Source organism: Phaseolus vulgaris, chromosome 7, assembly GCF_051622355.1.
Source record: "Phaseolus vulgaris cultivar YP4 chromosome 7, ASM5162235v1, whole genome shotgun sequence".
Lineage (NCBI taxonomy): Eukaryota > Viridiplantae > Streptophyta > Magnoliopsida > Fabales > Fabaceae > Phaseolus > Phaseolus vulgaris.
This window is the reverse complement of record NC_143504.1, coordinates 58,738,443-58,881,854: the sequence shown is the minus strand read 5'-3', so window position 1 is coordinate 58,881,854 and position 143,412 is coordinate 58,738,443. Positions and strand designations below refer to the sequence as shown.

Genomic DNA, 143,412 nt, shown 5'->3' with positions numbered 1-143,412 from the left:
AATAATATTTAATGAATCAAAATATAATTTTATTTATATTAAAAATCATCTATATTTTAGATATTCTTTTTTTAAGAAGAAAACAATTTAAAAGTTAAAAATTAAAACATTTTTATAGATATATTTTTATAGTTTGTTTCATATTAATTTTAAAATGGTTATTATTTACATAAATAAATAGAATAAAATAAATTTTGAATTTCTAATATATAGTCCATTTTTTTTTTTAGTAATCACTAAATTTTTTATTTAAATTGGATATTTAATAAATTACAATTTTTTTATTAAGTTCCTTAAACAAATATTTTTTTATATTTTGTTCTTACTGTAAGACCCTACATTAGTTCAATAGAGATGTTTTTAAAAATAAAGTTAAAATTCTAATTTATATTGAGTATGTAAATTAAAATTTTAGCTATTTCGTTATTTATTTATAAATTTCACAATCTTTTAAAAATATTTTCTTATAAATTCTCTCTAACTGTTTTTAAATTTTTTGGTGTTGATTTTTTTTTTTCTTTTCAAAATGTGATTAAAATGGTGTTATGATGCTGTGCCTCTCACATCAATGGTCATTTTCAAGTACCCCAATCACATGAACCTTAATAATAAAACCAATCCATTGAACATGGACTCAAAGATCCTTATAGCATTAAAACAGAAATTTTTTGTCACATTTTTTTTTTCCACCCTCAAGAAGAAGCTAGAATAATCATCTCCACCTTTCATTATAATGTAACTTTTACATTAAATGATAAATAAATAATGTTGGGATATCCACATTTATTTGGATTTAGTAAATATATAAATATTAATAATATTTATTTGAAATAAATCTTGAAGTAATAAATGAATTTTCAGCATTATAATTATAATATCTATGTTATAATACAATCCAGACTGAAAATGTAAAGATAAAAGCCAACAAGAACTCGTAGATATAATACAATTCGGACTGAAAATGTAAAGATAAAAGTCGACAAAAACGCATTTCAATAGTTTTTTAGTTAGAAGTATATAAGAAATCTCAAATTTAAACTTATTAAGAAGTACTTTAAGTAAATATATATTCAATCATAAACATATGAGTAGGAGTAGAACTTTTTAGATCAAAACATTGACATGAGTTAATTAATTTGTTCATGAATCATGAAAGATAAAATTCCAATAGGTGGGAAGGAGTGAAGCAGAAGGGAAAGTTACAGAAAGAAAGGATGAGAAAAGGAAGCAACCAATGTTGAGTGGAAGAGAGTGTGTGACTATATATGTGAATTTGCTTCAAAGCTTACCAAACATGATTGCAACACTCAACTTACATTTTACTCAAACCTCATCACACCCAAAAACTCTTGAGCCTCTCAAATTCTATATCACTTCAACACAAGTCAAGAGAATAGAATAGAAGAGAAGAGAAGAGAGTTATATGAGAATGGCATGCATAGATAGAACATCTCCAGCACTGAACCAAATACTGCTCAAACTTTACTGGTAAGAACAGCTTTTGTAAATTTCCTAGGCCTTATCTTATATTCTTCAAATCTTTCATAGTATATGCAGAACATGGTTTAGTTGTCTGTGTGTGTATGTGTCTGTTTTTTTGTTATTTTCTTTTCTTTGGTTAGTTTTTCTTGAGGAGAAAGTTACAAAAAGATAAAAGTATGAGGTAAATTCATCACAAAAATGGTTATATAATGAATTAATTCATTAATGTTTATGCATTTACATTAAGATTTGTTATCATATAACATGGAAGATTAGTGTAAAAGATTGAACTAAATGTGAGTTAAAATCTCATGTTAAATAAAATTTGACAAAAACAGTAAAATATATATATAAAAAACTCACCAACTTTTTTTCTTAAAATTTTAAGTTGAATGTGTAAACTTATCAAAGACTAAGGAATTTATATACATTAACTTTCTTTGTCTTTACTTCAACTTCTTTTATATTTATAATTTCTTGATATCACATTTTTAGAGCAATTTTTTTGTCTTTCTGAAATGTGTTTTTGTCTTTCCAAATAATTCCATTAAACATATTTGTTGTTACAAGTAGGTAGATAGGTGTGAGATATATAATTTGTTGTTTAGGGTTTATTAATATAGATGTTTCTGCAAAAAGAATGAAAAACAGGTCTCATCATACTCCGTAGAAAAGAAGAAAAAAAATCTTTGTTTAAACATCACGTGTTACAAAAAATTTGATGTGATTTTGGCAGACATAAAATGCATATTCCTGGTAAGAAAAGCTTGGTGGTGTCTGCTGAAAATCTCATTGATTTGAAGAGGTTTAAAAAATCATCACCTTTGCTTTTGAAGTTTTGTATACATTTGGTTGGAGTTTACTTTCAAAACCAATTATTACTTTTCATCAAATATTCAATTTGTTCCTAAAAGTATCAAAATTTTCCCATTTAATGTCTTATGGCGCAAAGAGAAATAGTTCTTGATTCCATATAACTCTTTCATGAAAAAGTCCTTGTGTAAATGCATAAACATAAATTGAAGTAAATGTGCACAAATAATGATAATCTAGTTGCTTAAGTATGTGATAACCCTCATTAAGAAAAATAGTATTTTAAGTGCTTCTCAATGACATGGCAGTGCTGAGAAGCCCTTGGAGATTGATCATCACTTGTATGAATTTGGGTCAGTGGAGTACCATATTCAGGTAAAACTCTTACCTCAACAAGGTGCATTGTGCACAAATCTTTAGATTTTTTAAGGATTTTAGATTTAAGTTTAAACAAACTTTATAGGTAACATTGATTATTTGTGTTATGCTTACAGTCTCAAGCCTCTAATCCCCAACTAGCCTACTTGTCAGTATCAATGCCACCTCTTTGCCATGGAGTCCTGCCAAATGAACTTTCTTCTAAGACCATTGAAATGGTTAAGGGTCTATGTCCTAATGTTGTGGAGATTATAGAGCCTGCCAAAGAAGGATACCAGCTTACTCTGAAGCTTGACCTTAATCAGATTCCAAGAAACAAAGGTTTGTTTCCCTTACCAACTTGCAACATGGTTACCACATTCAACTTATAACAACCAGAGTGATTACAAACATTTTATTAGTGTAATCAGTGTGAGCAATGAAAATAATGGTATTGCATGGTAGAAAAGAAAAGTAGATGAATTAATGGCTACCTAGTTTTCCTTCAATTCAAGAATAAAGTTGTGAATTGAAAGTTAATGTTCCTCACAATTTTTCAGGAAAGACTAAAGAGGAGAAAGGAAACTTCAGAATATCATATCAGCATTTGCTATGCAAACTAAATGCACACCTTGTGACATTATGAATACTCAAGCAAAATATATTTATTAAATTCAAAAAAAGAATTGTAGCAGTCCAAGCAAATCTAATGAAAAAATAAGTACAAATATGTTCAGAAAATTAAATATCTATATAAAAAAGAAACACATATGAACATTGTAGGCAGTTTTTCAGTAAATAGACTCGGATAATCTAACTTAAGATTTCAAGCTGTGTGATGATACCAAATTCTTGTTCCAGACTATGATAAGATCATTAGGGAAATATCATCAGTACATTCAGTAATTCTGAGTTCACAGCTGAAAGAAATGTTATGGAACGTGAATTCTGATGATGCACTTCAGGGGATGTACAAACCCATCAAACTAGTCTACCATCCAAGAGAACCTTTCTTTCTTATAAGACAGGTAATTCTTCAGTAACTTAATTTTTTAACCTGTCAAGTCAAATGCAACAAAAAAACAAGAAAACAAAGTATAAAAAGACCTTCCAAATAAAATGAACAAGATTACTATAATATATGGAATGATATTCAAAGGATTATGAGAACCATGGTTACAATAAACTAGGTGAGGTATGTCAAGAAGTTGAGAATAAATCTAACATATTATCATTACTTGCTTATTCTCACCAATTTACCATTCAAATATCAACACTATAATAGAACACATGAAACCTCTCTGCATAAGGGTTGAGATACCGCTGAAGTGTCTCATTTTATTTTATTTATTCTTTGTTGATAAAAAAAACACATGAAACCTCTCTTCCTCCATATTTTTCTCAGATTATAAAATAACTACCTTCCAAATTTAGTTATATTCCAGAAGAAACAGAAATTCACAACCAAGTAGCAAAAGACAACTCATTACCAACTTCATGGTCTGTAAAAGATATTTGTATGCTAAAGCTTTTCCAAATTGATCAACTAATACTTGCTACATGCAGCCACAAAGAATCATAGCAGTATTCCCAATTCGTTTCAAGGAAAAGTCAGATGTGACTATTGCCACAGCTTTCTTTCAGGTTTGTAGCTGATAAAGTGAAACCAAGTAATTTATTTTCAACAACTCAATGTGCTCCGAACGTATTTATTTACTATGCAATGACAGGAGCTTGTGGACGTGGGAAGTTCAGATAAATGGGCCAAGGCACCACCCTGCAACTGGTCAGCCATTCCTCCACCAGAGTTAAGAGGAGAAGCTTTTGAGGATTTGAGTACCAATGGAGGGTTTTTCACTTTTGGTATAATTTTATCATTCAGTAACTATGACATTAACTACTTTCTTACAAACCGCAAACTGATAACACAGTTTTGAAAATTTTAAACTCTAATTTCAAGCAAGATATCAACAAAAGAATTGTTGAGTAAGTCGGATCCGAGGCATGTGAGACTGAAAACCTTTTTTATGTTTAATAGATATCTCTTCTCGTCACGTTGAAGGCAATAGGCTAGACAAAACTGTCTGGAGTCTATTAAATTTCAGTGCCTATGTTAGATATCATGTAAAGGTAACATCAACATGACAACATTATTATTTCTTTTTGAAGTCTACTTAGTAAATCCCTTGATATTCCAAGTTTTGAAGGTCTTGTGTACTGCAGAGCACCAAAGGTTTTATTCAAAGAAGGATGAGGAAGCGTTTGGAAAGTTTAGTTGAGGTACAGAAACACTTAATTTGAAGCATTAAGTTCATTGTCTGAACAAAGATATTCTATTGACAGCATTAAGACTCAAGACATATAATAAGACCCAAATGGGACCCATTATATGCTTAAAGTACCTACCTAAAGGCACTTCCTGCATAAAAAAATACACATTCACCATAAATAACTAAATCTAGTTACAGAAATGTTGATAGTTTTGTCTTTCATGCAGGTACTGCACCAAACAAACTCAGAAGAAAATGAACAAACCAAACAACATAAAGGTCTACCTTCTGCTAACACATTTCAATATTGACAATATAACTCACAAATTAAGCAGACAAACTAAACCATAAACTTGTTTTAGAATTAAAAGTATTGCTTAATGGCTATACTGGTGATTTTTTGTTAATGCCAGACAACATAACACACACATGTTCATAGATATGAATGAAAACAATATAAAGTAAAAAATTTAAGAAAGTTGACTGATAGCATCCCAGCATGCCAATTGTTCATTCACAATTGATTTTCAATGTGCAGTACATAGGTACACAAAGAAACTAGTGAGATCAACAAAATATGTCATCCTCAAACAAAGATGGCAAACCTTTGGAAGAAAAATAAAGAGGATTGGGTTCCGACTTAAAATTCACGGATTTACACGATTTCGTCAACGATGGTTGAGGTTCCCAAAATTTTCAACAGGATATACAAAAATAGATTAGAACTTGGTGTATTTTATGTTATATATGGAGTTCATAACGATGGTCCAAGAAAATAAATACTTCACTGCCTATTTTATCACGCCTAACTATAAAATTTATATGGATTTCAACTACTTGATTGTAAACAAAAAGAAGCATATTCATTGGTGTAGACATCTACCAAATTTGTAATGTTGCAAGTGTAATGTCTATGCATAGCAATCAAAATGAAGTTTTATACTGAAATGTTTTGCACAACGAGTATAATCCCTTCAAGAGGAGTTCCATTCCTTCTAATGTTTGTTTCATTTAAGTATTCAAATAGAGAAGTGTAAGATTGAAAAGTGAATGATAACAACAGGTCTCGTATCTCAATTTAATTACTTCACAGTGTTGTTAAATAACTGTTATAGAGCTGCCATAAGGCTATAACCTAGTGTTTTTCAAACCCTCCACCGTAAGCAACTTGTAAAGGGAGACCCACTATGGCACTGTAATGGCATGTTTATATGGCATAATTTTGCCCCTATGCCATTTGCTATTGATAACCTTGCATTGAATCCATTAATTCTCACCACGATCATTTTTTCTACATCCATTGCCTGATGTAATATAATTATTAATTATTACTACAAGAACACAAGAACTAAACACTTGGTCTTGGGTAACTTTCAAGATACTCTCGCTTTACTTATTCTGACTGGTGTCTTTATCTTCTGGTTTATTCTTTCTTGCTAATAGAAAAAAAAAAAAAAACAACTCACTGACAAAAGTTTTAATCTAAAGTCGTTGACAATCAGGAGTCATGTGGTTAAAAAAAATGTTTCTAAACAATTGAACACGATTATCTCTGCACGTTTAAAAGAAACCTACCTTCACATAATAAACTAATAAGTGCAATCACACGCATCAAACTACGAACGCTCAAACTATTAATATGGTTCCCTATTGCATACTTTTAGCTTTGCAAGTGGGATTCAGGTCACAACAAGCAGGATTTAAATGCATTCTCTTCAACAGAAGAGAAAACCAATACAAATCAATAAAACTTTAACTTCAATCCAAATGTCATTACTTTCATATACTGTAACAGTAATTTGTAAACATTTATAGTTCAAAATACCATGACAGGAAACGTTGCTATGAATCAATTGAGCACAAAAAACAAATCAAAGGTAGGCAATCACAACCTATCTACCTGGTAGGTGAAAAACCAATGATTCACAATGCAAACTTTCCTTTCTGTTATTCTACCAAAGCCATTAACATTTCACTCCATCTCCAGATCCGGAAGAGCCCGCGTCCGAAAGCTCGCGGATTCAATCTCAGACAGCAAAGGGCCCCTTGCCTCCCCACTCAAACTCCTGTTACCTGCAACCACCCCAAATGCCCCAACAGCCAAAACCACCACCCCAATAGCATGCACAGTGAACAAAAAATTCATCAAAGCCACACCCCTCAAACTATCCTCATCAAGATCACAATGCACATCAACAGTATCCTTTAGGGGCTCTGAAAAGTTCATCTTTCCGCACCCCTTCAGCCCAAAAAAATCAGTGTACAAAGAAAACCCCACCTGCAACAACCAAGTGCCCTTAAACACCAATCCACAAGACAACAAAAACTCGGCAAAAAAGGCCGAAGGCTTAGCCGCCAAGCAAATACAAGCACCAGCACACACCAGTGTCAACCCTCCCAGAAAACCATACACAGAACCAGCAAGACCTGACACCCCTTTTCCCATCACAAAATACTCCAGCAAGAAAACAATCCCACCAGACAAAAAAACAAAACTTTCATCCACCAACGACGTTCCCCCCACGTGTTCACGTACTATGATCAAAATGGTCAAGAGCCAGAAGGCCAAAATGGCGAGGGATTGTTGGAAGAGGGAGAATTTGTAAGTGGGGTGGCCGGAAAACGAGAAGAAGAGGAAAAACTCGGAGAAAGAGAAGATGGGAAGGGCGATGAGGAGAGCGTAGAGATCAAAGGTCTTCCATTTTGGGTCAGAGAAGTACCAGAGCTTGGAGCGGAAGTGAGAAGGGTTGTGAAGGTAAAGGGAAGTAGAAGAGAGTAACCGGCGAAAGCCAACCGGGAAGAAGAGCACGAAACCGCACAGATGAGTCGCCAACGATGCCATCTGTACTGTAGTTATGTTTTTGTTAAGGTTGTTGTTTCCTGTGTTCTTTCTCTTTGGTTTTCACTGAATCAAAACACACAAAATTATTGCAAATTCACCTTCAAGAATCACAATTTGGTCCTTCTGACACTGTTTGCAATCCAAAACATTTAATTAAACAAATTTTATTTATGGATTTAATAGCTTATTTGCATCTCTGTTGTTTCTATTAATTTGTGTTTTATTTAATGATTTAAATCCATTGTTCTTATGTAAATATACATTAAAAGAATTCAATATATCTTAGCGGTGTATAGATATATGTAACCCATACATTAATATAACACGGAGAGGAGATCCGTATAATTTTTAAAATATAATATAAAAATACGGATATATATTATATAATTAAGAATTATATAAATTAATAATAAAAAATTATATATATAAATATGTAAGAGAAAGATGTTACTTATACATAATTCAAAAGAATTTGATAGGATAATCATAATAAAAATTTATATAATAAATTTAAATTTTTAAAAAATTAATATAATTTTTTAAATTGTGTTAATATTGTACTAAAATTGTAAAAAATTTAACGATATGTGTTTTATGAATGTAATTTGAGTGTCTATATCCATTACATATTACATATATTCAGACACACCATTAAAAAACGTGTTTGAATCTAATTTGCAACACACTTTAAAAAGTAAGTTATGAAAATTATTTTATAAGACGTATTTATACATGTAGATATTTAAAACAGAGCATCATATCAGTATATTCAACTTTAATACAATCATATTCTATAATTATGTTTTAAAGAAACAGATAGTAGATAGTTAACTTATAATAACTAATGGTTAATTTAAAACACATTAATTTATCATTAAGTTATATATTATATAATATTTAACAATTTACACTCTTATGTATCTTAAAAGCATAAAGTAACTTTCTTCAATGTGATTTATTTAATAGCAAAGTAACATAAGGATTTATAATTATACATATATTGTTTATATATGGTGTCCCCAATTTTAGAAATTCTGAACTCTTTGCTCTCATGTGTTTCCATAGTTATTAATTTTTGTATTTACTACCTAATTTTCTTTTCTTTTTTTCAATTCATTTGATATTTTTTATGTTTTATTCAGACGAACTACATATGATTTTATTTAGAATATATATTTGTATGCATATAGTCGTTGTTATTAGTATTAATTATTCATTTTTATTCGTTAAAATATTTTTCTAGACCTGTCATTGAATTTATTAAACTTTTCTCTTCATGAGGGTCAATATATGAGATTAAATAATAGCCAAGTCTATCATTAAAATAGAAACATGTATTTAAGACATTGAAAAGTAATGTAATTCAACAAAACAATCTTTTTGAATAAATTTAAAACAAACTTCTAATCTTTATTTACAATTTTATTTTCTATTTATTTTAAAATTTATATTAAAATATTTTGGGTCTTACAATAAGCTTCTCTACATATATCTAATTTTTTATTATAAATTTATGTTCTTTCTTTTGTTTTTAGAAACTATTTTAAACTATACCCAGTTATGTACCCAAAGCAACAACAGGTACCAAAAACTCTAACCCCTTAAATTAAAGTATGATTTTTTTTTAGATTTCTATTTTATATAATGGACAGATGCCTTAAAAATATTTAGAAATTGAAGAAAAATAGTGAAAATGTCTATATTTTAGCAGATAACTTCCTAAAATACAATATCGTAACCACTATAGAATAAATATATACCATCAATTAAGAATTCATTTGCTATAAATTAAAAAAAAAATGTAATGATATGAATGATTTTTAATATTATAAATATGATAATTAACCTTAATAATCTAATCTCAACGAATTTGGTAGGAGAACATTAATATTATATATAAAAATAAAGAGTGATTTTAAAGACAAACTATCTACCTTAATTATTGACTATGAATGAAAAAAAAAGTAGTTTTAAAGATGAATATGTGTTTATTTCGATATGTTTTTAATAATTTCACATAATTAAAGACTCGAGATGTTAAGTTAAATGCATGTTCGTCTTTTAATTTTCAAAAATATCTTATAAAAACAAAAACAGTAATAAAATTGTTAATTTTAAAATAGAGAATATCTCTAACACATTAAATAATCCGTATTCAAAATCTATATAGCAGAGACACTGACACGGACACGAAGATACGTATAATCTCTAAAATGTAGGACCCAGGAACAAGGGGACACCGATCTATATATTATATAATTATGAACTATATAAATTAACAACAAATATTTATCTGTACAACTATGTTACAGATTATTTTTTGGAGTAGAATGTTGTTCATGACTAGTTCAAAATGATTTGTTTCTTATTTTTATAATCATAATAAAAATTTATATAATAAGTTTGGGTTTTTAAAAAATTAATATATTTTTCTTTTTTAAAATTATGTTAGAATCGTATTAGAATTTTAAGAAATCCAACAAATACTTTTTGAATTTGACATTTCATGAATACGTATTATACAAATGTCATACGAGTGTTAGTATCCAATACAAGTATCCCCAATATTTAAGAAAAGTATCTGAGTTTCATAGCTCAAAATTATAACATAAATTAAACATATTTTTTTTTTCTGTAATCTCATTTATAAAATTTGACATAAATAAATCGCTTTACTGCATAAATAGATATAATTTGGACGGTTAGTGTAAAATAGTTGAATCCTTGTGTGATGAAGAGAAGGCCTCAAAATTCTTGAGGTTGAAAACGATGACATGTTTCATCGCTGCCATTTCGCCACCTAATTAGGGTTGGTAACCAATCCACCATCAATGACTCATCTATTTTTCTTTCATTTATTTTTTATTTCATCAATAAAAATAAATTCAAATAATTTTCAATATATTTTGAATTTTTACTTTATTTGATTTTTTAAATGTTTCCCAGACTAATTTGTTAGCAAATTAATAACAAAATCAATATCTGTAATTATTTATTCTGTCAAATCACTACAAGAAAATCATAAAATAGAAATTAATTTTAAAGATAAAAAATAATTAATTGATATAGTGATTAAATTAAAGACTATTTTAATTTTTTTTTTAATTTTTAAATTAATTTTTATTATTGTTAGATAAATTTTAAATTGGTATCTAATTAGCTATTAAGATTTTAACTATCAATTATTTATTTAAATAAGTATATAATTATAATACATAATACATCTACTAAAAATAGTTATTTAGTATTATTATATATTTTACCACATATATCTACTTGTCAAACTCGCATAATTCTGCCGGCATTATAATTAGACTATGCTGAAAAATATGAACAAAATGCAATTTTACTAGGTTTAGTCAATTTTTTGAAGTTCTAGAATCTCTACACTTTTTCTTCTGCTCACACGTTTTCCAAACCATATATCAAGAATATTTTGTAACAAAAATAATATTGGAATATTTTTATCAATTATTAATATAAAATTATTAAATAAAAAATAATTTTAGATAAAAAAAATTATTAATTTGTATAGTGGATAAATTAGATACTATTTTAGAGACAAAAAAATTATTGATATTTAAGTTAGTTTATATTATAATAAATAATTTATAAATTGATATCTAATTAACTATCTAAATTTTAGCAACCAATTATTTATATTTTAAAGTTAGTAAGTAAAATCTTGATATCTAATTAAATACCAATTTAAAAATTATTTATTATTAATAGAAACTAATCCAGATATCAATATTTTTTTATCTTTATAATAGTATTTAATTTTGTCAATATAACAACTAATTATTTTTTGTCTTTAAAATTAATTTTTATTAAATGATTTTTTTTAATGAATATGCTTTTGATAGGAAAATTTATATGCCAATAACTTTATAGAAAACCTGTTCTACACATTTGCTAATAATTTTCCATACAATTTAAACAACGTTTTACATTTTCTTGTTCTTATCTAACAAAAAATGTAAACTTTTGTAATAATTTTGAATCTTTAATCATATAACAATTTGTATAAAAATTAGATTCTATAAGCACCATTTTGTTAATGAAGAACATGTTGAGATCCGAAGCATTTGTTTTTGTTCACTTAAAAAATTGTGATTGATGAAGAGATGACCCTAGAAAATACGTGTTATCCAGTAGAATTTGAGATGTAGATCTTCTCCAAGTAGCTTGGTACCATGAAGTTGAGTCATATTTGAGTTGTGGAATTTCATAATTAAGCACAAAAAAACTAAAAAGCAAAACCACCAATATGTGTGGCTCCAAATGCTTGGATGTTGTGAATCACACTACACTCCAATTTCAAACCACTGGTTCTCCAATTTACACACACATATCCCTTCCTTTACAAGCACAATATAAGCCATGAGAACCATCTATCTCAAGCTCCAACAAGAGGCTAAAAAGAAACCACAAAAACCACAGTGAGAGAGGGAAGAAAGCATAAACAAATGGCTACTTCACTTTCTGCAACTGGGTGTGTTGGTTCTTCCTTCTATGGAAGTTGGGGCACTTCGATTGTTGGTGAGGACTACACCATGTTGGCCAAGTCAGTGACATCACAGGTTCGCATGGGGAGGGGAAAGCCAGTGAGATTGCAGCCAATGATGAAGAATGTGAATGAAGGGAAAGGTATCTTTGCACCTCTTGTGGTCATCACTCGAAACATAGTTGGCAAGAAGCGTTTCAACCAGCTTAGAGGCAAAGCAATTGCTCTACACTCCCAGGTCAAATTCAATGTTCCTGTCAAGAGTTGGTGTTTTCTGTGATCACCCTTTTGCTTAATTTCATGATTTTGTTTGTGGGGTAGGTGAAATTTGAACCTAGTACCATGTTTCATATTGTGAAATTCAATGTTCCTGTCAAGAGTTGGTGTTTTCTGTGATCACCCTTTTGCTTAACTTGATGATTTTGTTTGTGGGGTGGGGCAAATTTGAACCTTGGACCATGTTTCATGTTGTGTCTTGAATTCTTGTTCATCGGGTTTGGTGTGCTGTTTGTGTGCTTTGTCTTTGTTTCCAAGCATTAGAACAAGTAGAATCTGTAAAAGGGTGATCGATTTGAAGCAAAAAAACTTAGATGCAGTATACTATTATAGTGTTGTTTTCAGTCGTAGTTCAGAGTTTTGTTCTGATAATCAAATATCATCTCTTTTTATTGAAGTAAAACTTTGAATCTGATTGGAAAACAAGAAGAGATGAATTTGGATCCATCACACACACTCACACCTTAACTGTCCTTTTTGTTCATCTGGTTTGAAATTTGTTGAAAAAAGAAATGAGTTCATGGAAAATGGCTATACTTTTTATCTTGTATTCTAGTCCACACATCAAACACTGATATGTTGATATGTTAAGGGGCTCTAACTTCTAAGACAAAAGGTGGAGCAATTAGAAAACCATAATTTTGTTAATCATAATTGCCATTTGTCCTACAAATTACCCCACAAAGAAAGGCATTCAAGATTTGATTCGTGGGAAAAGAAAAAGATATTGAGAATTTTGGTGCAGCATGTTGTTGGCTATTATTTTTGTACTAGTAATATATTTTTTTAATGGGCAATCAAAAAATTGAATAAAAGGGTGTTATAATCCTTTTACGAGAAAGATACCAAATAATTTCTCTAAGAATCCTATAACGAATGTCACTCTGCTTAGACAAGTGTTTGGGACAGATGTTCAACCTCTCAAACCATATAAAAAAATCAACGATTTGCTACTATGTTAATACAAGTAGTTGGTCATTGAGTCCAATATGAGAAAGAGAAAGACATCTTTGGAACCTTGTTTTTTAACCATAAAAAATTTCGCTACTTACCACTTTTGCTTGATTAAACATTATTCCATTTCTATGTTTCCAAATGCACCAAATGATAGAAAATCCACACTTATTTCCACAACTTATTACCTTCTCTAAGTACAATGAAACATTGATGAAAGCATGAAACATGTTCTTTCTTTCTTTTGCTGAACTTTTACATTTTGAAATGTTAGGTAATCACGGAATTTTGCAAATCAATAGGAGCAGATGGAAAACAGAGACAAGGGTTGATCAGGTTGGCGAAGAAGAATGGAGAATGGCTTGGGTTTCTTGCATGATAGATTAGAGAAATGTTCATCATATTTTGTAATTACCATGTGAGAAAGTAACAAGTTTGAACTTGATGGTTTTCAATTGACAGAAGAATGTAAACTAGGAACAAATCTCTCTCTAGTTGTTACTTTTCATTCTCAAGTACTGTTCTCTTACTTTGTCCTCTAGATACATCAAATATTATAAAATCAGAGGTCATCTACATATCAACGGTGATACAATGAACAAACCAATGTTCTTATACAGCATATTTTTCACAATTTTTCTGCTGCTTTTTTTGTGAACCAATTAGTAAAAAGTTTGTTCAGTTTCAACTTTGATTATCCTAAATGCTCATATCATTTTCCCAAACTATGTGCTTAGATGCTGCTGGATATGTTGTTGATCAGATTCTACTACACCTTTTCTTTCCAACTATTATTATATACCTTGATTCAGATGTATTGCATTTTAAACCAGATTGAGATGTTAATGATTAATGGGCTTATATCATGATGAATAGTTTTTCTATTTATCATGGTTTGATATTAGCCTACATTATTTAAAAATTATTAAATAAAAAGTAATTTTAAATATTAAAAATGATAAATTGTTATTAAGAAATAGATTTTAAGTCTAATTCAATCTTATAAAATCGATTTATAAGATGAGATTTGCATTAATTTATGTATTATAAAAAATTCTAATATATAGATTCTTGTAGAGCTTTAAGAGTAATGTAACAACCAAAATAAACTTTATTATCAAAATGGTTCTAATATATAGATTCTTGTAATGCTTTAAGAGTAATGTAACAACCAAAATAAACTTTATTATCAAAATGGTTATTTAAACAAAGTGCTTAGGAAACAATGCTTCTTCTAAAGACAACTTACAGTGTAAGAAAATTATCAAATTATAATTAATTTTAGAGACCAAAATAATTAATTATTAATATTTGATTAAATTAAAAACAATTTAAAAAATTAAAAAATTATTAATATTTAAAATAGTTATTATTATTAATAAAAAATTATAAAATAAATTTTAAATTGATACCGAGATTTTAACTACTAATATTTTAATCTAAAATATTAATAGTTAAGATATTGGTAACTAATATCAATTAAAAAATTATTTCATAAATTTTTATTAATAATAAAAATCATTTTAGATACAAATAATTTTTTAATCTTTAAAATAGTATTTAATTTAGTCAATATAATAAATAACTATTTTTTATCTCTAAATTTGATTACTCTTTAATAAATTTAATTTTTTTTAGTGTCATATGTAACTCCTTAAATGTTTTTTTTTAAGTTGTTCTTTCGCTATAATTGAGGTTTCAATTTTACCTTTTTAACCAGTACTAATTTTTATTGTAAAAGTATTAGATAAATTAAATTAAAGAGGTAAAACTTCACTTTTAATCGAAAATATCACAAAAACACGTAAAGAATTACATTTAAGTTTTGTCTATTACGTAATTAGTGCATGGTTTCTTACATAACACTAGTGCCTTGAGAATTTCTTACTTGACCTAATACTTTGAGCATTTTTAGCAAAAGTATAAATAAATATTCTTCAAAAGTATTAAGAGTTATCTTTCTAATTAAAAAAAACATTAATATTCTCAGTAAATATCAAGATATATTAATTTATTAAATTAAAAGCATAAATAATCTGAGTTATAAAAAAAAATACAAATGCTCTCATAAAGTTTTGAGTTATCCATCTAGTATTAAAATTAAAAAGTATAAATATTTTAGGTATGCATTTAAAGTTATGCATGAAGTTAAATGAAAAAACATAGATACTCTTAATAGTTGTGCATTAAGTTATAGAGAAAATGTAAAAACTCTTAGAAAACATTAAAAATTATGCATGAGTTATAGAAAAAATAAAGATGCTACTGAAAAACATTAAGAATTACGTGTGAAGTTATAAAAAAAAAACTGAAATGTTCTTAAAAAGCATTAAGAATTACGTGTAGAGTTACAGATATACATAAATCAGAAATTAAATGTTCAAGGTTGTGATAATAAGTTCTCACATTAAAATTGAAAACTCGATTTTTAATGATGAAACTCGTTAAAAGAGTTACATTAATGCAAAACTTTTATTATTTTATTCGATAAATTCTCAGTGTTATCTTATCTTTTAGTTTCTAAAATTAACCAAAATTTAGTTAATATTAATATATCTTTTAATTATTTACAAGAAATGTTACTAAACTTGCTTAATTTTAAAAAACTAGAAAACCCAATCCAAGATTAAAATTACACGTTCACAACACTACAAGGATAAAAAAATGAATTTAAGCTTCTCAATTGTTGTTACTATTATTACTCCTATTGTATAAAGAAAATCCTCATAATTAAAATTTGTTATAATCAATTTGAGACCAACTATGTCGAATGACTGTGATCTAATGAGTTATTATCGAGATATTAAAATAGTTAAACATTATTCAACTATATTATAATATAAATCAAATGAAAATTTGCCGTGACATTTCAAAAAACTTTTTAAATTACTAACTCACGGAAAATCTATTTACAAATTCCAAAGCATACTGCAAGAGAAAAATTAGAGTAATCCATAAATTTAATTTCTTTCAATCTAAATTCCAATCACAAAACTAATAGGAAAATATTTAACATTGCTACTTTAGTCGTTTAATATTTAAACATTAAATAGAGTAATTTAGTGACCAAAATATATGAAAAATCAAGCTACAACTTTGGAATACAATTTTTTTTTTCTTCATAGTTAAAGAAAAGAAGAAGACTCCCAATTTCTCCCTGTTGTGTTTATAAAGTTATCTCCCTTAACTTCTCCCTGTCTCATCATCATTCCATAATGTTTCAAATATTTCAACTTCCACAGCAAACAGTACTCAACTTGTTCAAGCTTTGAGTTCATCTTAATTTTAGCCAGGGTTATACATTCAACAGAAAAATAAAGGTTTACTTCATTATAATTGTACAAGCAACACATCAAACCCATCCTAAACTGGACTCCACATATTCAGAATGTGACAAAAAAAAATTACAAATGAATTCTGCAGAAAAATTTTGATAGACCATTTCAAAAATGAGAGTATAATAGTATCAGCACCCAAAAGTGGGGTGAGTGAACAAAAGTAAAACTAACCCCTTCACCAAAGAAATAGCATGGTCTAGTACACATGACACAGGATGAAGGTATCAGTACTACAGCCTTCCGGCATAAGTGCAAGAAGATGCTCCTCCAGCACTGTTTATACGGTGTATCGACCCTTTGTTGCTCCTTTGGTTCTAGAATCATCCTGTAACAACTAGAGATGTAAGAATCATAGATATTTATGAATTGCAATAGGCAGTCAAAATTTATGAGCACAGGTTTTACATGAAAGTTGTATGTTATCTTGTCGTTAACATCAATGATTTCCTTCCATTTCCTTCCAATGCTCATCTGCAAAAATAAAGTCAACGACAAAATGGATCACTTCAAATGTCATGCTGAGCATTGAATGAGTCAAAAAAATATACATGACTTTTTTGGTAAGGAATGCTGCACTTGCTTAGAATAGCACAATTACAGTTCTGGATCTTAGACTGAAAGATTTACACAATCCAGATTTTTTCATTCAAACCTAACTAAACCTAAAAAAACCAACTCATAATGTGAGGTTAGCACCTACATATCTTATACTTTGACCATATATCTAGAGACGTGGGATCTCCAACCATCACCACATGGAAAACACTGAAAAAAGCTATTATCAACATCTAAAATCTACTTCATCATTACCTTGTAAAATCTTCCTAAAGTATTCCAAAAATTTCCAAAAACATAATCAAAGGAATGTGAATAGATACATGTGATATCCCACAACATATTCCATATCAACATTAAAAACAAACCAAAACATTCAACCAAAAATGGATATCTTCATACAACACAAAAAGAAACATCCTTCGCTTCTGTCACTTGAATCTTGAAAATCACCCAAACAACCAAAAAAAGAGAGCAAAACACAATTTGAGTTAAGAATAAAGGAGGCTCAGATTCGCCTTTTCTCAGACAGGAGAGGGAATGGCATGTGCACAGGCTGCGTCAACAGCATCTGTGCAAGAACCAGAAGGTAAATTTCACACAGATACCAAGTCACCTAGCCAGGACACAGCTCTTCACTCATATCTGGTCTAACTGCTAAAAACATCATCATTGCCTCATTATAGCCAGAAGAGAAGAAGAAGAAGAGGAACCTGAATCCAAAAAGAAACAGAAAGAAAGATGGTTGCATGTGTGTATGCGGAAAGCTGTTTGGTAAATTCAATTATAATGATCATTGGCTTACACAACAACTTAGAGAGGGCAACAGCTATCCAGACAACCTTCTCTCAAAGCGCGGAAGCCTCATACTTAAACTAATGACTAATGAGCGCAACCCTAGTAGCAGGGTTTCAGAAAAAAGGCTCAGATTCATCATTACACAGGAAAGAGACAGAAGAGAGGAGCCTCACCCTGGCTGCATCATCAGCATTTGTATAAAAAGGCCACGCTTGTCTTGTCAAACAGACACTGAATTACCTTGCCAGGACTCGAGCTCTTACTAATGTCCATTTTCTGATCTAAATGACGAAAACAACATCACTGCCTCCCTTCTGACCATTATCAACAGAGAGTGAGTCAAACATAATCTTGCACTGGGTTCTATAACTGATGAAGCAACTTCACATGAAATAACTGGGACAAAAAACTGGTATGCAATCAAGGCTCACAAAATGCCCAAAAAGCAGACGTATGAAATGGATAACTGTATTAAGAGAATTGATGAAGTCGTGAAAAGCTCCAGACATACAAGGATGGAATTCTGAATGGAGGGCTGGAGGCATTGGGGAGGGTGGTGAAAAATCGAAGTCAGTTCCAAGAGGGACTACATGAAGATCGGAAGCAAGATTCTGCCAATCAGATTCATGCATGGATAGGCCTGCTATGGGTGGAAAGACGTTGGTGTCTGGAATGCCTATAAAAAGGTTCAATGACAGGAGACCCTAAGCGGGGCTGACACGAGGGAAGATGATGGAGGGAAGTCCAAGGCAAATATGCAAGTATGCAACCTGAACCTGGGAAAGGGAGCAAATGCAGGAAGCTTGAAATACTCATCTTCGAAGGATAAGATGTTTTTGTGCATAAGGAAATTTGAGAGTTATTTTCGATTTAGAGGAACAGGAAAAGACAGGCATTGGTGGAGACTTTCAAAGGAGATGCATTGCCATGGTCTCAATGGTGAGAAACTTGCCATTCAAATCAAAGTTGGGAAGAATTCAAGACTACCCCAATTGAGAATGTTCAACTAGTGTTGATGGGGTGATCATTTAGAATCTCTTTTAACCCTGAAACAAGCAGAGAGTGCGTGAATTAATCACCCCATTCAAAAGGCTAACAGGAGTGATGAAGGGGGTTGATGAGCAGTATTTTTTGGAATATATTCCAACCAAAGGGTTGTGAGAGAAGATTATAGCATGCATCTTTGAGAAGAAAAACATAGCAGTGGCCAAAAAGCTCGTAGTTATAGAGGGAAAGGACATAAAACTAAAAGGGGATGAAAATGGAAATTCAACTTCCCAAACCTCATAGTTATAAGTCAACAAAGGGGGCAGCACTGCATTTAACATGATGTAAGAAAGAAACCAGATTGACTGGCGCTAAAGTGCAAGAAAAAGTCAAAAGACGGAGTATCTTTTATGTAACAAGAAATACGGTCCTGGCCATGTTTGTATTTTGTTAAAACAAGCAATTAAATGTTTTGATATCGGAATGGTGAAGGGGAAGAAAACCAGTAGAGAAAAGGTATGGCAACAAACAGAGAATCAGATAAAAATCCAGTTATGGATTGATACAATTGTAGGGTTGACAGCATGAAAGTCTCTAAAGTTCTGTGCAGCATGGTAGTATTGATCAATTGCAGGGAAATTTACAATTTCATCTCTACTGAATTGGGGTCAGGGCAAAAGTTGCAGTTAAAATTCCGGTAATTGCTGGATACAATTGTAGGGTTGACAGCTTGAAAGTCTCTAAAGTTCTATACAGCATGGTAGTATTGATCTATTCCAGGGAAATTTACAATGTCATATCTACTGAATTGGTGCCAAGGCTCAAGTTACAGTTGACAGAAACTCCTCCATAATCGGTTGTGGTAGGAAGTGATACAAAATAAGTTACAGCACATTGTAATTCAGCAGAGCCTGTTATCTTGTACAAGGGCAGAAAACATAGTCCTCGGGTAAAAAATGGTTGATTGGGATGGGAGCGATGAAAGCTAATTTTGATGATTTGGCATTGAAGTTGAAGGTGGATGGAGAGACCACGGTGCTTAAGGCAGAACATGATTTAATAAAAACCTACGCATCCATGAAACTCATTAAGGGAGCATGACAGAATCAAGGACAGAAATTCCTTTTATAGCTAAATCAAATTATTGATCGAGCTCTGAGAGAGATTGAAGTGGCAGCATCTTGAACCTTTATCCCAAAAAAGATGACCTGTTCTAAGACAGTGAAAGCTTTGTAGATAGGACCAAATTGATTGATAACTTGAACATAAGAAGAGAAAGTATAAAATCCAATCATAACTTCTATTGATGTTTCAAGGCCTTTGTTATCCTGATTCTACAAGAGGAAATCACAAGTAGAAAAGATAACAGAACATAAACATAAGTTGCAATTGCAACTTGCAAGTATCGTACAAAAGATAAAAGATAATAACAAACCTGGGCAGCCTCGTTCGCAGCTGTCTTTGTCCACAATGAAAGTTTGTCCTGCCACTGGCGCACACTAGCAACCACACCGCATATGTCCTCAGCATCCTCAAATTGCTCCCCAATCAACGCCATCAGCTATTCAGAAGAACAATCACAAATAAACACCAGATTTCCCCATATTACTTAAACCCAAAAACAAAACCAATTGGCGAAAAAATAAAATAAAAATTTACAGTTTCAAGCCACATGTTATCAAGGTTAGCCTTCCTGCCGATGTTGCTAGTGACAGTCCACTTTCCTCCATTGGCACACTCAGGATCTTCCCACTTAGGTTCAACCCCAGTCTTGAACAAGTGAAAATCAGCGTTGTTTTGCAACTTGCTAGGCTTAAATATCTGATCATACAAACTACACCAACATTTTCCACATCAAAGTCATTTCTCCCAATAGCTTACCACAAACCATAAATCACCAACATTCAACTCATTCTTCAAATGATAATAATACCAATGATTAAATATGTTTTTAGTACTTGTAAATTTTCTTCGTTTTTCATTTCTCCAAAATTTTAAATCACCATATAGATAAATGACATATATTGCAGGCATTTTAAGAAAATTAAAGCTGTTACATAATACTAAAGATCAAATGCAGTGATTTTCAAGTTTAGAGGAATGAAAAAACAAAGAAAATATTTTAAAGTGACTAAAATCAAAACTTACTCATTTGATGGGAACTAGAAACATAACTAAGCTTAATAACAATCACAGATATAAAAGCCACAAATCTTCATGTTAGCAACAAAAATCAGAACCTTTACGGGTTTCTCTCCTAAGATCCGTAAAAATCATTTTTTTATTAATCAAATGCCTTAATCAATCCCACAATAAGAATCCATGAAACATAAGACTGCAGATTGCATGCTCAGATTCCATTCTTCTAAAATAAAATAAAAACATAAGATTCCATGAAAAAAAATTAAAAAAAAAATGAAAATTAGGGAAAAGCAAAACGGAGAAGGAAGAGAAAAAATATACCACCAGAACTCTTCAACAGTGTCGAAAGTGTACACCTTGCGAAGAGAGGTTCCCCAAGCAGCGCCCTGTTTAGGTTTGGATTGATTGTCGCACCAAAACGTCCATTTACGCTCCAGCTTGTGTTTCAGCCCTGCCTCCACCACCGGCGCCGGCGCCGCCGCAACAACTTCTTCGTCTGTTGCCATTTTTCTCTCTCTTTCTCTCTCGGCGACGCTAAAAGGAGTGATGTTGTGCTTTAGGGCTTTCTATGTGTTTGCACCGACCTAATAAATTATATTAGGTTTTTTTTTTAAATTATGATTATAAAATTGATAAGAGAAAAAAAATATATATTAAAATGAAATTATTGTATTTATTATTAAATGGGAGGCTCTGAGTTATAAACACAAATATAAATTAAAAGATATAACTCAAACAACCTAAATATAAATGTAATTTAAATGATAAAACTCAAATATCTCAAAAGTCACTTTGTATTTGAGATTATTAAACATAGAAGATAGAAAGTAAATATTTTATTATAATACTTATAAAGAAGTTTGATTAAGTTTTAAATACATTATACGTATAGATATAGATATTTTAATTAACTCTTTGTTACAAATTATTAGGTATTTAAAAAATAATAATTGAATATTATGTTGTTTGATTTTTCACATCAATTTTGATACGATAGTTATTTTGAAAAAAAAGTATTAAGATTAAAAAACAGAATTAACAGTTACATCATTCTATTAACAAAAACATTAAATAACATGATACTTATACCATTTTAAACATTTTATAAAAACAAAAATATTTAATAAAAAATTAATTAAAAGTACTCAAATTAACAATAATTTAAAACTTAATTAAATCTGAAGTTAAGAATGCGTTTCATTAGAATGTTGCTATATGGGGTTTACATTCTGTTTTTTTTTAATTAAAAATATGTTTAGACAAATAAAATTCATATTTAAAAATGATAATTCGCTGAATGAAACTAATAAAAAATTGTCTTCGTAAGAGCCACAGCTATGTAATTGGTGAGGAAAAAAAGATAATAGTTTTGTGATTTAGTTGATAACTATTAGGTTTAAAGCAAATTTCAATCATTAAAATGAGTTATATGTAATTTGATCATATTTAAATATAATATTATATCTTATTTGAATTTTTCCAAATTTATTGTATGGTTATTTTACTTTTATTGTATTTTAATATTTTTAAGTGTGATATTTATTAAATTTAATACATCATAATTTTGGATTATTTATTAAAGTAAAATTATTAGAAATATAATTTAATATTATAAAATCAATAAAAAAAGTTTTGCATCTGTATTTAGTGTAGGATCTAATACTTTAATAATAATAAATAATTATTCTATAAGTGAAGTGTTGCATATTTATTTATTATTAATAATAAAAAAAACAAGTATTTTTTGAAATAAAATATTATATTATAATAAAACAATAGGTTTTTTAAGTATGAAGTGGACATGAAATATGTAAATTGACTTTTATTCATTGTGGATCTCTTAGGATCATTGTTTGCAACATATTACTGTTTGAGTAAAAGTTGAAAATTATGAAGAAAGAATGGAAAAATATTAGGCAACATAGTACATTGGATTTGGGAGTTTAAATGTCCTTTTAGGGCTTGGAATCCCTTCAATGCTGCTGTATTGGTTCCCAACAATGCCCCAAATGCGATAACCATCATTTACTATTTGCTTCCTCACATCAGATTTATACTTTTTCACTGATACCAATTCACTTGCAGGATCTCTGCACACAAACAACAATGAAACAAAAACACAAACATTTAGCCTAAATATGAGGAATCTTAGAAAGAAAACTAATGGTAGGATTAATGTTATTTCCATATTTTGTAATAGATAGAATATTGTTACTTCAGCTTGATGTAAAAGACTTTGTTTAGTTGTTGGATGTATGTCTTTGATTGAGGGTGTGACTTCTTTGGTAGAGTGATGTAACTGTATTTGTTGGGTTTTTATATCTTGTCTGAAATTTTATCTTGATTTGTAGTGCAATGTTTGTCGGATTCTTAGTTGGTAGGGTGTTAGGAAACTTGTTTTTGAGGTTTTGTATAAGAGTTGGGACACCCCTCAAGTGTCTCATTTTATTTTATTTATTTTTTGTTGATAAAAAAAAAGATAGAATATTTATTTTAAGTACAGTGGAAAAAATAGATTTAAGATTTTTTATATTTTTTTGAATGGAATGGATGTGATTGTAAACTTTCTAACTTATGTTTTATTCGTATAGAGTATTTTCATTAGTATAATAAGTTAGGTATTGATTTTTCATTTAATTTTTTCTTATACCTTTTTATTAATAGATATAAATTAGGTATTGATTTTGTTAATATATGTGTTTTATCAAGTTTTTCATATTACTTTGTATTTCTTTTTTTAATAATAATTTCTTCATAAGAGATAATTATTATTATTTAAATTGTCAATCTAATTGATATGTCGACATTTTTTATAAAAATAATAAAAAAATAGTGGTATGGTAAAAGGACTCACCTGAAGATAATTTTAGTCCAACCATAATAACCAACTTTGACAAGGTTATCTATTGTGGTTGATCTGAGATACTCCTTCCTTGAAGTAACCAAAAGAATTTGCACACCTCTGGTTTTAAGCTCATTATAAAGCTTCAATGAGTGATCAAGAGCAGGTGCATTACCCATTTTCATCCATTCCTCTAGAGATGTCACATTCACTTTCCTTCCCCTGTTGTCAAACACATCCACAATCATTCACAATGATCATGAACAAGCAATTTGAACAATTTGTTTGGATTCACAATAAATGATATCAGTTGAAAGAGCATTTCACTTGATTTTAAACAAGTGTTCACATGTTAACTCAAATAAAAATGGTTAATTTCTTTCTAAAAGTACTTTCATATATGCAGCAATAAAAGTACTTTGTCAAATATGACAGATGATTTCATGTGACAGAAGATTGTTGTTAACTTAGTTGAATTGTGTGATAATTGAGATCAGAGTTTCTGTAAAAGAAAAAGTAGATGGGAGTGAAATTTGGAGTTACCCATAAAGATTATCCTTGAAGTAAGGAACAGTTGAAAGCAAAGTATCATCAATGTCAAAAATCCAAGCATCAAGTCCATCTTTCTTGAGATTACAGCTTGTGCTGAGATAAACCAAGCACTCTTCAGTTGCTCTCTGTGAGTCCACATTGTACTGTGTGGAAGTGACATATTTCCCAATGTACTCAATGCACTCTTCAGGCACAACTTGGAACTCCCTAATGTTGTGCAGCTCCACATTCATCCTCCAACTCTCACAGTAGTTCTTCAAGCTGATCTTCAATCCATCATGTGTCTGCAGCTTCAGTATGCTCCAATCAGAAGCCCCTGCTAGAGGAACCAAAAGGCATGTCAAAACCAAACACCAACAAAGTGCTTTCCCCATTTTCTCTTCCTTAGCAGAAACTCTGACTAACCATGCCCTTATGTATGCAGATTTCAATGGTATTGTGACCAAGTCACATGGGTCTGATTCAATGTGGTTGGCACAAAAGCTGAGCTGCATCAATTCACATGCCATAGCTGGCAGAATACCAAAACTAAAGAAAATGTCAAATCTGAATAAGGAAATGTTTGTGTATTTCTTTTGAAAGTCAGAAACTTTTTTGTAAAAGACAAAAATATAGTGGAATATCTGTTGAATACAGACACTGGAAGAATAAGCCTATGACATGTATAGTTTTTTATTATTAGTACATATAAATTAGACATCTTTAATTATTTTAGAAAATAAGTGTATATAATTATTTTAGCAGTATAAAATATTAATTTTATTTTTTTTTACGTCAAAACTTTCCAACTCGTACGTTAGATTAAATATCTATGAATGATCCGATAACCGTCTAATAGTAGGTAACTTGATGATAGATATGATAAGACCAACAAATTTTTGATGGAATCAATTTTGAATGACTCTGATACTATATTAAGGTGAGGTTTAACTCAATCTTATAAGGTGAGGTTTGCACTCATATTAGATATTTTGGACATAAAACTAATATATATATATATTACTGAAAATGTAAAAGTATTTTATATTGTGATTTAATTATGAGTTATTGTTATAAGATTTTATAAATAATTATTATAAAAATATATATAACAGAAGAATGAAATACCAATAGATAGATTTTCCTCTCAATGTATATAATGTAAATATTAAGGTAAAACTTCATCTTTCATGCATATTTAGTCTCTTAAAACTTTGGCTGAATTATAAATTTAGTCTTTGGAATTTCTGATATATTTTTTTCAAATTTAATTTCTTAAATTTAGAAAAAATAGTTCCTAAACATAAATTTTAAGAAATAAATAACTTTAAAAAACTGTTCAAATTTCTTAAAGATGGTGTTTAGAGACTAAAATTATATATTTCTAAAATATTAAGAAACTTTTTTTTTAATTCAAGAAGCTATAACAAAATTTATCTTAGAATTACAGGAACTAAAAATGTAGTTAAATTTAAAATTTATTAATATGCATAATCAATTATGAAGTTATACAAGTCCACAAATATTTTTAATAATTATTATAAATTGACAATCGTAATTAGAAGTTCGGGAATTTAAAATAGAATTTTATCCATTTCAAAATTATAATTCTGATAATTCAGAATAATTTAATATGTTCGTTTACGACATCTTATCATGTATTAAAATAATTTAAGATATTGTTAAAATGCCACTTTTTCTGTAATTCATACACAAATCTGCTCTCGAGATAGTATAATTGTTAAACAACTCATATTTTATAACATTTTATTTACATTTATTTTTGTTTCAAATTAAAATATTTATTCGTTTTTTAATCAAAGCAATAAAATGATTATTATTTGCAACCCAACCATATCCTATAAAGCATATTTATTTTTAAAAAATCATTCATACCATGTAAATTTGCTCCAATAAACAAAATTAAGATATTATATCCTAAAATACGAAACTCAGAAAATACATTTGTGTTATAAAATTTCTTTTGCAACAGTAAATTTATTATAAATTGTTGGGTTGGTTGGTTGCTACTACTGCTTTTAGATATTATTTAATAATATAGAAATTATTATAATAAGATAGTTATAATAATAAATTAATTAGGGGATGATGCATATGAATGTTGTCTTTCATCATGCTCACACGTTTATGTTATACAATCTTACATAAAAAATCACATAATAAATATAAATTTATCATATTAAAGTTTTTAAACTTTACAAAATAATTAATGACACTCATAAATGTTATAATATCATGTTTAATGTGAAAAATAATTGAATAGTGTTATTCTTTATAATAATACACGTGCTGAGAATGAAATTATTTTATTTTTGTTTTCATCGTGATAATTCCTTTTCCTCCTACTACATTATAAAAATATTTTTTTTAATTATTATTGTACTTTCTAAAACTTATTCTCCGAATAAACAAATATTTTAGGTTATGCGGTGTGTAACGGTATTTGAAAAAATAATATTTTAAAATGATAAATGATTGAGTGCATTCATCTTGTTCTAAAGTGTAAAATATATTATTTGATATTAATTTTTAATTATTTTGTTTATAAATTGCCCTAATAAAACTTATGATTACGATGTTAGTAAAGTATGTGAAAGTATGATCTGATAATTTGATGATGATTTTTTATTAATTATCTGTTTTTTTATTAGTAAAATATGTGAAAGTATTTCATGTAATCTGTTTTTTTTTATTAATTATTTTAGTATAATCAAAATGTAAAGTGAGAAACAACTTATAAGATGATATTGAATAATTAATTGATTAGGTTCAGACATTTACTTATATGAGGTTAAAACTATTGTGTTTAAATAAGATCATAAAATAATCGATTATGATAAAGAATAATTAATTATGTGAGAAAATTTTTAGAATTATGTATATACTTTTTATATTTAATAATTGATTATTTTGTGTAAATATGATTTTGATATAAATCATATAATTAATTAAAATAAAATACAATTAATTATTTCAATTTATTTTTAAAAATACAATATTTTGTCATAATTGATTAAGTCAGGTTATAATCTATTAAAATAGTCTTTAAATGTATTTTGGATTGATGAAAAAAAATGGATTATAATTAATAATAATCTATTATTATGTTTAGTTATTTAAAATTATTTTTAGAAGGAAATTTTCCTTTTCAAATATATAATTTTTATGTTTTTCAAATTAGATTAAGAGAGTTTTACTGTGATCAATTAATCTTTTCTAATAATAATTTTATAAGATTGAATTGTTTTGGAAGAAATATTGCTAAAGATCCATTAAAAAAGGTTGATTATGTTAATTTTATTTTTTTTACAAATGTTTGAAATATAGTTTATTTGTTATTAACTTGTAATTTGAATTTGAAATTTGTGTGTATAAGATATTTCAAACATTTTTAATGGGTAATGTTTTCTCTTAATCTAGTTACATATGTATTTTTTTTAATTTAATATTTTAAGATTGTAGTGAAACATTGAAGTCAAATTGTGTAATGTAATTGAATGTAGTTTTAGGAATCGAACAATCATACAAATTAATGTGTTGCTGATTTTTTTACTTTACTTATAAATTAAATTTATCTGTTTTTGGTATTTATAAAATTGTTTTTTTTATCAGCAATAAAATAAATAAATAAATAAATAGGGACCACTTTAGGGGTGGTCCAACCCTTATACATAAATACCTGACAATAACTCCTATTAGAACGCCTATCTACCAGATTGTCAAATAGGCTACCAGACCAAAACTACCCAACATTACATAATCAACCTCATACAGTCCAAAGCGTTTAAAACCCAACTAGAATACGGGAAATAAGAAAAACGAGATTTCGCATGAATCCAAGACCATACCTTAACTTGCATTGAAGCGAACACCTTAGACACATCTGCCACTCCACTATTAAAGATGATCGAGTTCCTAATATTCCAAATTTCGCTCACAATGCCAACCCAAATTGAACCCCAAACGTCGTTAACCGAAACAGAAGTCTGACTCATCCTGAATTGTGCAAAATTTGACTTAGGGTCCTTGTGAAAAACAAACGACACTCCAAGCCACTCAAAGCACAAACACCAGATACGCCAAGCAAACCTGCAAACAAAGAACAAGTGACACGACGACTCTTCCTCCTCCCCGCACAAACAACACAAGGAATACCTGTGTGGATGTCGGGGCCTGAGTAATGTCATACATAATTCGCTGTCGTGTTGTTCATCTTTTAGTTCTTCAAACTTCTTTCTCTCTCTCGCGCGTTCCGCTGGTCGGCGAGGTACTTGTGATTGCACTCTAATGCTCTAGTATTCCAGGATATAAAAAAACGTACAATTTCCCCCTTTCAGAAGTCCCTTATATAAGGCTTTTTCTTCTTGCATCCCCACGTTTTTCTTCCTGCACCCCACAATTTTAAATATTTCAACATTAACCTTGACCTATAATTTCAAAAGAGGCTACCAGATATCGGGATCCGGTAATATATTATGAATTCATGAATTCGAAATTGATTAAATTGTGTTTTTCCATATGAGGAGTTGTTCTGAAAGGTAAAAGATCATAAATTGTTGTTTTCCAGAGTGCTGAATCCGAAAGCCTAAATTGCATTACGGATTGGTGGATCCGGAATTGTTTTTTTGTGTTATGGATTCCTGAATCCGAAATGGTTTTTTTGAATTATGGATTGTTGGATCCGGAATAATGTTTTTGACTTATGGATTCATAGATCCAAAATGCAATGATTTTGTTTCATTTTTTTATTTATTTGTAGAAGCATTGACGTTAGTGATGAATTTGAACAAGAATTGTATGATGGGGTTGATTTGTGGGATGATGATGATATTGAGAAGTCATTATCCATGTTCTTCATGTTTTTCATCTTCATTAACATGTCTTCTTCTAACAGAGACTGTGAGATGTAGACAATCACCTTGTGAACCTCCTCCCCTAGCCTTCACCATTATTGTTCAATTACATCATTCAAGTTAAACCAAATTACAAACTAATGAATAAGATGTTGAACAAAAACAAACAAAAAACAACAAATATAAAATTCTATTCAAACCAAAAGAGAGAAAAAAGCATTGTATCATTTCAATTAAACAAATATAAATAAACTATAGACCAAAAAAATATTAAAAAAAGAAAAAAAGAAGCTCATTGCAAATCATATTTGAAGATAGATTTTTTTTTATGAAGTTTTATATGTTGAAGAAAGGATGACCACAAAAACACAAATCCAGATCCACAAATTCGGAAGCTTACCGGATCTACAAATTCGGAACCTTCTCGGATCCACAAATTCGGAATCTTCCCAAAACCACAAATCTGAGATTTTACCAGAAGCAAAAATTCAAGATTTTACCGTATTTTGTGATCCAAAATTCTATCGGATTCTATAATCTGGAATGGAAGAAAACACTTACGGAAACAAAAATCCATAAAAAAAATAGATGTGCATATCCGAAAGCAAAGAAATTTACTTCCCTTTGTCAAGAACACTCTAAATCACCAACAAAAAATGTGAGATTAAAGGAGAAGGATTTGGAGGTGTCACACTGTTGCTAGAACATGAAAGCGTGTTGCTGCTGGAATATGAAAGATATGGCTGCGCAAGAGAGCATCCTTGCCTGCACCTCTTTAGGGTTTTTTTAGATTAAGGATATTTTTGGAATTTTAAAAACTAATAAGGGCGATTTAATCTTTTCACAAGAGTGTGGGGGTGTAGGAAGAAAAATATGGGGATGCAGGAAGAAATTACCCTTATATAGGTTGACTTGGGCCTCTTCCTACGTGGGCTGGATAGTTGGCTGCCAAGATATGTGCCAGGGCAGTTTTTTCCTGCACCCCTACATTTTTCTTCCTGCACTCCCACAAGGTTGCGCAAAGACAAAACTGTCCCTATATAAAACTGTATATATATTTTTTTTGTATTCCAGATTATGAATTTTGGATTGGCACTTCCGGTAAAATTTTGGATTGGCACATCCGATAATCTCTTGGATTTGTGCTTCCGGTAGTACATGAATGATAGTGTTAATCCAAAATAAAAAATGCAAAACATCCATAATTGAAAAAACCATTATGGATCTGCCAATCCATAATTCAAAATATGCATTCCGGATTCAGAAATCCATAATTGAAAAAAATCATTATGGATCCACCAATCCGTAATAGAAATTAGGCTTATGGATTCAGCAATCTAGAAATCAACAATTTATGCAAACTTTGCTTCTAGAACACCCCTCATCCAGAATGCAACACGATTCACTTCCGGATTGATGAATCCGTAGCACACTCTCAGATCCCGAATTCAAATAACAGGTGAAGGTCAATTTTGAAATTTACAAAATTGTGGGGGTGCAAGAAGAAAAATATAGGGGTGCAGGAAAAAATTGTCCATGGCTAATGGTCTCTAGATCGTGCATAGCGATTTCCGATATTACAGGAATGTGTTTCAACGTGTCTTTGACTTGCTCAATGCTGAATAATAACTTCTTTTGTTACATATTTATTATTTGATATTATTTGTTATTTATTGTTCAATTTGATATTATTTGTTATTTATTGTTCAATGCTTCGGTCGTCTGGTGTTCGACCGGTACACAAATTACTGCAGTTAAAAATATTTTATTATCAACCGTTTTGAGCAGTTTTTGTTTAAATTTGTATAATTTTTTTTCTGATGATTTCGCCCCTCTTTGTTATTTATTTGTAGTCACCGGTAAATTATCCCTTTACCATATCAATTATAACATATATTCAATCTATTATTAAAAATAATAAATTTTTCTTTAAAAATAACGAAAATAAATTTAAATAAAAAATAGTGTTTTTCAGAATATTTTATTGAAAATATTTTGAATTCGAATTTTTAAACACAATTTTAAATTTATAGAATAAAAATAATTCTAAATTTTTAAAAAAATATAAAATGCAGGTTAAAATTGATATAGTGGAGGAATTTTTTTCTGACGGAACGCAAAAACCCTAACTAAACCCCGCTCCTTATAAATATTGCCCCTAAAGAAAACCCTAATTCCATTTCTTATTACCTCAGCTCAACACAATGGCAGAGTCAGGTTTGATTTTGTTCCCTCTTCCATTCTCACACTCTCTGAATATGCAGCGCGCAATAGTTTAACAAAAAAAGTAGAGAAAATGAAACTATTTTTGCTTTTGGGGTATTCTATTCTGTGTTTTACTTGTTTCCAAAGCGTGAAATGAAGTTTTTGCTATAATGTTGTTCTCTCAACATTGTAGAGTTAGTGGTTTTGTAATAACAATTACAGTGACATTTAATAATTCTGTTTAGTTATTTTCAAAAACAGAATTAGGTATAGGTTTTGTTGCATGTTTGTGTTGGAATAATGAGAAGTTCTCAAGTCTTCTGCATGGAGATTTGATTCCGGTGCTGTTGATGATCCTATTGTTATCCTCCTTCAATGCCAAATATCACTTGTTTTTTTCTTGCTGAGATGGGAGGATTCAAATGTTGATGTTGCTGGTTGAGCAGCGCATATTCTATTATTCATGAGGATATGATAGCTTGATGTATATTTAACCAGCTAGATCAATGCATGCTATCGAATATATCGAGTTGGATCTCTCATGGTATCTTACTTTTCGCTATTCGGTACATTGTTTCTTTCTTTTCAATTTTTTTTTCTGCTTTATCATCAGGAATGATCTGTTCTGTTCATATTTATTATTGAAAGGTAACAGAACACAGTTTGGTTTTAGAAAAAAATACTGGTAATGTAGTGTGGAGATTTTATTTTTGAGGTTTCGCTGCACCTCTTAAGACCAGTTATCATTATACTATACCATACCCTTACCGAGTCCTTACTTTTGTTTATCATCCCTGTCAAGGTTTGGGCTTTTTCTACTTTTCTTCTATTTTGCGATTTTTATTATGAAATTTCTGTTCATTTGGGAAAATGGAATGTCTGAAGAGATACAATTTGTAACGGAAGGTTTTGATAATACTGATTAGTTTTGTGGTCTTCATCTCTTTTATCTTTTTAAGTTTTTAGTTCTTTTAGGTAGTTTCTGTCTCCAGACATTAGTAAGGTATTCTCCTCAAAATATTATGGTTGATACAGTTACGAGTCTGGAAAATTAATGTGTCCATCATCGTTACAGATGTGATGGTTTTCTCGTGCTCACATCTGCTCCATTGGGGCTCTACACATTAGGGGCCTGAAAATTCTAAGTACTTCTGTTACTCTATATTATTATACAAAAACAAAACAAATTGTTTTCCTAGGATTTTGTTAGTTTGCATTTTCTTTACGAACTAAAATGTTTTGATTTTTCTGAAATCCTATATGCTTAGTTCATATGTTCCTATTTTCCTATGTAAGTCATACTTTACTCATTTGGATTACTGTCTCCAGACATTAGTAAGGTATACTGCTCAACAAACTATGGTTGATACAGTTACAGGTCTGGGATATTAACCGAGTCCATCGTTACGGATGTGATGATCTTTTTGTCGTACTCACATCTGCTCCATTGGGGCTCTACAAGTATAGTGTCCATATACCTCCTCACTTTTAATGCTATCCAATAATAATCTGGTTGGCTGTTATGATTCTTTTAATCTACAATTTCTATATGACTGAATGTTTTAGCTTGCTTTGATGGGGTTTTCAAAATTTATGAAAGTTCAAAATGTAAGGGGAATATAACTAATTCAATTGTTGTCTTTGTTAATTTTTTGTTTGTTTGATGTGAAGCTATAATTTTAGTTTAAAAACAAAATCAAATTTAAATAGAGCCTGTCAGAACTGGTTCTACAATTGGCAGCCATGTCGCAAGCTCCAATGGTGGAAACCCATAAGAACAACTTATTTCTAAGAACCCTGGTTAGAACCGCCATTGGTCTAATTTGGGAGAGGGATGAGGTTTTTGGACAGTCAATTTTCTGAGGAGGCATGGCTCTGGTTTGTTCTTTGCAAGCCTGGGCTCATGACATTTTCATCAATTCTCTTAATGCAGTTATCCATTTCATGCTTTTTCTTTTTGTGCATTTTTGAGCCTTGAATTGCATACCAGTTTTTGTTCCCGTTATTTTCAAGTGAAGTTGCATCCTCAGTTATAGAACCCAGTGGAAGATTATGTTTGACTCACTTTCTGTTTGTTCTGGACAATGGTCAGAAGGGAGGCAGTGATGTTGTTTTCATCATTTAGATCAGAAAATGGACATTAGTAAGAGCTTGAGTCCTGGCAAGGTAATTCAGTGTCTGTTTGAGAAGACAAGCATGACCTTTTTATACAAATGCTGATGATGCAGCCAGGGTGAGCTCCTCCCATCTGTCTCTTTCCTCTGTAAAGATGAATCTGAGCCTTTTTTCTGAAACCCTGCAATTAGGGTTGTACTCATTAGTCATTAGTTTAAGTATGAGGCTCCGCTCTTTGAGAGAAGGTTGTCTTGATAGCTGTTGCCCTCTCTAAGTTGCTGTGTAAGCCAATGATCATTATAATTGAATTTACCAAACAGCTCTCCATATACACACAACACACAAACATCTCTTTCTTTCTGCATCTTTTTGGATTCAGGTTCTTCTTCTTCTTCTTCTTCTGGCTATAACGAGGCAATGATTATGTTTTCAGCAATTAGACCAGATATGAGCGAAGAGCTGTGTCCTGGCTAGGTGACTCGGTATCTGTGTGGAATTTACCTTCTGGTTCTTGCACAGATGCTGTTGACGCAGCCTGTGCACTAGCCATTCCCTCTCCTGTCTGAGAAAAGGCGAATCTGAGCCTCCTTTATTCTTAACTCAAATTGTGTTTTGCTCTCTTTTTTGTTGTTGTTTGGGTGATTTTTAAGGGTCAAGTGGCAGAAGCAAAGCATATAAGGTTTCTCATAATAATTTTAACATTTTGACACAATTATAAATTTTTGTTTTCCTTAAACTCCGTTCCTTGTTCACCCATGTGGCCGATACTTGTATGCATGTTTCTTGGCGGTGATTTTCTGATTGCACTTAAACTAGTGACTTCCTCTGGCTTCCAATGTTCTGCATTTGTATTGTATGAGTTGGAAGTGACATGTGGCTGGAAAGTGTCCTTTTTGAGCATTGATACTTCCACCCTTTTCTTGCAGGAGTTTTTTTAATCCTGCAGATATCCAGCTATTTGGTTCTGTAACAAAATAAAACGTAAAGAGAAAGATAATTGGTGAAGAATCAGTATGTGTCATGGCAGCTACCGGATGCAATATATTGGTCTATAACAACTGAGATGAGGTTCTAATAATGAAACAACTGATTCTTCACTAGAAACAGGTGTAATCAAAATCCTTTTTTCCATTTTCCCCCAGTAGTTGGTCTAATGTGATGCAACCCCATTTTTTCTGGGATGTTAAATATATGAAAATTAACTTGCGGTTTGGTCAAATTGGATGATTCATGAGGAAGTTCAGTGAACTTAGTTCTGTATGAACTACCTAGCTCTCTAAGTTTTTCTCCATCAATGTGTATCTAATTCAAATTGGTTCTCTTTCGCAGATAATGCAGGTGCCATTGTCAATTCGTAGGGAGAAATGAGAGGAAAGAAGGCATTTCTCAAAACGTTTTATTTTGCATAATTTGTATTTGACTTTTAATAATTATTTTATCAATGAAGTTTTTTCAGTTGCCTGCATAACTTGCTTGCTACTTTTTTGGTTTTAAACGCTTCTGCAGTCTTGAAAATCATATGTTTTGTTTTAAAAACTGAGATTGTCGTTTAATTTTTTTTCAGAAGGTACCAATTATGGAAATAAATTTGTTATATAGGTTGAAATAATAAAAACATGAAAGCAAATTTATGAAAAAACACTTAAATGAATATATATTAAGAACGATAATGTCCCAAGAACCTTAACAGGATGATGATATACATAAGTAACCACCAGGTTAAGGTAAAGTTGGGGATAGTACTGATGTAGCTGGTCATGGGAGGTATAGAGAAACCTTTGAAAACAAATTCTCTACACTACAACACCAGCAAGAGCTTCTTAGATTAAATGCTCCATAATAATTATAGCACTATGCAACAAGGTGAAGTTAATAGAAAAATAGAAAAGGAGGATGTTGGTGGCATACTGAAGCATCTTGAGAAATATCAAAACATGCATGCAATAATAATGGTAAATCATCTAAACAAAAATATGAATATAAATCTTGGTGTCAAGGAAAATCTACAAGTATAGTTAAAAGTGCTTTGAATCTTAAAACATACCATTAATGAGCTTCTAGAATCAAAATCAGCTAAACTTGTGCAGAAAAAAAATCTCAATGAAGGAAACTATGCTCCTGATGATCAAATGCAGTTTTCTTGCTCTAGATGAAAGTGTAAGCAATTAATTCATTTTATTTACTTTTTTGAGATGCATGAGTGGTGTTGACGTGGCCTCATAGTGAGAAGCCAACGCAGCAGCATGCACTGCTTGAGACAGAAGCTGTATTCCACCCAATTTGAATATTTTTTAAAAATTATATAAGATTATTTAGAAATTAAAATATAAATTCAAAGAGAATTTTATAATTATATTATAAATATTACTACAAATAATATTTTTTTAAAATTAAGTAAGTTGAATAATAAAATATAAGTTTACAAAAATTAATTTTAAAAAGTTAATTTTGTCAGTGTAAATAAAGAGCATAACTCTTTTTCTCATGAAAACGAAAAATTAAAATAATTTTATATTTCTTTTGTGCCTAGTTTCCTGGCTGCCACTGTTAAGTGCTTTTTTAATAAATTTGTTTTCATATTTTATCATTTCCATTTATATAATAATTTATCTCTATAATTAGTACCTTCTGAAAAAAATGTTATCTAATATATATAGATGGTGATATATTAACACCATCAATAATAAAAACATACACATAACATACTAATAGATTAACATTTTAATAATTTTTATTTTATTTTTTAATTTAAAATATCATTATATTATTATTATTATTATAAGGAATTGTGAAGTGTATGTTTTTTCTTATTTGTGGTGTCAAGAACAAGTTTTCCAATTAGTACTTATTGGCAAATGCATGTACTCAAAACATGCAAAGTTGTTAAAAAGAACAACACATGAGAATATAAGTCATCCCATCTTATCCTTTATTAACTGATTCACCACCTTTTTCTTTAGATTCAACAGAGCAAGGTTTGAAAAGGTTTGAAGCATGTTTTCTCTACCAAAACTTGCTATCTCATTCTAGGGAGAGGCACTAAGAACTACTACTAATTTGACCAACCTATCTCCTTCAAGCCACTAAATGGAGAGATAACAGATGAAGGAAATCTCTTATGGTATCTCCAAATGTAAAGCTTTTGTTCATATTACAAAGTATGAACAAGCAAAGCTTGATGGGAAGAGGAATAAATGCATATACCTTGGTTCACCATGAGATCAACTTGGTTTCAGACTATGAGCATCATGCAAACAAGAAAGTTGTTCGAACCATAAATTTGGTGTTCTTTGAGGATCAAACAATCCAAGATGATTATATGGTAAAGTATGATAACCAACATATCATCCATATAGTCAAGAACCCCATGTTCCATTCACGCTCAAAAACATATTGACATCATTATCATTGTATACAACAAGTTTCTTATCAGAAAAAAATTCAATTAAAGATAGAGAAAATCATATAAATGTTGATTTGTTTGATATGATGACTAAGACTATACTAAATAAGAAATCAAGGTGCTTTTCCATTCCTCCTTCAATTGATGAAACGTTTCTTGTCAGAGTCACACATTGTCATGAAGAGTCAAAAGTCACATCTCTTCATGAATGAAGGGCATTTTATCTCAACAGATAATAATCTGACAGAAGTGAAATTCTTCAAGAGACTATTTGTATTCCAACTTTCATAATAGAGATCTTTTACTTGGTGTTATTCTTCTTCTCTCCTCTTATTATTTTGCTTTCGCGTAGTGCTTATTTTGCATTCACAGAGGAGGGAATTTGTGTTTATTCCAAACACGTATCTTTTAATCAATCATCTGCACAATATTATTCTATGCTGTCTCTTTTTCTGATTGAATTCTGTAATGTGTATGATCACATTATTTTGATGTTGACGTGTATTTTTAGTCAAAGTTTCTCATCTCAAATTTCTACAGTCTGAAGCAATGTAATAATTTATGAATGACATGGTGCACATAATAAAAATGGTGATGTAATCACTGGACCGAATGGTCGAGAGGTGGTCAGTATATTAAAAACTAAAATATAATAATTAAATAATAAAATAGGAAAATACTGTGTTAAAGCTTAATAAATAGGTTAAAACATTTAAAGTATATTTAATAATTATAAAGTATAAAGAATAAAAGTTCAATAAGTGAGTGTTATGAATAAGTGATATTTAAGAGGACTTTATCGGGTCTCTTGCAAGTATATCCACTCACCTTAAAGTTAATTTTGAACCTAGAAGTCAAGAGTGAAAGTGAGAGTCCATATCCCACAACTGAGAACGAGTCCAAAACTAAGTCAGTGGATCTTGTAATCGAAAGTCCAAAATAGCAGTGAGGGTCCGAGATAATGTGAGAAGAGGAGAAGAGTACTAATTGTAAGTACTGGTGAAAATAAGATTTTTTTTTACCCGTCTATGAATTTACTCATTTGGTTATTCTTTCTGCTATCGATTCTTTATTACCTTTTTTATTTTTTGTTAACATGGTTATCAGAATCAGTCTTGCTATCTCCTTTTCCCATTTGGTCAACTGAACAAGTAGAAGTTAGGTAACAATGGCAGTGTTAATCACATGCTAGAGAGATCATAATCATAGTATTCTAATGGATGCAATGTGGACCAGCTTGGTCAAACACTTTTCAGAAAATTGGAACTACCATATTTGGCTAACAGAAACTGAAAAGCACAACATCTCCAATGCGCTTTAACTGCTATCTTCAAATAATTATTCATCACATTATGGACTAATTACAATATCTTCTTGTCAACAAATATAACAAATCCAAACACAATACTAGGATTTGCCAAATTTTCTCCATCAAAAAGCTTTTACATTCCACCCTTTCAGCAAAAAGAATAGGGGAAAAAATATGGTTACAAGAATTGAGTAAAAAGGAGAACGAGAACTAGTTCTCCTAACAGGGTTACCTACTTAACTATGACAAACAAAATCATAAACAATGGAGTGAAAACCCGATTCATGTGTTCACCTAAATGTTCTCATCAACTGCTGATATGCACACCTAGTTAGAGGATCATTCTTCTAAATAACCTTAACTTTTCTTTTTTTCTGTTATCACAATTCCTGTGCATCATTTAGGCTGAAGAGTAGGACTCTGCCTGTGAATAATGGCCACCGCTACTGAGAAAGACTGTAGTGCAGACAAGGGTGATTGAAAATGAATAAAATATAAACCATCATGAATATTAACCATCCTCAAGGAGGGGCTGAAATTGCTTGAATCCTGAAATCAGAGGGTAATATGGTCATCTCATTGCATAGAAAAATAGTTGCCATTTGTTAACCAAACACAGAAAGTACATATAAGATTATAGATGAATGCAATCAACTCTTATACATGACTTTGATCTTATAAGGAAAAAAACAGCTGTAGAATTTGGCATATGGTTTTTGACCACAAAGGAATTATTACATTGTAGTTTTGGTGACCATAAATGGAGTAATGAACATGGTGATTTCCCTACCTATACATTCTCTACCAATTTTTGTTGAGAAACACAAACCAAAAAAATGAAATACATACATGGCAAAACCAAATTCTTATAGTTTCCAACTAACACTTTCAATTAGCTGAGATAGTGATACCTAACAGAACTTTTATAAAATAAAAAACAAAACTAACACTTTCACTTCAAAGAGTATGGGGAAAGCTAACCACAATAATATAGATCATTAACATACCTGAGTAACTAATTCAATAGATTTGCACTCTCCTTGCATATCTACATGAGACAGAAGATCCTCATTGCTAGATCTTCTCTGAAGTACTGTTAGTGGACATCCCTCATCCCAACCACCACAGTCACAGCACCCCCCAGATTTCCATCTGTCTATGAGACTAGATGGACCACTGTGTCTAGTTCTAGGTCCACCATGAAGGCCTGCTGGAATGATAATGCTTGTGCTAGTTAAGGAAGCCCCACAATTTCGATGACAACTTTCAGAAGGAAATGTAGTTTGATTCACACCAGATTTGTTGAGAAATTTCAAACCCCAGCCTCCCACTTTGTCCAAACTATTAGAGGGAAGATGGTCTTTGACCACAATGGCAGCCAACTCAAAATTTGGTGGAACATTGGATTCTAATAAATTGGTCTCATCTAGACCACATGATTGTTGATCCAATGCACAACTTTCTCTTACGGTTTTTGATCTGCTGAACCTTGAGAGTGTTCTGTGCATAGGTGATGGACTAGTTCTTAGCAGCCTTGATGCTTTCTTAGTGGTGCCCTTGTTCTTTATGTTAGAATGGCTTGAATTGAACATGTCTTTTTCATAAATTTTACCATCACCAAATAGTATAAACCTTGTTTCCATCACTCTAAAATTTTCAGGGCAGAGGGTGAGACAGGTTGATACATTCATCTTACCAACAAGATGCAAATCACTGTCAGGAATCTGGTGGCCCTTTTGGCTTTCCTTGTTCAAGTGAAACAGATACACATAGTCCAAATCCTCATCATGTGTTGTGTCTACCTTGATCAAGTTGGCTACATAGACCTTCTTCTGATCATCTACAGAAAAAACAAAATGAGGAACACCTTGCTTCCAAGTGCACTGGAGCATTCCTTGAGACACATTAGAAGCAGCCGAAGACATCCAATCAAAACAATCAGAGTTAGTCTTGGAAGTACTTCTTTTATGAACTGAAATGGAGCCATACTTATGACTTTGCACCACTGGTGTTTCCATTCTTAGTCTATGAGAAGTGATACTAAAACCACTTGGAGAATCCACAGAATCATAGCATATCATACTTTTAGCATCAGTGAAGTTCATGTTGTTCAAATTGTGGTTTCTTTCTGAAGAACTAAGCTGCTGAAGTAAAGGACTATTCAATATATTGATCATACTCTTAGTCCCCATTACTGTGCCTAAAGTCCAATTCTCTGCAGCATCAGTACCATCAACTAAATTCTCCGTCATGGAAGCTACATGATGTGCTAAGACTAACTCATCAGAAACACCACTTTCTGTTCCACCAATAAATTCAACTCTACTCAAACTTTCTGGTGAAGTCCACAAGTTTTTGGTTTCTAAGGATGCGCTCACTGGTTTTTTGTTGTGTTGAGAAGCTTTCAATGCACTATTGTGCACAGATTCCAGACAGCGACGAAGATACATCTCATCTGCACTTGCCAGAAGCTTTGGAATCTTGTAGTGTCCATGAACAAGTAGAAAGAATAAATGCTTTGGGAAAACACTATTCTGTGATTGGATAGTGTTTGCAGACATGGCTTGGTGAGAAATTCCTCTTTTAGCCAACTTTTTTGACTCAGATGCTTCATATGATGAATCCCTTTTACCTTGGCCCCTTTTTTGAACCCAACTCAGTGTATTTTTCATCTTCTTCCTCTATCACACCGCAGTATCCTAGTGGCAGAATAACCCTTTTTTGCCCTAATCTTCCTTCAACTATAAACTAAGCATTATAAGAATAGCATCCTGAAAAAGGAGGAAAAGAACTAAATGAAAAGGTAGCAGAACAAAAAGAAAAGTGTGCAAAACAAAAAATTCAAAAAAGAACTGTTTTTGCTTCCATGGTTGACTATAGGACTCTAATTAAATATATCCACAAATCATGGCAGCATGGCACACCAAACTTTCTTACATTTAAAAACAAAATATAAAAGAAAAGAAACAAGGAATATACGCAGTTCATATGCATGCACATGGTCAAGACAAAGGCAAAGAATTTGCAGAGTAAGTTGCACATTCATGTTGCATAAAATATTTAAGAAAACTTGTAATGGTGCCAAACCCAGACAAATGTACTTCAACAGTTAACTCAATCGATTGTTGTTATACTAAAACAACACCAATAATCTGTCATTTTGCTCCGTTAAAGCCAGAAAAGGAAGGTCAATCAACATTATAAAACAGATATAAAATCATTTCAACCTCAACCGAGAGATAGCATCACTTGGAATAATCACTACATTCGAGTTATTGAATATTTTAGAGTTCATTACTCTTTTGTTTTTAAAAGGGCATCTCAATGAATTATAGGAGAAAAATATTTAAACTGTAACAAAAATGAAACAAAAGGAAAGTGTACAATCAGCAAACAGAGACATTCAACAATATAAAGATGAAAAAAAAAACTAGAACTACATATCAAAGACCAACTTTATATACCATACAAGAAGAACCAACCTGAATCAAAAGCACAGAAACCAGCAACAAACTGAAGAGAGGCAACTGATTTTCATACACCAACACTCAAAATGGAATGAGGAGTGCTGATGAACCAACCCAGTTGAGAAATAGTGGATGGAGGGGAGAGAGATTGTGAAGAAGACCAAGTAAACAAATGGTGGGAAAGTGGGAAACAAAAGATCAACACAGAAACAACAGATGTGATGATTATAATATAATTTATGGATTTTATGCAATAGTTTTGTAATCTTTCAAAAATATGTATATATAAACAAATGTAACTGTATTGAAAATTGACATTGGACATAATTGTAGGTGGAGTTAAGGGACAAAGAGGAAAAAAAAAAACTAACTAAACTAAGTAACCAACCGAGTTAAGGTAGTGGCATAACATAATGGAGGTACGAACATGGGTTTGGTAAGCCACGTTTGTTGGTTGAAAAATTGTACACTTCTGAGTCTTGATTTGAGGAGGGAATGGAGGGAGAGAGTGCACACACACTCCTCAAAATCAGGGTTTTTTGGTGGGACCAATTTCTCTGTAACCATTCCCACATAGGATAAAGAAATTCAGGGAAAACCAGAGGTACTGTACGTGGTTACATTATCTTTACTTACATCTATCACTTTATGTAAATAAAATACAAGATAACACATAAAAGAATGTTATTGAAAAAATGTTTGATTAGTAAAAATATAACAGGTTTCTTATTGAGTAAGGGTGTTTCTTGCTTTTCTTCTTACTTAATGATGAATTGTTTCAGCTTTACAGGTACATACCAAGAAAACTTCAGTTCACTGAGTTTCTAGTTAACTAACAAATCATTCTAAGAATACTGTAAAATATGTTAACTTTAATAGTGATAACAAATAACTTTTAATTGATTTATCTATTAATTACTTCATAACTTATTTATTTATGACTAATTGTTTGAATGATTATGTGTGAATTTATAGTTGTTTCATGTTCCGATCTCAAATTCGATGATATAATATCACACTGGTCAATTATTATATTTGAAGTGTTGTCTGTTTTAAAATTCAGAATTCTGTTACGGTTTTATTCTTAAAAAATGTCTCTCGAAAGATTAAGGAACAAAATTATCAGGTTTAACTTCGACTCTTAAATCATATAGAACTATTGAGCGAAAGAATTTAAAAAATTAGTTATATAAAATATATCTTTAGAAATCAACCAAAAATTAATTAAGTTTAAAAGTTAGTCTTAGTGGGCTTGAGAATGAACAGAGTCACTAAATTTAAAGTTCTATCTTAAGACTCAACATGCATTACACATTTTCAAGGTCAAAATTTTAAATTTAATTAGAAAATAAGACCATGTTGTGAAGATGAAAGTGAAGTTTGTGAGAGTTTAGTTGAATGAATGCATGAGCTGGTGAGCATGATTGGTACATGAGTCCACTAGAGGCCAAAGCAGGTGCCACTTGCAGACTTTCAGCCTTTAAACTGATAATTGTTTTTCCCCCAATTTAATGCATGTACATCATGATATTGAACTTGTTGTTTTCATGGCATGTGAAGGGTTAGGTTAAGTTGGCCATTTTTCAGATTCTGAGGAACATATATACCTTTGGGGAACCTATTGACCCAACTTTTGACCCCAGCAACAGTCTGCATAATTCTGCAGTTCCACTTCACACATTCTTATTCTTCTTCCCTTCTTGCTACTTCATTAATTGCAGAGCTCATAAATTTCAATCACAAATAGATTATGAAATTGTAGTATAATTATCTTAATGGTTTTTATTAGGGTGACTTTTGTTGAGTTATACCTACCAACTACTTATTGAACAAAATATTATGAGTTGTAAGATTAATAAATTTAAATTGTATTTAATCTCCTTCTATTTTATTTGTATTTTTTATATATATAAAAGATTTCAGGTTAGACATTACTATATAACCTGACATTTCAGTTAGATTAATACTCCATATAACAACAATCATATGTCATCACATGGTAAAAAAATATTATTAAAAAAAAATTCAAAAAAATATGTTAGATTAAACAAAAGCTCATATATTAAAAAAACGATATATAGATAGTCTATATCTATTTATAAAGAATTATAAGAATAGATTAGATGAAAACATATTATAAAATGAAATGAATAAATTCTAAATTAACTAATTCATTTTTAAATTGTAATTTTTTTTTGTAAAATTTGTAATTTTGATTGAATAAAATATTTGTATATATTTTGTGAAATTTTAAATTAGTCTGACTTTACTTATTTTCTTAAAATGATATTTTCAATAAAATACATAGTTGTGACACTAATATGGACAAAGCATTTAATGTTAGTACTTGAAGTGTGTTTTTTCCCCTAAGATAAAAGAGAGGAATAGAATAGCGATTAAGAGAAGGGTAAAAAGTTGAAAGTGTTGCATGTGAATCAAACTTCTCTATCTATAACTTCAAATAACTTTGGCTCTATTTCATTATTATTACACCAAAGGGGACAAATCAAGAACATGAAGTTGACTTATGAGAGACACTCACACCTCTAAGAATTGGATCCCTCCAACTAAATTATTTAATATAGTTGTTTAGGATATTTTTCAAGTTTCTCTTCTTTTTTTTCACATGTATATCCTCTAGTTTTTCATGGTTTTTTTTAATGATACATATAGTCTAATATTAATTTTATTAAAAAATTAATTAATAAATTAAATCATTTATAAAAAGAATATAACTTTTTTAACATAATCCTTTTTAAAAATAATTTACAAGTTCTCTTATTTTCAAATTTAACTTTTCAACAAATTCTATTACTTTTTAACTTAGTTTTTCAACTAATTATTTTTTTCTATCAAATTAATTTTTATTTAATAATTTTCATGATTTTTCTTGTAATGCTTCAAAAGTCAATTTTATTTGCATTCAACTGTTCAACCTATGAGAATTAGTAAATTTATCAATCTCTTTTTAAGTTTTGCAATTTATCAATTTCTTGCAATGATTTGTTTTGTTTTGTTTCCCCTGTTACTCACAAAAACTCTGCATTTGATTTTTTTTTTCAACCTCCAACCATAGATGTTTTAGCTTAGCAACTTCTTATGTCCTCAAAGAAATTAATTAATATAACTTAATTATAGTAATTCCACTTAATTATAGTATATGAGTTGACATTGCTTATATTAGTAAAAAGTTTTATGTGAAAAATATTGTTAAAAAAAAGTATGTTTCAAATAATAAAAATAAATAGAAAAAAACGAATTATAGAACTAAGTTAGACACTCACTTAACAACTTTAATATTAAATTTATTTTTTATGTGAACACTTAAATTAATCTGATATTATAAAATTTAATAAAATTAATTTAGTAAATAACTATTATTCTATGCAACAATTGAGTAAAAGTTTTGGATTTGACAAAATTGACCCATTCAAAACAATTTCAACTCACCACACAACTGATGTGAACCCCACTTATCCTAACAGTATCATTTTCTTTTTTAATTTCTCACTTCACTTTCTCATCTATTCCATTTTATCACTTAAATCCACAAGACAGAGACGGAACCAGACAGATATTTTTTTTATTTTAAATTAATTTTAAAAAAATCAAATTTTATATTATATTATTTAAATATATAAATAATATATGAAAATTGTGAATTTAATTTTTTTATGAAATCTGTTTATAAATATGATTTTTTAAATATATATAATTTTTATTTTTATTCTATGAAAATCCAGTTTATGAACATGATTTTTAATTTGTTTTAAAAACTAAAACTTATTATTTGTAATTGAAAATTATATTGTAAAGTTGTATCGTAAAACGGAAATTTTCTATTCAAGGTCGACTTAAACCTGACTTATAAATTTTTGTAATTTTTTTTTCTAAATATATCCATTTTATATACAATTTCAAAAAAAAAATCACCACCTAAAAAATTACTGTGAACATATATTACAAACATTGAACATTAATCATAGTTTGTACATTATCCATCGATATAAAATTATTTAAGAAAAGTAATATATATATATATATATATATATATATATATATATAACATTCATTTATGATTTTTTTTTTGAATAAGTTGAATTCAAGTTTAACGTTTGAATTAAATGGAATCTTATTGAAAAAAAATCGTAAGATAAAATCCTTCATTCTATATAAGAACAAGATAAATATACTTTTGAACGTATTCTAAAAGTTTGGATGAGAATTTTGAGAAATATTCTTAAAGTTTGTGAAATAGAAGTACAATTGTTTCCTTTCCATTTTCTTGAGAGTTGGCAAATGGCAAAAATTAATAAATTATAAATCACTCATCTTTGAGTTTTTTCACTAATAAAACTAACATATTAATAAATAATAAATAACATTTATTAATAAAAAATCAATCAATTTAAAGTATGACAGAAATTTATTTCATTAATTTAAGCTGTTTTTATGAAAAAATATTTATTATATAAGCTGAATGTTTGAGAGATTAGTAGAAAGCTAATACAAATTTTGACTTAAATATAATTACATTTTTTTTTGTGATAAAAAAAATTTCGACCCCTTATTTTTTTTATTTGTTTCCAATTCAATAAATTGGATTAAATCGATTATTAAAAAATACAATTTCCAAATTTAAAATTAACATCATCTTTCAATTTAACCCCTCATTATAAAAAAAATAACTAGAGTGTGTAAAAAATAGTTAAGATGAGGTTCCTAAGTTAAAAATATGATAAAAGAAGCTACATTACATGATTACATGAGTGTTGGGAAGGGGAAACTGGGATTTTCCTGGTTAATTAATACAACTGTTACAACTTAAATGAAAAACACAATATCTGCAAAACTGTGTACAGTTTCTAATCTCTGTATGTTCCTACCTCACTTTATTTATTGTATACTTATTTGGACTCCAATTATTCAGTTTCCTCAAACCATCAAATGATGGAAAAGAGTCCTGCAAAATTAATCTACAGAAGCTAAATATAGATAAGCTTTCACTATTCAAACTATATTAGTTGATTCAAATCAAGGATTGGATGGAATAGTTGCATTTGAAAGAGTTCACTCCACTGATATGTGCAAAGATATCTGAGGAATCAACCATATCATCATCTTCTTTCACAGTTATCTGCAAGTACACAATGCAAGGAATATGGCATCAAGGACTTATGCTTTGAAAAGCCAAAAGTGATAGGAACTTTATTGTATTTTTCAAACTGTTTGTAAGAAGTCCTCTATGAACACTTGCAGGAAAGAAAATTGAAAACAAGTTTCTGCATAAACTAAACTTAAGCTATGAATTAGTTCATTGGTAAAAGTTGTTTTTTATTAACTTTTCTAAATACATACTTTTTAACTTATGCATAGTTTATGAAAAAATTGATTTTTGTTCCTTATGGACAAGTTTTCTCCAAACATGCCCTTAGGCTAGTTGTACAACAGAATCCAAGTAAATAAGAATGAGAATCTTGCCTCTTCCTCATCTTCTTCATGGTTGCTACTTCCTTGTCTATGGCTATCTCCAAAGTCATCATTCTTTGCAAACCTTCCTCTGACCCGGGGCCTGCTATCTGCCAAAGTTTTGCGGCAAGCATACTGTATTTTTTGAAAAGAAAAACTTGCATCATTAGTTGAATTTTGAAAATATGCACAAGACTTGGCTTGGTTTTTGACTTGATGCAATAATTGAAATTCATGTGACATGATATAAGATTTCAAATTTGTTCGTAAATGTTGGTATTAAGATATAGTACCTTGATTTTCTTGCTGAAGTTTCTTTCATTTCTCTTCTTCATGTATCTATGAATCTTTTCCTTCCTCTGCTCAACAGAAAGTTTTCCAACCTTCAAGGTAGAATCCTCCAAGTGTGAAATTTCTGGTGCCAAAGTTCCGGAGCCCCCAGCTGCAGATACCAGTTTCTGACTCTCAGTACCAAGTGCCTGATAGGAATTATAATCAAAGATCAATTTTTCTTCTTGTTTAACACAAAAAAGATGTTGGCCCACTCACTATTAAAAGATGCACATTAACTTTAAAGAGACTGTAGAAAGAGATATAACACAGTCACCCTTGAAAGGTCTTTCTATCCAATGATGCTGTTGCCTATTATCCTTTTTCTGTTTTTCTTTTGGCTGAAAGTGGTTGGTTATTCCTTCTTTCTAGGCCAAATTTATAATGTTTTTTTAATGCATGTGACTTTATAAGGGGACTCATATCTTATGCTACCTACTGTTTGATGGTCATGGAGCACCTATGAGTTTATAGTTCAGAGATTTGTGGACCATTAGCTTTCTTTCCCCAAAAGTCCATCTCTGACAAGGCCTTTTCTAGTTTGGAAAAAAAACTTCACTGCTGCAAGGTATAGTAGCCTTTGCAGCATTAACAAATTTCTTTGACCATTGTGCTTCCTTTTCCTTTTTTATGAACACATTGAACATTGGAACTGAAAATTTTCATTTAGTTTATTGACCTTTGACAGGAAGAATTGATAATATATGCACCGAGTATAAAGAGCTTTTCTATCATCATCGAATCAGAAGTTATTCCAATTTCTTGATTTTTATAATAACTATCTGAAAAGCATATCAATAATGATTTCTGATTGATTGATAATGTAAAAACTTTTATACTATGATAGAAACAGTTATAATTGATAAAATAGTTAGAACTGATAAGATAATTACAATACTGAAAATCTAAAATATTATATGAGATCATTTTTATCATCTAATACCTATTAAATTCTAATTAGCTCGCAAGTTTCAAATACCTGAAGGTCTTGGGGGTTAAACACCCTCTGAATTGAATCTGTACAATATATTCCACCGTTTTCTCCCTGGTAGTCCAGTTCTTGTGTCTGCAGTTCAGACCCCAGTAGAATGTTGGCACCAAACAATCCAGAACTCTCTGCAGACAAGGCAGTGGTAAGGGAACCAGGAGGAGGCATGTAGGCTCCTATGCCAGGACCGAGATAAGAACAAGAGGGAGATGAAGGGTTGAGAGGCAAAAAAGAAGGGATGGAAGAGATGCAATCATCATCAAAAACTGATGCTAATGGAGCCCCAATAAGGGGTGCAACCACAGGATCAGTAGGGTAATGAGCAAGGCCCTTCAAAACTGAACCTGCTGCTGATAGCTGCACCTGTGGCTGAGCTGAAGAGAAATCAAACTGATCCTGCTGAGTTGTGATTGCAAGAAGTGGTGGAACAGCAAAAGATGGAGATGATGAGAAGTCTATGGAGGCTGATATGTCATTGTCAATTTCATCTTGAGAGTCAAAGAAGATGGACAGGTTATTGCTGTTTGTTGTGTTGTTGTTGATGTTGTTGTTGGTAGTGGTGCTGGCTGTGGTAGTACTAGATGAGGTGGTGACTATGTTGCTATTGCTATTGATATTGATCTTGTTGTCTACTACATCTAAAGGTGGAGATATGGTTGTGGCATATGAGGACTTCTCTTCATGGCAACAATTGGAGCTGGAGGTAACCTCAGAATTTTGCAGTGTGTCTGGGAAAAAATCAGGGTCACAAAGTTCGAAAATTCGAGCACTGATTGGGCTTGAAATCTCATCCTGCAGAGGGTGATGACATATAAGCATTGTGAACAACATGTTTACCAAAAAAACTAACAAACACAGTCTGAAAATAGTCCTAACAAAGCCTCTTCTTTATAAAACAAACTAGAAACGTGATTCTCTATAGTGTTTTATTTTTTCATTATGATGGGTTTGAAATCTGAATCCAATTCCTCTTTTTGTTGATAGACATGAGTCTGATCTGATCACTTAGAACAGAAGAAATTCAAAAGGCTAATATTCTCTGATCAATTGAAAATTTGGCTTGTAGATGTAGTGGCCATTCAAAAGTGAAAGACATGCCAAATGATATAATAGTATCCTTCTTTATCAAGAAGAAAACGAAATAAATCAAATGTGCAAAGGCCCCAACAGGGAATTCTACCTATGACTCTGGTTAGTTGCATAGTCTAGTCAGTTTTGTCCATATTTGGTAATAGACTGAAGAGAAATTTTCCAAAAGGGTTTGCATTGTTGGGCTATTTATTGGTGAAAGTGATGTGCATCTATGCCTTCATGTGACAGGTAGGAGCCAAGGCAAGCAATGTTAGTATGAAATACAAGTTATGTGAAACACAAAGAAGGAACCTCCTGCTATGTTATTTTTGTTCATTTAGTGGAATTTTGTTCTTCAATGGGAATTGAAAGCCACTTGAAGGGAACCCCATAATGCTATATATGCTATCCATGTGAATTTTTGTCACTAAGACCCTTCTCCCTATCTAACTCTAAAGAATATCAAAATTAGCAAAGCTTACACAACAAGCCCCCAAAGAGATATATATTCCACACGAACCGAAAGCTATATGTCTAAATGACTATCACGGAAATGTAACATCTTTTTTCAACTTCTCCCCTTGGAAAGTGACATTTAACATTTTGGTGGTAGGGTCATTCCATGATAATAATATCAAAAACAGCATGCACTCACTCTCACGGACTCTTAAATTCCTTCCTATTCTTCAGTCAATCAAATTACATTATGCTCTCCAACCATATAAATACAGCAAACAAAACTTTCCATCCCACAAATTGTGAGCATGGCTTTTTGGTTTTCCTATCATAGCTAATACCACTATGCAGCTTCCACTCACCCCAAGGAATATCACCAAATCAGGGAAACATTCTTCACATTTCTCAGAGGCTAATTAGGATCAAATTAATTAACATCCCAACAGACACACTAACAAACCATGATCTTCCATTCTTCATTCATCATTCATGAATGGAAACATTTAATTAATTCCTAGAGAACTTAGCTTCACATGGCTACAACATATGAGAAAGAGCACCCCAGATGAAAAACCATCAGATTTTTCGACACCTTATGACGTATTTGATTTCACATCTCATCTCAGATGTGGTTTTTACCAAGAAACTAATAGTTATAGGTTTCAAGCATCAATCTTTCACCTTATTTTATTTTATTTTATTTTTCTGGGGCCAGTGTCTCTTCCCTCCCAAGGTGTAAACAATCTTGGAGTGTAAAATCATCCCTTTTGACAGAAAAACAAAGCCATTTCAAAGAAACTTGTGTTGTTTCACACAATCACAAAAAACCCAGAAGAAATATTGCATTACACAAAGACATATACATATCTAGCTTAGTTCCAAAAGACATGCATTAAAACTAAATATATGATTATGTAACAAGCTTGAGGTGATTACAATGGGGAGTTGCTCATCTGGTGTTGGGGGTTGGATAACATCCTGCAACATGGTGATGATGAATCCTCTTTTGCACAGAAAAAGGAGGCAATGAAGGTGAACCTCAAATATGAAAAAGAAATCTATGTACACAGAGAGTTAGAAAGAAGTGAAATTTGGTGTGGTGAGAAACAGGTGTTGAAACAAGTCTTGTTGGTGACTAAAACCAATGCATATATGCATATATTTTTCTTGTATATAAGATAAAAAAATGCAAATTAGTTAAAGAGAAGACAACAAGGGGAAGAGAAAAAAGAAGTAGTAGAGAGAAAAGTTGTGTTGTGTTAGCTAAGATGATGGGGTGTATGAGGGTGTCAAAAACAGAGAAAGTTTGTTATGTGCATATATAGAGAGATGAGGTTGTACGTATAGCCGTCAAGCCTAGCGTCAACGCGAGAGTAACGTTTGGCCATTAAATCACTACTTTGGTGGGGTGTAGTGGAACTCAATTTTTGGAACATATATTATATATGGATTGTATGACCCGAATCACATGCTTATAAATTTTGGGTTTTCTACAATTACATCTTATCCTATGTCTCACTATGTTAATGTTAGAATGTGTCAAAACAATTTACCTACTTTAAAATGACACATCTTTTAAGTTTTTTTCATATTTGAACAAACTGTTGAAAAAAATATATCTGGGTACTGATATATTAACACACATTTCACATCAATATAGTGAAAAAACACACATTTCACATCATAATAAATTAATATTTTATTCATTTTTATTTTATTTTTTAATTTAAAAATATTATTATAAACAGTGTGATGTTTTTTCTTCATGGTGTCTAACAAAACTTTTCTCTAAATCTAACTTGTCTCCTTATTTGTTTCGAAGAATGTGATGTTAGAGTTACAAGCCGATGTGCCACAATGAATGGCCAAACTCACCAAAATATATATGCATATAATTTACAACTCAATTGGAAATAAATATCAAAACTTAACCTTCTTTAAAATATTGTGTATAAAATCATGTGATGACTTCTTTAGCTCACTTAAGAGGAGATCATATGTACAACCATCACAACTCAACAATCTAGCACCACTAGATTCAACAATTTAAAACAATGAATGCATATGAGAAAAGTTTTGTTGACACCGTAAATAGTGAAAAACATATATTTGACATTGTTTATAATAATATAATAATATTTTAAATAAAAAATAAAATAAAAATGAATAAAATATTAATTTATTAAGATGTGAAGTGTATGTTTTTATTGTTGGGAGTGTTAATATATCAACACCTAATGCCATATACTTCACTCTATTGAAAAACCTAAGAAAAACAAACATCAAGGAGATATATAGCAATGGATCATGAGTCAAGTAGAGAAGAGGTCATGGCATTATTTTATATTCAAAATGTTAAACTAATAGATTTGTTGATCTTTTTCATTTATATTGTTAGGATTCAATGTGTAATTAGTTTGAGTCTCGCATTGAGTAGGAATGACCAAGATGAGTAACATGTAAAAAAGAAGACCCACTTATTGATTTTCTTTAAGATTGTGGGTTGAATGTAATATTTTAGTCTCTTATATGGTTTATTCATGAATCATTAGTGTCAACTCTCATTTATGTTTCCTCTCACAAGGACCTAACATATATGTTGGAGCATCCACACTCTTGGATCCACCACCAACCCCATCATACTCTTTGAGTCAATCACCATGAACCATCGATTTTGATACTATAGTTGTAAAATCTAAAGGTGACAAACACTATGAAGATACTAACTAATAGGTTCAAAACTAATTATAAAATTGTGACATCCATAAAGATTGCAATCAATCGAAGAAGACTTGAATATCCCTTCTTGCAACAACATGGACCACTTGAATTTGAAAGCAACAATGAGGGAGTCCATAATATTAGTACCTCCAATATTAAGTTGAGGGACCACTTTACTCCTTCAACTTATATGTCAACTATGCATTATTTGTACAAATTGACGATTCTTCATAGAGGCTGATGTTTAAAGTTAACACATTCAACATCAACTAATGTCATTAACCAATGTTGAATGTCTAATTTAAAAAAAAAAACTTATGTTTTTAGGGGCAATACATGTGAAAAACAAAAAAATCGTATATATACATACACACACGTTGTTTTGCACAACATTCATACCAACTTCTTGTCTATTATACTAAAAAAATGAACATTTCATTATATGAAAAAAAAATATAAATAACAACCAATAAACAATCATTGTAAAGGAAGATTCACTGGATAGTCTTACACTAACAAGTGTAGTAACCACCCAACATACTCCTTTAAAAAAAGGCATGATAATAAATTTGATCAAAAGAAGAAAAAAAATAAGTATTAAATAATATACCATGCAATTCTCCTTCTAACCCTATATTTAGAAGAAAAAAAGAGATTATGTTATTAATGGAAGCCAAACCACCATGCAAGTATTGATTAAAAAATTATATTTTTGTTAAAAAATTATATTTTTGTAAGGCTAAGGTTAACATAGTTGAAGGAGGTGATATTATTGTTGTGATCATTTCTCAAGTGAATATGGTGACTAATGTAAGCAAGAGTAGTGTATTCTAGGCTACTTAACATGTATATGCAAATAAATAGGTGTTTACCTTGTATAGTTTTAAAGGGGTGATGAAAAACATGTGTAATTTGATGATTCTAGGAATACTCTAGTTTTAGAAAGGGAAAGTTTTTTCTTAAATTCATATCTAGGAAGACATTGACTTTAAGATGTCTTGATTGGAACACACCTATTTAATTAATAAAAGAATTAAATTAAATTAAAAAGGTAAATAATTACTTAAAGTTTTTAAAAATATGAATAACCAAATTGAATTAAAATTGTAATTTAGCCTACTGTGATCTTTCTTATCTATTTAATTAATTTCCAACATTGAATATGACATGCTACTATACGTTTATTTTTATTTATTATATTTTTATTTCTTCGTACTATAATTAAGAGAGAACAATGTCTTTTTAATTTATGTTCAAAAATTCAGTTCACTTATTTATCGATGTTTTAACACTAAAAAGAATTATTAAATAAAGTTAATTTTAAAGATCAAAATTATTAGTTACTATTTAATTAAATTATAGATAATTTTATAAACTTAAAAAAATTATTAGTATCTAAATTAGTTTATATTATTAATAAAAAATTATAAAGTGGTTTTTAAATTGACATCTAACCATTAGTTACCAAGACTTTAATTATTTACTTACTACTTTATATTTTAAATTAATCGTTTTTAATATTTTAAAGACTAATTTAGAATTTAAAATATTAGTACTTAAAATTTAAGTAATTAATTTATATATAAATTTAAAAACTATTTTATAAATTTTTATTAATAATAGAAATCACTTTAAATATGAATAATTTTTAAATTTTTAAATTAATATCTAATTTATTTAATATTAAATTATTTACTTTTAGTGTAAAAAATTAAGAAATTTTGTAATTCAGTCGAAGAACTCCAGGTGTACACTCTTTGTTTTGGTTAAAACATTACTTAATTAGAAAAAGAGAGTGAAAATTAATATTTATGAACTGCATTATTAAAGAAAAAAAATTGGGATGGCTTTCACTTTCGTAATGCCAAAAATCCTTAAAAACAATCGTGTGACTAAAACTAAAATTCATTTGTGTTGAAGAAAAAGGAAATTTCAAAATATATAGTTTTCTTTATGTAGAGATAAAGCATTACACGATATTCGTTGGATTTAGTGGATACACATAAACTTCAAAGTATAGAATTTTTCTTCTTAGGAACATTTATAGCTTTCCGGATATACATTGCATAGATCTTAGCTTCTACTGCACATCACAATGATTTTTAGTTCCAGACAAAAAGTATCAAAAAAAATATTATTTATCTATCTAAATGTTTTTGCTAAAAATAAATTGTTTTATTTTTTTTTTCTTGAATGTTTCTTATCAAATAGTTTTATTTTCTTTTTAATTTCGTCTTGCATGTTCAAAAGAGGATATATGTAAAGATACTCTGACGTTCAAATTAGAAAAAGTCAATTTTAAAGTTATATTTACGAGTTTAAAGCATCATTACCTTTTATCGTGAGAGTTATACCGTTTTAAGGAGTCTTACCCTGTTTTAATGAGTCTTACCTGTCAGAATGATTAAGTCAAATCCAATTAACATTTAATTTATAATGTGAGGTGAATATTATATATATATATATATAACCAAAAATTTGTTAAAACTTTTTTTTTTTTTGCGCATGGCTTTGCTTTAAAAGCTATTAGAAAATGGGGAAATGTATAATATTTTTTTCCTTCTAAAATTAGAAGTTGTGTTTTAACTAATGACATCTAATTTTTTCTGCATTGTACTGAATACGTATTTAAGAAAATGAGTTTTAATATTTTTTATAAAAGATTGTGATTTTTTTCTTCTATTTTTTTTTAATTTTGTTTTTTTTTAATTATATACATGCACTTCTATTTTTTTTATGTAATTAGTTATTTTGTCATAATATTTCTTTTGCACCAAAGATGAAGCTTTTCTAGTTCTAACCATGTCTAAATGTTATAGCTTAGTTAGAAAAGTATGTGCATATAAAAAAAAAATCTGAGAAATTTGCATGTAAACTTAGTATAAGTGGTGTGTCCAACTACACGGGAAAAAGAAGAGAGAAAGAATAAAGTGTTGAAACCTACCTTTTAAATTAAGGACCCGATATATCAAAATGAGTACCTTACAAAGAGTATTATTTTCATTAGCTAATTACTATTTGGATATTTTCTTTATTATGTTCATACGATTAATATTTTTTAAAATATTTAATAAATATAAATAAATGTTGAATATTTAACATCAACTAAAAATTATAACTTTTAGTAAAAATCTCATCTTATAAACTAATATAATAAAATTGAGTTAAACTTAAAATTCATTTTTCTAATAATCAAACAATGATAAAAATACAATATAAATATTATATCCATCATACTTCTAAATAAATTATTATTAAGTATGTAATTATAAAACATGTTTTTTTTAGTAGTAACGTTGTTTATATGCTAAAAGATAGCAATATATACGAAGAGTGTTAAATATTTTACAATAAACATCTTCAAAATAAATGTACCCAAAAAAAATAAGAGATTTCCAAAATAGAATGAAAAAATGTTATCTAAAATAAACCTGTTTAAGAGTTGATAAGCTTTTAAATTTTGGTAGATTACAATTATAAAGTACTTTAAATTATGGAAGTTAATAATTAAGATGGAGTTTTTTTATATTTAAATCTAATAAAAACTATGTTGAGAAAACAAACAAAAGTGGAAGTCAAGGATTGATACACTTAAAACTTAAAAGTCATAATTATATATGTCCAAAAAACGTCAAAATTATTCGTATGGTATAATTCATTAATAAACTAATTAACTAGAAAAATAATATAAACAATGTATTAATCTAACGATTTAGTTAATCCATTAAATATCACCAGCCTATAATCTAACGATTTAGTTTTTGTTACTAATTGAAATTAAGTCGTAACCTAACTCTTAGTATGTAATTTTTTAATAGTGTACTTCTATTTTATGACATGGTCACCATAGAAAGATATTATCCATAGCATATTTTAATGTTAACTTCATTTGGCAGGAAAATAAATGGTTTAAATATTACTTTTGAGTATCTAAGAAGTTGATTTTAATTTTAATCAAACTTCACAAAATTAGCTTATATAATAAATGTGAAATATTCAACCCACGCCCCTCACGAAACTATTTGATGGTCCGATAGTGAGTCGATAAGATCAACAAATTATCGTTATGATAGATTTTAAATGATTCTGATATCATTTTTAAGAATTGAACTTTAAGTTTAACTTAATCTTATTAAACCTTATAAACTGAGATTTGCACTAACTTATTTACTATAAAATGTTCTTACATCGATTCGATGTGAGATATCCAATAATTAATTTATTCAACATTTCTTCAAACTCCATTATTAGTAAAATAACAACAAACATAATTGTTTAAGAAAAAAATAGTACAACATAAAAAAAACCACATAATCTAAATTAAAAAAATAACATTTATGATAAATTTATTTATTTTTTACAAGAATTGTGTTAAAAAATCAAATCACAGATTAACGTTGATGATAAATTATTGATTCTTACAATAATTATCTTACGAATTATGTCTATCATCATTTACAATTAATGACACTGCTAAATCTTCCACATTAATATTGCATAATAAGTAAATATGAGTCATACAAAGGTGGTCTAACTCTTATACAAAACAAAAAAAGACGAACACATTTATCTCCAAAACAAAACAAAACAAACAAAACCTAAATATTTTGTCAGAGCTACCTATTAAAAAACAACACCAACCAAGTCATCTACCATAGAGCAATAGCTATACTAATAACATCCATATTGCATATAACTAATGTTTTATATAAATTTCATCCTTAATTCAGAAAAGATTCTCTACCCTATTATGCTAAAACATATCCTTTATCTTCTTGAGATCAAAATTCTTTAAAAGCAGCTAATTAGAATTAAAATGTGTTGTTGCACTTATTCTGCTTGCTCGATATCTTGGATGAAAATCACAGCTTGATTTAAAAGCTGTATCTGATGCACACATAAAATATCACATAAAGAGATGCTATACCAAAACCTGAGTTATTTTTTGGTAGAAAGTGTATCAATTAATATACATTTTGATTAGACTATATCAAATGTGGAATAACTTGCCATAACTCCAATTTGGCTTGTGAGAGGCTCATCAACTTAACTTTTTTCTATCATTCAAAACATTTTAATCAGAACATGGAACTCAAGACCGAATTTATCTAATCCAAATATCCCTATATCTTGATTTTTTTTAGATAAACCAAAAGATACTTTTATAGAGAAAGCACAACAAATTTCTTTGTATCCCTATTGTTGATTAATCACGTAGTAGATGAACATTGGTTAATCTGTTTAACAAAAGTTAATTAAATTCTTTAAATTTGAAAAAATAATTAAATGGGTGAAGTAATTAAAAAAATATTTTAAAAAATTGAGAAACCAAATTCTTGAAATTATTCAGAGAGTCTCGTGTGGACTTCACCAATGAAAATCTCACGCACTGCAAAGGAATGATTAAGATTCCATTTTCAAATGTTGTCCTTCTGAAATTGTTTCATGGGTGTTGCAAACCTAGAAGGAATAAACGACATGTTGTTTGACTCAAATGTGGTAAAAGTTGAACAACAGTGTAAAGTAATAAGAATCATCAGAGATTTTTCTTGAATATATCTAAACTGATTAATTAACGTGTAGATATGTACCAAAATAACTTTTATATATGCTAAAATATATTCACATACAAAAAAATAGCTAAATAAATATTAAGGTAGAGCCAAATGATAGAAAATAATTTTTAAAATAGAAATAATGTGCCAAAAAATTGGAATGAACATGCTAAAAGAACAAAAAGAATAATGAGACTATTTTTTTTATCAAACTATTAATATGATATAAGAAAAAATATTTTTAACATGTTATATTTAACGTTTCTGATGATTTTAACCTCTATTAATATTTACAGTGATTTTTAAAAAAAATCTTCTTAATATTATCATTAGTAATTTATTAGATTACATATATTATATGAGACGATATAAATATATAAATAAATAAAATTTAAACAATATATCAAAATTCTCGTCTTTTTTTAAGGTGATTACTTTATCCAAAGAGTTTGTGAATTAAGGGAATTTTATTCCACTATTTAAACAAAACCATTTTGCAAGGGAATTTAAACAAACGAAAAATATGTCTATTCATGTCATGTCATAACCTTAAACAAATATTACTGCACTAAAAAATTAATAGATATATAAAACTGAAATTTGACTGAATGATAATTTAGATAATCTTTTCCTATTTTGATATTCTATTTTTTTCATATTTAAAAAAATTGCAATTCTTGTTTAATTCTTAATTATATACACATATAACTTTTTATTTTGATATTTTAATGAATTAAATATTTTTTATATTAATTTAAATGAATATATATCAGATGTAGTATTGAGTTGAATAAAAATAAAAAATAAAACAAATTTAGAAATTTCTAAAATACGAAAACTAAGTTAAAAAAAAATGATGAGTTAGAAGTAGAAGAAATTAGTGATTAAAAATATACAAGTATTTGTAGTGAGTGATGGTGAAGAAATGAAGCATGGCTTTGCACATATGCTAGTGTTTGAGGATTGGTTGGTTGAGCACAAGGAGAAGTACAACATGTCTAATACCTTTTGGTTGTTTCAAAACATGGAATCTTGCAAAAATCATTCTCCAATGGAGGGAGGAATCAAAGGCAAAAAAAACTAAAACAGTAAGAGAAAAAGATGAACACAATTTGGAATTTCCACTGAGGAAGGGAAGGGCTTCACCTTTTTGCCAAAAGGGGTAATTTGGAAGGTCTCTAGAAGGGAATTTACGTGGAGAAATATGAGAGTAGATGAACACCAATGCAACTTCTTTGGTTAGACAAATGCAGCATGCAATGTTGCAGGCACTGCCACGTGTCTAAAGAAGAGTGCTTGGTGTGGTGAAGATTGATTTAAGATGTTGATGCAAAGTTACCTATGAATATGCCTATCAGATAGGTTTAATTTGGTTTTCACATGCATGCTGCTTCATTGGTTCTTCTTTCATTTACCAACCCTAAAACAACCCTCAAAACAAAACTGGTTGGACATGATCACAAACCTTTTTTCTTTCTAACCAAAATCTTTAAGTGATTTTCTTTTTCTATATCACTTCCATTGATGTTTTGTATAGTATGTTGAATTATCAGTTAGTTGATGTTTCAGAATTTTTTCCTCTTAGTTCATTTAAAGGTTTTGTCGTGGATCACATCCAAGACATTTTCATTTTTCATTTTTATTTTGATTGGTGTCTTGATCGTTTAGTGTTTGTATGAGGTTAGTTAATTGATAGTTTTATACAGAGTTGATTTTTTCCTTTCTTGTTTACCAGAGATTTGTTATTTTTCGAATGGAGCTTTGTGTTGGGTGTGTTAGAGGGAGTTAACTTTTTGTTGTATAAGAGTTTGATCATCACTAAGGTAGTTCACATTAGTTTATTTTTTCTTGCTGATGATTAAAAAAAATCAGTTGGTTTGAGTGTTAAAAAGTTTGGTCTGATATTTTTTATAAGGATTAGGACAACCCTAAATATCTCATTTTATTTTATTTATTTATGAAAAAATAATTTTCATTTATTTCTTTCAGATAATTCATTCACATTTCATTCTCACATGCATGTTACCTTGTTTCCTTTCTTTTTCCACTTTACAATTATACGACTACGTACGCTGCTTTTACTTTACCTATATTTTTAAAAATAAAATAAAAAATATTAAAGTAGCTATATATATGTTTTTCAAATATACAAAATTCTTCCAATCAAATTTGTAAATATTTAGCACATGCAATATTGATTGATGTGTAATTTTTTTCTGAACAGTGCATAAACACTTGTACATGTTCAATATGGTTAGTTTCAGAAATTTAAATAGACTGAGGGAGAAAAACGCTCATGAACTAAACTTAACTTTAATTTTTAGAGTAGGATTTAGGAATAACTTTAACAATATGAGCTTTTAAAGAATGTCATTTTGCTACAGGAGTTGGAATGTTTCTTTTAATATATATTTTTTAATAACAACTAAACTATTTGGTATGATGTTATTAATGTGTGAACTCATATAAGAAAATCTAAATAATAATTAATTTATTAATATTTAAAATAAATTTTATTATTAATAAAAATTTATAAATTAGTTTTTAAATAATATTTAATATTAACTATTAAGGTTTTAGTTACTAACTAATACCAAAATTTTAAATAAGTGTCTATTAATATTTTAAATATTCTAAATAGTTTATAGTTAAAATTTTGATAATTAATTAATATAACAACTAATTATTTTTTGTTTTTTAAAATTTATTTTTATTTAATAATTTTCTAACCATGGAATTAAATTCTATCACCATATTATTTGATATATTAATTAAAATCAGTTACTTTAAAAATTATCCGATTATATGTTTTAAGTTTGTGGTTTCAATATAGTATAGTAAATTTTGTAACATTTTGAAATTATTTATTTTGACTATTGAAAAATCTGTATTATTTTTTAATCAGATTAAAAATTCAAACGGGTCATAACTAAACAAAAATAATTGGTTATTTTTAGAAATCTTATATATCCCAAGAAAAAGTGGAATTCGATGGAGTTACTATAATTTAAATATCTTTATTATTGTGGTCTCATTTTAATTGAGATTTTTAAGGGGGAAATGTGCAAGATACTATTATGTTTCTATTTTCCTTGAAAAAAAATGAAATTATAATTTTAGGAGCATTAACTACAAAATCAGCAAAATTCCTTGAATTTATAAGCTGAAATTAATGTTGTAATTTATATACTTAATTGTAGTTGGAAATTATACACATGCGACACGTGTCATAATAATTAAAAAAAGTTATTATATATGTGTTTCATCAATTTAGTCCCATCTATATATCAAACATATTCTGCATGTTGGCATCTTTAAGATTGAACAACAAGGATTTTATTTTGGTACCTGCATGCCATGATATTATATGTAGATCGAATTTTGGAATAAAATTAAGATATGGATAGATTAATTAGGTTTGAAAGTGTGTTTTGATTTGCAATGTGCTAACTATATAAAATCAATTTTGATGCTTCAAATCCAACATATTAAATATTTAGAAGAAAAAAAATAATTTTGTATATTTATTTTTTTATCAATAATAAATAATAAATAAATATGGATAACTAAAATGGTGACTCAACTCTTATATACAACAGAAAAAAAAATTGTATATGGTACCTGAGTTTGTACGATTAAGTGTTTAAATATTAATTGTGAAATAAATAATTATTAAGAAAGATTGGAAATTATGCATTGACTAGAGATGAAGACATTTCATAGTATATATGTGAATGCAAACCTCACCTTATAAGTAAGTTTTATGAGACTGAATTAGACTTAAAATTTTCTTACTCTGATATCAAAGTCATTTCAAGCATATCCTAGCGAGTATTTGTTGGACTTATCAGGTCACTTGCTATCAGACCATTATCAGACTACTTATAATATGTAGTCTCACGCACGAGTTGGTAGCCTTAACGTGAGAAAAATGTGTTGAAAATTCTACATCGACTAGAGATTAAGTTATTTCATAGTATATATGCAATTGCAAACCTCACCTTATAAATTTACTTCTTAATAATAATAATGTCTTTCAAAGACAAAATACTCATACAAATTATCTATGTTTTAACTTTAAATTGTTCCATGATAAATCACATGTTAGATATACAAATAACCAATCTTGAACTTTCACTTAGTACCTACAAAATTTATAGCATTCAAAAGAACTCATGTAGCATAGAATATGACAGGCATGTTGGCACCAGTAATATATTTAGGAATATTTTCTGACACATGCATAATATATATGGTGATACCTTGTGTAGAAGCACATGGGAAACAAGAAATCATATCAAAGAAATTTTTCTAAAACATGCAAGTAATAATCTACACACTTTCCACGAGAATAAAGCATGAAGATGCAGTCAATAATGCTAAAGATCAAAATAACATCTAGAGTTTGATCAAAACAATTTTTGAAGATTTTTTTCTTATTTTATAAAAATTATCAATTATTTATAACAGTAGTTTAAATAATATCAAATTTGATCTCTTTAACATTTTCAAGTTGAAACATCAAATATAATTAAAATATTACTAATTCATCAAATTTTTCGACAGACGTTAGTCTTCCATTGAACCAAATAGACTGATTGATTATTCAGGTTGCATTCAAACTTACTTAAACAAACACTAAAAAGAAGGGTTATATCAATTTTACACGAACTTTGAGCTTTTTTATCCGTATAATTTCAATTCAACCTTTATCTAACATCATGGTGTACCAACTATATATATTAAAACAACATATTTTTTATAAGAAAAAGTATATCACAATAACACCAACAATATAAGGCACCCTAAAGCTATTTATTTTATTATTTGGAAGTGTTTTAGAAAAACATTAAAATAGAAACCAATTTTAAAAATAAAAAATAATTAGTTATTGTATTAATTAAATTAAATATTATTTTATAAATTAAAAAAATTATTAGTATCTAAATTAATTTCTATTATTATTAAATAGTTTCTAAATTGATATATTAATCAATATGACAACTAATTATTTTTTGTTTAAATTTTTTTCTATTAGTTGATTTTTTTAGTAGTGGATGCTTAAGATGTTCACGTCATCAATGAGGCTAAAGCTATGTAATACGCATTATGTTTTATTTGTCAGACGATGTAATAATGTACCATCTTTTTTATGTATAATAAGCAAAATATTTGTTAAGACAATACATGCAAAGTCTAAAGCTAACACAATACTTTATGATACTTTATGAATATCTTTATGTTTATTATACATTGCACAAAATATTTGTTTCCTTAATCTTTAGAAGGATTTGCAAAAGTTTATGTCACATCAATAGTGTTTTAGAAAATGAGTTAAAGTTGTTTCGTCTCAACAACTCCCTTAAATTGATCTATCAATCTTGGAAAAGACTTTCTTTCCTTATAAGGATTAATGTTTTACACAATTTTGACTAAAGACACCCTCACAAGTTCATCCAACTATCAGGTTATTGCTTCAAGAAGAATATAACATTTAATACATACACGAAGAATATTTAATGCATCATCTAGTTTAATCCTACTCAAACACAACACAGTGATGATGTTCAAACAGGTAGAAATTGCTAAACAACAAAAAACAATGACTTTTTTCTTTAACACAAGTAAATCATCCCATGAACATAGTTTTACTCATACTTAATAACTTTAATCATAAATATATTGGATTAAAACAATGATAATGTGGAATTAGAGTTAACTTAGTCAACTCTAATAATATTTAATATTTTTTTAATAATATAAATATATAATTTTTAAAAAAATCATAATTTATACACAAATCGACATTAACTAAAAGAATGTAACTACTAAAACTAATTTCTTACAATCTTCGATAAGATTGGAATAAACCAAATTAATTGGTACAAGTGAGACATCAGAGTATATATATATATATGTACTGGTAGGCACCGGACGAACGCACGTGGCCGACCGGCCTTATACACTAAATGGAAACGAACGCACGTGGCCGACCGGCCTTATACACTAAATGGAAACGAACGCACGTGGTCGACCGGCCGTATACACAATAAATGTAAGGGCATTTATGTGACAAGCTAAGGTGGTTAAGATACACCTCCGAAGAATAAGGAATATGCGTTTAGAGAAGATATGTTCCCCGGGTATTCCGGAGCACGACTGACAAGACATATCCATAAACCACCCTGAGCCCAAGGGATAGAAAGCCCATTAGGCAATCCTATAAATACTGTGCTCAAGCCAGAGAAAGGTACGTTTTCATTCACTTACGAAACTGCGCTTAGAATCTCATACTTACTTGAGCGTCGGAGTGCCTTCGCAGGTACCCTCCCCCGCCCGACCGAAGTTGATAGCACGAAGGGACGACCGACCAAAGGAGACAGCAAGAAAGGACAATCGACCAGAGGAGAAGAAGATCAACACGTCAGCAATTACACCACGTCAACCGACCGTGCCTGGGCCCCATCTCTCCACTCAGGTACAATTGGCGCCCACCGTGGGGCCGAGGCAAATCTTCAATTTTTGAAGCTATAATGGTTGCGACAAGAAACAACAACGACGCTATGGCAGAACATATGACTATGATTCAAATCCTCCAAGCTCAGATGGAGGAACTGCGACAAAAGGGGATGGAAGACCATCGTCAACATGAAGAAGATAGACGCCTCCAAGAAGAAGATAGACGCCGCCAAGAAGAAGAAATCGCCTTATTAAGAGAGCAGAATGCACGACTCCAACAACAGGTCGATAATCCCGAACGAGAAGGCCAATCCCATATGGCCGACCGAACCGCCTCTCGCATACCTACACCTGCCAATACCAATCCTGCTTCCAGAGCTGAAACAGTCGAAAGAAAGTCAAGGAAAAGGGGTCATCCTTTTACAGACGAAATTATCACCACTCCACTTCCTGACAAATGGAGAGGCCTCGTCATTAAACTCTATGACGGCTCGACCGACCCGGACGAACACTTAAATATCTACAAGACGCAAATGACTTTGTATACCACAGATAACAATGTGTGGTGTAAAGTATTTCCCACGTCGCTCCAGGGAGAACCTCTTACCTGGTTCACAGAGCTGCCTCCAAACTCCATTAACGATTTTGACACCCTAGCCGCAAAATTCTCCACTCAATATGCCACTAGCCGACCGCATCACATGTCCTCCATGTCTCTCCTAGCGGTACAACAAGAAAAAGGTGAATCTCTTAGAACCTTTCTAGATAGGTTCAACAAAGCATGCATGAACATCCGAGGGCTCAAACAAGAGGTTGCATTGCACCATTTGGTCTCGGCCATCCGACCGAGCCGTTTCACTGAAAGTCTCATCAAGAAACCACCTCAAGACATGGAGGACCTTCGAACTCGAGCAACCAAATTCATGCAAATCGAAGAACACATTGATTACCATCAACGGTTCAAAGCTGTCGGATTCGGAGCCCTTAAAGACCAAACCCAAAGTAAAGAAAGAGAAGTCGAAACCGAACGAACCGTCCGAACCACTCTGAGGTCCGACCGGAATAGGGGAGGCCGAATCCCCAGGTTTAACAGTTACACCCCTTTAACTGTGCCGAGGGGACGAGCCCTAGATGAAGCACTACAAACGGACCTAATCCCGACATTGAAGCAGTATCAAACACCACCGAATGCAGATACTGCTAAGCGTTGTCAATACCATCAGAATTTCGGTCACACGACCGAAGGATGTCAAGCTTTGAAGGATAAAATTGAAGAACTCATCCAAGCTGGCCATTTACGGCAGTTCGTCAAGAGGACAAGGAGTTCAAGATCCCCACCACGGAATACTGACCGTCCTTCCCGTGGTGTCGACCGGTCGTACCGTAACGATTACAAACGCCACACTGACCGTAGCCAGACTTCGCGAAAACGCAGCGAAAGCCCCGTTCGGCGTACACGCCCCCGTAGCACAAGTCCCGACCGAAACGCCCGACCTCGCCAACGAGTCCGCGAAGTCATCAACATGATTGCTGGACCCGTTAACTTGGGCGAACCGAACCACGAAACAAATTATATAGCTGGAGGATTTGCCGGTGGCGGGTGCTCAAATTCCGCCCGAAAGAAACATCTTCGTGACATCCAGTCCGCTCATGCTACCACGAGGAAGCGTCCACATATACCTCCGATTACTTTCACTGACGAAGACTTTACAGCCATAGATCCAGCCCAGGACGACCCCATGGTCATCACTGTAGAAATTGACAAGTTCGCAATTGCCAAGACTTTGGTAGATCAGGGTAGCTCGGTCGACATATTGTATTGGGACATTTTCAAGAAAATGCGCATCCCAGAAGCACATATTCAGCCCTATAACGAACAAATTGTAGGGTTCTCAGGTGAGCGGGTCGATACTAAGGGGTACATAGACTTGTACACAACCTTTGGTGAGGAAGACGGCCTCCATAAAACAATAAACGTACGATACCTCCTGGTTAACGCACAAACATCCTACAACATCCTGCTCGGTCGTCCGTCCATTAACAGATTAAAAGCCATTGTGTCCACTCCACACTTAGCCATGAAATTCCCCTCGGCTAACCACGACATTGCAACCATCCATGTCGATCAAAAAAACGCTAGGGAATGCTATGTAGCAAGTTTGAAAAGTGAGCCAACTCGACGACTCTATACAACCAATACGGACGACCGAGTCCCGCAAAAACGAGGACGTTCCCCCACACGGCGTTCCGGACGACACATGTCCCGTCGTCAAATGATAGCCCTTGTTGACCTCGACCCTCGCATGGACGATCCCCGTATGGAAGCAGGAGAAGACTTGCATCCATTCCCGCTTCGCGATGATCGCCACACTACGCACATCGGTACTTCGCTGAAACCGGACGACCGAATGGCCATCGGGACGACACTTGTTAAAAATTCCGATCTTTTCGCCTGGACGGCCGCTGATATGCCTGGCGTAGATCCACAGGTTATCACTCACCGATTATCACTGTATAGAGAAGCTAAACCAATAGCTCAAAAGAAAAGACATATAGGCGAGGAACGACGTCAAGCCGCACGTGAGGAAGCCGACAAATTGTTACAGGCTGGATTCATTCGGCAGGCCCATTACACCACATGGCTAGCCAACGTGGTTATGGTGAAGAAAGCGAACGGAAAATGGCGTATGTGTGTTGACTACACAGACCTCAATAAAGCTTGCCCAAAAGACTCGTATCCTCTGCCTACCATTGATCGTCTCGTCGACGGTGCAGCCGGGCATCACATCCTCAGCTTCCTTGATGCCTACTCTGGCTATAATCAAATCCAAATGCACCCGGCCGACCGGAAGAAGACGGCCTTCATGACTGATTCCGGCAATTTCTACTATGAAGTAATGCCCTTCGGACTCAAAAATGCCGGAGCCACTTATCAAAGACTAATGGACCACGTATTCCACGACATGATTGGTAGGAATGTTGAAGTCTATGTCGATGACATCGTCGTCAAGTCCGACTCATGCAAACAACATATTGCCGACCTAAAAGAAGTTTTTCAGGCCCTCCGCCAACACCAGATGCGACTCAATCCGGACAAGTGTGCGTTCGGCGTCGAAGGGGGGAAGTTCTTAGGTTTTATGCTAACTCATAGAGGCATAGAAGCTAACCCCGAGAAGTGCAAAGCTATATCCGAAATGCGAAGTCCCAACTCCATTCAGGAAATTCAGAGACTTATCGGCCGACTCACCGCACTATCCAGATTTGTTCCTAAACTCGCCGAACGAACGAGGCCAATCGTCCGACTACTGAAAAAAGCATTCCGCTTCGAGTGGTCGACCGAATGTGAGGAAATTTTCCTCGATTTGAAAACTTTTTTATCAACCCCGCCGGTCATCCAGAAACCGGACGCACGAGAACCCATCATAGTCTACCTCGCCGTTTCACACGAAGCCGTCAGCTCAGTCTTAGTGCAAGAAATTAATTTTGAAGAACGGCCGGTTTACTTCGTCAGCCGCGCCCTTCATGGCGCCGAAATCCGATACCAGACGATCGAAAAGGTAGCCATGGCCCTCATCATTACCGCCCGACGAATGCGTATGTATTTTCAGAATCATCGGATTATTGTTCGGACAAATTACCCTATTGTAAAGATCCTCACTAAACCAGATTTAGCCGGACGAATGATCGGTTGGACGATCGAACTATCCGAATTCCATATTCAGTACCAACCACGCGGAGCGATCAAGTCGCAAGCTCTCGCCGACTTCGCAGCTGAACTCACTACTTCTTCAGCCGAGACCGAACATTCATCATGGATCTTATATGTTGATGGCTCCTCGAACGAGAGGTCGTGCGGCGCTGGAGTTGTTTTGGAAGGCCCCGGCGAGATTGTCATCGAGCAAGCCCTCAAATTCGACTTCAAAGCTTCAAACAACCAGGCCGAATATGAAGCCATATTAGCCGGTCTACGTCTCGCTCAAGAATTAGAAATCACTAAGTTAATTTGCAAAAGTGATTCCCGGCTTGTCATCGGTCAGCTTAACGACGAATATGAAGTCCGCGAAAGCTTTTTACAGCGATACTATCACTTAGTCAAACAGTCGATGAGCACCTTTTCTGAAATTTCTATGCAGCACGTTCGACGCGATCACAATACCCGCGCGGACGCCTTGTCCCGGTTAGCAACCACGAAGTGTAAAGGAATGCATCGGTCGGTCATCCATGTTACGCTTGCACGCCCAAGCATCGACCTACAGGAATGCCTGACGACCGACACGGAATCTACTTGGATTACCCCAATCAAGCAATATTTACTCGACGGCACATGTAGTCCTCTCGGCGAAAAAACCATGAAGCTGCAGGCCGCCCGTTTTGTCTTAATCGGCGACGACCTTTATCGCCGAGGTTATACCCAACCACTCCTTAAATGTTTGACACCAGACCAAGCTTCCTATGTCATCCAAGAGTTGCACGAAGGAATTTGCGGAACTCACTCCGGCGCACGGACAATGGCTGCCAAAGTATTCCGGGCTGGATACTACTGGCCGACCGTCCAAGGTGACTGCACCAATTTCGTACAAAAATGTCTTAAATGCCAAGAGTTTGGCACTTTGTCCCATCAAAAGCCTGAGGAACTCCCTTTTATGTTATCACCTTGGCCGTTCGTCCAATGGGGTATGGACATCATTGGTCCTTTCGCCCCCGGTAAAGGCCAGTGTAAATTCTTACTAGTCGGAATTGATTACTTCACCAAGTGGATCGAAGCCGAGCCCCTGACTGCAATCACCGCCCGCAATGTTCAAAATTTCGTAATCAGAATTATTTATGTCACGTTCGGCATCAGAATTATTTACTCAATCTGATGCCTCGTTCGGCATCTGAATTATTACCTCAACGTAATCAGAATTATTTATGCCACGTTCGGCATCAGAATTATTTACTCAATCTTATGCCTCGTTCGACATCTGAATTATTACCTTAACGTAATCAGAATTATTATGCCACGTTCGGCATCCGAATTATTTACTCAATCTTATGCCTCGTTCGGCATCTGAATTATTACCTTAACGTAATCAGACTTTTTTATGCCACGTTCGGCATCAGAATTATTCACTTATTTATGCCTCGTTCGGCATCAGAATTATTCACTTATTTATGCCTCGTTCGGCATCAGAATTATATTATTACCTCAACGTAATCATAATTATTATGCCACGTTCGGCATCCGAATTATTTACTTAATCTTATGCCTCGTTCGGCATCTGAATTATTACCTTAACGTAATCAGACTTTTTTATGCCACGTTCGACATCAGAATTATTCACTTATTTATGCCTCGTTCGGCATCAGAATTATTCACTTATTTATGCCTCGTTCGGCATCAGAATTATATTATTACCTCAACGTAATCATAATTATTATGCCACGTTCGGCATCCGAATTATTTACTCAATCTTATGCCTCGTTCGGCATCTGAATTATTACCTTAACGTAATCAGACTTTTTTATGCCACGTTCGGCATCAGAATTATTCACTTATTTATGCCTCGTTCGGCATCAGAATTATTCACTTATTTATGCCTCGTTCGGCATCAGAATTATATTATTACCTCAACGTAATCATAATTATTATGCCACGTTCGGCATCCGAATTATTTACTTAATCTTATGCCTCGTTCGGCATCTGAATTATTACCTTAACATAATCAGACTTTTTTATGCCACGTTCGGCATCAGAATTATTCACTTATTTATGCCTCGTTCGGCATCAGAATTATTCACTTATTTATGCCTCGTTCGGCATCAGAATTATATTATTACCTCAACGTAATCATAATTATTATGCCACGTTCGGCATCCGAATTATTTACTCAATCTTATGCCTCGTTCGGCATCTGAATTATTACCTTAACGTAATCAGACTTTTTTATGCCACGTTCGGCATCAGAATTATTCACTTATTTATGCCTCGTTCGGCATCAGAATTATTCACTTATTTATGCCTCGTTCGACATCAGAATTATCTTATTACTAATGTAATCAGAATTATTTATGCCTCGTCCGGCATTAGAATTATCTTATTACTTTAATGTAATCAGAATTATTTATGCAAGTGTGCATTGCCCACATGTCGGGTCCAGCAATTTTCTATGCCACATTGTTCATTAACTCTTCAAAAGAGGCGTCAGGCTGTGGGCCAGGGGTCTCCCCCTCGGCCTCCTCATTTAAATTATCATCGGGGTTGATCGACACCAGCTTTCCATCAACTATTATTTTTTCTGTCGTACTGGTCGTCCTCCAGGGGTGCTCCATGCAGGCAGGCCGCTTGTCCGATGCCTAACCGAAAATATTCTTCGCTAATGCGAACGTCCCGTCATTCCGTTAAATTTAATGTCTGACAACTCGAAAGGCACAACAATTATTACGACTCTTCGGCTTTTATTCACCTCGAGCCTGGGGGGCAAGTGTACTGGTAGGCACCGGACGAACGCACGTGGCCGACCGGCCTTATACACTAAATGGAAACGAACGCACGTGGCCGACCGGCCTTATACACTAAATGGAAACGAACGCACGTGGCCGACCGGCCGTATACACAATAAATGTAAGGGCATTTATGTGACAAGCTAAGGTGGTTAAGATACACCTCCGAAGAATAAGGAATATGCGTTTAGAGAAGATATGTTCCCCGGGTATTCCGGAGCACGACTGACAAGACATATCCATAAACCACCCTGAGCCCAAGGGATAGAAAGCCCATTAGGCAATCCTATAAATACTGTGCTCAAGCCAGAGAAAGGTACGTTTTCATTCACTTACGAAACTGCGCTTAGAATCTCATACTTACTTGAGCGTCGGAGTGCCTTCGCAGGTACCCTCCCCCGCCCGACCGAAGTTGATAGCACGAAGGGACGACCGACCAAAGGAGACAGCAAGAAAGGACAATCGACCAGAGGAGAAGAAGATCAACACGTCAGCAATTACACCACGTCAACCGACCGTGCCTGGCCCCATCTCTCCACTCAGGTACAATATATATATATATAATAAATATTTTCATCTAATATTTATATAAATAAGGAATATTAGATCTATAAAGAATGTACACATAAATATAACAAATATTAAGAAGAAATGTACTTTTTCATATTCTTCTTTAGCTTTATTGAGTTTTTTTAATCAGTTGTAGTATTACTTTTTCTCGTATTTAGTACTATTATAGCAATTTACATAATGTTTATACACAATTCTGAAGTGATAATTTAAATAATTCACATCGTATAGTATGCAATATCAATCACGCATTATATTCTCATTCTAAATAACACAAAATAAATAATTCAATATTACATTTCAATAACCATGCATTAAAAAATATTAAATGGAATAGATATTATGGTTACTCCTTTTGCTAGTAGAAAATGTGAATATAGTTTTTTCTCTTGTAGAACATAAATACTTTAAATAATTTGTTTGGCTCCACATTATATAAAAGTCTATAAATTGTTTGTTAAATACCTTTTGGTATCAAGGCCATGTTCTTATTATATAAATAAGGAGACATAAATACTAAATAACACCTCACTACCACTTTTGTTATACTAATAAAACCCTTCAATCTCACAAACATACATAGGGGTGTTAAAAAGCAAACCAATCCAAACAAATTAACTGAAAATGATAACTAATTAAAATTGAAGATTTTTGGATTGATTTGAATTTTTTCTTGCTAATTTTGCTTCAATTCGTAGTTGATACTTAGAAACAATCCAAACGAAAATAAATTATTTACATATTATCGTATTATTCATCACTTAACCATATACTACAAATATACATGCAATATATGTAAGAGGAAAAACTAATATGTTTAATTTGGTTGGTGCTTATAAATGTGACAAAGAAATAACACAACATAAAACATGTTTAATGTATATATTATAAACCTTGATGGAGAAAGGGTTTTATAAGGTGTGTGAAAAAGTATATTTTAGGAATTGTCTAGTGTTTATGCCACATTGTATAAATATATATAATATAAAAATAAATATTTTATTTTTGTCCTTTTATCGATAAAAAATAAAAAAGTTGCTAATATGTGAAAATAAATTGTTTAATATTACATATACTATTAAAGAAAATAAAATTTTAATTATAATGGAATAGATAATAAAATCATTCACCTGTAATGTTAATATACTTCACACCTAACATCTAGCAATTAGGTTTAACTTATTTTTTTCCATAAACTTCTTTGGATTTTTTTTAGTGGCTAATAAATTTTTAGACATTAGCTTTGAAAATTTTATTTCTTAGCATTTTAGTATGTGTATTACAAAATTAACTTATGATGTGAACGTGACGTTGTTAATGGAATGGTTTATTATATACAAAATGATGATTCTTTCTTTTAGCACCCCATATTTTATTTCTGCACCCTCTATAAGAGAAATGTATAAATTGTTCATTAATTAACAAAAATTAAATTACAAATTTTAAAAAAGTATATTTATTATAAATTATAAAATATAAAATATATGTTTTTTTAAACGACTGGATAATTTGTAAAACGACTGGATCCGAACCGAAAAGCAGAAATGGTCCGGGTATATGGACCGGGCCGGGGCGGGCAGTGTCGTATCCAGTTGCAATAAAAGATACACGAAACAATGAGTCTCTCTCTCTGAATCATTTGCGGTGGTTCGCTTGGTTTGGGTCACTTCCGTTTCCCTCTCTCTATCACACACACACACATACACACACTCCCACAGCTCCCAAAAACCCAAAACCCTAGCTCTCTCGCGTGCGTTCTCTCTATCTCTCGCTCCAACCATGAATTGCTCCAGTAACTTTCTCTTCTCTTCTGATTCCGATTCCACACTCACCCGCTCTCTCGCATTCTTTTTCTTTTGTTTCGGTGAAATTGGTTCGGTTTTGCTGATCTGACTCTACGTCGTCGTTTTTTCTGTTTGCAGTCTCCGGCGAAGTTCCGGAAGAGCCTGTTGTCTCCAGGAACTCCGGTCTCCTCTTCGAGAAGCGTCTGATTGAAAGACACATTTCGGTAACCCTTCTTTAGCTCCCTTCTTTTGTGTTCTTTACAAGCTTCTTTCTCTCTATGCATGCGTGTTCATTTTTTGTTCTTCAATTTACTGAAAAAAGATAAAAAGAAAGCTGGTCAAAGAGTAGCAATAAAGTGTTTGAATTGAGCAGTGAGAAAAGAGGAAGAAATGACACTTTTTATAAGTTAGTGAAGGCAAATTTGAACTAGTTTATAGGCGCCGTGACTAGATTTCAGATTCGTTTTTGTTTGAGTTTTTAACTTCTAATACTTCAAACCCCCTTTTGATAAAACGATTTTTTGAAGAAAAATACCCCCTCTCGTGTCAGAAACGGAGTTTGTGTTGGTAATTTGTAGGATAGGATTGTGAAAGATGTTATAATTTAAAATATTATTTTGTACTAGCTCTTCCCTATGACTTCTGATTTGGAAGATTTTCATGCATTGCAGCTTTTATTGATTGTTTGCTCTATTGTTTGTGTTTGTTTTTGTCTAATTGATAAAGAAGGGAAGTGATTCTATTTTTTAGTAACAAGTTACTTGATGAAAGGAGCTGAAGGGGCTTTTTATTGTGTCTGCTTTTGCTATGTGCTAGGTGTTGCGGTGGTATTTAATTTGATAATATGTTGTATTTATGTTCTCTGAGCCTGTATATAGGGTATATTATTGATTATGAGAGTTCATGCTTTAAAGTTTGCTAATGAAATACGTGTAGGATTATGGCAAGTGTCCAATTACTGGCGAACCACTTACTATGGATGACATTGTACCAATTAAGACAGGCAAGGTATGGTGGTAATGGTTTCAGTTGTATTCTTCTAGACTTAGCCCTCCACGTTACTGTTGTCCTTTACTTTCAAGAATTTACTTGCAGTGTACTGATCAAATCAGGATCATTTTTGCAGATAGTGAAGCCCAGACCTGTTCAGGCAGCTAGCATCCCTGGCATGCTTGGAATGTTCCAAAATGTATGGAATTTTGGCTATGAAGTATTCTTTATGATTTTTGGTATATTTTACTTGAAATAGTCTCCTGCATTTGTATTGGATTGTGAGTTAAGTGGTGGTTTCTGTTAGAAAGTTTTTTGTATAAATGTTTAGGCATGCTTAGACATGTATAGTCTTGTTTCTTTTGAAAGAAAAAATTTATATAGGCTTCCGTAAAGGATGATTTGGTTTGCCTAATTTCTAGGAATGGGATGGGTTGATGCTATCTAATTTTGCATTGGAGCAACAATTGCACACAGCAAGGCAAGAACTAAGTCATGCTCTGTATCAGGTAAGTGCAACAAAGTTATTAATGTAACAATTGTCCTTTTATAATTATGCTTTGCATTTCTCAGCCCTTGTGTTTACTATCTCCAAAACCTTCAGGTTTCTTGGTCTTTTAGATTCTTAATTTTCTGTTACAAAATTATATTATTGTTTTAATATATTTTCCTTTACTTGAGTTGCGTATGTTTATATTTGTTTTAATCTGTAGCATGATGCTGCATGCCGAGTGATCGCTAGACTTAAAAAGGAACGAGATGAAGCTAGATCCTTGCTTGCGCAAGCAGAAAGGCAGTATCCTGTTTCTGCCCTAAATGCTCCACCTGCAAATGCCCCTGTTCTGAGCAATGGGAAAAGAGGTTTTGACGTTATAATATTATCAAGTCTTTTTCTTCTATATATTTCAATTCTTCAGACTGCATTTTAGGCTGAGTTTGATGTAACTCTCATAAGCAGCTGCTTACTTCATTGATGTTATAGATGGAGTTGTTCAAAAGCTTACATTTGGCATTTTTAGGGACATTTTCCCCTAGTGGATATTAATTCTTTCTTTTTGTTGTTTTGATTGTTTATCTGAATTATCTTTTTTGCGTTTAGCTGCTGAGGATGAGGATCTGGCTCCTGGTGCAAAGAAAATTCATCCTGGAATATCTTCTACCATAATCTCTGAGCTAACTGATTGCAATGCTGCTCTCTCCCAGCAGAGAAAGAAGAGACAGGTATTCTTGGTGATAATACAAGTACATTACATTTTCATGTGTTTCCGAAGTTGTTACTACCTTCTGTTTTATATGTTGTGGGTTCAGTTGTGCTGTTTATCCTTTTTAACAAGTTGGATTTTATGCAACTTATATGCTTCGATTTGCATCATAAATTGTTGTTTATGTAAATTTTAACGATTGCACTTTTTTGTGCATGTATCTTGGGTTTGGTTTGTTTCAGATTCCTGCCACTTTGGCTCCTATTGATGCTATTGAGTCATATACCCAGATATCTAGTCACCCCTTTCACAAAACAAACAAACAGGGCATTATATCTCTTGATATCCTTTATTCTAAGGTATGGCTTTTAAACTTTATAGGTTAGAAACATGCAAGAAGGCTCTTTGATTTTTTTTTACCTTGAAAACTAATGGGTGCTAATCCAGGGATCATCCTATTTTCTGTTGACAGGACTTAATTGCAACTGGAGGTATTGATACAAATGCTGTTATTTTTGACCGACCTTCAGGACAGATTTTATCTACACTCAGTGGTCACTCCAAAAAGGTTTTATTTCAGTTGGAATTGCTAGAGTTATCTTTTCTTTAATTTCTTTTGCTGATTGTGGGTGCTTTTGGTAGGTGACCAGTGTAAAGTTTGTAGCCCAGGGTGAATCAGTCTTAACTGGTTCGTCAGATAAGGTAAAGGACGATCCTCTACTATTAATTGCTTTGAAGTTGGAATATTTTATTTGGGTTCTTTTTTGGATGAATAAATTCAACTAATTGTGGAAGCATTTGGATATAAGTTGTTTTTATCATCCAAGGGTAACTAGGTATGGGGTTAAACTGTTTCTCTACAAGGTTGTTGGCTGTTCTCATTAGCTATTCTGGATAGATTGTTGAAATAAGGTGTAAAAAACCTGATGGCGTATCATATGCTCTCCAAAACACTTATTATAGTCGATGTGTCATAAGATAAGTCCAAATTACCAAATGGGGCCTTGATAACCCTCTCTAATGCACGAATGTTCCATCCATGCATTGCTGCATTCATTGTTTTCTCCTCCAGACCCCTGAGCTTGATTTCTGTTTGAGAACTGTGATCCACATTCCACTCCATATTCTTCAGTCTCTTGCAATTTACTTCTGCATTTTGTTCTCATAATGAATATTCTTTTTACTTCTAATAATCACTTGACCAACAGAAAATGGTTTATTTGTAAATGTCAAATCAAAAGCACTTAGAATTTTAAAACATGTAATGGTCTACTAAGATTAATTCTTCAGGGGTAACATTTTTCCAATTTGATCGGAAGTTTCACATTAGGTTTCTGGTAATAAGCGTGTTGTCAGTAATGTGATTCTCTCAACTTAGTGTTATCAAAGTATGAATGCAAGTTAGGCAAGTGATGTTTTCTCTAATCCGTAAGTTGTTTCTACTTTGCATTTTCCAGTGCCCAATGTTTTTACTTTATATTGCAGACAGTTCGTCTGTGGCAAAGATCAGATGATGGTAACTATAACTGCAGGCACATCTTAAAAGATCATACAGCTGAGGTAAATAGAACTAATGCTTCCATATTATATCACAATTTGTTATAATTTTTGTATAACATCATTCCTATTTTGCTTTTGTGGTATTTATGTAGAAATAAGCTGGAATAATACCCTCCTATCTTTTGAAGATCTAAATTTCAGTTTTTTTATTATTAAAATTGAAGCAGGCCTACAATGGGCTTACTCATCATTAGTTTTAGGTAAACAATATGGTCAAGTGTTGAGGGGCACGGTGTTTTACTTTATTCTTTGAGTGGCTCAATTTTTTTATTGTAAACGCTTCCGGATCGGCATTATTAGATGCTTGTAAATAATTTAATCCTAATACCTCTTCAATGTTGTACTTGTTTAACATTATTTGGTGATAAGTTTGCTGGCATGGCATTCAATTTTAACCTTGGGCTGATGCCAAGGTCTATGCTGCATGATAGTAGTTTCAATAGATTTGGTAGAATGTAAGATTATCTATAGGATTGGACTATTTTTGTACACGAATCAATAACTTTCCATGTTTGATGGTATGGCTTAATATGAATTTTTGCTGAATGGGAAATAAGGGAGTGTAAAATGTTAGAGTGCAAGATAGTAAAATTTTCAAAACACAACACCATCAGAACCAATTGAAAATGCCCTCAAATAGTTACCTTCTCTGAATGTTTTACTCCTAAAGATCACTAAACCTTAAACAAAACTCCTTCTGCTTAGAAACATAATAGAGATAAACCTTATTTAGTTTCCTACCCTCTGATGCTCTCTAATTCACCATTCTTGAAAGTCTCCGCAACTCATTCTGCTTGTACTTCCTATTTTGGTAGGATTTGTATTTTGGAAATTTCACCTTAGATATCTTCCCTTGCCCAGTTTGATTTGACCACATAAATATTCATAGGAGAGTCATTGGATATTTTGGATGTGTGTGGTGAGTGTTCCATTAATTTCGGTGGAAGCCATTTCCCATAATTTGTGCTTCATCTATATCACAAATAATATCGGTAGAATGTTCATTTTCAGCTTATTTATTCTTGTATCATCAATACTAACAAACAAGCATAGGATACCAACTTTCCTGCAGATCTCATAAAAAATGCTATTCCCCCATTGATTTGTTGTAGAAAAATTTCAGTTGTTCCCTAGTAACCACATCCTTGCTAACCCTGGTAAGATGCTTGTGTACAAATTTTCCATCCTCTCAATTAATGGAGTTGGAATCTGAATTATCTTCAGATTCATCAGAGTCAAATCCATCCATTTTTGTATTTATCAAGTAAAATTAAGTCGTCCTCAGCTCTAAAATCACAATTTGAGTTGCTCATGTGAACAGCTATACCATTGTGTGTTTGAATATGTAGGAAATGTCTTGTAATGTTATTATTTTATTGTTGCCTTAAAATATCTCATTCTGTCTAAACTATGATTTGAATGTGGTATAAAAGCCTCTGACTGGCCAAGTGGTCTATAGAATTCTATCCTTGCTGTCCCCATTTCTCTAATAAAACATTTATGTGCATCCACCTTGAAAATAGTTTCTCTATTTTGTTGTGTTAAGTTCATAGAACTCGGTTTCCACCAAAACCGTTACTGGTGGTACTCATCTTTATGCATTTTGTCTGTTTCATCCTTGTTTTTCACTGATGGGCTATTTTTTTTTCTTTTTTTCAAAGGATTAACCAATTTAGCCTTTTTTTCACTGATTGGCTTATCTTTTTGGTTGATAGGCTCCCTTTGTCTCTGACGGCAGATGTAATTTAGCCCTTGATTTTGTACCCAGTTGGAGTCTAGCTCTTTGCTGTCCTAGATTCAGTTTGGCCATTGTCTGGATTTGTTTCCATGTTTGGAAAGGATTGTTAGGAATCTATTACTAGTACTTATAGGGGCTAATGTATCGCTTGTGGGGCACCCTTCGCATCATATCATATTATATGCCCAAGAAAATATTAGTAACAATCTCTATCCTAACAATCATTCAGCTGTGTGAATCTCTGGACTGTTAGGTTTTGATATTGACTGCTTTATTGTAATGTGTATAATATTTGGCCATTTGTAATCTGATGTTCTCCAGTTTGAAACATAATATTCCAACAGACATTGTTAATTTTGCTTGTATAGAACCATGAAATTGCTAGCCTTTTTAAGATTTCTGTTTCTAAATGAGGCTTCTACCAAAACCTGCCAATTATACCAAGTGCAATGAGATGTGTCTATTTATCTATCTTCGAAAAGGGGGGAGCAGGTTTGAAAAAAGATCTTAGAGTGTCTAAGGTTGTGCTAGGAGCGTGATGAATCCCTTTAGCTTTGACTATCTTTTTGCTTCTTCTTGTTTATGCACTGCATGTGATGCACGAGTGATTTGCTTTTTCAAATTTTCAGGTCCAAGCTGTCACTGTCCATGCTACCAATAATTTTTTTGTGACTGCTTCACTTGATGGCTCTTGGTGCTTTTATGAACTTTCTTCGGGGACATGTTTGACTCAGGTTTGGTCTCTTCTTTTTTATGTATTACGGGTCATAAAGAAAGAACTATGCATGCACATGAACCTTCTTTTAGAAGGTACTTTTTTCTTGTCGGAATGTGAAAGCCATCTTAGTGCTTAGAAGAGGGGTCTGAAGAATGCAAATATTATTAAAATTTCTTTAAAAGATATCCTTTTTAAGTAATATATTTTAACCTTTTATTCATTGTTATTGTACATAAGTTCTGAATCATACAATTCTGATATGGGGTTGTTTAGGTTTTCGACACTTCAGGTTCTTCTGAAGGGTACACATCTGCCGCTTTTCATCCTGATGGTCTCATCCTTGGAACTGGCACCACAGAATCTCTTGTTAAGATTTGGGATGTAAAAAGCCAGGTAAACAATTTTTCTTTTACTTTATTTGAAGTTAAATTTTAGTATTCATTGTATCTGTTTTGATACCTTCCTCAATTGGTTGTAGGCAAATGTTGCTAGGTTTGATGGACATGCTGGACCAGTAACTGCCATTTCTTTTTCTGAGAACGGATACTTCCTTGCGGTATATGAGAAAATGTTAACTTGTAAAAGCATGATATGATTGTCTGTACTGTATTCTTATTGTACTCTTAAATTCGGCAGACTGCTGCTCATGATGGTGTTAAGCTTTGGGATCTTCGTAAATTGAAGAACTTCAGGAATTTTGCTCCTTATGATTCGGAAACACCAACAAACTCTGGTATTCATCTTTACTTGTTGGTGGCCTTATGTATGTACTGGTAAAGTTATACCTATTTCAAAATGCCTACATCTAATTCTGTATCTTGCAGTGGAGTTCGACCACAGTGGATCCTACCTTGCAATTGCTGGCTCGGATATAAGGTGAAGAAAAATGTCTAGTACTTGATTTGGTGCCTTTCAGAACATTGCAGAAAAAATGTTTAACTCAAGCGTGTTAGTTTGTTAATCCCTTTCATTAGATTTAACATGAAATTGATTTCCAGTTCCTGTTAATTTATGCAGGATTTACCAAGTTGCAAATGTGAAATCTGAATGGAACTGTGTCAAAACCTTCCCTGATTTATCTGGAACAGGTTTTGTATCTTTTCCCCATTGTTTATTATTCCTTCAGGGTTTGAGGGTTTTGTGTTTCTTCAGTTACTAAGATGGCACTGGAACTTTTTCTTCCCAGGTAAGGCCACGTGTGTAAAATTTGGTGCAGACTCTAAATACATAGCTGTTGGATCAATGGACCGGAATCTTCGAATTTTTGGCTTGCCGGGGGAAGATGCTCCTACTGAGTCATAAAATGCCTTAGTTGTACAGGCCAAAATCTTGTTCTGGAGTGACTTTTGCTGCCATTTGGTGCTCTTGTCAAAATCATGAATTGGAGAAGTTAATGAAGGTAGTGGTTTCTTTGATTATTTGGTCTTTTGGTCCTCACATACAATGGTGTATGAGGGATGGAGCAAATGTACTTTCAGGCTTTCTGCAGCAACATTACTATGCCTTTGATCATGGCTGCTAACCTAAGTGACAGAAGCTGCAATATTTGCCTTATCATCAAAACCTCGAAGCTTATGTTGTCCGTAGATAATTTTGTAACGTAAACTGTTAAATTAGTGAGATAACTGATTTGTCGGCCATTTCTATCGGAAATTTATATGGTTGTAACTATTCTTATTCGGGGTGTTTTTGTTGATTTATTAGACATTATAAAAAAAAAGGGCAATAGACATAAACTTCTACTAGATTAAGTTATGGAAAATCATGTCGATCAAAACTTTTTTTCTATGTCACGTCACTAATGTAAAAGATTGATAGACAAGCGATTGAACTAATGGGATGCCTGAAATGTATATTATTTGATGCCTGAAATTCAATTGCACCCAATTTAATTATTACTATCTGCCATTACTTGTTGATGGATGAGATAGATCACTGGGTTTATCGTGAACCATCTCTGTTTGCCAATATATTCATCTAAGTTCTGTAGTTTCTTAATACTAATTTCGTACTATGTTTTTTCAATTTTTATCAACAAAAGCTGTTGGAGATGTTTTGTGATGGCGATAAATTTTCTCTCCATTTTCAGTATTTTCTTACATTTTTTACAAAACCATTCATTAGATGTCTTTTTTCTTTTAAGTACTTTCAAAGAGGTTTGGAAAAATCTAATAAATCATCTTTTCTAATAGTTAAAAATATATTTTGAATTGCATATTATAATTATAATTCAATATTTAGAATGACATAACTTTCTATTATTCGTTGCATCTTTCCTGGTCGGCTTTACGTGTGGATCATTTAGTGAAACATTTTTTCAGTCAAGAAAGCTACAACAGCTGACGGTGGTAGTGAAGGAGTGTTTAAGGAAGAGGTAGCGGTGGCACTAAGGGAGATTTTTAAGGAAGACGTAGTGAGGAAGAGTTTTAAGAGTATAATAATTGCGTTTTTTTTGTTTAAGATAAATGAGAGTTTGTTTGAGAGAGGAAGAGTTTTAAGAGTATAATAATTGCGTTTTTTTTGTTTAAGATAAATGAGAGTTTGTTTGAGAGAAAATGATAGTTTCAATATGAAGTTAGTACGTAAGAAAATAACAAGTTGTAAACCATTAGTTAAGTAATACGCATGACATTTTAAGAGAGTTGGTGTGAAGAAATGATACGATCATTTTAGCAAATTACTTGAAGAGAGTTAAGCTTAAATCAATCAAACACTTTGATAGTCAACATGTAATGTAAAGTATTTTAATGACATGCATGATAGATGTAGATAAAGTGGAGTTTAGTTTTAGAATAAACAAAAAAATTTATTAATCATTATTTTCTTAATACTCCGCTTAAGCTGTTTGATTGAAGCCCTTTGCGTGCTTGAGTGTCTCTTGAACGAATCCCGCCTCTTGATGATGGTGTGTTGGCCATGTAGTTTGGAAACAAAGGGTAATAATAGGACATGGTATAGGCTGGTTTAGGAAGGCAAAAAGTAGGTTTGTGGTGTCCACCCTCGACACTGTTGAGCAATAATAGGGACTACTTTGTAATGTGTCGAACGAACACTCCTAAAAATGATCACTGTATATTCTTGGACTCAATTTTGTTAATGTGACTGTTGCTTACTCTTTGGTTGAGAAGATAATAAAATTAATATCAAATGTTGTGGGAAATGGTGGTATATTCAAAGAAACTCCATTCACTCGGCCTTTAAATTCTGTTTTTTGATTTTAATGAAAAATGTAACAGTTGTAAATGGTTCTTCTGCTATAATTCAGTCCACCTGGTCTATAATTGTGACCGTTGCTTCAAAATTGTAGGACTTGGACAAATGATAAAATAAAAAAGACTAAATTGATGTGATATGACACTATGAAATAGTTATGGATATTTGAGCACATATGATGAATCAAACCAGGCTTAAGAAAATTGCTGGAGATAAACATATGCATTATTTAGATGAAGAAGGTGATTCAAAGGAATTAAAGTTTTGTTGCCCAGAGCCAAAGTTACTGCAGAAAAAAAAATCCTTTGCCCATAACTCACCAATGATCAAAAGATATCCCACACTCTCTCCAGGTGTAGCTCTCCAAATTGTGGACTTGGTCAGCTGTTTTGTTGCTGGAATTTTAGGGCCTAAGTTAACATTTAAGGTTCAATCACAAACAGTCTTTTGTATACTATTGTCAATTGTAAAGTATATGGATACCATTTGGAAATTCAGATTTTATTTCTATTGTGATTTTGATTACTTGGTAATGTGATACTCGTCTTGAAACCAGTGTTGACACTGTTGGAAACATGTCTCTGTGGTTAAGTTCTTGTTAATTGTGTATAATGCTTCTTCATCGCTATTTCTTTTAATATACTTTGTACTACAGTCTTAAATATATACATTTCATCCCATTATAGTATGATTCTCTTCTATTAGGAAAGAAACATGCAAATTTAATTTATTTTCTATAGACAAATTGCAATGGTATAGATCATCTTAAGCTAATTTAGATAGTTGTTTCATCAATTTCCTGTTCCTTGATCTTGTACTAATTTGGATAGTTTTTGGTTCAAGATCTTTTAGGGTATATGCTTTACATTGAAGGTGAAGATGAACAAAGGTATATATCTTCAAGATAATTATGGGCAAAAAAACTCCTTTTTAGTGGAGCATTTGCATAATTTAATTCTATGTTCCAGACCCTTCTACTCTGTTTTTTGTTTGCTTTTTTCTACCTATGCTGTCTCAAATTACTATGAAGATCGAGGGATGTAATTACATTAAGAAATACGGTATGATGCGTTTACGTATCATAACCTTTAAAAAATACACAATACACCGACCCAAATCAACCTATAAACATCTCTGTAAATTTTTCAAAGGAGAAAACACATTAGTATAGAGAAAACACATTAGTATAGTGCAATGCCAGAGCACAGCCTAAGTGTGGAAGGAGGAGCATAAACAACTATCACAAAATATCTTGTTTGGTTTATGGTCAGAATTATTTTAGTAAATTTTATGTTCATGAGAAGTTAAATATTGCATAACCCTAAATTTATATTTATAGTCTTCCCTAATATTTGAAGTTTCAGTATTATAGAAGATTCTATAAAGAGTATTGATATGTTTTTACCTAATATTATATAATTTTAAAAATTGCATTGATCAAATCATAATTATAAACTGATATATTTTAATGTATAATTGTTAAAATGATAAATTTTTTTCACAAATCTCACAAATTAAAACTATGCAAATTGGAACTTTAAATGTAATCTAATGATAACTTGGAAACAAAATTTCTGATGATACATCTGATTGATAAATTAGTAGAGAATAGAAATCACACCACAAAATTTGGTAATCTATATATGAATACATTGCTAGGTGTATGTAGTTGAAGAGAGATAGTGGGGTGCGCTTATTCTACTCATCTCAACAAAAAGCATCTCAACCTTGAATAAGGTAAGGAGAAGTGTATGTGAAACCCCACAACTGCACATAGAAGAAATTGTGTGTAAATAGTAAATCATGGTTATGGTAATAGAAATAAGAAGTGGAGAAAAACAAGAAGAAAAGTCCCAATAAGGGGATAGTTAGATAGACAAATCAAACATCATTATATAATAAAAAACCAAAATTTCAAAGAAACCAATCAAGAGAAAGGGTTTTGAAAGGAATGCGTGTGCTGATAAGTTGACTAATTTAAGATTTATTTATAGAAAATCATTTTATTGGTATAATAGACTCTCAGCTAATCTGTTCTTAGAATTCTTTATGAATAGTTATAATCTACATGTGTATCGTTTTTGTTAACATATGAGTTTTGGTCTAGTCCTCATATTTTTGTATTTTTTGTATTTTTTATTTTTTTAATAATAATTTTTTTCATGTGATGACATATGATTGTTGTTACTTGAGGTGTAAGCCTAGCTGAGATGTCAAGTTGCATAGTGATGTCTAACATGAAAACTTTTTATAAAGAAACCAATCAAGAGAAAGGGCTTGTGTAACATTTTTTCTTTTTTATGGTAATTTTTTCAGTTAAAAATTGAATTGTTTTGACTTTTTTTATGTTTTGGTTGGGTAAATCAATTCAATTTTCTCAATATAATTTTTTAATTTAGAGAAACTAGTTTGATTCAATTTTCAATATTTGTGTACAATAATTGCATTAATAATTGCATTGAGATTAAAACCTATGACTTCATATATATTATCCAAAATCTTGTCACAAATTCAACCTAGCTAGTACATTGTATTTGTTCTTTACCTTTACATATTAAATTCAATGGGAATCATAGAGACAAATAATAAGTTAATTACATCAAATTTTAAAGTACACAAGCAAATTAAATTACAAAAAAAGAGATTTAAGCTACTAATTAACTTCTTAAATAAGCATTACCTCAACATTCTTCAATTCAAATTCTGAGGTGTGAGCCAAACACATGTTTCCAAATGTATCACATGGTCCACTGCTTCCAGTTAACCTTTCCAACCACAAGGATTCAATCAAACATAGAGATTCGATTAGTGTTACTTAAAAAATTAATAAATTGGTTTAACAAAGTTTAAGTAACACACTATTGAAGTTCTTACAAATCTTCATCTAAGCATAAAGCAGGGCTGCCACCACCACCACCAAATGCAACCAAATCATACAAACATAAGTAATAGTAGCGATTGACACCTACAAAAAAAAATATATAAAAGGAATGAAACAACTTTTTCATGCTTAAAATAAAATACTCAAATAGATATACCCTGCAAATCTGATAATTTATACATTTTAAGTCAGAAATAGTCTAAAATGAAGTTTGAATCTACTTACATAATATAAATTTTTCTCTTTTTTTTTGTTAATAATGTGTGAACAACATAATTCATTAATATCTCTGAAATTTGAATTGTTTCAACATCTTCATATAAATAAAGGTATTTTGTTTATATACCATAGGATCTTCTACTCAAGACAATCTGGTTTAAGCTGCAAATATCCACAACATGTTGGGACTAACTCACCCAACAAACTGCTTTTCATACATAAAATGTATTTGTACATCAACCAATAAGAACCCTTACCAGTAGGTCGAAATAGCCTTGGTTCACCATTTACAGTTGTAAATACAAAAGCTTTGTTTGTCCCCTATTACCACAACAAACAGAACAAAATTATATTTCAAGATGTGTAAGAATGTTTAAGGTTATCAAATCCTAAGATTAACTCATAAACTCTTAGAAGTTTAAGAGTCTACTGTAAGATCACAAGTTATTAGTGGATAAATTTGTTCTTAGACCTTAAACTCCTAACATTAATTCAAAAGAGAACAAAAAGTTTACAGACTTGATATTTTCTCTTTGCAGTGGGTTGCATGGGGCAATCTACCAGTCCACCAAACACAGCTCCTTGCGTATCTCCAGCAATCTAAATGTTTTGCAAAATAGATAGCAAAATACAACAATAGAATAATACATTAGTCTGCAGTAAATCTCCAATGAACACCATAACAGAAGACAGACATTTTTTTGCTCATAAAAGGTTGACATACCAGCAAACCAGGACCATAAAGTTTAGCACTGTTGCGAAGAAGTGTACGAAGTGATATGCCATATTTCATGGTACTGTCCTTAATTCAAAGAGTAATGTTAAATCAATGTTGCTGGAGATTCCACCAACATTACAACACATCCACATTAATATACAATTACATGGATTCTTCAAAGAACACATTTTCAAAAAAAGACACAAAAATCCAATAACTAAACTCAATATTTGTGAAGAACAAAAAGCTAAAAGAATTGAATGAAGAAACTAAAAGGTAGAAAGCAGAAAATTACCTGTAAAGTAGGACCCTCTGACACCCTTTTGTTGTATTAGGAAGGCAGGACTCAAAAAATTGATTCAAGTCATGAGAAATGAAAGTAGAATGATCAGTGAAATTGGGTAGAGGCTTGATGGGAGTTGTTGGAGAATGCTTCTCATAGAGTTCATCAAAAGCTTCAGAACTGCTTCTGCTCTTTCTAGAGGCATCATCTTTTTCATCACTTTTATCATTCAATAAATCCTTTCTGTTACTCATGGGACTAGTAAAATTTTCGCAGTTACTCCCAACAGAAACTGATTTGTGATTGCTTGTCTTGGATCCAATAAAGCCAACCGTAGCAAAAATATAAGACCAATATGAAGACAAAGATTTACCCTTTTTAGAACAGGGGCTGGCCTACACAAATAAAAACCTTGTGTCAAATAATGTCGTAATTTTTCCACTTACAATTTTAAGAAATGAATATTAAGTATAATCCAATTTTATAAAACTAAATATTTAGGTTTTCATTTTTATTTATATAGAATAAAATATATTAATTTTTAGTCATATAAATTTACATATGTTTATGTTAAATTAATAAGATAATTCTATTAAGAATTTGTTGAGTTAAATCACATGTTTAGACCACCTATTTTATAGTTCAATGTATGAGTTCTATATTTTAGATTTAAGATTTAAGATTTAGAATTTAGAATTTATGGTTTAAAAAATCAATAATTACTCTCTTTAAATATTTTGAAAATACTTTCCGTCAAATGTTAATTGTGATTGCTTTTTGCTTTTTATCAATGTTATTGGGGAATTTATTTTAGTTGATATCAGTAAAAAAAAGTTAGCCAAAAAAATAACCCCAACCAACATATAATTCAAAAATAACCTGGACTAATATTAGAGAAAAGCCTTTGTCGACTTCAAATCAAAATTTTTGTTAAACATTGAAAAACAATCTTAATAGAAAAATATCACAGAATGATATTTTTAAATTATTAGTATTATTTAATATTAATAGTTATGTTTAGTGATAATTAAAATGCTTTATTCAAATATTTTTTTTAAAAGTAAATTTAAATTATCTTATTCAAATAAAATATTTAAAAGATAAATAATTTTAATTAAACAAATAAAATTTAAGATATTTTATTTGTGTAAACTGACATTTTCAATGCAAAATTATAAGAGTTACCATTTATCGTAGAGGACACTAAGAATGCATTTAAAGATTTTAAATCCAAGTTATTAATGTACAAACACAAAACATTCTCTTTATTTACTTGTAGCACTATTATTCAGTTGGAATCTTATTTTGATAATTTATTATAATATTCAATGTAATTTTTCTAGGATTAAATATATTTGCATCTCTTGTTATAATGGGAATTTTTTTTTTCTAGTCCAAATTTTAGACATCCTTTATATTTATAGTAAAAAACTATTAAAATAAATTGTTATAGTTTTTTACTTAACAAACAAATTTTTATTATAATTTTTATTGTAAACTAATGACGAAAATTAATTTCATGTGGAACTACATAAATAAAAAAACATATTTAATATTTTTTATTATGAAATGATATTTTTTTTATGGAGACACCAAATCTGAATCACCACAAGCTGAATTAAATCATGAAATAGGTATTGGGTATGTGAAAACAATGAAAATAACAGAAATTAATGCAGATTAGTAAAAGTAGAAGGATCCTTCATTTTTTTTTTGTTGTAAAAGAAAAAAGAATGAAAAGAAGAAACAGAACCTGAGTGATGGAGGATTTGGGATATTCAGGAAATAAAGAAGAAATAGTGGGTATGAATTTCTCCTTCAAAGTATGCATTTTTGGTAGAGACAGAAACTCAAAGCAACTGCATTCAGAAATTATGTGAGTTTCAGTTATTCCATCAAGCTTTTGCCTCATTGCATCAAAATTGAAAATGGTGGCACTTCAAATATAATTAATTAGGGTCTAAACAAAGTGATGATGACATTCATAGTTTTATAGACACTCATTTGGTGTTTGATAGGTGAAATAAAAAGGTAATTTCGGATTAGATTAACATCATTATTATCATTGTAAAAAGTTAATATTACCATGTTTACCACTTTTCCATGTTTATCTATTTTCATTGTCAAGTTAAAAAAAGTATCACAAAAATAAAGTTATAAATTTATCACAAATTTGTTACAAACATTAATTGTTAAGTTTAACTCTAAATAAATTATTTTTAATTGTAAACAAAAAAAAAAGTGATTTTAATTTTTAAAAGAGTATTTTGAGTTTTGTGACTCTTATGACCATTTGGATGAAAGAATAATTATGACTTTCCTACTCATCTTTTTCATTGTGAACTTAATAAATTTATCATTTATGAAGAGTATTTTGAGTTTTGTAATTACTTTTTTTATGATATATTTTTTTTTATAAAAAGCTGTTAGTCATTATTATGCTACTTAACATCTCAGTTATGCTGACACCTCAAGTGTGACAACAATCATTTAGTTGCTAATTAGATATCAATTTAGAAACTATTTAACAATAATAGAAACTAATTTAGAAACCAATTTTTTTTTTAGTTTTTAAAATGGTCTCTAATTTAGTTCTATTGCAACTAATTATTTTGATATCTAAATATTGGTTTCTATTTCATGATTTTTTTTTTTAGTGTTTGTTCCTATCAATAAACGCAGCACAAATCAAGACAAAGTCATATTCCAGTCAGACATTAATAAAACCAAACTTTTGAGTTTCCTCCAAAGCATATATAACCATTATGACCATTTGGATGAGAAGAATATTTATGACTTTCATACTCATCTATTTTCATTGTGAACTTAATAAATTTATCATACACATGTAAAATTATTTATTTCTCTTGTCTATATCTTATATGTATTTTTAAAAGAGATGGAAACCTATATGTAAAAAAATTAATATTTCACATTAAAAAATAATCAATTAAGGTAAATAATATTTTTATACAAAAGTTTTAACAATTTTTTCCTTTTTAGTACTACAATAAAAAAAATTGATTGGTTTCAACTATTTCAAATTTAGAATACTAATCAAAAAAAGTAATTTAAATATCAGTATATTCCACGAACCAAAACTTGATGTAATTAGAACGTTAAAATTTTATTCAATTTATTAAAAATAATAATAATTTGTGTACTAAAAAAACAGCAATAATAAACATATATTGAATGATAAATAAATAATTGCAAACACCCTTTAATATTCCACATCAAACAATGCAGGCAGATAAAAGTTAACCAAATTTATCAAAACACAAATACAGAACATATAACGTATTCATTAAATTATTAATTACAATATTTATTAAATGAATATTTAATATTATTAATTATAATATTTATTAAATGAGTATTTGGTATTGTTAGTTTCGATGTTGATTAAACGAATATTTAGTATCTTCAATATTTATTAAATATAATATATTTATTAGATTTAATATATAAAATGTATAACATCCAAAAATATGTAGTTTTAAGTTGAATAAAATTATTCAACTACATATTTATATTATATAATCAAATAAATATATAACAGAACAAAAATAACGCTATATGGAAATCCGGCTCCTATAGAATTATTTCCTTATGTACTAAAACAAAATAATAATAAAATTATAAAACACTCACAAATTTCAATTAAATTATTCAATTAATCATAAAAGAAATAATATCAATATATATGCACATATTTAATATATCAGAAGTAATATAATTCATTTGTTTCCATAAACTCAAAATCATAAATCATAAATTCTAAATTCTAATAATTAGTTTTTCATAATAGATTTATATTAAAACACTCTTAAATAAAATTAAAATAAAGATATAAGCAAACTTTAAAGTTAAAAATATACTTATTTCATATCAAAATTTGATCGATTGAAAGTGATTAAGATATAATAACTTTCTAAACGAGATCTAGTTAGAAAAAGAAAAACATATAGTTTCATAAAATTTAAAAAATATAATTTAAAAAAAAATTAATAAAATAGTTAAAAATCTAATTTATATTTTTAAAATATAACTTAAAATGTTAGCATTTAGTATTTTTTTTCTATTCACTGATAAAAACATGTGGTTACAAAATGAAATTTATTTAGAAACATTTCATTAAAGTTTATGTATAAAATGTAAATGTTATATGTGTTTGTCTTGATATTAATAATATATTTAAAAATAAAAAGTAGAGAAAAGTTAAAATTAAGTACGTTGTTAGAAAAGTTTAAAAAATTAAGTATTATATTAATTAATATTATAATAATATTTGATATTATAGACACTATTGATAATGGTTTATAGGAGTGCTTTCAGTTTGATTTGACATTTTAGTCCAATCAAAAATAAAAATTAGATGTATTCTTTTCGGTTTCAAAAAAATTGTTAAGTTTTTAATAAAAAATGTTAAATAAAGAGACTAGTCATTAATTTTTTAAAAAAAATTATTATCATATATCGATATTTTCAATTTCAAAGTAACTAAATAACTTATCTTTTTAAAAATAACGACTATGTAATTTTTTAATATTACTTTTACAAAACTATATATATATATATATATATTAAATTGTAATTTTTAAAATTAGTTATTCATACAAATAAAAAAATAAAAAATTATATTTTTTGTAATATAATAAAAATAAATTTATTTTAGCTAGTAAATATAATTTCAATGCAATTGAGATCTCTTAAAAAGATATCCATGAATGCTAATTATTATAGCTATATCATAAAAAAAATTGAAGATCTTCAAACCATTGTTGTTGAAAACTTCAACTTTTTTAAGTTTATTTTATTTTAAAGTAATTTTAAAATTGTGAAAAAAAAAATACTAAAAATGGAGTACCTTTTTATTCATATGTGGTATTTAAACTTCATCGCAATTTTATCTTAAAAAAAAATAAAATATATATATATATATTTACCTTTCTAATATATATATATATATTATGATATCAACATACGTTTATTAAATTTAATAAATATTCTTTATTCAATAAATGTTTTATATTTGTGTCTTCAACATGTAGAACTTACTAAATACTCAAAATATTATACCTATATGTTAGGTTGTGAGTACAAAACAATGTGTTTAACTTCAAGTTAAAATTTATGCATGATCCAAGTCCAATTAGCACATAAATGTTTTATTAAGCTTTCCATAGATTTAAATACTACCTTATACGCAATTTTGGAGTCTAAGTTATGAACTAAAAAAAAAGGAATAAGTTAAACATACTAAAACAAAAAATACATGATATTTGATTAGAACATTAAATAAAATTCAAACCAAATTTTTACGTTTGATTTGCACCAACATATGTAAATTCTGATTTCCAAATTCTAATTTTTTTTCTTTAATTATTGACTTTATCTTTTAAATCAAATTATAATAAAAAATGTTATTTAAAAAATATTAAATTTTAAGATTTCATGTGAGATACGAGCGGAATAAATGTATTTTTGCTAGTTTAGTTTGTAGTAATAGGTTTGATTTGTGAATTAAATTTCGTAGAGGAGCAAATTAAGATTTTCCTAACTTATAAATTGTTGAAGCAATGTCTAGAAAATACAGATATTAAGATTGGGAAAATTGATTTAATTATTTAAATTTATATTGAAAAAATTATATGTTGAAGATAAAAATATATGATATTTTCTATTAAATACTTATTAATGAACTAATGTTTTCATTAGTTTTGATTGTGTTATTTAAAGAATACACTATAAGAAAATTATTAAATAAAAATTAATTTTAGATAACAAAATAATTAGTTACTATATTGATTAAATTGTTATCTAACCATTAACTACCAAAGTTTTAACTAGTAACTACCTTATATTCTAAATTAATCTCTATTAGTTTTTTAATACCAATTTAGAAACCCTTTTAATACCGATCTCAACACTTAAAAACACTATTATGACTCAATTAGTTTAAGAAGGTAAATACTTAACTCGGCCCAAAATGATAATACGCTCAATGATGTGTTAAGAAGTTGGCCCAATGATGTGTTAAGGAGTCAGTCCAAACAACTGACAAAATATATTCAAAAGGAAGTAATGAATATAAAACAACTGAACTAGTTAGGCATATGTATTTATTCTAAATGAAAATAAACAGTAAGAGATAGTACTCTGTCCACACCCCTAAAATAAAGGAATATATTAATATAATATCTTTATGGTTGTTAACTCCTAAAGAGAGGATCTACAAGTACTATAAAAGGGTCTCAAGACCCTAATAAAAAGGTAAGTGTCATTTCATACACTACTCACTATACTCATAATTATATACTCTTACTGACTTGATCATCAGAGTCTTGTCAACAGGTGGAGGTCCCGTCACTGTGAATTTCAAGCATCTCAAAGCAGCAACAACAGAAAAGAAAAGTTAGCCTAGAATCCACCACCAAGACCCGATCCAGGTCAGCCGACAAGAACATAAATCACTTTAGATAATAATTTTTTACTCTCTAAAATAGTGTCTATGTTAGTTATATAGTAACTAATTATTTTTTATCTCTAAATAGTATCTATTTTAGTTATATAGTAACTAATTATTTTTTATCTCTAAATTTGGTTGTTATTTAATGATTTTCTTTTACAGATATTATTACAATGATGAAACTATAACTATATAGGTAGAAGAAAATTTAGAACTATGCTGAAGTTTTCAAAAAAAAAAATTGGTTTTAAGATCAATTATGCTTTGGTTTTAGTTTGATTAAGTATTGTACTACAATAAAGATATTATTGTTATTTATGTTTAACACGTGTAGAATGTATTCGATAATAAATAGGATATTTAAAATCCTCATAAGTGGTCTTATTAGTTTGAATGTACCTCATTATTGTTTGATTATGATTAGTTATTGATTGTTGCGAGAATGACATTAACTATTTGATGACTATGTTTACTACAATAGAATTATGAAATAGAAACTAATTTTAGAGACAAAAAAATAATTAGTTGATATAGTAACTAAATGAGAGACCATTTTAGTCCTAAAAAAGTGACAATTATTTGTCCTAAAAAAGTTTAGTCACTAAAACATTTTGATGATGTTGAAGTAATGATATATAGACGTTTAAGTGACAATTGGGTGTTTGGTTAGAAAAAGATTGAAAAACACTCTTTTTTTCTAAAACAGAGACATTCAAGTGAGATCATCTCGCTCTACACTACGAGAAAATTATGAAATAGAAACCAATTTTAGCAATAAAAAATAATTAGTTGTTATAGTGACTAAATTAGAAATTATTTTAGAGACTAAAAAAATGTTTGGTTTCTAAATTAGTTTATATTATTGTTAGATGGTTTCTAATTTGGTATTTAATTAGCAACTAAGATTTTTGCTACCAAATTTATAATCTAAATAATTGGTAGTTAAAACATTGGTTGTTAATTAGATACCAATTTAGAAACTATTTAACAATAATAGAAATTAATTTAGAAATAAAAAAAAATAGTTTCTAAAATGGTCTTTAATTTAGTTACTATTGCAATTAATTATTTTTTTCCTCTAAAATTATTTCTATTTCATGATTTTCTTGTAGTGCTAGCAATCATTGTTGGTTATAAAAAATTATGTTCTATTTGATGTATTGAATTTAAATGTAGATAAAATTTCTATATAAAAAAATACTTAGAATGGGTCAAAAGTTAGTATCTAATAAAACATACTTAATATGAATCTTTTGGAATACATCTAAATGATATTTTGATTTTATTGGAGTTGAGCGTTTTGAAATATATTAGTATTAGATAAACTTGATTTGATTTTATGATATATTACACTATAAAAAATCATTAAATAGAAACTAATTTTAGAGACCAAATTAATTAGTTACTATTTAATTAAAATAAAGATAATTTTTTAAACTAACAAATTATTGGTATATAAAGTAATTTCTATTATTAATTAAAAATTATAAAGTAGTTTTTAAATTAGTATCTAACTATTAGCTACCAATGTTTTAGCTACTTACTGCTTGATATTCTACATTTGTCTTTATTTGTTTGTTATAAACTAATTTAAAAACTAAAATATTAGTTACTAAACCTTGGTAGCTAATTTAGATTTACCAATTTAGAAACTATTTTATAATTTTTTATCAATAATAGAAATCAATTTAGATACTACTAATTTTGTAGTCTCTAAAATAGTGATTAAGTATTTTTGGTTTCTAAATTTAATTGCTATTTAGTGATTTTCTTACAAGTGTTAAGAATGTTTTGTGATTTGGCTTGTTATCATGCATGAAATAGTGGTGTATGATGGTTCATGATTTATTTTGATGAAATACGATGATATTATACATGTGTATGTATGGTTTATGATTTAGGATTTAAGATTTAATGTTATTGAAAATTATACTTAATAAATAGATACATTTGTATAGTCAACAATATTTGATATTCGACAAAATAGCCAGTTTAATATTTGATATCCGACAAAATAGTCCGTTTTGTCAATTAATACTAGTCATAAATAAATAGAGTGAAACTAATATAATTATTACACAAAAAAATAAAAAGAGTAAATTTCATTCTAATTATCCTTCATTGCATTTTGTTATATCTAATTCATCTCCTAAATGAATACTAACAACTCAATAAATTATTATTAGCAATTAATGATCAACCGACAAAAATAACAATGAGAGGAAGAAGACACAAATTTCACTCTTGCAAAAGTAATTGCTTGAACTCACCTACTCCATTTTTATTCTATAAAATGGCACAAGACTAACCCCATAACATATATCACATTGTTGAATTTGGAGCTTGTTACATCTTTCTCCTTTTCATCAGTACTTAGCTCTTTCTAGACTTTTAAGGTACATAAACACTCACCTTATTACTTTTTCTAATTACATTTTTATGTGTGTTTTCATTGTTTAACAACTCAAGTCAAAACAACTAACATACTTCAGCAACATATTCAGAACCATGAGTGACAGAAATGGAAGTGCTGCAGAACTTGGCTTGAATTTGAACCTATCCCCACCTAGGGTTCTTGACAACAGACCTCAATCCCCACCTCCATTAGCAGCAGCATCACCACCAATCTCATGTGTGTCCACTGAGATCAACCAAGATGACAGCAACAGCAACAATCTTGGAAACCCTAGCTGTGCTGAACCTATTTCACTGATACTTGTTGGTTGCCCTAATTGTCTCATGTATGTGATGATCAATGGTGCTAACCACCAGTGCCCCAAATGCAAGAAAACCACTTTGATTCATTTTCCTGATGACAAAAACCCTGTCATAAGGCATGGATAGAGTATTCAACATCTCTAGTGCCATTCTTGCATTCTGGTATAAACCTAAAAATTGTCCTTTTTTTAAGATCTTTCTTCTATCATTTTCTCTAAGTACATTCTGTAAGAAGTGCTACTTACTTAACTTTTGATCTTTATGTTAAAGATCACAAAAAGTTTAGGGTAAATAGCATTGCTTATAGGAGTTATGTTTAATAAATGGTTAATTATTTCACTAGGTTGACCATTTTAAATATTTAGTTAGTCCGTTTTCTTCATCATTATATAAACTATGTAAGTTTGACTATATATAAAATAAAAGAATGAATGCAAGATGTTTTAATTATCTATCTTTGAATTTCTTATTTAATCAGTGTATGAGTAAGATTTTTTTTTCTATTCGAATTAAAATAGTTTGTAGTTATTGTTTAATTATCTTTTATCACTTTCTTTGTCTTTAATTTAATCTCTAGTTAATAGCAACAACTCGTAAAACAATATTGGCAAAAATAAATATAAATAGAAAAACAATCTAAAAAATATAAATAATTTTGAATCTTTTCAAAATACATGTTAATATAATATCTTATTTACTTTTTCAAAATAAAGGACGTTTTAAGTCATATGGATCAATATTTGAATTAACTTAATCTAATAGTAGATTGGATACTACACTATATCATAATCTTAAACTTGCTGGGGTTATTATACTTAATAAACAATATTAAACATGTTAGATATTATTTCAATTTACAATTTCTTATTCAATCAATATAAGTAATACACGATAGTATATATCACACACACAAAAATTGGTTATTTGACAAATAAGTGAGGTCCTTTTTTTTAACATTTAATTTTGACCAATAATAAAGAGGAATTATTTTACATCGTCAAGTAAAATTAGAATTTGATGTGCTTTAATTTTTTTTATATCTAATTAAACCTCTTATTCTTATGAATAATTCAATCCCTATATTTTTTTATGGCAATGCAACCATCCGCGTTGCCCTTACTTAATATTACACTACAAGAAAATAATTAAATATAAATTAATTTTAGAGACTAAAATAATTAGTCATTATAGACTAAATTAGATATTATTTTATAAACTACAAAATTATTGGTATTTATTTTCTATTATTAATAAAAGTTTATAAAGTAGTTTATAGATTGGTATCTAATTATTAACTACCAAGGTTTTAGCTACTAATTACTTATGTTCTAAATTAGTCTTTATTAGCCTTTTAGAGACCACTAATTTAGAATCTAAAATATTAGTAGCTAATTTGAGATATACTTTGATTGTTTAAAAAGTTTAAAATATGATGTGATTGGTGCATTGATGTGTTAAATGATGTATGTAATGAGGTGAAAGTGTGGTCAAGACATAGTATTTTCAGTAAAGGAAACATCGTGTTAAGATTGTTATTAGGGTGTATGTATTTGTGAGTGTCCTGTGAATGAGACGATCCTGTGAGTCATCGTGTGAAGTTATTCAGTTGGTGAGAGTCGAAGAAGGTTCGTTTGATTGAATCTGAAGTTTGAGATAACTAATCATCAAATCATATCAAATGATTATGCACATGATGACTGTATGATATCAAAAAAAATTTAGTCTCTTAATTATTTTAGATATAAAAAAATTAGTTTATAAAATAATATATAATTTAATTAATATAATAATTAATTATTTTTTATCTTTAAAATTAATTCTTATTTAATGATTTTCTTATACATAAAATATCAAATACTTTTAAGACAAGTTTAGTATTAAAATTATTCTCCTAAAATTGTTAATTTGATTTATATTCTATATTAATATTTTATTACTTTTATTTTTATTTTTCACAAGGATGATCTTGAGATTGCATTGCTGTGACCACCTGCGATGATAAATTGTAACTATGTGAACCTCAACGTTCTTAACACGAAACATTTATGAAAAATTAACTAAGCATACATTTATTTCAAAGTTGAGTTGAATTCATTTGAATAAAATTATTTTAAAATTATTAAATATAATTAAAGTAATTTTGATCATGAATTGTACATTATAATATATGTTATATTCAAAGAAAATCATTTTGTTCATAAATTATAAAATGACATTTTTTTACCTAATGTGTAGTTTTGAAATTAGTGTGAGCTTTTATAATATTGATGAGAAAGTGTGTAAAATATTGAAAGAGAAGGAGAATAATAAATTGAATGAAGCATTGAATAGAAAGATAAATGCAAAGAGTAATTGAGTTATAACATTAATCATCCTCTCATTGGATTGTAGTCATAGGTCAACAAAAATCCCACAAATCTCTCAACCCACGCTTATCCTACCGCTTTCATCTTTCTTTCAACCCAAATAATTTATTATTTTTTAAATATTTTAAATATTTTAAATATTTTTTAATAAAATATATTATTGGTATTAAGAAGTGAACTTTAAGTTTATGTTTTAGGATTTTGCACTCACTTATATTCTTTTTATTTTAAAAAATTATTTTTAAAGTTATTTGAGCTAATTTGTGTCATAAAAATATAAGTTAACAATGATTAAATTATTTCTATTTGAATAATGAAAAAATCGAATCAAATAAAATAGAATGATATTTTAAAAATATGTTTACTTTTATTATTAGTTTGAGCAAAAACAATATTTTATTTTTTAAAATTTGCCGTCGCTCCTTTGAAAGTCTCAAAACACAAAAAAAAAAAAAATAATCAAAGAAGTGTAAAAAGGGAGATACAAAACTTAAAAAAAATTATCTTCACATTGTGCGAACACATAGAATACAACGAATCTTCTTGCAAACTTTCTCATACACACTGTAATGAAACTATTCTCTCAAAGGTTGCTCGAGTGGGGAAGAATGAAAGTGTTGCGGTTGAAAGGGAGGTTGGAATGCAGGGTGCAACTAAAGTTATTTAAAAACGTGTTAGGATAGACTCTAAATGACGTTGATACCATCTTAAAAAATGAATTTAAAACATAATTCAACATTACAAATCTGACTTGTAAGGTAAGATCTACATCAATTTATATACTATGAATTGATCTTATTTCTAATTGATGTGAGAGATCTCTACCAATTTGCATAAAAAAAATAAAAATTTTATAAACATAATTGAATTATTTAAAATTTGGTAATTTTGAATTCTATTTAAAAGTAACATTTTGAAGAAAAAAAATTGCATTTCTTGTCTACAAAAAGGACTGGGACATTAATCCTAAACTTCCTGGACATTAACAAGGATTTATTTGTCAAAGTCACTTAAGGAAATATTCTTTCACTGGCATTTATTAAAAAGTTGACAAAATAATTTTAATTAACAATATCATAAAAATAAATTTTATCAATAATCTAAACAATTGTGGTACACATTTATTAAAAAATAATCTCAATTAAAGTGAATTAAAAAAATATAAAAATGCCACATCGGTTAACATATCATCCTTATCATTATTCGAAAATTTTAAGATGTGTTATGGATACATATGGGAAACTACCACACTCATCTACATGTACATAATACACAAAAGTTGAATAATTTATATTTATTTTTAATTAAAAGTGAAAAAATAGATTTTTGGATTATATGGAGGTGTACTTAAATTTTATGGGGGTGCACAATGTAATAAACCTAAATAAAAATTTATTCAAATTTTGTTGTTGTCCTTAATACAATTACTTCCTTCATCCAATATGAAAATGCTCTTAAATAAAATGGAGTACATATGAAAATACATTTTTAATCCCCTTTTTCAGTGTTTTTGGATTTTTTTTTCTATAACGAAATTTTTGTATTGCGGAATTTTTTATCTGGAATGGAATTTTGGAATTTTGATTTTGCTTCAAGTTTTTTTTTTTTCTAGAACATAATAATCTATTTTGAATTTACTTTTTCGGATATATTATTTTCAATTCCAAATTTTCATTTCCAAAATAAAAAACATTTTCAAAAATTTAAAATTAGAAAACTGAGTCTGATTAATTCAAACCCCACCCATAAAACCTCATTTAATTTCTCCTTAATTTTATAAATGCATGTCCATATTTTTCCAAGATACAAAAAAGATATCGCTTCAACTCACAATATGTGACACAGCATATTTATTAGGGATCAAAAATTAAACTTCAAGGTGGTTAATATTATTATCATTTGTTTTTATTTTCTTTTAGTTAATTGAATTATCCTGTGTTTTGATCAGATTGAATTTTCCCTCAATCAATTCTAATTCCAAGTTGAAAGCACAGACAAATTTAATCCTATCTTTTATATAGAAACACATCATTAAACATGTAAGCTGAAAATTTTCTATCATTTTTTTGTTATTTTACCATCTTTATCAGAAATAATCACATTTTATGAAAGAAAATGTGAATGCACACAATTTGTAGCCTCGTATGAATAAAAGAACACCCTTGAAAAAAATGAAGCCAAACCAAGTATAAGAGTATGCTGATTTTAAACATAGGTTTTTGTTTGATCTCAGAAATGCAGTGACTTCGAATTTTTCAAAGGTGTAAAAGCTAACAAATACATAGTGAAAAAAATAATAAATTAATAAAAGTTTATATATGTTGTAATATTAACACTGACGGCAATCAAGAATCATCTAATCATTTCTTCCAATTACAAATATAAATCCAGATTTTGATTATAATTTTGTTTAAACTTAATAACTTTAATCATAAATTTTTCGATTGTGATGAATAAATTTATTATTTTAATTAAAAATCATTTAATTAAGTTTATTTGGATCAAACTATTATTTCTATTAATTTTGTGTTTTTTAAGTAGATGATATAATATTTTTCGGAATAGACCGTATGAAGAAAGGGAAGAAAACGTTTATTACTGATAATGAGTTGAACATGCTAAAGTTGAAGTTATTTATTTGAATCAAAAAAAAAAAAAGGAGAAGAATAAAAGAACAAAATCTATAATATCTCAAAAATAAAATTGGAAACAAATATTCTATAAAATACGAAAAAACAAAATCTTGATAAAACTCATAATCCTAGAATTCTAGAAAGTTGAAACTGTTAAAAAAATCTGAAACATAATATTTTTCGGAGATTCTCATGACAAAAAAACTTATAAAAAAAATTGAATTTTAAGGTTGATTCTTGTAATTTTGTAATGTTGTAATTTATATATGTTCAATAAAATTATATTCTTAAATTCTTTGTAGCAAACACATTGTTTCATTGAATTAAACATTGTTACAATTGAAAAAGTAAATCTTAAGAAAATCAATTGTCAAATAAACTTGAGAGTCAAGTTGTTTCCTTTTCCTGTTTTATAATTTCTATTTTTTTTTTCTACACAACAATCTCAAGCCCTTTTACTTTATTATTATTACTAACTTTATTGCTTTGAGATAAATTTCAAAGTATTGAGTTAAGTTCGTTGAGAGACAATGTGGTTATCCGACCTTATCTATAATATCATCTCATTGGTATTCAACAGTCCATGACTTGTTAAATGGTCTACGTTAATTGTCAACCAGTAATATGGAAATGATACAAATGTATCATCAATCACCTAAAAGTGAGTTTTGGCAGCCAAAATATTCAAAATGTTTCAAGTTCAAAGATTAACAAACAAAGAGTTGAACAACTAAGTTCTTCAAAAACTCGATGTCTCTCCACACTTTGCTATCTGTACATACTCTAGAATGAGGAGAAAAAGTCCTTCCTACCGCCGCTCCCCTGTGCAAACTAGAAGAATGGAAAAAAAAAAACGTGTTCTCATGATTCACATCCATGTAATTAATTTTTTTTATAAGGGGATCAATATGCAATCACAGTTTTATGAAGAATGTAACTTTTTTCATATGATGGAAATTCCAAAATGAAGCAACTGACAAATATGACTGACACGTGATTAAAGATGACTATTATGTGACAAATATCATCAGAGATGTGATTCCAATACAAAGTAGGGAGATTTCAGGAAAACTAAATCTCAGTCAAATAGACTACTTTCCTTATCACGAGTGACAATAAAAGAAGTTACCCATTTGATGCAGACCAAGAAAGCATAACACATTAGACTTATAGTCGGTATAACAATTTAAAATGAAGTTATAGGAAAGAGATATCTAACACTTATGATTGAAAAGTGTTGCATCAATACCCTAGTGAGAACAAGTGATTCTTCAATGTTCCAACTTCAAATCCACTAATACCTCTTTAGGGTCAATTATCACATCTAAGATATTGTTTGTTTCAGAACTTAGTAATTCCATTGCAGTATTGTCCTTAAAAAACATTTTAGTGGATTAAGGGAGACGAGACAAGTGTAATATATTAGGTCTCAACTTCTACGTGATATGAAACTTACATTTCAGTGGATTAAGGGAGACGAGTGTAGTGTAATATCTTAGGTCTCGACTTCAATGTGAAATTGAACCTTTTGGATGTAACGGAGTGAGTGGGGTGCCCTATTTCACTTTTATAGGGACAAAACTTCAATATGGCTGGACATGGCTTGGACTCTGTCCCAAATAGCCACCAACAAAGCCAATATAGACTAAGGTCAGGTTAATTAATTTATTGTATCCTTCATCCTTTGAAAACTTCATGCAAAGTAGTCATCTTCTCACAACACAATAGACCTCTTCCCAGTAAGTGCATAATGACAGTGATCCTCTTTTTCAACCTCTAACTCTAGATCTTCTCACCCTCTGCTGATGGTAACCATTACTTTCTAAAAGCTTATTCGGTATATACATAAATGACACATTATACATTTCTATGTGTTTTTGTACATCTTATTTGCCTGTGCCCAAATTCAAATATGTCTATACACACTTATATCAATGCCACTGACAGATATCATATTTTTTTAATCTATAATATACTCAATATTATTTGTTCACTATCTACGTTAAACCATCTCTTGTTGTCACAAACATCAGTGTTCCAGCTTTTCAACAAAGTGCCAATCTAATTTCACCATCAACTTTCTTCTTATTTATGTTCTATCCACTATCAAATAGTGAGAGACGTCTATCCTTTTTTTACAGCATTTGTTGTTATTCTCTTTTTTTATTTCGGTGTTATGTTCAGACTTAAGATATGTTTTTTTCAATTTTAATTTCCGAAACGTCATATTAATTTATGCATAATAAGATTTCCTGTTATGCACTACATTGGATGTGTAGGAAAATTTGTGGAAAAGTTATCAAACATTGATAAAAATTGTAGAAAATAATGTGAAGAGTGTCACAAAACCAAAATACAAGACATAATGCATACGTAAGCAAAGCAATACAAATGAGTTATAGTATGGTTTGCATATTACCTTTTTAGCAGTTAGTAATCACATCTAAATTCATTGCGAGCCTTCTAGAAAAGGCAGTATAAAACATGTAGCTCCCATGAGAATAAATCTAAAGGGCATCATCTTAGCAGTATGAACAATAAATAACAACTATGAGTTCTGAAGACCAAGCTCTCCCCATCCGCTACTGCTTCTTATATACTTATCTATAATGCCGAATTCCTGATTCTGAGCAACCCGTCTGGCATAATTCTCAGTTGAAATTGGACCTTTCTTCAACTTACGGTAATAAACAAGATGCCAAGGCCATAACCGAGCACAACCAAAGAAAGCATCAACTGTTAAATTGTTTTCATCGTCTTTTGGAACTTCCAAGCCATAATTGTTAAGAACCATGTGCATATCTTCCATAGATACAATGGTTGAAATGTCGGGATGGAGATTAACATTAGTTTCAGGAGAAGGATTCAATACATGTTGTCCAGTATGACTAAGACCCTCTGTCTCTTTTACTATAAATGGAGATGAATTCTCAACAGGTGGTTCATTTAGATCTGTAACTCTGTCAGATGATTTTAATAAGATATGATTTTCATGATTATCCTCCTGTACAAATTGGCTCTTTTCCACAGCACACACAAATGTGTCACACACTGCTGCAGCTTTCCCATTTACAGTAACACCTGTGTCCTTGGATTGAGAAATCTCCAACTGTGCAGGTAAGTGATCCACAGTTTCAACAGCAGTACCATTAATGGATGAGCCTTTAGAATTTAACTGTATTTTGCTTGGAGATGATGAATGCTGATTGAGTGATACGGATAAAGACCTTATTTTGGATGATGAAGAATGTGATCTAGAAGACACTGCTCTTGATCTAGAACGGGAACTGGACTTTTGCAATGACTTTGAAGATTGAGAATTTGAAAGAGACCGAGATCCAGAGTAATCAGATGGCAAAGAGGATGAGACTGATCTCTTGTGTATCTTTGCTTTAGACCTTTTAGGCAATTCCATTTCATTTCTGCTTCGCTTCTTTTCCCCGTATTCCTTTCTTTGAGGCCGATACGTTTCCCTGGTTACAGATAACCTCCTTCCACCTCTCTGGTGCCTCATTTGGAAAGCAAATCCAAATTTATTCTCATCTTCATGGCTCTTGTCTATTCTACTATTTTGCCGAACACCCAAGCTACTGTATCTCCACTGTGAAGAATGTTCTTTCGGACAATTTCGCATTTTATGACCTGGATCACCACATCTAAAACAAGTTTGATGGAACTTTGACCCACTTGGACGATTTGAGGTACCCTCAACAATATGAGCTCTGCTCACATTCTCTTGGGAATTGGCTGCAGGAGAACCACCAGGGTAACCACCATGATAATCTTCATTCTCATACTTCCTATCATGGCCCTGATAAGGCTCATAACGATCAAACTCAATCGCATTTCCATTCCCATTGTCAACCAGGTCGTGAACTGGCTCACCCCATCTATCATTTTCCTCCGTTTTGGAAATAATTCCACCCCCTTCATCAGGAAAGTCTCCCCCATAATCCTTTTCCTCCCCAACATAGTCCTTAAAACCATCATGACGATATCCCCTCTCCTCATCAGGCGCATCCACAGAATTTTCCCTTCCAATCTTCTGATTCGACCATCCCCTGAAACCCGTTTTCCCTCTAAACTCATTCCCGTTTCTTCTGCCACCCCTAGAAAATCTAGAAAAATGTGTATTAGGCTGTTTGTTGGACCACGTTAGCGTCAACTCCTCCCCACATATATTTCTACCTTTCAGTGCTCTCAGAGCCTTTTCCGCATCAGGAGGGAAATCAAATACCACAAAACCATAGCCATCTCTTTTGAGCTGAACATTACATTGGCCAAATCGACGGAATACACGTTCCAGTTCATCTCTTCGAGAATGTTCAGACAGATTACCAATATAAAGTGACATCTGCAACATTAACAAATAAAAGACCACATTAACACAGAGTTAACAGCATGATCTTGAAATGGAGCAGGAATTTCATCAAACACGTACAACGCATAACTAAAGAGTATAAACAAACCCTAACCAAAAGACACAAAGATGATCAAAGGGTTCAATACAGCGATGAAAAGCCTGAAGGGTGTGGCAGGACAGTGATGAAAGGAAGCTTCTAGAAGCACCAGAGTATGGTTAGGTCTCTGCTTCGTTCCTCTTTGAAATCCCAAGTGTGTGGGATCGAAACGCTGTTGTGAATAATAGTGATTTTGAATAGCGAGAATGTCGTTATAACCTAAAAACTCACAACAACCCTTTATTTTCACATCATCTTATTATTAATCAACACTGATAGAGTTTTAAGAAAATAATTTCTTGTTTTTCTTTTTAAATTTAACATGTTTTGTAAAAATATATTGATTAGATATGTTATGTCTGTCGAAATTTTTATTTAAAATTTATTTTAAATTAAAATTAAAAAAAATACGTACACGGTAAAAAAAATTCAACGCTGTTATTTTTAAAATTAAAATGAAAAATTTATTATTATTTTAATATATTCATATAATTTCACATTATTTAGAAATCGAATCAAAAATAATTTATAACTTTTTTTCTTCTTTAATCTATCAATAAATCTTTTAAAAACAAAATCAAAACCAACTTACAAAATATAATAATTAATCTTAACTATACTATCACTTAAACTTAGAGTTTAGAATAAAAATAGTTATAATAAAAATCTTAAAAAAAACAAGGAAATAATAAATGAAATAGTTTTAAGACTATCTTTCCAAAAAATACAAAAATCTTCCAAAAAATAATACTAAAATGTGTGTATAAAATAAAGTAATGAAAAATATTATATATGTGTGTCTTGTATTGGAATCTCGATAAAAAAAACTTTTAAATAGTTTCTTTAAATTTTTATTATTTCTTCTAAAAAAATATGTTTTCTTTATCTTTTAAGAACTTTTATAAAAAGATTGTTGGATTTAGTTTCTATTTTTAGGACAAAGAACCACAAATAATTAAAATTAAAGATTACTGTAGCGTTCAATTGGTTTACACAAAAATAAGTTGGGAATCTATAAAAAAAATAGAAAATAGAAAAAATATGTTTATAAATTAATTTTTCAGAAAACACATTATTCTTCGTGTTTCTTTATTTTATTCTCTCTCGTTTGAATGTATTATTAGTCCTTTTATTTTAGAAAATCAAATATTAAAGATGTTTTTAATAATAATTAAATTTTCAGTAACTTTTATATTATTTTGTCATCTTTAAATCAACCCTATTTATATACGAGCAACTGCGTAAACAAAAAATGTTGGCAACTAATTGTTATAATCAAAATTACAACAAAAGAAAGAGAAAACAAATTGAGTAATAATTCAGATTTAAATACTAACTAGAAAATAACATTTTGATGGTAGAAATGCTTATGGTGTCTTAATGGGTAATTAGAAAAATTCAATAATATTCTCTTTTGCTGAGAAGTTATGTTTAATTAATCAGAAAATATACTTTGATAGCGTGAAACAGTGAAAAGTATTAAATTCACAATTCATAATATAATAATATATATGATTACAAAATATAAAAAAAAAATGATTAAAATGTGAATTAGGTGTAAATAAATAGTGTGAACATGATATAATTATTACCCACCGATATAAGAGTAAAATACATGTTATTACAATTATCTTTTTATTTTAGTTTTTTTGACTATTAATTGAATATTAATAACTCCACCAACCATTATTCGCAACTAAACTTCAATAAGCACAAAGGGCAATAAAAAAAATAGTTTTCACTCTCACAAAAATAAATATATTAACTCATCCCTCCATCTTCATTTTTTAAAATGGTATAAACCTATCATTTTGTTGATTTTGGAGTTTGTTCTTAATTTATTTAATTATTTACCCTGATTTTTTCTCACAAATTTAATAACCTCAAACAATCCCTTGTTAGGTGTATCCATACTTACCTTATTTTTTTATATTTTTATCTAATGATTCAATTTAGACATGTGACATACTTTAATAAATATTCATAACTAAGAGAGACATAAATGAGTTATTGAAAAAAAAAATGGTTTAAAATTAAATTTAGTAAACATGTAGTTTAATCTTCAATTCAATTAAGAGCGATTATTTCACTTTAACATCATATTACTTTTAATTATCCTTTAATCACTAATAAACATTAGTTTTAGTGACATGAAATAAAACTTGATTAAATATTTCAAATAAGACCATTGAAGTAACGATGACAAAGCAAGTGAAGTACATTGGCTTGACTCGCTAGCTCGCCACATCATATTAATATTTTTAATTTATCTATCTATTTTCACCCATTATCCTTTTTTTTATAAAAAGTAAAAAAAAAAGTGAAAAATAATATTGTCTAATACTTTATCATCATGTCATATTACCACACTAGCTTTCACTACACTCTCACCATTACAATTAAGGTCACCATTGTCACAATTACGATTAAGGTCACCATCAGTGTCAATGTCACATTTATTGTTATATCTCACACTAGCTATCACTACAATGCCACAGTTACAATTAAGGTCACCATTGTCACAATTACAATTAAGGTCATCATTGTCACAATTACGATTAAGTCACAATTGTCACCATCAGTGTCAATGTCACCTTTACTGATATATATCAGAATTTATTTTTTTTATCATAACTAATGTTATTATTACGGTTGTCGTTACCCCATTTACTATCATTATTACTTTTGTCATTATTATTATTGTTATCTTGTTTTTACTGTCGTCATCACCGTCATTACTATTGTCCTTATTACAACAATATTACAACAATATTACAATTCATTTATGTATCGGTTACTACCATAATTTTTGTTGAAATATTAGATGAAATTAATGTTTATCTAATTCTCATTCCTATCTTTTATTTTTTAATGTTGGTGCATATCTTGATTATTAAACCAACCCTATCCTATGTAACATAAACACTGATACGACACAAATATGAACACGCATATAATATCTAAAAGGTAAGACATGGACACATAAATCTTTATATTATATAATTATTATGTAATCATGAATCATATAAATTGACAGTAAAGATTTATGTGTATGAGTATGTTTCATATTTTTAGCAGAAAAATGTTTTTCATGGCTGATTCAAAATGATTTGTTTCTTATTTTTATAATCATATTAAAAATTTACACAATAAGTTTGAATTTCTAGAAAATTAATGTATTTTTCATTTTTAAAATCGTGTTAGAAACGTGTTAAAATTGTCAAAAATCTAACAAATATTTTTTGAATTGTACATTTCATCAATACATGTCTTACGAGTATGAGTATTTGATATATTAAACACACAATTTAAGAAGCATGTCCGAACCTTATATCCAATAGTTTCATATTAAACTCATATCAAGTTAAATTGATAAAAAATAAAAAGATTGAATAAATTTATTAACCATAGAATATTTATTCATGAAGTGGAAGAATAAATTAAATTATATAAAATAGTAATTAATGCCTATACATTTTTAAACATTTAAAACTACCGAGATAAAAAATACTAAAAATATATTAAAAATCAAAACATTATTTTGTATAATATTTTTTTTAAATTATAATAAAAAAAGTAAGAACATTTTTCAATTTTATTTTTTAAATTTTGTTTGTTTATCAGTTTAAATAAAAAGCACGAAAAAACATTCAATACTTGTATCAAGTAAAATGACGAGGACACAATAATACAATAAGTTTGTATTAAATAGAAAAATTGGGCCGAAACAGAACGGGCCCTTTTGGTCCATAGATTAGCAGTGAGGGACCAATAGTCATTATTCATTGCGAAAATCTTTCATCATTCTTTCTTTCTACAAAATCCCTCATTTCCTTCTTTCTTCCCATTTCCCACCTTTTCATCATCGTTCATCGCCTCCACCACGCACTCACCCAGATTCTCCTTTCTCTCTGCCTTCTTCTTCCCTCTCCAAATTTTGATTCTTTCGATCAGATCCGCCACCCCCACCTCCCCAAAACCCTCTGCCACCCATCCATGACGCTTGGCTCAGGAGGATCCAGTGTCGTGGGTCAGTCCCTCACTGTTCTTTCTCTGCCTTATCAACTATGCCCTTTTTCTTTTTCATCTTTTTTTTCAAAATTCCTCTTCTTGGTCTTCAGATTTTTTCCCTTCGTCGTCTTGCCGTTGACCTAAAACATTCCATGTTTTTTTTTATTTGCTCAATTCTTGTTTATTTGTCTGTTTTTGGGGTTTCTGTTTGTGTTTTGTCGGAGGATTTTTGGATCGTTGGCTGCGCTTTCCCACCTTGTAATTTTTAGTCTAATGTTTTGTTTTCCTTATTTTGTAAAGGGTGGTTTTTGGTGTTTTTATTTTTTGTGATCATGTTTAATAAAATGTTTTTTCCCCTTTCATTTCACGTCTTCAATCATGGGCACACGTTTTTTTTGCAGCTTTTGTGCATTAGTATGTATTTTTTGGAAATGCGTATGTTTTGTTGTTAATGTTGTTTGGTGTCTCTTGTTAGAAGTATATCTTCTCTGGGACCATTTCTCTTTTGATGGAGTGTTCTCATATTCTTTCATAAACTTCATTCATTGAAGTTAAGCAAGCGTGGAAAAGTAATTCAGAATGTGTGGTTGAACCTTGTGGCATGGTTTTAAAAGCGACTGTGATTTGAGTATGTGATTGCAGATGCATTTGTCCATAATTTCAATGCCTCTGTAATGCATGCCTTTTGAATTTAAGTTGTGGGATTGTCAGTGATGACTTGAGTTGATTATCAACGTTTTCTGTCAATAGCATGCACATACTTGTGAACCTTAACTTGTTTATGTTTTGTTAAATATTTGTTCGTTTATTTGCAGTTCCAAGGAACTTCAGATTGCTGGAGGAGCTTGAACGAGGAGAAAAAGGTATTGGAGACGGCACAGTTAGCTATGGAATGGATGATGGTGATGACATCTACATGCGATCTTGGACTGGCACCATTATTGGCCCCCATAATGTAAATATTTCTGTCACTTCTGTAGATTAATCTTCATGCATGTGTGTCTAATCACTGTCATCAATCGCAAGTAGCAGTACAAAGAGTTTGTCTCGAAAAATGTTTACCATTCCGAAGATTCTAACCTATATAATTTATATTAACAAGTAGTGGCTGTAAATTCTGATGTGACATCCATCTGCAATGGCTCTATTGTGTTGCTATGGTGCATGGTTGATAATTGTGTAATATTTTATTCGAAGAAGTAAATTCGTTTGCAGATGCTGATTTATTGTATCAGAATCAGACCCTTTCAGTGCATATATTGTAACATTTTCTGCTTGGGTGTGTTCTGTACATGCTAGTAAATTCGTTTTTTTGTCCAAATTTAAGAATTTGGTTGTAAGTATTGACTTTTATGTATTTGTACATGCACATTGTGTATTATTCTATGCCTGTATGGAGTTGAGCATGATATTGATGTCTATTAAATTATAATGGGAAGTTTTATTACTGTTCTGTAATTAATAGGTGAGTTTTTGGCTTTCTTTAATATTGAATACGCATGCCTTGCAATTTTCTGCTGGATTGTAGACTTTAAGTCTGTTATGAAAATTCGTTTTTCCATGAATATGCAAGTTTGCATAAGTTTATATTTTCATACAATATATATGCTTTTATTTTTTGTTTATAGTTAAAAGGCTGTCTGCAGGTCCTGTAATTGTGTTCTTCTCATTTATCTTTTCTCTTTCAGACTGTACATGAAGGAAGAATCTATCAACTGAAGCTGTTTTGTGATAAAGACTACCCAGAAAAGCCCCCAAGTGTTCGGTTTCATTCACGGATCAACATGACCTGTGTTAATCATGAAAATGGAGTGGTATCATTTATAATCTTTCATATGTATTCATTGCATAAATATTTTGTGCAGTGGTTGCTGGGGTAATTAAACTGTTCCAATCTAATAACTGTGCTTACTACTTCAATCTGTAATAACTTGAGATCTCTTTTATTAGAGATCTAATCAAGTTTGATATGGGTTTTCGGGAAGAAGGGAATAATGAAATATATTTCATTCTCAATAACTGATTATCTGTGTGAAGATTTATAGACTGGTACATGAATCAGGTTGAACCGAAGAAGTTTGGTCCTCTTGCAAATTGGCAAAGAGAGTACTCCATGGAGGATATACTGACCCAGCTGAAGAAGGAGATGGCAGCTCCTCATAACCGGAAGCTTGTGCAGCCCCCAGAAGGAACCTACTTTTAGCATTGAAGACGGTATAGATGTCAGCTTGTATTGCATATGCTGTATGCAATATATAGTGTGTAATGCTTTGTGGATCCTTCCTTCTGAATTCAAGAACATATAGGGGAATGCCCCAAAAGATATTTCCATCTCCTTGCCTTCAAAGTTGTTTTGTTGTCTTTCTCAACTGTGCTGAAGGGGGACTGTTTGATTAAAATATTGTGTGTCAAATATTTCGAAAGCAACTATTTTAAGTAGTATTTTCCCTTTAATCCCAAAGGTGCTTTCAATTTTAGTCTTGCTTCTTATGCCTTCACTTTTTCTCTTGCTTCTTATGCATTCACTTTCTCTCTTTCTTCTTATGCATTCACTTTCTCTCTTTCTTCTTATGCATTCACTTTCTCTCTTGCTTCTTATGGCTTCACTTTCTCTCTTGCTTCTTATGGCTTCACTTTCTCTCTGCCTCTGTAAGTAAGGTGGAGCCAAATGGAAACTTGGCAATGGCAATGTGATGTGCTTTTTCTTTGGTTCTCTTTTTAGTTGGCTGGTTTCAGATCCACCATTTTGGTGTGCCCTTTACGAAATCTTCTCTCTGATATGAAACAAAAGTAACCAAGTTACCAATTGAATATTTGGTACAGTTAATAATAAAGCTTATGAATTTTATTCTTTTATAAGACAATATTTGTTTTTTAAGAATATCTTATGATACTTGGTTTTTTAAGATTGGAATCAGTTTATTTTATGAATTATGAATTTAATTAGAATATATTGATAGTGTAAAATATACTGTTATTTAATTATAACTTCACATTTGAATCAAAACTATTGTCTTTTATATCAGAGTAATTTTTAGTTGATTGAGAGGTTAAATTTATGCTTGTATATATATTAAAACTAAACTTTGAAATAAAAGGAAAATTGTAGAACTCCGAAATTATTGTAATTGTTAAAGCAATATGTAAGTGTTTGAGATTTATCTTTACCAAACAGGGTAATTTTAATTTGTTAAGTTGATATTCTCTGTTATGAATATTAAAAAAAGGTCGTTTTAAGTTTAAATTGTTCATAATAATTTGCAAGTTTAATTTGTTCATAATAATTTGCAAATATTATTTATTTGGAAAGATATTGATTTTTTTCGGTATTTTCATACTTATTTAATTTGATAATATAACTTAATTGAATGAAATGTTATTTTAAGTGCCATTGTACGTGACATTATATTTTAGCAACTAATAAATTAGCAATTATTTTTTTTTATAAACAAATAATCTACAGAATAAAATTAAGATATTGCATATCCAAGCTTTATTTTAGTAAAATGTGTTCAAGTTAGTTCAAGCAATTGAAATCATTTTGGAGCTTTTTGAAATTTTGAGATTGATATAGAATAAAACAAAATCAAAATCAAAATAAATGCTTTTTAAGGTGATCAAGAATTTTAGAATGAATTAAATCCTAGGGCGAAATAATATGATAAAATAAAGTATTTACAATTCCCATGGATCATAATACAAAATATGATAAGATCTTGAAGTGTAACTTAAACCTAAGATAATATATCTACATCTCAAATATAATGAATTCCTAAAGATAAAATAATTATCTACAATCTTAGTATATCGAAATTTTAAAATAATTAAATTTAATTACCTCATAAAATAGATAAAATAATTATTTATAATTAAAATTTTATCTACTCCTAAAATAAGATAGATATTTTCTTAATGTTAGCTTGTCCCTTCTAGCATTTTAACTATAATTTAATAATTAATTTAAAACTTGTCATTTTTTAAAAACTTTTTTAGACTATGTGAGTAAATAAAATATTTAAATGATTTCGTACCCAAAATATATATTCAATGTTTTCATTTAATTATTGATGGATTAATTTGTTTCTAACAAATATAGAATATAACAATTAGTAATATATATATATATATATCAATTAAAGATGATTTTTTTATTAATTACTAATAATATTTGAGTAAGAATATTATTATTTTTATTAATTATCCAAATTAGAATTAATAAATTTAATATATTTTTTTTAAAAATGTAAACATTTTTAACAATTTTTTTTTTGTAGTATATATAATCAATCTAATGAAAACACTTATTTAAATAAAAAATTCCAAAATTATTTTTGTTTTATTATAGTACAATTAGTCATACGAGGTTAATAATTAAATAATTTTATTTATTTATTTCAGAATGATTTATCTTTTTTAAAATAACAATTATATGATTTTTAATTCTATTTTTATAAAACGATATATATATTAAATTAAATTATTTTTTATTTTTTAATTAATTACTTATCAAAATAATAAAATTATATATATATATATATATAATATAATAAAAATGTGAATAAACATATTTTTTATTAGTATTTAATAATTTTGAATTTTAAAACATTAATCAGTTTTTCATAAATAATTCTATTATAAATAATAAAAAATATAGATAGACAATTTTTGTCTTAATTATTTTACAAATATAGTAAAAATATTATATTTATTAACAAAAAAATAATATCTTATATTTCCTCTAAGATAACAACAGAATGAAATATAATATAAGTGTTCTTTATTGAAAAAAAAAAAAAAAGTTAAGTCGAAGAGCTTTTACGTAATACTTGAAGAGTTATAAAAGGTAGTCTCCTATTAAGGTAGGGGGTGCATATAAATATTTTGTATCCCGTTGTATTCAGGCCCAACTTGTGTCGAAACAAGTTCTTATTTTTCTTAGCACTTCTCAACCTAAAACCCTTTCTTCTAAACCCTGTTTCTTCTTCTCTGCCAAGAAACGTTTCCACATGGCACCGCCCAAACGAACGCAGATGAAGGTCTCAGGTGACAAACCAAAAATCGACAAAGCCTCAAAGAAAATTTTCAAACGGAAGGAAAAGAAGCAAAACGACGCCGCCGCAACTAAGTCGGAAAAACTCCCTTTGCAGCTAGAAGACGAGGTTCCCGATTTCCCTCGAGGTTGCACTCAATCACTCTCCGTATTCCATATTTTTCTACTGAGTATTCATTTTTAATCTGAATTTGGTTTGTATTGAATGTGTTTCATGTAGGTGGAGAAGTTTTTGCAAATCCAAGGAATGATTATGATGAGTTTGGTGGCGAGAATCACTCGAGAAAGACGAAGAAGAATAAGAGAAGAAAGGCTTTGATTAAAAGTAATGAGGCTGTAGATGATTGGGGCTCGCTTTCTGGTGAGGGTATCACCGGAAAGTTGCCAAGGCGCGTGAATAAAATTACTCTCAAGGTAACATGCAGCATTTTGTAGGATGGAAGAGGCAGATTGTTAATTACACGAAGATAACTTTTAGGAGTGGGAATGTTACTAACTACCTTGCTTGTTGTTTTTGCATGTTGTGTTTTTTGCTTTCTATTTTACTTTGTAATTCCATGTAAAGATTAGTTATAGTGATCTGCAATATACTGGTTTAATATGATAATTACATAGAAATTTGAGCTTTTTTAGTTGGTGGTTGAAAGTTTTGTTGATATTGTATCTGCATTGAATGATGAATTCAATTAACTGTTTTTCTTTTAAAATTTACAACCGGAATGTTCAAATCAGTGTTACAATATGCATTTAGTCTCGAATTATTACATTTTATTATTTGCTTATAGAGATCATACCCGATGGATTCCTTTTGCTTTTTCTGTGTGCGGTGCTTTAACTTTTTGTCTCACATGTATGTCAGAATATAACTCCTGGAATGAAGCTTTGGGGAGTTGTTGCTGAAGTAAACGAAAAAGATCTCGTAGTTAGTTTACCCGGGGGTTTACGTGGTTTAGTTCACTCAGCAGATGCAGTGGATCCTATTTTTGATGATGCGATTGAGGTGTGCAATAAGCTTTTTGTAAAATTCTGATTGTTCTTCCTCCTCTTACACATATCTTCACTCTTCAGCATAAGTTTTTTTATTACTATATTTTAACTTTATTGTTCTTTCTTGTTTGTTTGCATCAGGTTGGGGAAAATTTCCTTACTGGGGTATTTAATGTTGGGCAACTGGTTTCTTGTGTTGTACTGAGATTGGATGATGACAATAAAGAGAGAGGAAGAAGGAAAATTTGGCTTTCGTTGCGTCTTTCATTGTTGCACAAGAACTACAACTTGGATGTTGTTCAGGAAGGCATGGTATGTCATTGTTTTATTAGGAAACTATGTGTAACTTTTGTACATCATTCATCTAGACTAGGATTTAGTTTCCTCCTTTGATTTTTAAGATATTTTCAATTATGACCTATAAAGCTCGGATACGCCTCTTAAATGGCGTGTCCGTGTGTCCGGGCAGTGTTACAATAAAAAAGAAAATTAGTTCTTATTATATTCATTTTATTATGCTATTTTGGTCCATAGCCTGTTGTGGTTTTTTATCCATTCACTATATTCAGAGGCCTTTGAGAGTAATAGGGATTATGGAATATGATATGGAGCTTTTGATTTTTTTTATACACAACGTATATTCAGGTCCTGGCTGCATATGTTAATAGCATTGAAGATCATGGTTACATTCTTCATTTTGGTGTGTCTTCTTTCATGGGATTCCTACCAAAAGACAGCTCTACTGGTAAAATAAAGTCAACTGCTGTGAATTTTATAATTTTTTCTGGCATGACCGAACCAAACTCACTTTATGGTTTTCTTCCTCATGCAGAAGGCCCGGGTGGTGAAGTAAAAATTGGGAAACTTCTTCAGGGTTTGGTTAGGAGCATTGATAAAGTTCGAAAAGTGGTTTACTTGAGTTCTGACCCTGATACAATATCCAAAAGTTTGGTATGGTTTCTCTGTGATCATTCTATTGTCTTTTTGGTACCTAATTTTAATGATTCTCACTTTCCCTTCTGATTGGTTATTTTCTTTATGCATTTGATACAGACCAAGGATCTCAGAGGTTTATCAATTGATCTTCTAGTTCCAGGAATGATGGTAAATGCCCGGGTGAAGTCAATCCTTGAGAATGGTGTTATGTTATCATTTCTCACATACTTCACTGGAACTGTAAGTGTATCCTGTAAGTGTGAATTGATCATCTTGGCACAGCCATTGCCCTCACAATATTAATATTAAGATTAATTTCATTGCAGGTTGATCTGTTTCATTTGCAAAATATTTATCCTGGAACAAACTGGAAGGATAAATACAGTGAATCTCTTAAGGTACTTTTGAATTTTATATTTTGCATGCAACATTTATGAGTTGTATTCCTGTTGTTTCCTGACACAGTGAAATACTTTCATTTCAAGCTCCTGCGGTATATTTACACCAGTTATTTAGTGCAAGATTTTTCATGTATGTATTGTGTTGGTGTGATCTAATATTTGAATGAAAAAAAACATTTTGATGCCTTGTTTGGCTTTCTGCTAATAGGTAGCATTTGCTTTTTTGGTTCCTCTGTCGTTTCAGAGAGACAACATTTAAGCAGTAAAATGATGAGGAATTTGATCCATATTATAGTACAAGCAATGCATTAGAAGCTGCTTGCAGATTAAAGCTCTTTAGTCTTTTCTTCTACTCTTCTTCAACTGATATGGCTTTCAAATTTAAGTGTAATTTTTTGTAACTACAATAATACAAGTGGATTGATATGTGCATTTCACAAGTTCTTTTATGGCTGTTATTTTTTCTATCAAAAGAATTTATTTTTTATTTTCTACTCAACTCCTCCATAAAAACAATGGTTGTGTATTTTTTGTTATTTGATATAATTGGATTTCGGATTGCACTTATAAATTCATAATGCATCGTCATGTTTATTGTGTTATTTATTGTCTTCATATTTACTTATTTCTCTTGATGGATATTCACACTGGGTTTGAGATATGGTTGGTGTGTTTTTCAGTTGATGTTGTCTTTTGTTCTGCCAAACTGATTACCACTTTTTAAAGTTACTTTTTCTATTTTCTAAGTTCCTTTTTATGTAATATAGGTTGTTTCTCGAGTATTATTTATTGATCCATCAAGTAGATCTGTTGGTTTGACGCTAAATCCATATCTTGTTCTGAACAGAGCCCCTCCTTCTGTAAGTATTGTAGCTTATATATTGTTGATGGGATATTTCATTCCATGGAATGGATTCCTTAACTGTTTTCCCTTCTCTTTCTAACCAATTGGCCTTCAATGTTCTTAAATGATCTATTTCTTATTTTTGTGGTGTCCATAATTAATATCCTGATTAAAGCATGTTTAGATTAACTTCAATACTCATCACGAAAAAATTGAAAATGTTTTAAAATTTTAATATTATTGGTAGGAATTTTATGCACTAATTGGTAATGCATTTGAAATTATTAGAAAGTGAGTTTAAGTCTAATTTTAACCTTACAAAACCAGTGTGTAAAGCGAGGTTTGCCACCATTTATATATTGTATATTGTAAATTGAACTTATCTCAAGTCAATGTGAGATTTCTAACCCCTCCTCTCTCAAGTCAATGTATTGTATCTTGTGCGTGAGACTTGATATTTGTGGGAGGTCCAATAGCGAGTGACACGATAAACTCAACCAACTTTGTTAGGATAGACTTTGATACCATATTAAAAAGTGAATTTAAGACTAATTTAATCTCACAAAACTGGCTTGTAAGATGAAATTTGCTACCACTTATATATCATAAATTGACCTAATCTCTATGTGATATGAGATTTCCTACAAAAGTAATCCTAAAATAATTTCTATAATAAAAGGGAAGATGACTTCAAGTGATCTCTACTATTATAGTGTTGTTTCTCATTAATCAATGAATTGTTTACCTCATTGTATATGCATGTGTTGCATAGCCGTGAAATCTCTACACTTTCTGTTATGTCTGGGGAAGTGTGAAAGAATGCTGGGAAATTTACATAGAAAGAACCAGCCTTTTTAAAAATGGTTGAATCTTACTGATATAGTGATTTGAGTAATCATATAAATTTAGGAATTCCAATAAATTATAAGTAGTTTGCATCTGTTATTCTTACAGAGTGCCTTGATGATAATAGAAGTTGGGTTATCACTGATGTAAAATACTATGCGTGTTGTTTCTGGGGATTGAAGTTGATGTGAAGCTTTATTTACTGGTCTTTGAGTAAGGTGCTATAGTATTTTAAATTTAGGATTTGAGAAATAATTTATTTCTGCATTGTAACATCTCTCCTTTTCTCTCTTTCCTGGTGTTTGATGTTGGTAGTCTGTTTTTTTAAAGTTGGTAATCATTGTTCCATTTTGTAGACTGATGAACTGACTTTATTGTGCAGAATGTTAAAATTGGAGATATATATGATGACTCAAAAGTTGTAAGGGTGGATAAAGGATCAGGACTATTGCTTGAAGTTCCATCAATTCCGGAGCCAACTCCAGCTTTTGTCAGTGTAAGTAGGGTCTGCATAAGTTTTAATGATGCAGAGTTTTACAGTATGACTACATTACAATAATAACAAGCATTACATGACCAAGGAAAAATGTAAAAGATCTTTGAAATTATTGTTGACAGATATCTGATATTGCCGAAGAGGAGATCCAAAAACTTGAGAAGAAGTTCAAGGAAGGAAATCATGTTCGAGTTCGGATTCTTGGGTTAAGATATTTGGAAGGAATCGCAACAGGAGTTTTGAAGGTTGTCATTGCACTAACATTTAATTTTCAAAAAGATGATAAACATTTGTAATTGAATGATTACATTACCTTTTTTGTTGGTACACTTGAATCATATACTTTTTATTTTAGTAATTTTGTTTGGAGAATGGGATACAAAGACTGTGTTTCACATGTATTATTATAAAATGAAGTTAAGTTGGAGCTTTATCTTTTTATGATTTACTTGTTAGGTGACCAGCTATGGTTTATACTGGCTAGGGTCCAGTTGTGATACACTTATATCATTTAGTCAACTGTGCTTTGTATCTGCACATCAATTTTCTGTTGAATTTGAAAATACTTAGGTAGATTTGTTCAGAGTGTTTGAATGTGATAACCTTTTCAGAGTAGAAGCAATATAATTTAGTTTTTTTTTATATTCAATATATTTTTTATAATGTCTATCATTGTTAAACATTTTCTTGAATATGCAAAGGGATTATATTTGTTACCCATTTTTTTTTGGAAAAGAAAAAATAATAATTTTGATTCATAAACTGAGCTACTATGTTGTTTCTATGTATAATGAATTAATGTGTAAACATATTAAATTTGATGGCACATGGAATAATGTTGAATTAATAGTTAGTAAGTGGTTTTCATTTAATCATCTTCATGATTTCATATCATGCAGGCTAGTGCTTTGGAAGAGGAAGTGTTTACTCATTCTGATGTCAAGCCAGGCATGGTGTTGAAGGCTAAGATTCTTTCAGTTGACAGCTTTGGTGCTATAGTGCAAATTCCAGGTGGTGTGAAGGCTCTTTGTCCCCTTCGACATATGTCTGAATTGGAAATTTCAAAGCCTGGAAAAAAATTCAAGGTTGTATTCTTGCTAAGCATGCTTGTTCTTATTATTTTCAGTATTGTCAGTTGCATCCCTGTGGTGGGGCAGTTTTTACATTCCGTGGCTGAAGTTTTTGCTTGAATTATGTTACAGGTGGGAGCTGAATTGATTTTCCGTGTGCTTGGTTGCAAGTCAAAGAGAGTGACAGTTACACACAAGAAAACCCTCGTATGTTTCTACATGTTAACTCTTCTCCAGTTTATTCAATCTCAATGATATTATAGTAATTTCCATAAACTTTAGATTCTGTTTTTCCTATTATAACAGCCTTTAGTTCATGAAATATTCAGAGCAGCATTTGTTGAGGCAACAGTGGGTGGGGTGGGGTGGGGGTTTGGAGGAAGTGATGCAAAAGCTTCCCTTTTCTGTTTACACCTATCAATATGCTTGTTTGCCCATGCATTGTTCTCAATGGAGAAGAGATTTTGGCAGCATTTATTAATATCTCCCCGCAGAACCTAAATGACTAGTTCTCTATTCAATTTTGAATCAAATATATGTTATTTTTACAGGTGAAATCGAAACTTGGGATTATTAGTTCATATGTTGATGCAACTGATGGTTTGATAACCCATGGATGGATAACAAAGATTGAAGTTAATGGATGCTTTGTACGGTTTTACAATGGGGTGCACGGATATGCTCCTAGGCAAGTCTCATATTTGTATATACTTGTATCATAATCACAGTCAGTTATGTTCATAGTTGCTTAGTAGTATTTGAAATTTCATCTTCATTATTTCAGCATTTAGTCTTTGACTAATTTCTTCATTCCTGTGTCATTGATATAACATGAGATTTTATGTTTGAAGCATTTTGCTTCCTCACAAGATAAAATTATATATAGAAGTCCTTTTGTGAGCAAAAAAAGTTCTATCAAAGTAAGTGTGTTTTGGCATTGCACAGGGTTTAAAAATATATTTTTCTGCTATATAATTTTTCTTCTCTTTACTAACCATGCTTTTCAATATTTCATATGGTTTTCAAAGATGTTTTACTGTTTAATTTTCAACCATGTTGATGTTTAAATTGGATATTCTGTATGTGTTATTGTTAGTTATCAATAGTTTGCTTTAGCAGCACCATAATAGCGGTTTTTTCAATAAAGGTCATGGAAGCTATTGTTTTTGGGGCCTTTAAAGGTCAATGTTGAGATTATGCTCCCCCTTTTCAGAATGTAAATTGTAAAATAATAATACTTAACTTTGTGAGACCCACTCATCTTGGGCAGTATATCAAATGCCATCCACCCTCCATTTTCAACACTCATCTTTGATGTTTGAATAATGAACCCCCAATCTGTTCTTTTCTTTGTGCTACACTGAACCTCAAATTTTATTGAATGTTTGATGTCTCCTGATTTAAAAAAAATATGGACGAATTTTTAATTTTGTTTGTTTAGATGACCTTTTCTTTTATTTACTTGTATAATTTTCTTAAAACCTGAGACATTTTATTGTTAATTATAAATATATTGGTCATAAGTTTATAGCTTGTGCGCATACTACCCTAGAATAATGACTATTTGTGACTCTGCTGGAGCCCCCCAATTATTTACTTGCCAATCCATTGTTTTTTGTTTCTGTCATTTGGCTTTAACTACTTTCATTTTATCAACTGATCCAAACTTTCATATTATCTTTGAGTTTCTTGCTAACTTGGTTGGACCAATTTGAAATTTGAACAAGTCTCTAATTGCAGTATTTTATTTTTTGGTTGTATATTGCCTTCCTATGATTATGTAGTGGGCTCTTGGAAAAACTACTGACTATATTATTTAATAAATTTTCACTGTGATGTCGATATTGGTGTTATTTTCTCAAAGGACCTATATTATGTAATATATTCATTGTTCTGATTTGATGTAAGAGCAGATTTGAACTTGGATTAGAGCCAGGTGCTGATCCAGGTACTGTGTACAATGTTGGACAAGTTGTCAAATGCCGGGTCATAAGTTCCATTCCTGCTTCACGGAGGATCATTCTTAGTTTCATGATAAAGGCCTCAAGGTTTGCATTTTTCCTCTTTCTGCTTGTTGGGATCCTGCATCTGGAAATGTCTACTAAATTTTTCAAGTGTGTAATTGATCATCAGACTGTTTTATTTTTGAGAGGATCATATACTTCCAATTATAAAAAAAAGTAGTTTGACTTCTGTCATGTTTTATGAGAAGCTATCTGCTGACTTTAGTGATTTTTGTAGAAGGTACAGGCAGTCACACTGCTGGTGTTTTACTTATGCTAATCCAATGTGAATTAAAATGACAGGGTATCTGAAGATGTTATGGTTACCTTGGGCAGCCTTGTTTCAGGAGTTGTTGACAGAATTACATCCGTTAATATAGTTGTTCGTGTCAATGCAAGTAGTTTCTCAGGGGGTACAATATCCATGGAGCACTTGGCAGATCATCATGGTAAAAATTCCCATATGGTTTGGTAAAGGCTTTTCCATTTTCTGCTCACTCTTAATATAATTGCTAATTCTAGCTTCTTTTTTCTGTAGGGCAAGCTATTCTGATGAACAAACTATTGAAACCTGGATATAAATTTGATCAATTGTTGGTTCTAGGTACTGTTATGATGTTGAGGACATAGAATGTTGTATCCCATGTCATGACCAAGTTGATGCCTGTGCAAAACTATTAAGCAGGAATTGTTGATGATTCTGCCTTTTAGTTTACTACTATAAGTAAAACTATTATGTTTTTGTTTATAATTGTACTTTACGTAAAGTATCAAAGAAATAAGAGGTCAATTTTTTACATCGTAACATAAAAATATTCATAATTTTATTGCCTTTGTGTTGTGTTTGAAACAGAAACTTTAGCATCCTTTTTAATGTTATTCCTTAGATATGAATGGTACTCTTATTGTTATGTATTTTTCTTTTTCGTGTCATTTATCAAGTTGATAACTTTCATTATAAGCCTACATTTACTAATTAAATGTTTCATTTCAATGTAGATGTTAAGGGAAGCAATTTGATTCTGTCTGCCAAAAGCTCTCTTGTTAAACACGCTCAGCAGATTCCTTCAGATATCAATCAGATTCAGCCTAACTCTGTTGTGAATGTAAGTGCTGATGTCTATTGAATAATAAAACTGTTTTTGTTATACTTAGTATGTCATAGGCAGCAGCCCTTATTTACGATTTCTGAAAGTTGTATTGTCGATTACTCAAATCTCTCTCTCTCTCTCTCTCAATATATATATGTATATATGTGTATGTATATATAACTATATATATTTTTACACACACAAACTTCGGAGGAGTGTAGGAACAGTCTGTTTTTCAATCTATAACCTTCAACTTGGTAGCAGAGTGATCCCTGTCCTCCCTCCAGTCACTGTCGTATCGTTGGAAACTGCTGTTGTTGGAATACTATTCCTTCCTGAAGACTTAGGGATGGTTCACCTTGTCAAGCACAACCTAACCCAAGTGGTTTCACATCCAAACTCTTGCCCACATATTCTCATGTGTCAATATTACAATCTGTCCTGTCACACATATGCATATAACATGTCAATATGCCGCCATTGCAATGTCACCACAGGTCTTGCGAGAGCTTCCTTGGTCTGTTTCAAGCATCATCTTCCTGTACAATTGTACTTAGCTTGGTTGGTTGGCTGGCTTGTACATGAACTTCCCATATTTTTTCTCACAGGGACTGCTATGGCCACTCTTGGCTCTGTTTTAGCCCCTGTTTTTTCCATCTCTGGAATACCCACCATCACCACATTGAAACTGTAGTAAAAGGTTATTATGGGATCAGTAGAGAATAATGCTCAATGTATGGAGCTCGATTTCCAGCCATGTGCTGTGCTGTGGCTATCTGTGGAAACCACATTTTAAAACGCTGTTCTTTTGTGAGAAGGGCTCACATTATTTTGCTAACTTTTACAATTTCTACATAGCTCAATAGAGAAATCAACTTGAAGTATTTTTTTACTAAATCATTAGAAGACCTGAAGTTCTGTTTAAATGTTCAATGCTTGGCACATACAATTTATTTGCTCCAACTTGAGGGAGAGTGTTTAGTAATAATTATCTTTTGTTGTATAGCTTCTATAAAGCTGCTTTATTAGCCCTTGTTTATGTTTAGTTGTATGTCAATTACTTAGATACTCACACACATCAGTGGAGTGTAGGAACACATGTTTTTCAACCTTGTGGAACATATATGAATTGCTTCCAGCACGTTTTTGAAAGTCACAACTTTTTAACATGTTACTTTTTTGTCGTTGACATGCTGCAAAGTTTCTGTTCTTTACTCTATAAATTGTGCATGGAGCAGGGTTATATATGTAACATAATTGAGTCTGGCTGCTTTGTTCGTTTCCTTGGTCATTTAACTGGCTTTGCTCCAAGAAATAAGGTATTTCGGGTCTATCCTTTCTTTTTCTTTTACACATCTCACTATATCTTACGCACATGATAACTTGGACCTCATTCTATTGGTTTGTATAGGCTGTAGAAGACCAGAAAGCCAATATTTTGGAAGCCTATTACATTGGTCAATCAGTTCGCAGCAACATATCCAATGTTAGTATGTTGAAGGTTGTAAATGTGAATTTTTTGAAAGCTTAGTGCTGGCTAAAACAGTGTAATTCTTTTTTATAAACATCAGGTTAGTAGTGAAACTGGTAGAGTAACACTCTCTCTAAAGCAGACAGATTGTTCTTCAACTGATGCATCATTTATTCAGGAGTACTTTCTCATGGATGAAAAGGTATGAACAATTGTCAATTAACTCTTAATATTACTGACCCGTAGTTTTATGGGTGTAATTTGGTGCTCTGAACCCACAAATCCCTATGCACCGAAACGTTTTTGTAAGTTGGGTTTCCTTTTATTGCATCCAATTAGAATTGGGTTGAGAACCACGTTCTTGAGTTTCAAACCCAATGAACACAACTCAACTAAATGATAAATGTATAATATTGATCTGTTTCTACTATACAAAAAAAGTTTGATTTTTAATTGTAGGAATAATGTTCTATGATAACTGTACGTAGATGCTACATATTATACATGTTATTACTGTGAAATTGTGTTTCTCTTCCTACCTAGACCATTTAGATTATTCAAAGTAATGGCGTTTATTTTATGATTACTGTTTAGATTTTATTCAATATTTTGAGAATTACTGTTGAGATTTATCAACCCAATCATCTGGGTTGCTAAATATAAAAAGGTAATATCCTACCCAATTATGTTTAATTGGATTGGGAGGAAAATTGTACTAGATTTAACCCTACCTAAACAATTTATGTCCCTAATTCTACATGTTAGATTGTTTATTTTTTCCATGCTAACTCAAAGACATCTATTCTTATGCTGTTACCAGTGCTGAGTAAAATATTAGGCCTTGTTGACATACTAGCGGTCCAGTTTTTTTTTTTTTTTTTTTTAATTGAGAAGTAGATATCTGATTAGAAAATGATATAGAACTCTGTTATGTAACTAGATCAGGGAATGAAGTTTTAATAAACCATATCTGCAAATTTTTATTTGCATCTCCTTTTTTAATTAAATCTTGGGAAATACAAAATAGTAATTATTTTTACGTCATGTCTCTTTTCAATTGCTTCTAATCTTTTGTGCATCTTTGAATTAGATTGCGAATATTCAAAATTTGGACTCTGGTGCATCTGATTTGAAGTGGCTTGAAGGATTTAACATTGGTGCGGTTGCAAAAGGGAAAGTTAAGGATGTTGCGGATGTTGGACTTGTTCTAAGCTTTGAAGAGCATAATGACGTTTTTGGTTTTATTACCAATTATCAGTGTATGTTTTCTCTTCTCGACTTCTTACTTAGTTTCTAACTAATATGTTTGAGTGATTCTTACTCAATTGCAAATTCCACCTCTCTCTGTATTATTCCTTAGTGGCTGGAACTGTTTTGGAGAGTGGGTCAGAAGTGGAAGCATTGGTTCTTGATGTTGCAAAGGCAGAACGCCTTGTTGATTTAACTCTAAAACCAGAGTTCTTTAATAGTTCTAAAGAAAGTTCCAGAAGTCGTACCGACAAGAAGGTAATCATTTTATCCTGCACCTCATCCATGTTCACATTTTGGTCCCAAAGGGCAGAGAAAAACTTGAGTAATTTTTTTGATACAAGTTATATGCTGTCATGCTATGGAAGCATTTTTATGTAATTACTATTTATAAATGAAAATATTTGGTTACACTATTTCTTTCTTCTCTCCAATAAACATTCCCTTTTTAAATGAAAGGAAAATAGTTCAGATTTTTTCTTTCTTGATATGATCAAGGTTCCATAATCAGCATTCAATTTTGTCTTGAGAAGGGCAGCCTTGTGCATGATGTTCCAATATTATTTCTTTATTTTGACCAAATGAATGAAATATCTCGTTTATTCTAGAAACGTAGAAGGGAGCCATCCAAGGAGTTGGTATTGCATCAGACGGTGAAGGCAGTAGTGGAAATTGTGAAAGAAAATTACATGGCAAGTATTGATATTATTGTTCTTTCACCATTGGCTATTTTCTGATAAAATTTGTTCATGCATATTAACATATTTTACTGAATTTATTCTTTGCAAAGCAGGTTGTATCAATTCCAGAAAATGATTACTTGGTAGGATATGCATCTATATCGGACTATAACACTCAAAGGTTTCCTCATAAATACCAAAATGGGCAGAGGTGTGCACAAAAATTAGTGATTAAATTTTTTAATTTAGTTTCTCATTTGATGATAAAGTGGGTACATCAATGTTTTTTAGAGCCATATTCTGAAGAATGACTATTATGAGCCATCAATTCCTAGACATCAATTCCTCTTATTACATTGGTCTTCCTGAAAAGGTTTTGTGGTTGAATGCTCTTTTTCTTTGAGATACAAGGAAAGGCTCATGAACCATGAAAGCTCTCTTGTAAAAATGAGAAATGTCCAAGGTTTATAACCTTTATTTTAGCCATATTTATAGTCAATGTGGGGCTAAACCACCAACCTCAAGATTGTAATTTAGGCAACCTCCATAGAGGTTACAACTAAGGCATGTTAGGATGATTAAATTTAAGCTGACTTTCTAACTCCTTGCCTTCTATGTTAGTTTCCATCTTGTATTATTTGGTAGGAGAATTTTTTCCTGGTTTTCCCATAACACATTGCATTCATGTTTTACTTGGTCAGTGTTACTGCAACTGTTATGGCTCTTCCAAGCCCAGAAACATCGGGAAGGTTGCTTTTACTTCTAAATGAGGTAAATGAGACAGCTAGTTCTAAAAGATCCAAGAAGTCTAGCTATAAAGTGGGAACTCTGGTTGAGGCAGAGGTATGTGGGTTTATCGTTTTGTTTTCAAAATGTATGTATGTATTTGATGGTTTTCAGTGTGTTCTACAAGCAAGCTTATACATACGGACTGTCATAAGCTTCTTTATTATGCATGTGATTCGCATTGGCTATTATTTTTCTTTTTACTAGAAAAGTGTACCATTCTTATAGCTTGCTAACATTTTCCAACTTTTATATACTGAATATTTTCTACTATTTCTCCATTACGCTCTTATTATATCTGAATACTACTACTTTTTGTTTTTCTGACAATTACGAATGTTCTTTTGTTATGACATTGTTGTGTAGATTACTGATATCAATATGTTTGAACTGAAAGTTAAGTTTGGGTTTGGTCGACATGGCAGGATTCACATAACAGAGGTAACCTTTCTGTGTTTCTGGTGTAGATTTAAATTAGCATTTTAAGTTGTAGATTTGATACAGCTTCTAGCACTATGTGGGCTTTCAGTGTGTCAGATGTAAGCATGTTACCCAGGGTTGGTACTGTTTTAATAGCTGTAAATTGTGACCATGTTTAGATAGCAGTAACCTTAATTTTGCAGGGGTGAGGCTTGCCCTCTTGCTGATGTGCTATTTTTGTTTTACTATTTTTCTCAATAGTTTTGTGCCCTATCTGTGGGCAGGTACATAATGGTAATGATTTGAAAAATCCATTCTCTAGCTACAAAATTGGACAGACAGTGACTGCAAGGATTGTTGCAAAACCTAATGCAAGAAATGGCAATTGGAAGGGCTCACAGTGGGAGCTTTCTGTCAGACCTGAAATGGTTACAGGTTAGTGTAGCACTAGCTGGCAAAGATGTGAATGATATAAATACTGTGCAATTTGTGAAACATATATGCAGAAATACGGGTTAAATTTAAGACCTACAATTTGTTTCATAAGGTGTAATAATTTTATTTGTATTTTGACATCCTTATTTTATAAACATTTATGCTCTTGTCATTATATATTGATATTGCTATCAGTCTCATTTTTATTGGAATCAGGGGTAAATATATTTTCATCCCCACTCATGATTGAACTGTATTTTGGTTTTCATATATACTTATCCAGTCTCCCTTATCTTCTATGTTTGTTTTCTAATGAAAAAATTAGCATAATCTTTAAATCCGTTTTGTCGGTATCTACTAGTTAAATTTATTCCAACAGTTTGTCTGTTCATTTTTAAAATTATCGTAATATTTCTGCTATGTAATTTATTATCTGTACTTCAATTCAGGTTCCAGTGATATAGATGATGTATCAGGAAATTTTGAGTTTATAATCGGGCAATGTGTGGCTGGTTATGTATATAAAGTAGAAAGGGAATGGGTATCGTTAACAATATCGCGAAATGTGAGAGCTCAGATATATATTCTTTATAGTGCTACTGAACCCAGTGAGCTAGAGGGTTTCCAGAAGCGATTTCATGTTGGGCAACATGTTTCTGGTCATGTACTAAGTTTCAACTCAGAGAAGACGGTATTGCAGTTGGTTCTATGCCCCTTCTTAAATCTTACTTGCAGAACAAATGAAGAGCCACAATATAATGTCGAGGACAAGGATTTAACAGCATATGTACACGAAGGAGATATTTTAGGTGGAAGGGTTAGTAAAATATTTCCAGGTGTTGGTGGATTGCGTGTTCAAGTAGGTCCTCGAACATACGGAAAAGTACATTTTACTGAAATTGCAGACTCATGGGTGCCTGATCCATTGTCTGGATATCATGAAGGGCAGTTTGTCAAATGTGTAGTGCTTGAAATTATTCATACTGTAAAGGGTAGCATTCATGTTGAATTGTCCTTGCGATCTTCCAGTGTGAAGCTTTCCCAAGATTCTGTAGATGTTCAGAGCATTGTGTAAGTAGTAGTACTGATCTTTGTGATTAATTTTAAATAGTTTTAGACTGGGCCGCTTATTTTTATCCAACTAATATATACAGTAAATCTTTCCGAATTCTGGACACATGTCAAGTTTTACTGCAATTTTTATTGCTAATTTTACTTTATTTTTTCTGCATTAGAATTGGTTGTTTGGGTTTATGTTCATTGGTTGACTTTTGTTCAAACAACGGGTTTGTGTTCTAGTTATGTTAGAACCCAACACGTTTTATAATGATTATAGTAATAATATGGTAGAATCTGTTATACGTGATATTTCATCTCATTACATTATCAATTGCTGATTTTTCAGGGATGCTAATGACAAACGTGTAGAGAAGATTGAGGATCTACACCTTGGTATGATTGTAAAGGTATAGTCTTTTTTTTTTGTCTATTTCCTTTTAGAGATAAATGCTTCAACTTTCTAGTTTTCATTTTTCTTCAGTAGGACTTCTGTCTTTCTTTTCTTTTCTACCATTTCTCTACTATATTTTTCTCTTTAGAAAAATCAAGGCAAATCTTTTGCTTTGTTGCAGCAGTATTCTCTTGACGGAAATGAGTAAAGATTGTTTGTTTACGGATGTCTGAGGAGAAATAATTTTGAAATTAGTGATCCCCGCTGTATTATAATTTATATCACACATATTTCCATTCACGTCTCCTAATTTATATTTTTTAAATTTGTAGAACTCACTGGACTATTTTTTCTTTTTGATTTATTTATGTCTTCTTTTGGCTAGGGTTATATTAAAACTGTCACACCAAAGGGTTGCTTCATTTTTCTCTCACGAAAGATTGATGCCAAAATTCTTCTATCCAATTTATCTAATCAATATGTTGAAGAACTCGAGAAAGAATTTCCTATTGGAAAACTTGTAACTGGCAGGTAAGTACTCAATCTATTTTTTCCGTTCACATCTTAAAATCATACATTTTTGAGGGAATGTACTACGGCCAAAATTGGCAGGGTTATATCTGTGGAGCCTCTTTCAAGTCGTGTTGAAGTTACACTGAAGACATCACCAGTTCTCCATACATCCAAATCCGATATTATTGATTTCAGTAAACTTCACGTTGGAGATATTATATCTGGCAGTATTAAGCGGGTTGAGTCTTTTGGTTTATTCATTGCAATTGACAACACAAACATGGTATTTGTACAACCTTGGTAGCCTTTTCTTGTCCATTTATTTGTAACAAAAAGTATTATGATCTATAAAAAAATGAAGTTTATATCTCATCAATGCTTTTAGCATTTTATAAGTGTATGCATCGTATATTAGTTATTTTTTTAATCTCATGCTTTTATCCTTTTATTAACTTGGTGATCAGCTTGGTTCTGTGAGCTCACTTGGTTATGCTTCTTCAATTTCCTAGGTTGGACTATGCCATGTATCAGAAATTTATGATAACCAGATTGAGAATATCGAAGCAAACTATAAACCTGGAGATAGAGTAAATGCAAAAATATTAAAGGTAAATCAAATATATAAAGCTTTAGATATACTGGGTTCTATGTTCTTTCCAGGAGATTATATAACTTCTAGCTGTTAAATGTGCTTGTTTTTATTTTTCTGTCTATATTTTACAATCGCAAATGCTTTGCATGAGACCTGTTGCATGCATTCAGATAAATATATTGACGATTCAGAAAGTTGCACCATAATTAGGGTAGATCTGGCAGACAAACCTAAAATCCACAAATTGCTTGAAAATAATTTATAATGAATGAAAGCAGTTGTAATTTTTGTGAGGCATAAACAAAGTTGATGAATAACTACAACACTTCTAAATGGTATGTTAACTTGTTCAAACTCTAATTTCTATCTTAATTATCATTAAATTGAGTGAAATAATGAATTCTTATTTGTCCCATGTCAACTAGTCTTTCTTTCTTGACCAGTGTGTATTAAAGTAAATTGCTAATTACTTGCGTTTCTGTAATTATCATCAGGTGGATGAAGAAAGACACAGAATTTCTTTGGGAATGAAGAGTTCACATATGAGGGATAGAACATTACTTCAAATAGCATCCAAGGATGAACTTTTTGAAGATGTTATGAAGTCTATAACTTCTACGCATAGTTTTCTTAAAACCTCAAATTTAGACGTTGAGGATGAAATTAATCAATTCCCAATTCTTTCACGAGCAGAAGATAGGGGAGACATTCCACCACTTGACGTTTCCCTTGATGACTTTGATCAAATTGATGTAAATAATGCTAATAGTCACAGTGAAGAGAATGCAAATGAAGAAGTCATTATAAAGGAAAAACATAAAAGGCACGAAAAGAAGAAAGCAAAAGAAGAAAGGTCAATATAAATGCTTTCTATAAAATGTTATCTCATTTTGTTTATTCTTCTTATTGCTTTTTTATCTCTAAAATGGGGAAGTATTTTTGTACAGGGAGAAGCAAATAAGGGCAGCCGAGGAAAGATTACTGGAGGAGGATATACCTAGAACTGCCGATGAGTTTGAAAAGCTTATTAGAAGCTCTCCCAATAGCAGTTTCATCTGGATAAATTACATGGATTTCATGATTTCTATGGCTGCTGTTGAGAAAGCCCGCTCTATTGCAGAAAGGTATATCTGAAAAACTATGATTTTTTGTTTGGATTTTTGAATGATTATGAAATTCAACTTGACTAATCCTGGGCTTTTTCTGGGTGTCGTAAACATCCTATGCTAATGCAGATCAAAAGAGGGTTTTACCAGTTCTCTTTTTGTTTATTCTCGTTTACTTTTTGGTCAATTATTTTCTATTAGACATTGAACCTTCTATCGAAGACTGTTTTTATATACTCGTTTGTGTTCTGGTTTTAATATTTATATGGAATTGGTGATTTTGTTTACTATCTCTATGCTAAACTTTGAAAATAGTAAACAAGTGAAAACAACATGTTTTCTTAATTATTTTGTAAATAAAATATAAAAGTCGAGACAAGTTTTCAAACTCAACAGTTGTATCAACCAAAGCAGCTATATCAGCAAGATGGTACACCCTAAATGTTACATTTGTTTCAACAGTTACTTAAACATTTAACTTTGATGCTGCTGCTTAGACATAATAAGATTTGTTGTGTATTTGAAAGGCCTCCTTCATAGATTGGTTATAGAAAAAAGAGTAGGTTGTAAATCTCGTTATGTACTTTCTGAAGTATGAAGATTGAGCACTTAAATAAATAGCTTCTTTTAAATATGAGATGGATTAAATGATGATCTGCCTATGTTGTCATTGTTAGTAAAATTTTGAAATAGAGCGACTTGAGACTAGACACATCAATTGTTTACTAGTATTTTTATCCATCACAAAAGTGGGGAATAGTCATGAATCATGTAGTTTGTTTTTCCGTGATTGTTTTCTTTGAAGTTTTTGTTTGCAAACAGTGTATTTCTCCCCTTTAACCTGGCAGAATACATCCATGTGAAGATCATATTACCATAGTCATCTTACTTCACATTGTTTTACTCACATGAATCCATAATTTTGAAGAGCTTTGATGACCATAAATATCCGAGAAGAGAATGAAAAGCTTAACATCTGGAAGGCATACTTTAATTTGGAAAATAAGTATGGCAACCCTAGAGAGGTGAGCAGAACGTGCAATTTCAGTTTTTGCTTGTTCACAGTTGTAATGTGGAATCCTTAATTAGTGTTTTTGTGTAGGAGGCTGTAATGAAAGTATTCCAAAGAGCACTACAATACAATGATCCCAAAAAGGTCTATCTAGCACTGTTGGGAATGTTCGAGAGGACCGAACAGCATAATTTAGCTGATGACCTTCTCAATAAAATGACAAAGAAGTTCAAGCATTCGTGCAAAGTATTGTAACTTTTAAGTATAAAATACTACTCTTTTTGTCTAGTTAAAAAAATGTTTTCGGAACTTATTTTGCGCTGTATTTTAGGTTTGGTTGAGGCGTATACAAAGTCTTTTGAATCAAAACCAGGATGAAATCCAACCTCTCATCGATCGAGCTTCTTTAAGCCTTCCCAAACATAAGCATATTAAATTTTTCTCTCAGACAGCTATTCTTGAATTCAAAGCCGGTGTTCCAGATCGAGGGCGATCCTTGTTTGAAAAAATTCTTCGGGAGTACCCAAAGAGAACAGATTTATGGAGTGTTTATCTTGATCAAGTATATTATTCTCTATCTCATTTTCTTTTTGTATTAGTATTATTTTGATCCTAACATCCCTGTGTTTATTATTTTGATAGGAAATTCAACATAAAGACGAAGATATAATTCGTGCGCTGTTTGAAAGGGCTGTTAGTCTGAGTCTCCCACCTAAAAAGATGAAGGTGTGTGCACCGATCTATATTACTAATTTTGCTGATGTTTCATGTTTTTACGCTGGGACTCATTTGGATTTTGTTGTCTTGATTGACAGTTCTTGTTCAAAAAGTATCTTGATTATGAGAAATCCCAAGGTGATGATGAACGTATAGAATCTGTGAAGAGGAAAGCAATGGAATATGTTGAGACTACTCTGTCTTGATAAAAGGTCACCACTGCCTTAGTTTTGAATTTTAAAACTGGCTTTCCTAAGACAGTTTGAGTTTGTTAAGGCATGATACCTAAACACTACTTGTTTTCCTAAATCATCAGGCAACAGGATTTGATATTGGCTGCCTCTGTAAATGGAGTGATTCTAACAATACCTGCTAGTGCTGCTAATTGCTAATCTGCTTTCTGCAGTGTAAATTGATGAAAGTTTTCCAAGTGAGTTGTGAATGCAACAAATGATGCCAAGAGAAAGACAGCTTTGGTGAAAGAGGAAATATATAGGTCCTTCTATTCTGTCTTCTGCCCTGTTTATTCCATTTATTTAGGCTGTAATTTTTGGTTTTAGAAACTATCTTTCTTCAGCACTGAGGTTGGGATAGTGTTTGCTGAAACAAATTTTGCCATTGTAACCATTAATTTATCATTAAAATGATTAACTATTGCTCTAGTATTACTTTCTAAATTATCCCCGTAGGAAGCTTAAATTTTGGTAATATCTGAGTGAAAATGTCAAATCGTCCGAGCAAGACTTGTTATTTAACCTAAAACAAGCTACTGATATCTTAAAAGGATAAAATCACTCAAGTGGTATGTTAGAACACATTTAGATAACAAATGTCGGACTTTTGTCTTACTCATAAAATCTTTTTAACAAACCAGAATGTAAATAAATAATTGAATCTAGTGTTATTACTATTACTATTGTAAGTACATGGAAAATGTATGTTTGATCATAGGGTAAACATAATTCCATGTCAGTGTCAAGTGTCATGGCAAAACATTAAGCTCCTAGGGTGAGAGATTCTCTTCCCCCATCGTCAATTTATTTCTGCTCAGAATATGAATTGAATATAGTATGCCAATATTCACTATGTGAGAAAAAAATTGTAACTACTCTAAATATTATGCGCTTTTCAAAGTAATTTTTCAGTTTTTATTTTTTCAGAAAAAAAAAATATGGTCCGGACTAACCTTTATAAGACATTCCAACAGAATGTTTACATCTAACTATCAAACAAACAATCTCAATCAAGCCATCAAATAATAAAACATGAATGCCTATCATTTAAAACTTTTTCAAGATTAAGCACAGTAAAAACAACTGACCAGCCTAAAATTGTCACAAGTTTTTAATTGAAAACATATATGCCATATATTCAAGTACCAATGGAAAAACAAACCGAATGAATCTTAAAAGAAATCCAAATCCAAACTTTTAATTGAAAAAATTTAAACCATTTCTATCTTCCAATTTTATCGGATGTCGCCGAAGGGACCAAAGTATAATTTTTCAGTAATATGTTAATCATTCACAAAATGCAGTGAACAATATCAAAATTTTAATATAAAATCATCTGAGCATGAGAAACTAGGTTAATTTCCTTTCGTGGTTTTGAACTTTGAAACATGAAACTTCATTTTTCAGCATCAATATCCTCTTTGTTCAAACTGGTATATATCCAATACCATGCTACATGAAAATCAAAATATTTCTTGCAAAATTCAGGTTGAATTTTGTTTAGAAAATGGCGAAACAATTTTCTGTTATTTGCACCATTTCCTTGCCAAGATCCTGAAACATAAAACAAAATTGGAAACAAGGAGGTGTTTTTTAAATTATTAGTAAAACTACACCTAAAATATCAAGATGTCTAATTGAACGAAATTATTTCCAAGTCATAGCCATAATCACATAAAGCCACTAATTGAATTTTGATCCAATTTTACTGAAATAAATAATTAAATATAATCCTATTATAATTTTGATTCTGTAGAAAAGTACGAAACAAATTTATATTTTGATTAAAATTACATTTTAATTAAATATTTAAATATAATTATATTTTTTAGAATACATATTGAATAGACACTAAAATTATGTGTCTTAAAATTAATTATAATAACTAATTTTTAAATGTATTTATTGTAGAAACTAAAACTTATTTTAAAATTATGCTTATTTACTTGTATTTGTATGAGAAGAACAAGAAGAAAATAATAATAAAAACTTGTAAAATTATTTTTTATTCATGAAAGAAGTTTCACAAACTTTTTGTTGTTTTTGTCACGAGTGCTTGTAGAAAAAAAAATTCAGTGCTGTTCAACTTACATCAAATTTATTCACTTAATTTTGTCCCAATGGCAACGAATTGAATTAAGATAAAAAAAAAAAAAAAAAACTGGTTAAACTGGGCTTAAATATGGTTTGAAACTTCCTTTTGATTATAGATTCAAGAAGTTCATTCTGGAAGTTGACTTAGAAGTTAAAATTCCTGTTTGTCACTCTGTCCTTAGATTTTCAATATATTGAAAACAAAATTATAGAATATATTCAAACAACTTAATTATTCTCCTTCTTTCTAATTAATAAAATATCACATATTCATAAAAAAGTTGTTTCTATTAGTTGCTAATTTTCTTTGTTAACTTACAATTTTTTAATTAAGGGAATAAACAATAGAAAAACCTCAGGTACTTTCATTCCAAACATGAGTTTTAATCTTCTTCCTAGAGTTTGGGACATCAAAATGCAGCACATTCTTTTACTCTCTTTTTTTCACAATATTTACTATTACAGTAAACAGATGTTGACTATTCTAAAAAAAATCTGTAGATTAAGAAGGATTTTAAAACTGTTAGTAATGAAAGACATTGAATATATCTTTTAGAATTATTTTTATCATATAAATAGTCTTCGCATGAATTGTTTGGTCTTAAGATGAGGAAGGTGTGTTAGATATCATACATTGACTAAAAATAAGGGTCAACTCATAATATAAAAATGAGTGCAAACATTACCTTATAAACCAATTTTGTAAGGTTCAGTTAGGCTTAAGTCTAATTCTTAAGATGGTAAAAGTTATTTAAAGTTTATCCTAACGAGAATTTGTTGAACTTACGTTTTACTCACTATTGCATCATTCATTAATATATAATCTCACGCATGAATTGACTGGTCTCTTGCAAAATTTTACCAAGTTGAATTAGACCTAAAGTCCAATTCTTTAAGATTAAGATTTTTTTTTTTTGTGTGTTTTTCAAAGGTATTTACCTTAATAAAAGAGATATGAATCATAATTCCCATGTCATATTTCATTAATTATTTCATATAATTATGAGAAGTGCATTGTCTTATGAGTGTGTATTATTAATTCTATCTTTCTTTATTTTGTTTATTTATTGTTAATTAAATAAACAATAAATTGATATATTTAGATATTTTTTAATAAGATCTTATAAAAAGTTTGCCAATTAAAAAAAACTTCTCTCTAATTGTTTTTAATGTAATAGTTGATTTACTTGTACTTCTGAATAAGAAAAAATGATGAACGACGAATTAATGGACAATATAATTCTCATAACTATTTGAAACAAGAAATGACATTTGCATTATCACTCTTGTAACCAATAAATTTTTTTGAAGGTGACCTCATCTTCAAATATTTGAACAACGACATGAAGAGCTTTTACATTTTTTTAATCATCATAACTAAAAAATTAGTACTTTCAGTTGCAATAATAGGAAAAAACACCTTTTAGCAAACATTAAATATTGACTGTAATTTTTTTAAATTTTTTTTAATACTCATGTCTTCTAAATCAAGATTAATTTTTTTTCCTTAATATCCAACAAAGTTACAATTATATTATCAAATATATTTTTCTCTATATATGTATTATATAAAGATTATGATATAATTTATTTTGCTTCCAATATTATAACTACAAGGATAGATTTTTTCTTCGATAGATCTTTGATATTTTTTTTTAGTTTTACCAAACACATTGATGAAGTTCTTTATAAGATAATTTTTTCCTTATTTGCCACTTACATTCTATTTTCCTATTAAAAAACCTTTTCATTTGATCTGAATTTATGATCAATTGAAGAAAAACACAATAGTTCATATGGCATGTTTTATTATTGTTATTTAATCAGTTTAAATCAGTGTAATAATTATAATCAAAACATGCAAATTTCTCTTTTATACTTTACTCATGAATGTCACTATTTTTTTTTTCAAAAAAAATATTGAAATTATGCTACCAATAATTTTTTATTATTATTATTATCTCTTGTTATTTAAATTTGGTTTAATTTTTGTATTTAGTGCATCTTGGGAACTGAATTCAAAATAAAGACAAGTGAGCACCCAAAAAAGGAGAATAAAGAAAATAAAAGGTTTCTAAAATGGATCTTGAGTTTAGTTAAACTTGGTTATGAGTTTCTTGAAGAAGCAAAATTGCTCAATCAGCTTAAATAATTGATCCAAAAAATGTGCCACAAACGGTAATGAGGCAGTTACACTTAATTTAATCACTAAACACATCATTAATTAATTATTTAATTTGAGAGAGAGAGAGAAAAGAACCATGGAGATTAATTCAAATATTAATCAATGAATAAGCATTATAAGTTAGATGTAACGTAAACGTTGCGTAATGAGAACATCTTTGCCATAATACCACAGATTAAATTCAAATTTTCATCAACTTTTTTGTTAATGCTTATTAATTAAAGTCATTACTATTTTTATTTAAAAAAAATAGGTTGACTTGGGAGTTAAATGTGTATTTATTGTGATAATTAACAGTTTTATGCCGTTATCTGATAAGAAAAATGCAACGTAAAAGAAATTAAATAATATATTTGATTTCAACAATTTAAATTTACTATTTGGTTATATTTTTATTCTATTAATTTATTATGTAGTCAAAATTAGCTTGCAAAATAATTATTTATTTATAGTCAAACACATGTAATTAATATTTTCAAATTAGACAAGAGTTATTGAATTTTGAAATGTTAATTTTATGGTTTAAGTATTTTTAAAAGAGATAATTATTGATAACAATTACTCCTTCAAATATTTTACGCAACGTTTTAATTATCAGAATTTGAATTTGAATTTAGAACATTTTTACACGCTTATTTCGTTGAATTTGAATTAAAAGAGTTATAGTTCATTCTTATACCTTATATTAAAACTATTCAATACTTTATCAAACAGTTTTTATTAATAATAAAATTTATAAACTAGTTCTAAAATTGATTATTTAACTAAATTATTGTATTTTTGAAAAAAAAATATTGTATTAACATGTTTGTTAAGGAGAAACTATGAAGGATAATTTTGATTCTAATGGAGGTGTAAGTCTTTGAGTCTAATTTCAATACAATCGTTTTTTGAAAGTAGAGTTGTAGGTATATATGTTCGTGTCATTGAATTTCTTGTATGAATGACGTTAAACATAATATATTTATAAATATTATAGTACATGGATATGAATGAAATGTTATAATTTACAAATTCATAATTGCATTCACTAAATGAAATGTAATTATTAATGTGTTGTGGTATAAATTAAAAAATATAAATTTTTTTTGAATGATTATTGATTATATAATATTGAAAGGTAGAAAAATAATACTTTATCGTATTTTCTTGTTTAAAATATACAATTATTATATCTTACACAGAAATAAAAACTATAAATGATGAATCTTAATATTGAGTAGCCGAGGAGTTCCTAGAGAAAACTAGAAGATTTTTTTTATTTTTACATACGTGTACATATATAAATTTTTTTGTAAAAACAAACAAAATTTTGTAATACAATATTTGAAATATGTAAGTTGAAAGTACATACCAATATTTTAATTTTAATGATATAATTATTAAAGCAAATAACGGATTATGTTACAAAACTAAAAGTGAATGAAATATGTTATATTTTGAAGTTAGAAATACTAATAATCGTTAAACATTAATTTTTTTTAATAATATTTTTTTATAAGTGATGATTATTGTTTAAAGTGTGAGTCTAACTAAAATATCAAATTATATAATAACTATTATTATTTAAGGTGTGAGTAGAAAAGTAAAATTGTATAATAATATTTAAGATGAATTTTTTTTATTAAGAAAATATAATAAATTTGGCTGAGATACATTTATTTGTATGGGTGAAAAAGTTATAAGAAATAGATGAAATGAAACGTATCTTTGTTTGACCCACCAAGTTGTCCTTTAAAATCTTCTCCCCACACACTCCATTTTCATTTTCTGACCATCCATTAATATCTCCATCTACTTAATAACTTCAATTTCAAAATGAAGTTCTTTTCTCTTCTCAAAAACAACACCACCGCCAACAACCACCATCACCGATCCTCCACCTCCTCCTCCTCCTCCTGGCCCTGGCCCTCCTGCCACCAACCCAGAACCCTCTCATTCAGAGCCGCCGCCACCGCCGCCACAACCAACGACGACGTTTTCAAAGGCACCAACTCAACCGCCTCTCAAACTCCGGATTCCTTCTTCACGGACTCCCCCAACTCCGCCAGCTTCTCTTCCGCTTCCAACGCATCCCGCGCCGTGGACCCCACCGAGACGGTTATTCGCGGCCTTCGCTCGGACCGGCTTTTCTTCGAACCGGACCAGACCAGCTCCATATGGGAGGCGAAACTCGCCACCCTCGCACCCTTCAAAAACAGCGTGGTCTTCTCCATGGACTCCACGCACCCTTACGTGGATTTCCGCAGGTCCATGGAGGACATGGTGGCCACCCACAGCGTCACTGACTGGGAGGATCTCGAGGACCTTCTCTGCTGGTTCTTCAAGGTCAATGCTCCCAACACTCACCACTATATCCTCCATGCTTTCGTCGATTTCTTGTTCGCTCTCGCACTCGCTTCTTCTTCTTCTTCTTCCTCTAACGCCATTTGTAGCACCACCACCACCGTCTCTTCTCTCTCTTCTTCTCCTTCCTCTTGCACCACTCACTGCACTCTCTGTCTTGATGAAGAAGTTGAACACCAACACACTTCTTAATCTCCCTCAATTGTATTATTAGATCATCAAAATTATAACTCATAAAATAGTTACAACCAAAATCTAAAATTATAAATATTATATAAGATATTTTTATCATCTACTATGTATCTAAATAATTCTCTATTTATATCAGAGACTCTCAAAGTAACATCAAACCTTTCTTTTATTTACATTAACATTCTTCGCTTCTCATCCCACTCAACGTCTGCATAATATATAATGATTAACGCAAAATTTCATACTTTTTTCGTTTACACAAAAAAATGAAGCACTTTGTTTAAGAGAATAGAAGAAGAAACATTTTTAAAATGATGGGCGCTTAGAATGTCAATTTTTGTTTCTTCTTCTGCAGATTATGACAGGAGGGTGGAAACTCCTATTTTTGTTTTAACTATAATGTTGTGTTGTGATGCTAAACTCATTAATTAATTGTGAACTGTGAAATCCATATGCATATATATGATAGTTAATTGATGTGTTGCTTTCGATGCTGTAGACAGTTTAACTCTCGTTGTGAATGTGAAGGTTAGTTTTGATGAGGAAACAGTGCAGAGTTTATAGAAAAATGTTAATAAATGTGGCACGTTCTGTTATAGAAGAAAAAAAAGTGATTAGGTGCTGTTCTTGCTTCAACGGCATCCTCTCATTTATGGCATAGAGAGTTCCATGTGGCTAACTTGTCACCTTCTTTTGCAAATCATTATTACTTTCAGTCAAAAAAGCTCATCAACACAAAACCATTTCCTGTGAAAAATATTCAGCTTCATGTCACCTTCAAGTGATTTTTCTTTTGTATGTGATTAGTTTGTTTATGTTACCACAACAAAACAATCTAATTGTAACTAGTTTTAAAGATTAAAAGTTTAATTTTTATGTTTTTAACTAAAATGTTAAGTGTACCCAGATAAATATAAAACAAATAAAAACATGTAGTTGACCTATTTTATCCAGCATTGGATATGGCACAGATGGGTACATGAAAAGTGGAGTGGTGAGGGAGATCATGGCCATTGGTTTTGAATTGGGCAGTCATTATCAAATGATGGATTCAAATCCAGCTCAAAATTTTGGGGTGGTCCTGCTAAACTCTGTTCACCTGCAAGAACCAGCATTGTCATGGTCTTGAGCCAGAACAAAAAAAACACAGAAAAAATGAAAATTACTAATAGCTCTATGATGTTGGAAAACATTGTCTTCATATGGCACTTAAATATGTCAAACTTGGAATATAAAGGTTACAGAAATCTATTATTTACCTGCCTGCAAAATCCAGCAAGAGTACAGAAAAATGCTTTCTTCAGCTTTGAAAATGCCAAAAAATACTGTTCAGGTTGAAATTGGAGCTACATGTTTGAAATTTTATGTATTTATTACTCCTTTAAAAACATTATGTTTTTCTTTTAATTTGAATTGATTTTGGTAGGACAATTATGTCCTCATAGCACCTAATTACATATAGGACATTGTATCTTTGTCACTGAGTTTCAAGTATGAAGCATTAGGGTTGTTAGAAAAAACAAGATTCTGCATACTGTTGAGAGGGTGAAGAGAATCCATTTAATCTATGGTCCCTCAAAAATTGATGGTAACAATGGAATGGTCCTTCATAAATCCCCTACAGTCCTAAGGCATATTTCATTTTTATTATTTTCAATTAATAAAAATAAATTTAAATTTTCAAATACAAAATATACTAATCTAGATAGACACAGTTTTTATCCACCTTGAGAAGAAAAAAGTGAAAACAGTGGAAAGCATCATTGGATAGGGTGCAGTCCAAAACATCTGAAAATTAATGAAAAAAACAATTTATTTTAATTATTTTGGATAGATTATTTTTTCTAATTTTTTCAAACCCATAATCACTAAAAAAAAATTATTAAATAAAAACTAATTTGAAAATAAAAAAATTATTACTATTTGAATAAATTAGAAATTATTTTATAAATTAAAAAAAAATATTTAAATTATATTTTATTATTAATAAAAAATTTTAAATTAATTTTTAAATTAATATCTAACTCATTAACTTACTTTATATTCTAAATTAGTCTTTATTAATCTTTTAAA

At 30.5% G+C, this 143,412-nt stretch overlaps 13 protein-coding genes, 1 long non-coding RNA gene and 1 pseudogene across 25 annotated transcripts; 8 read left to right on the top strand and 7 right to left on the bottom strand.

Annotated features, from left to right (window-relative positions):
- Positions 1-1,334: 1,334 nt before the first annotated feature.
- Positions 1,335-5,870, top strand: ARPC2B (actin-related protein C2B). The gene is given in 11 exon segments (XM_068633633.2): positions 1,335-1,488; positions 2,604-2,670; positions 2,790-2,994; positions 3,514-3,680; positions 4,219-4,296; positions 4,383-4,515; positions 4,691-4,782; positions 4,876-4,932; positions 5,150-5,201; positions 5,461-5,516; positions 5,519-5,870. Coding segments are annotated over 11 exon segments (1,020 nt in total). The 5' UTR covers positions 1,335-1,423; the 3' UTR covers positions 5,567-5,870.
- On the bottom strand, positions 3,284-7,836 carry LOC137827476 (uncharacterized). 2 transcript variants are annotated; one of them, XM_090305350.1, is made up of 2 exons: positions 6,815-7,836; positions 3,284-3,709 (listed from the first exon to the last, which is right to left on the bottom strand). In XM_090305350.1, the coding sequence occupies exon 1, from the start codon at positions 7,762-7,764 to the stop codon at positions 6,895-6,897; it is 870 nt and encodes a 289-aa protein (XP_090161476.1). In that variant the 5' UTR covers positions 7,765-7,836; the 3' UTR covers positions 3,284-3,709; positions 6,815-6,894. The 2 variants fall into 2 exon arrangements, with proteins under 2 accessions (XP_090161476.1, XP_068489737.2); XM_068633636.2 differs by having other exon boundaries at positions 6,823-7,836.
- A 4,099-nt stretch (positions 7,837-11,935) lies between these two features.
- PGR5 (proton gradient regulation 5) lies at positions 11,936-14,104 on the top strand. The gene is made up of 2 exons (XM_068633632.2): positions 11,936-12,509; positions 13,776-14,104. The coding sequence occupies exons 1-2, from the start codon at positions 12,234-12,236 to the stop codon at positions 13,878-13,880; spliced, it is 381 nt and encodes a 126-aa protein (XP_068489733.1). The 5' UTR covers positions 11,936-12,233; the 3' UTR covers positions 13,881-14,104.
- Positions 14,105-16,774: 2,670 nt separating this feature from the next.
- On the bottom strand, positions 16,775-21,928 carry LSP1 (Eukaryotic initiation factor 4E protein). The gene is made up of 5 exons (XM_068633631.2): positions 21,643-21,928; positions 20,839-21,013; positions 20,615-20,740; positions 17,245-17,310; positions 16,775-17,164 (listed from the first exon to the last, which is right to left on the bottom strand). Exons 1-5 carry the CDS (start codon positions 21,825-21,827, stop codon positions 17,117-17,119), a joined length of 600 nt encoding a protein of 199 aa, XP_068489732.1. The 5' UTR covers positions 21,828-21,928; the 3' UTR covers positions 16,775-17,116.
- A 1,200-nt stretch (positions 21,929-23,128) lies between these two features.
- On the bottom strand, positions 23,129-25,120 carry LOC137827472 (acid phosphatase 1). Its single transcript, XM_068633630.2, has 3 exons — positions 24,707-25,120; positions 24,176-24,385; positions 23,129-23,411 (listed from the first exon to the last, which is right to left on the bottom strand). Exons 1-3 carry the CDS (start codon positions 25,087-25,089, stop codon positions 23,234-23,236), a joined length of 771 nt encoding a protein of 256 aa, XP_068489731.2. The 5' UTR covers positions 25,090-25,120; the 3' UTR covers positions 23,129-23,233.
- Positions 25,121-31,679: 6,559 nt separating this feature from the next.
- Positions 31,680-35,441, top strand: LOC137827471 (uncharacterized). 5 transcript variants are annotated; one of them, XR_011083754.2, is made up of 3 exons: positions 31,684-31,785; positions 34,815-34,995; positions 35,218-35,441. It is a non-coding gene; the product is annotated as an uncharacterized LOC137827471 (long non-coding RNA). The 5 variants fall into 5 exon arrangements; XR_016523594.1 differs by having other exon boundaries at positions 33,866-34,995; XR_011083753.2 differs by lacking the exon at positions 31,684-31,785 and adding an exon at positions 32,324-34,006.
- A 3,176-nt stretch (positions 35,442-38,617) lies between these two features.
- LOC137827470 (uncharacterized) lies at positions 38,618-42,673 on the bottom strand. Its single transcript, XM_068633628.2, has 3 exons — positions 42,083-42,673; positions 39,608-41,371; positions 38,618-39,149 (listed from the first exon to the last, which is right to left on the bottom strand). Exons 2-3 carry the CDS (start codon positions 41,270-41,272, stop codon positions 38,997-38,999), a joined length of 1,818 nt encoding a protein of 605 aa, XP_068489729.2. The 5' UTR covers positions 41,273-41,371; positions 42,083-42,673; the 3' UTR covers positions 38,618-38,996.
- Positions 42,674-46,756: 4,083 nt separating this feature from the next.
- Positions 46,757-51,786, bottom strand: LOC137827469 (uncharacterized). Its single transcript, XM_068633627.2, has 5 exons — positions 51,318-51,786; positions 48,846-49,646; positions 47,830-48,015; positions 47,549-47,671; positions 46,757-47,204 (listed from the first exon to the last, which is right to left on the bottom strand). Exons 1-5 carry the CDS (start codon positions 51,366-51,368, stop codon positions 47,097-47,099), a joined length of 1,269 nt encoding a protein of 422 aa, XP_068489728.1. The 5' UTR covers positions 51,369-51,786; the 3' UTR covers positions 46,757-47,096.
- A 21,969-nt stretch (positions 51,787-73,755) lies between these two features.
- Positions 73,756-82,033, top strand: MAC3B (MOS4-associated complex 3B). 2 transcript variants are annotated; one of them, XR_011083752.2, is made up of 19 exons: positions 73,794-73,961; positions 74,092-74,177; positions 74,890-74,961; positions 75,080-75,142; positions 75,366-75,452; positions 75,657-75,804; positions 76,043-76,164; positions 76,388-76,504; positions 76,618-76,713; positions 76,788-76,847; positions 77,631-77,705; positions 80,073-80,177; positions 80,435-80,554; positions 80,640-80,717; positions 80,798-80,894; positions 80,986-81,037; positions 81,179-81,249; positions 81,348-81,560; positions 81,640-82,033. XR_011083752.2 is itself a non-coding variant. In XM_068633625.2 (18 exons), the coding sequence occupies exons 1-18, from the start codon at positions 73,949-73,951 to the stop codon at positions 81,461-81,463; spliced, it is 1,578 nt and encodes a 525-aa protein (XP_068489726.1). In that variant the 5' UTR covers positions 73,756-73,948; the 3' UTR covers positions 81,464-82,033. The 2 variants fall into 2 exon arrangements, 1 of the variants encoding a protein (XP_068489726.1); XM_068633625.2 differs by having other exon boundaries at positions 73,756-73,961; positions 81,348-82,033.
- Positions 82,034-84,928: 2,895 nt separating this feature from the next.
- Positions 84,929-87,778, bottom strand: LOC137828522 (uncharacterized). Its single transcript, XM_068635131.2, has 7 exons — positions 87,488-87,778; positions 87,199-87,271; positions 86,994-87,074; positions 86,732-86,795; positions 86,249-86,339; positions 86,055-86,139; positions 84,929-85,141 (listed from the first exon to the last, which is right to left on the bottom strand). Exons 1-7 carry the CDS (start codon positions 87,727-87,729, stop codon positions 85,097-85,099), a joined length of 681 nt encoding a protein of 226 aa, XP_068491232.2. The 5' UTR covers positions 87,730-87,778; the 3' UTR covers positions 84,929-85,096.
- Positions 87,779-96,284: 8,506 nt separating this feature from the next.
- On the top strand, positions 96,285-97,031 carry LOC150026022 (protein GL2-INTERACTING REPRESSOR 1 pseudogene; annotated as a pseudogene). Its single transcript, XR_016523601.1, has 2 exons — positions 96,285-96,343; positions 96,452-97,031. The product of XR_016523601.1 is annotated as a protein GL2-INTERACTING REPRESSOR 1 pseudogene (transcript).
- A 5,256-nt stretch (positions 97,032-102,287) lies between these two features.
- On the bottom strand, positions 102,288-106,364 carry LOC137827467 (uncharacterized). 4 transcript variants are annotated; one of them, XM_068633621.2, is made up of 3 exons: positions 106,140-106,364; positions 104,084-106,018; positions 102,288-102,495 (listed from the first exon to the last, which is right to left on the bottom strand). In XM_068633621.2, the coding sequence occupies exon 2, from the start codon at positions 106,016-106,018 to the stop codon at positions 104,213-104,215; it is 1,806 nt and encodes a 601-aa protein (XP_068489722.2). In that variant the 5' UTR covers positions 106,140-106,364; the 3' UTR covers positions 102,288-102,495; positions 104,084-104,212. The 4 variants fall into 4 exon arrangements, with proteins under 4 accessions (XP_068489722.2, XP_068489723.2, XP_068489725.2 ...); XM_068633622.2 differs by having other exon boundaries at positions 106,174-106,358; XM_068633624.2 differs by having other exon boundaries at positions 106,106-106,310.
- A 3,494-nt stretch (positions 106,365-109,858) lies between these two features.
- On the top strand, positions 109,859-112,612 carry LOC137827466 (ubiquitin-conjugating enzyme E2 variant 1C). The gene is made up of 4 exons (XM_068633620.2): positions 109,859-110,154; positions 110,951-111,090; positions 111,824-111,949; positions 112,198-112,612. Exons 1-4 carry the CDS (start codon positions 110,121-110,123, stop codon positions 112,336-112,338), a joined length of 441 nt encoding a protein of 146 aa, XP_068489721.1. The 5' UTR covers positions 109,859-110,120; the 3' UTR covers positions 112,339-112,612.
- Positions 112,613-115,045: 2,433 nt separating this feature from the next.
- LOC137827463 (RIBOSOMAL RNA PROCESSING 5) lies at positions 115,046-134,954 on the top strand. Of its 2 annotated transcripts, none has more exons than XM_068633616.2 (41): positions 115,046-115,313; positions 115,406-115,599; positions 116,045-116,185; positions 116,314-116,484; positions 116,818-116,917; positions 117,005-117,123; positions 117,226-117,348; positions 117,435-117,506; positions 118,277-118,369; positions 119,582-119,695; positions 119,818-119,940; positions 120,595-120,780; positions 120,898-120,972; positions 121,317-121,453; positions 122,679-122,813; positions 123,072-123,217; positions 123,307-123,372; positions 123,768-123,874; positions 125,098-125,178; positions 125,271-125,345; positions 125,431-125,532; positions 126,421-126,589; positions 126,691-126,836; positions 127,187-127,270; positions 127,372-127,469; positions 127,960-128,101; positions 128,411-128,485; positions 128,749-128,899; positions 129,349-129,970; positions 130,305-130,365; positions 130,735-130,880; positions 130,962-131,145; positions 131,372-131,470; positions 131,949-132,307; positions 132,402-132,578; positions 133,489-133,585; positions 133,663-133,818; positions 133,904-134,134; positions 134,215-134,298; positions 134,388-134,501; positions 134,696-134,954. In XM_068633616.2, the coding sequence occupies exons 1-40, from the start codon at positions 115,142-115,144 to the stop codon at positions 134,493-134,495; spliced, it is 5,721 nt and encodes a 1,906-aa protein (XP_068489717.2). In that variant the 5' UTR covers positions 115,046-115,141; the 3' UTR covers positions 134,496-134,501; positions 134,696-134,954. The 2 variants fall into 2 exon arrangements, with proteins under 2 accessions (XP_068489717.2, XP_068489716.2); XM_068633615.2 differs by having other exon boundaries at positions 134,606-134,954.
- Positions 134,955-140,540: 5,586 nt separating this feature from the next.
- On the top strand, positions 140,541-141,566 carry LOC137828413 (transcription repressor OFP13). The gene has a single exon (XM_068634980.2). It carries the CDS (start codon positions 140,620-140,622, stop codon positions 141,337-141,339), a length of 720 nt encoding a protein of 239 aa, XP_068491081.1. The 5' UTR covers positions 140,541-140,619; the 3' UTR covers positions 141,340-141,566.
- The last annotated feature ends 1,846 nt before the right edge of the window (positions 141,567-143,412 follow it).

Bases quoted from the DNA above. Each gene is read 5' to 3' on its own strand.
- LOC137827467 (XM_068633621.2), bottom strand. From the start codon at position 106,018: ATGTCACTTTATATTGGTAATCTGTCTGAACATTCTCGAAGAGATGAA.
- LOC137827476 (XM_090305350.1), bottom strand. From the start codon at position 7,764: ATGGCATCGTTGGCGACTCATCTGTGCGGTTTCGTGCTCTTCTTCCCG.
- LOC137827469 (XM_068633627.2), bottom strand. From the start codon at position 51,368: ATGTTGCAGGATGTTATCCAACCCCCAACACCAGATGAGCAACTCCCC. The intron at 48,016-48,845 runs GTATTTGAAACT...AATTCCTATCAG, and splicing joins TTAACCCCCAAGACCTTCAG to GCACTTGGTACTGAGAGTCA. The intron at 47,672-47,829 runs GTACTATATCTT...CAAAAAATACAG, and splicing joins ACTTCAGCAAGAAAATCAAG to TATGCTTGCCGCAAAACTTT.
- LOC137827466 (XM_068633620.2), top strand. From the start codon at position 110,121: ATGACGCTTGGCTCAGGAGGATCCAGTGTCGTGG. The intron at 110,155-110,950 runs GTCAGTCCCTCA...GTTTATTTGCAG, and splicing joins AGGAGGATCCAGTGTCGTGG to TTCCAAGGAACTTCAGATTG. The intron at 111,950-112,197 runs GTATCATTTATA...TACATGAATCAG, and splicing joins TTAATCATGAAAATGGAGTG to GTTGAACCGAAGAAGTTTGG.
- PGR5 (XM_068633632.2), top strand. From the start codon at position 12,234: ATGGCTACTTCACTTTCTGCAACTGGGTGTGTTGGTTCTTCCTTCTAT. The intron at 12,510-13,775 runs GTCAAATTCAAT...TTGAAATGTTAG, and splicing joins CAATTGCTCTACACTCCCAG to GTAATCACGGAATTTTGCAA.
- LOC137828413 (XM_068634980.2), top strand. From the start codon at position 140,620: ATGAAGTTCTTTTCTCTTCTCAAAAACAACACCACCGCCAACAACCAC.
- LSP1 (XM_068633631.2), bottom strand. From the start codon at position 21,827: ATGGCAACAGACGAAGAAGTTGTTGCGGCGGCGCCGGCGCCGGTGGTG. The intron at 21,014-21,642 runs GTATATTTTTTC...ATGTTGGTGTAG, and splicing joins ACTGTTGAAGAGTTCTGGTG to TTTGTATGATCAGATATTTA. The intron at 17,165-17,244 runs GTAAAACCTGTG...TAGTTGTTACAG, and splicing joins AGATAACATACAACTTTCAT to GATGATTCTAGAACCAAAGG.
- LOC137827463 (XM_068633616.2), top strand. From the start codon at position 115,142: ATGGCACCGCCCAAACGAACGCAGATGAAGGTCTCAGGTGACAAACCA. The intron at 115,314-115,405 runs GTTGCACTCAAT...TGTTTCATGTAG, and splicing joins GGTTCCCGATTTCCCTCGAG to GTGGAGAAGTTTTTGCAAAT. The intron at 122,814-123,071 runs GTTTGCATTTTT...TTAAAATGACAG, and splicing joins TTCATGATAAAGGCCTCAAG to GGTATCTGAAGATGTTATGG.
- LOC137828522 (XM_068635131.2), bottom strand. From the start codon at position 87,729: ATGAGTAACAGAAAGGATTTATTGAATGATAAAAGTGATGAAAAAGAT. The intron at 87,075-87,198 runs GTATGTCAACCT...CAAAACATTTAG, and splicing joins TTTATGGTCCTGGTTTGCTG to ATTGCTGGAGATACGCAAGG. The intron at 86,796-86,993 runs GTCTGTAAACTT...TTGTGGTAATAG, and splicing joins CTGCAAAGAGAAAATATCAA to GGGACAAACAAAGCTTTTGT.
- LOC137827470 (XM_068633628.2), bottom strand. From the start codon at position 41,272: ATGAAAAATACACTGAGTTGGGTTCAAAAAAGGGGCCAAGGTAAAAGG. The intron at 39,150-39,607 runs GTATGTTAATGA...CTCTGATTTCAG, and splicing joins CTATTGAATTAGTTACTCAG to GATTCAAGCAATTTCAGCCC.
- LOC137827472 (XM_068633630.2), bottom strand. From the start codon at position 25,089: ATGGGGAAAGCACTTTGTTGGTGTTTGGTTTTGACATGCCTTTTGGTT. The intron at 24,386-24,706 runs GTAACTCCAAAT...GTTTGACAACAG, and splicing joins TTCAAGGATAATCTTTATGG to GGGAAGGAAAGTGAATGTGA. The intron at 23,412-24,175 runs GTGAGTCCTTTT...GTTTGTGTGCAG, and splicing joins TGGACTAAAATTATCTTCAG to AGATCCTGCAAGTGAATTGG.
- MAC3B (XM_068633625.2), top strand. The intron at 75,805-76,042 runs GTTTTGACGTTA...TTTTGCGTTTAG, and splicing joins TCTGAGCAATGGGAAAAGAG to CTGCTGAGGATGAGGATCTG. The intron at 76,848-77,630 runs GTAAAGGACGAT...TTTATATTGCAG, and splicing joins TAACTGGTTCGTCAGATAAG to ACAGTTCGTCTGTGGCAAAG.